Source organism: Balaenoptera musculus, chromosome 1, assembly GCF_009873245.2.
Source record: "Balaenoptera musculus isolate JJ_BM4_2016_0621 chromosome 1, mBalMus1.pri.v3, whole genome shotgun sequence".
Taxonomy (NCBI): domain Eukaryota; kingdom Metazoa; phylum Chordata; class Mammalia; order Artiodactyla; family Balaenopteridae; genus Balaenoptera; species Balaenoptera musculus.
Window position 1 is genome coordinate 163,034,162 of NC_045785.1, and position 142,023 is coordinate 163,176,184.

The 142,023-nt window shown below is 47.1% G+C and overlaps 3 protein-coding genes and 2 pseudogenes across 5 annotated transcripts; 4 read left to right on the forward strand and 1 right to left on the reverse strand.

Annotated features, from left to right (window-relative positions):
* Positions 1–5,738: 5,738 nt before the first annotated feature.
* On the forward strand, positions 5,739–68,546 carry TP53BP2 (tumor protein p53 binding protein 2). Of its 2 annotated transcripts, XM_036859297.1 has the most exons (18): positions 5,745–5,869; positions 32,350–32,497; positions 37,900–38,013; positions 41,600–41,682; positions 45,174–45,275; positions 47,238–47,412; positions 48,189–48,370; positions 48,728–48,892; positions 49,275–49,503; positions 51,210–51,323; positions 51,638–51,786; positions 52,564–53,029; positions 54,358–55,133; positions 57,970–58,107; positions 58,805–58,938; positions 61,897–62,063; positions 65,157–65,356; positions 67,748–68,546. In XM_036859297.1, exons 1-18 carry the CDS (start codon positions 5,843–5,845, stop codon positions 67,787–67,789), a joined length of 3,411 nt encoding a protein of 1,136 aa, XP_036715192.1. In that variant the 5' UTR covers positions 5,745–5,842; the 3' UTR covers positions 67,790–68,546. The 2 variants fall into 2 exon arrangements, with proteins under 2 accessions (XP_036715203.1, XP_036715192.1); XM_036859308.1 differs by lacking the exon at positions 41,600–41,682 and having other exon boundaries at positions 5,739–5,869.
* Positions 68,547–72,454: 3,908 nt separating this feature from the next.
* Positions 72,455–127,173, reverse strand: CAPN2 (calpain 2). Of its 2 annotated transcripts, XM_036829652.1 has the most exons (21): positions 126,762–127,173; positions 122,071–122,140; positions 97,387–97,505; positions 96,720–96,853; positions 95,429–95,597; positions 94,145–94,228; positions 92,241–92,326; positions 91,253–91,327; positions 90,395–90,555; positions 87,932–88,101; positions 86,246–86,257; positions 84,980–85,191; positions 83,691–83,727; positions 82,686–82,751; positions 81,344–81,401; positions 79,002–79,066; positions 77,654–77,722; positions 77,015–77,093; positions 75,496–75,612; positions 75,182–75,240; positions 72,455–73,413 (listed from the first exon to the last, which is right to left on the reverse strand). In XM_036829652.1, exons 1-21 carry the CDS (start codon positions 126,996–126,998, stop codon positions 73,390–73,392), a joined length of 2,103 nt encoding a protein of 700 aa, XP_036685547.1. In that variant the 5' UTR covers positions 126,999–127,173; the 3' UTR covers positions 72,455–73,389. The 2 variants fall into 2 exon arrangements, with proteins under 2 accessions (XP_036685547.1, XP_036685557.1); XM_036829662.1 differs by lacking the exons at positions 72,455–73,413; positions 75,182–75,240; positions 75,496–75,612; ... (1 more) ...; positions 77,654–77,722; positions 79,002–79,066 and adding an exon at positions 79,862–80,297 and having other exon boundaries at positions 126,762–127,134.
* Positions 117,431–118,345, forward strand: LOC118883091 (annotated as a pseudogene).
* LOC118883098 (translation initiation factor IF-2-like) lies at positions 127,008–128,125 on the forward strand. The gene is made up of 2 exons (XM_036829688.1): positions 127,008–127,456; positions 127,944–128,125. Exons 1-2 carry the CDS (start codon positions 127,131–127,133, stop codon positions 127,957–127,959), a joined length of 342 nt encoding a protein of 113 aa, XP_036685583.1. The 5' UTR covers positions 127,008–127,130; the 3' UTR covers positions 127,960–128,125.
* A 9,100-nt stretch (positions 128,126–137,225) lies between these two features.
* Positions 137,226–138,380, forward strand: LOC118882436 (annotated as a pseudogene).
* Positions 138,381–142,023: the final 3,643 nt, after the last annotated feature.

Genomic DNA, 142,023 nt, shown 5'->3' on the forward strand with positions numbered 1-142,023 from the left:
TGAGCAAGACCAAGCAAAGGCTTGGAGGCCATGTATGGAGTATTCTTTACCCTAACAGCAATAGAAAGCAATGGAAGGGTTTTCTTTTTTCTTTAAAAAAATTTTTTTTATTATCCAGAATTTAGAGTAAACACAAGAAGACAGAAAAGTATGATTAACTTCTATGTACATTTATCACCTGGCCCCTATGTCCTTCAGACCTCAGTTCTACCCCATCCATATGCCCATCCACTTTGATTAAAGACCTTCAAGCATGGGAGTGACATGATTACACTTTTGCTAAAAAGATCATTCTTGTTGCTCTTAGAGCAGGAGTGGCAAACTTCCTCTTTAAAGGGCCAGGTAGTAAATATTTCAGGCTTTGCCGGACATACAGTCTCTGCCACAACTACTCAACTCCCCTGTCGTAGTGTAAAAGCAGCCACAGACAACATGTAAACAAATATGTGTGGCTGTATTCCAATAAAACTTTCCTTAAGGACACAGAAATTTGAATTTCATATAATTTTCTTGTGTCACAACATATTCTTCTTTTGATTCCTCCCCTCTCCCTCCAGCATTAAAAAATGTAAAAACCGTATTTGCTCACAGGCAATACAAAAACTGGTGGAGGGCAGATTTGGCCTGTTGTTTGCCGACTCCTAGGGTGGAGAATGGATTGGAGCAAGCAGGGCAGGAAGATCTGCCTGAGGCTATTGCAGGAATCAGGAACAAAACCTCACTATACCCAGCAAAGAGAAAAGAGAGCATGGTAAACACTGATTAAGTACCATCAATTCTACATTTATTGAGTACCTACCACACCCAGGCACAGCGTTAGGGCTGAAGATACACAAATAAATGAATAAACAAATAGCTTTTGCCACTGAGTCTAGTTGGGGAGACAAATGTGTTCTTTTCTATATCATAAGGTAAGTACCATAATAAATAAATTACTTATATATATATAAATGGCTATGGAATATAGATGAGATATTGATTAATTCTGTTTGAGAAACATCAAACATGACTTCCAAGAATGACATTTAGGAAGGCACCTAAAAGATGAGCAGAAGTAGGGTGTGGGGGAAGATATTCAAGGCAAAGAGAAAAGTGTGGATGGAGGCAAGGAGGCTTGAGACTCAAAATTCTGCCCCATCTCTGTCTTTTGGTTACTGCTAATTTGAAGGGAGTGTAGGAGAGAACCAAATAAACTTGTAGGCGAAGAAACCTGAAAAATGGAGTATCTGAGATTTCAAGAGGGAGCATAATTGGTAGAACACATGGTCCCACGCGATCGATCTTCTTCCACCTCCCTGACCACTCTTCTTGTTCACTCAGCGCCAGGCACACTGGTCCTGTTTTCTGGTTTTTCTTTTTTTTTTGGCTGCACCCTGTGGCTCACAGGATCTAAGTTCCCCTACCAGGGATTGAACCCAGGCCCTCACAGTGAAAGCGCAGAGTCCCAACCACAGGACCGCCAGGGAATTCCCTGCTGTTTCTTTAAGATGCCAGGCACACTCCTGCCTCAGGCTCTTTGCCCTTGTTCTTCCCACTGCCTAGAGTCCCATTGCCTCCCTCACTTCATCCCTCAGAGGACTGCTCTGACCACCCTATCCAAAACAGGCACTACTCTCTTTGGTTTACCTAGTTGTTTCCCCCGCCCCACAAAGCATTTATTATAATTTCATTCATTTATTGTCTAACTCCCTGACTAGAATCCAAGCGTCATGAAGGCAGAGTCTTTGTTTTGCAGGCTGTTGTGTCTCTAGAGTCTAGAACGGTGCCTGGCAACATTCAGGCACACAGGGTGAAATGAAGGAGAGGAAGGAAGCGGAGAAGCCTGCAAGATGGGTTGGAAGTGGAGGAAAGGATATTGCAGGAGTATAATGTAAGCTCCAATAGCCTCTGTTTTATTGGGTAAGGAAACTGGGAGTTCATCTTCTGAGCGGGGGAGGGATGCAAGGTTTGGAACACCTGAGGGAAATGGGAAAGAAAGTAACATGGGGAGGAAGTTGGGAACTCAAACATTTGAACTCAAGCCAAACAAGTGATTAATTGTACTGTGCCTGGGGCTGAGGTGAGATCCAAAGAGAACACAGCTCATCCGCACCCAGCTGGTGGTGATTTGATTTATCTTTCTCGGAGTTGAATATAGAATTATAGAGTCGGGAGAAACGAGGACAGGCTCTCGGCAGAATAAGCAGGTGAGAGCGGGAATGAAGAAATAGGTGGAACTTTGGAAGGGAGAAAACAACCCATCTGAGAGCTATATGTGATGGCACAGAATCTGAAGGAATGAAACCAAAGCATAGACAGGGGTTCACTGGTTTCATGCTCAACGCTAAAAAAGAAAAAAAAAAAAAAAAAGGAAAGAAAGAAAAGAAAAGAAAAGAAAACCCTCAACAGAAACACGCCTGCTATTTGGCAGCAGGGAATTCTCAATTGGCTGGAAGTGAGTTTTGGGACAAATCGCCAGCTGCTGTTCCCTTTTCTTCCTCTCCTCAGAAGAAACAGGCAGTAAAACAAACTGTTTGTGAGAACAGGCAGGAAAGAAATAGACCTGGCCATCTTATTCCAATAATTCTCTCCTTTCTTCTACTGCTGTTATTATTAATAAGCCAGGGCTGTCGATGCTCCCTCTAAATACAATTTACTATTGTGTGTGACCAGTTTTTGGATGGCAAAGAGAGATGTTTTCTCATTGTTGAGAACGGGAGGTTTAGTGACCGATATCCAGAATTCTTTTCCTGGATGACCTGGATCATGGTATCTTATAGTTGTTTCTGAGACTTCTTTGTATGCCAGAAAATAATGAAAGCCAGCGGAATATGAGGTAGGTTTTTTTGTGTTACACAGTCCCTGCCGGTTGCCAAAAGGGAGTCTTGCTTTCCACAAATGTGCTAAATTCCAGGATTAGGGTTTCTCTTATTTTTATTAAGATTCTCAAATTTAACATGATCGCCTCTTCCCTGCAACTTGCCACTCAGGGTCTTCTCCGTCTCAGTTGGTAGCAGCTTCCATCCTGCAGGACAAAAACCTTGGACTCACCCTTGACTTTTTACTCTCCTATTCCATATCTATCCTATCAGGAAATTCTATGGGTTCGGCCTTCAAAATACATCCCACATCTGACCACTTTTCACCACATCCACTGTTACTGCCCAAGCCACTTTCATCTTTTGCTTGGATTATTGCAAGTTCTTCCTACAGGTTCTCTGCTAACTTTCTGTCTGTTTTCCACGGCAGCTAGAATGATTCCATTAAAATATGTCAGATCATGGTACTCATCTGTTCAAAATCTTTCCATGACTCCCCATTTCACTCAGAGTAAAAGCCAAAGTCCTTAAAATGGCCCTCAAGGCTGTACATTATCCGGCTCCTTATATCACTCTACCTCATCTGCTACTTCTCTCCACCTTATCTAGTCTCCTCCAGCCATCCTGGCCTCCTTGACGTTCCTGGAATATGCCAAGTAGGCTCCCATCTTAAGGCCTTCGCACTGGTTGTTCCCTCTGCCTGGAAGCCTTCATGAAGGCTGTAGTTCAGAGATCAGAGATCCCCAACTGACCGGTACCAGTCCACAGCCTGTTAGGAACCCGGGCCGCACAGCAGGAGGTGAGTAGCGGGAGAGCTAGCGAAGCTTCACCTGCCACTCCCCATAACTCGCATTCATCACTTGCCTGAACTATATCCCCCCACCCCTCCCCTCCGAAAAATTGTCTTCCCGGAAACTGGTCCCTGGTGCCAGAAAGGTTGGGGACCGCTGCTGTAGTTCACTCCTTCAAGTCTGTGCTCACAGATCATCTTTTCAGTGAGGTCTACCTTGACCACTTGATTTATTTATTCATTTATTTTTAAAGTTTTTTTTTGATGTGGACCATTTTTTAAATCTTTACTGAATTTGTCACAATATTGCTTCTGTTTTATGTTTTGGTTTTTTTGGCCCTGAGGCATGTGGGATCTTAGCTCCCAGACCAGGGATCGAACCCACACCCCCTGCACTGGAAGGGGAAGTCTCAACCACTGGACCACCAGGGAAGTCCCTTGACCACTTGATTTAAAATTGCACCTGCATGCCTCATCCCCTTAGCCCCTTTAATTTTTTTTCTTATAACTATATTTGGTAATTTAAGTAAGTATTAATTATTAATATACTCAGCTACTGATTTTTCCACCCAATTTTTGTTTTCTTCATTAATGTATCCCAGCACTTAGAAGAATACCCAGCATGTAGTAGGTATTGGATAAATATTTACTGAATAAAGGGATGAATTCCCTTTACTTGACTTAGGACAATCCTCTTAAAAAAGCTAGACTATAAACTAGAGTTTTGGAGAAATTTTAATACTAATCAAATTAGCCATAGTTTAATACTTAATATTTCCAGATATGTAGCTGGGAGAGTAGGATAGGACTTTGATGGAGATTCTGGTAAGGGATATATTGGACAACGAAAGAATTGTCCATCCTTGAGGCTAGATAAATCCAGGTGCTTCACTCCACTTAAGCTCGCTCACAGGGACAATTTTGCCAGAACTACGGCTTCCTGGAGTTAGGGTTCCCGGAATCTGTCTCCCTGGAAGGTAGAAGAGGGTGCCTGAACCAGCTCTGCTACTCTTTCGAAATGAGCCTCTGCAATTCTCCTAGGCCTTCGCTTAGCTCCCTGCAAAGGGAGCAGTGTGTGGTCATATCCGAGACTGTCCTGAGAGTGTAACAAGCACCCTTCAGAGAGGAAATACAGGACATTCTTGAGCAACAGAAAAGCAGCGCCTCAGAAAGCTGCTTTGCGCATTTCAAACTTTTTTGGTTTTATTTACTTACTTTTATTGTGGTAAAACAGACAAAATTGACCATTTTAGTCATTTTTGAATGTTTGGGTTTTTTGTTTGTTTTTAGTTATAATAAGTCACACGTGAGTTCTAAATCAGAATTTGGACGATGGCAAATGAGACGAAAGGCGACAGCCCGAGGACTCCTTCACCAGGAACTCTCGGAATGCGCTGCGGGCTGAGACGGCCCCGCCGATCTCCATCTTGCTGGGACGGGGCAGTCGCCGGGCCTCCAGGGACATCGGCCGATCCAGCCGTGCGGCCGGGTCCTCCCATGAGGTCCGGTCGCCTGGCTCCGGCCGAGCCCCGCGGCACTGCCGCGGGGAGGACCCGTCCAGGTGCCGAGTCTCGGGGCAAGGTTCAGCCTCCCGGCCCAGTTCGAAACTGCGGGGAGGTGACGGCCGCGGCCCCCGGGCTCCTCCGGAGTCTTTCATTACTCCGTCTTTCAGAGGCGGCCTTACAGTCCCCGGCCCCGCCTGCAGGCGCGCGCTCCGGTCGCTCCGCCGCGCGCCCCCGGCGACGCGTCGTCCGAAGGCAAATAAAGAAACGGCGACCCGGCGCCCGCCGACCCGGGCGCGAGCCAGCCGCCTCGCCTCCCTCCCGCCGCGGGCCCGCGCAGGCGCGCGCGGCTTCGTCCCCGCGGCCTCGTCCCAGCGGCCTCCCCTCCCCCAGCCAGCCTCGCGCGCCGCGGGCGGGGCTCCGTGCGGGGGGCGGAGCCGGCGCGGGCTCGGCGGGGGACAGGCCCCGGGATTAGTTGGTTTCGGAGCAAAGAGGGGAGTCCGGGCCGTCGCGAGCGCTGAGGAGACAAAGCCGCGTCCGGGGGCCCGGTCGGAGGTGGGCCCGGGGCTCGGTGGCGCCCCAGACCGCGGGGAGAACTCTGCGGACCCGCACGCCGCCCCGCCACCCGCCGTCGCTTTGCAACAGGTCCGCCGCCTCCCGGGCGGCCTCCCTCTGCGCTCCCCTCCCCCGCACCGCGCGACCCCGGGGGCGCCTCCGCTCGGCTCCGAGCCGCGGTCTGGCCACCCGCTTCGATGCGGTTCGGGTCCAAAATGATGCCGGTAAGCGGGCTGGCGGGTAGGGGCCGGGGCCGGGGCCGGGGCCGGGGCCGGGGCCGGAAGTGTGCGGGGTCGCGGGCGGGGGTCTGGTGCGCGCCTTCGTGCAGGTCCCGAGAGGAGCCCGGGGGCCTGAGTCCGCGTCGCGGGTGGTCTTTGCGTTGCAAACCTCGGGAGAACTGCTGCGGCTCCATCCTCCGGGCTCTCCACCCCAAGCTCCTGCGTGCGGGAGTGGGGAGACCCTCACCGAGGGGAGGGGTTCCAGCAACTGCTCCAGAGTCGGTGAGGCAGCCAGTCGAACTTTTCTTTTTCTCTTTGGCTGGGTCCTGACTTTTTGCAGTTCTTGAAGGTCAAGAACAAGGGAGCCGGGAATCTTGTTATTTGCTTTGTCTTTAAACAAACAGCTTTAAGTTGGAGTGAAATATACCTACTGAAAAGAGAACCCTTGCTTTTTAGTTGAATGTCGATCTTGATAGCTGTGATGGCAGCCAAGCCACTCTATCTCTTTCTGGAAACTGGGTTTAATAAATGCAACCTCAAAGTTTTTGATCGCAGTAAACGCATTTGCCTGGTTCCTGCTGTTTCCCACAACTTGTTTAGCGAGACTTCTGAGAAGATTAGTGAGTTCTTTATAGGCTCTGTAGGCTTTTGACGTGGCCACCAGGACACAGGTGAACAGCAGGTTTGAGACATTTGAAATGCCCCTTTCCTTCAACGGTCGCAGAACCTGGAGGGTTGCAGTGGCTTATGCAGACTTCATTAGTGTGTTTCCTCGAGGAAGTTGTACTTACACCTCTCCCACTGAAGCGGGATCATCTTGCAGTCATCCGATGTTTTCTTATGGCTTCATTTGTTAAGACAAAGAAACAACTTTTCTTTTATACAATCTGTGGAATGAGTGGCGACAAATTTTGTTTATATGCAGTCACAGATGCAGAATATAATATTCTGTCCCCAGGCCCCCTAGGTTGTGTTGAAGGAGGGCGTCCTAAACTTTCACGTACTGGTCACACTTAATTTATTGGATTTGATAATTGAGTTTAGATGGTTTGGGATAGTTTGTCCTGCCAGGATTCAGGGAATTTGAAAGTGTTAATAGCATTATGCATCCTATTTTAGTTTAATACCTGTTTATGAAGTTAGGTTTGTGATGTGAATGCCCAATATTAAAATACGGACATTGGATAAGGCTGAGGGATTTTCCTGTTAAAATTTTTTATTCCTTGGATTTACATTTCTTTGCCTTAAAATAACTTTTGCAAGTTGTCTGTGAATTCTTCTTAAAAATAGGAGCAAGACAACAAGTGTGAGTTGTTGCAATATGATTTCTTCCTTGAAGAAGGAAGGTATTCTTTGGGCTTTCTTAATGCTTATGAAAGTTTTCTTTCTCCCAACTACATACCAGATCATCACAATCTACAAAAATTTATGTAGCTCTTTAGACTACATTTGAAATTTAGCAGCATGGTTGTTCTGATTGCCTTTCCTAATGTCAGTAGACTCTTCATGAGACTCTGTGTGGTGTGATGGCATGCGCAGTATTTGCTCAGCTCCTACCTTTGTGACTGTAGCCTTTTTTCTTTTTTACTGATTTGTTCCTCAATTTCACCATCTGCAAAATGGGGATGATAGTAGCTCTTAGGGTGGTTGTGAGGATTAGAGTTACTGTCTATGAAGCAGTTAGTGTCTCATTGCCTCGCTTAGAATAGTTGCTAGATAAGAACTTCTCCTGAATTTGCAATATTGGTTAAACTGGAGATTCTTATACTTGCGACACATAAAAATATGAAACAAATTTTCATTTAGTAACCTCATGTTATATGTGTCTTTATCCTGTAATGTTTGGGGTACTTGAAAATAAGATTGTTTTCTTAAATATATTCTCCTCTTTAGCTTTTAATGTGGATTTTTATTCCACCAAGTGAGGTTTTGAATTTATTACTTTGAAAAATTCTAATTTATCAGGAAGAGCATTATGCTTACTATGGAAAAATGGATAGTCTCAGAAAGTAGATAGTTGCCTTGATATGCTTTCTTGTTGGGGTAAAATGTACGTAACATAAAAATGACCATTTTAACCGTTTTTAAGTGTATAGTTCTGTGGCATTAAGAGTACATTTTTTTGATCTGCTTTTAAAGGCATGTTAAAAATAATTTGCTGTTGATATTTAGACTGCATTATATTAAAAATGTGCAAATAAATTGTGTTCATGTGTTTTCTCACCAAATGTTAGAGAATCAAGTGATTTTCTTCCATGTGGGACATGAAGTGATACTTGGACCCCAAACCAGAAGGGGATGATGCATTTTAGCAGGCTAACTAAAAATAAGTAGACAAGCGCTGAGGATCACAATAGAGGAAATGATAGGGTACTGCAGAAAAGGGGGTAATAATTACACTCATTTTCAGATACCTGCCATAGTTAGTATGTCTGGTTCTGTGATATTTCCACAACTTGGTGAGGAGAAACTGATTATTCTTTCATACTTGACACCTTATTTTTTCTTCATTAAAGAAAGGGTCATTTGCAGTTTGACAGTATGGCTTTTTAGTGAGCCACTCTCATATTGTATTTACTTATCAAATAAAGGGAAATCATCATTAAAAGCAAAATTTCTCAGCCATTTAAAATTATATCAGATATCTTTTTTTCATTACTTTCATTTTGTGAAGTATTGTATTCAAAGAAGAATGTTTCTATGAAGGAGCTTAGCAAACTCTATAAGCATTCACTGTTCTTTTTAGATATAGTTTTATAAAAATTTTTGTTTGTACTTGCTGCTGAAACGTAAATTAACAAAATGTACACACAGAACCACACACAGTATTCTGCGGTGCCACATGGAAGGCCAGAGTACTTGAATTTGCCTGTCTCCGTGGTTGATGTCATATATTTGGCGTTTATATCCAGCTGTGATGGAAATGAACTGCATCTGTGCTGTCCAGTATGGTAGCCACCAGCCACCTGCAGCTACTGCGCTTGAAATGGGACTAGCGGGACCAAGGAATTGAATTTTTAAAAAAAATATATTTAATTTTAATTACATCGAAATAGTCACATGTGCGTGGTGGCCGCTGACTGTATTGACAGTGCAGTTTGACGAAGTGGCACAAAGGATAATTTTACATTTGAATCCCATATTGCAGCTTCACATTTACATTAATAGTTTAAATGAAATAGTGATGGCCTGTTTATCCCTAATGACTTGGAGAATGGTTTTTCCGATTATTTAATTTAGTGTTCTGTTTAAACAAATTTTATCACGTAGCCCTAATACAGATAATATTTTCGAGAAAATAATAGCTTATTTTAAAGAGCTCAATTGAACTAATCATGATTTATTTTTAGGTTTATGGCTTCTTATCTTTTGGTGCTTCAGAGGTATTGTAATTATTTCTAGTTATCCCATGATGCTGTGAAATAATATCTGATTATTTGAGCTTCTAGTCTGGGGAGTCTGGGACCAAAAAAATGGGATATTGTAGTAGCTCCTTTAGAAGTTTGATACCTGGTCAGTCAGATTTATATATTTCTAAAGGCAACTAGGTGCAGCTTCGTTAGCTGTACAGCCCAAGAGCTTAACTTCTGCTGAAATACTTGTATTATTTTCATGTAGAATTGCTGGTTTTATTTGCACGTATTTTCCCAAACTGAAATTGTGTTTTGAAATTACGAACCTTTCAAGTTATAGCATTGGAACATTGTATTATTATGATTATACCATGTCCTGAAAGAATTTCTTTTTGTTGTTGAGTAGTAATGTAGTGAGTTAGTTAAGGTTTTATTCCAGAAGAAAGTTTAAGGTAGGTTCTCTATAGAATTGTAATTCTCAAAGGCTGTTAAACAAATCGTCTATTTTAAAAAATGTGCAAAGTATCTCACATTTCATCTGCTGTAGTGAAATTTGTTGCCTTGTGACTTCTGCTACACTAATTAAAAGCTGAAAAGCATTTAATAATTTCTGTATTTTTACCTGTTTCAGAGAAACCAGATTTAGACTTTATAAAGAAACGTAGCACAAACCTGCTTATATTTAAAAAATTAACTTAGAACTTCTTTATCTGGGAGGGACACGGAGGGTCATTTATTCATACACTGCTTCTAGGAAGAACTGTTTTCTCTCCCTCTTCACGTCCCCTGCCCCCCAGCAGCAGACAGTAAAAACAAGAAAACAAAACCTCTCTTTTCTGGAGCTTTTAAGGAATACTGTAGACCTTTATCTCTTGGTAATCTACCATGGTGTGTGAGACTCCTTAAAAAGTCTTTCTAAAGCTAACTTAACACTGAGCCATTCTTGCAGCTCATGTGAGGTCCAGCCTCTCTCCAGCTCAAACAGGTAACCGTGTACCAATACATGTTGGTATGATTTGCCATCATGTATTGTAAACCTCTCACCACCCTTCTCTACTAACAAGTATCACAAAGAATATGAAGAATGGGATATAAGAATTCAGGAATCCAGGGTGTTCTTTTCAGCTCATGCCATGTAGTCAAGTCAAACATTATTTAAATACTTCTTTTTTTGACGGTGTGCTAGGTACTGAACAGAACATTTTCCTTAATCAGATGTCGTTGAGAAAAGCAAACATAGATGACAGACCATGTGAGAGGTATACTTACGCTGGAGTGGTAGGTGAGACAGTAAAATTTTTCATCTTGTTGGGGAGAGCCAAGAAGTCTTAGTCATTAGGAGATCCTTTAGGAGCACTGAGCGTTAAGGAGGATTCTTAAAACGTTCTGCATAGTGTCTTATCAAAAGAAAACTATCTTATCGAAGAAATGCAAATTCTCAACATAGTTAGGTCATGTGCAAGAAAAGTAGCTTCGCAGACTCAGCCACTGTGGCCATTTTTAGCTCTTTTCTACATAAAATTTATCCAAAAAACAAATGATTTATTTGGTTAATGGAACCAGATTTTCATTGAAAATGTTCATGGGGCCAGTAAATACTGAACTTTCCCTTTTGAAATGCATATTTCAGTGGTTTTTCTAGAAACAGATTTATAACTTAGTACTATTTATTTAAATTTGAAACATTTCTACCAGAAATCCCTAAGGCGCAAGTTTAGGAAAGTAATGGAAAACCATAAGGAGTAAACTATTGTAGGATACCAGTTTAAACTGCTAGTGGTAAAAATAAAAAATGGTCAAGGCAGTGTAATGGTCTTCCACAGTGGAATGAACAATTTCTCTGTAAACCAGCATGGTTGAAAGCCCTGTGCTCTCATTTCCCACCCAGGATGGAGAGGGAGCTTCTCCTGGAACCCCTCATGTGCCCAACACCTGCCTCGAGGTTAGGCTGCTCATCCCAGGTAATCTCCTTATGACCCTGTGAAGCGAGGCTACCCCCTTCTTATACAACAGATAAGGAATTTCAAGCTCAAAGGGTTTCAGTAATTTACTACAGGTCACTTGGCAGAAATGAAATGAAAACGAGGTCTACCTGTGAAGAAATGTTCTAGAATGGTTTTATTTTTGTTTTGTTTTTTTTGGCTGAGCCGCATGGCATGTGGAATCTTAGTTTCCCGACCAGGGGTTGAATCCATGCCCCCTGCAGTGGAAGCCCGGAGTCCTAACCACTGGACCACCAGGGAAGTCTCTCTAGAATGTTTTTATATACTGGGCAGGACAGTAGTCATGATGTTCTTTTGGCTAATGATAACTTCAAATATTGCTTTTCAGAGCATAACTATAATTATTTTTGACGTAGAAAAAGGAAAACAGAGGTATCTTCCCATATTTAAATCCAAACTGGATGAGAAGATTGGTAAATGTTTCTTATCATGTTTCGACTGATGTGGAGCTGACCTCACCCTGTGCAGAGTAAACATCTCAGTGACTATTATTTTTTTATGTCTAATACTTCCATAGAGATTTTAGTTCTTCCACATCAGCAGGGAAAGAGAAGGGGTGTAATGATTACCCTTTTTTTTCCTCTTCTTTTTTTTTAATGTTTACCTTTTGTATGAGGGGTGTTGGATAATCTTTCTTTCGACGGTATCTTTAAACAGGGTGTGAAGGTGATGAGGTAGGAAAGAAAGGGCAGAGTAGAATAGGCGTGTTGGGAGCCGTGGAGGGCAAGGAAAGTGTGGCGTCTGCTGAGAGATTGCCATCGTCATTGTGCAGTCATTTCCAGTGGCTTGAGAGGTACAGCAATGACTTGAAGGAATGCCCACTGCTGGTGGGATCTCCGGACGGGGGCAGAGTGACAGCATCTCCCCTTGCTGCCCCAGGGTTTTCTGTATAGTGAGGAATAGTGATTCAGTTTAATCAGATGAATTTATCGGAAATAAACTAGGGACTGATGTCAAACGAAATCACATTAAATCATCGCTCTTCATTCTTCCTCATTAACCTGCTGATTGTTTTTGGATTGCCTTTTGGAGACAACATCTGTTCAACGGGTATTTAGTTAACATCCACTATATTCCAGCCACTGTTCTAAGTGCCATGGACACAGGAAAGAAGAAGAGAGTTTTCAGGGAGCTTACCTTTCAAGAAGTTTAGTGTGGGGCTTGGAGGGGGGCGGATATGGAAAGTAAAAAAAACAAAACATGAGAGTTATGTCGGATTTAAATAGCATCATGTGACTGGGATGGCTGCTTTAGATTGGATGGTCAGGGAAGTGACATTTCGGCTGAGACCTGAATGACAAGACGGGGCTGGTCCTGTGAAGATTTGTGGGAGGGGCATATCAAGTAGGCAGAATTCCCAGGGGCTGGTGCAAAGGCCCGGAGGAAGCAATGGGGATGGTGAGGCTGGAGATTAGCGGACTGGGGGCGCGTGGCAGGAGTGGAGGTGGAGAGGTGCAGCGTGTAGGCTTTCCTGGGCTGGGGCAGAGAGTTTAGGTGCAGGGGAAGGGATGTGGCAGCCACTGGAAGAGTTTTAAGCAGTAAAAGTGACATAATCTGAGAGATTAGAAAAGATCCCTCCATTGCTGTGTGAAAATGGATGATGGCGGTGCCAGAGCGAAAGAACTGGGAAAGGTGCGAGAGACTGATAACCCACGTCATAGGAAGACTACAGAAAACCACCTAAGATGGATAAAAGCGTTATCACACCGAGGGCCCAGCTGTTAGCGTGAAGTGGCTGTGGACTCAGTCCACGCAGTGTGTGACTTGCTCTAGGCGTTCAGAAGCTTCAGGGGTGAGAGAAGAAACAGTAACACCTGCCCGGGGTTGGGATTAAGACCAGGACAGGGATGGGGAGGGTGACGTGTCCACAAGCTCCTCCTGTGGGACGAAAGAGAAACCAGACTTTTTATATCATTAGAGAGCTCTGCAGAGCTTGAGAGAAAGCCTTCTTCTGTCCCCGTGGTTCTTTAAACGGAGCGGGGCACATCAGGTTTCTTACAGAAAGCCATAACCCTGCACGTGTTTTACAACAACTGTGCCTTTGACCATGTGACCACGCCACCTTGGAAGCTTCTGATACTTTCACCTACAAGTTCCTTGACCTCCTTTTTTCTTTTTATTTAGCGCTGTGATAATCTTCATTTTATTGACAGATACAAAGCAGCCAGCGACCTAGGAAATTCAAGTCAGAGGTGACCTGAATTCTAGAAAGGGTCTCCTCGTGCCAGTGTTTTTCTGTACCACAACAATACCTAGTTGCTAACTGATAGCTGGTTTGTGATGTGTAGGTCGTTTTTTGGTAATTTATTGATCTCCTGGAAAGGGGGGCTATTTTGGATAACACTTTTACTTTAAAGGTAGATAGGATCCTTTCTCTGGTAGGTTTTGCTTGCTGCTTTCAGTGGTCGGGAGACCTGGGCGTTATCCTGCTTTCCTTCCATCCTTCTGTTTTCTCCCATAATGGTTTCATCACTGTCACGGATCCCTCCTCTCTAGACCCTCGTGCTCCTCTTCTGCATTACCCCTCGCCTGCCTGGACTCGGGTGATCCTCTCCTTATTTATCTTCTTACCCTTACTGTTCTTCATGCCTTCATTCCATCTACACACTACTTCGTGGTGGTCTTTCTTACACTACTTCGTGGTGGTCTGTCTTTCTTTTTTTTTTTTAAATTAATTAATTGATTTATTTTTGGCTGCGTTGGGTCTTCGTTGCTGCGCGTGGGCTTTCTCTAGTTGTGGCGAGTGGGGGCTACTCATCCTTGCGGTGCGCGGGCTTCTCTTTGCGGTGGCTTCTCTTGTTGCGTAGCACGGGCTCTAGGCGCATGGGTTGCAGTAGTTGTGGCATGCGGGCTCAGTAATTGTGGCTCGCGGGCTTCAGTAGTTGTGGCTCGTGGGCTCTAGAGCGCAGGCTCAGTAGTTATCGCGCACGGGCTTAGTTGCTCCGCAGCATGTGGGATCTTCCCGGACCAGGGCTCGAACCCGTGTCCCTTGCATTGGCAGGCGGCTTCTTAACCACTGCGCCACCAGGGAAGACCCTGTGGTGGTCTTTCTGAGACAGCAGTCTGTCTCTTTCCCCTCCAGAATTCTTGAAGACAGACTTGTATTACTTACAGACTATGATATAAGCTGCTTAGCTAGATACAAAATTTCTTTATTGTCTAGCCCAGTGGATTTTGGCCTTTTTGTGTCAAGATAGACTTCCAGAATATTTTGCCTCTAGTGGGCAGTGGAAGTGATTGAAAGACTCAAAACACAGAACAAGTCAGCACTTCAAACCTAGCACCCACCGTGGAGGGGGAGTAAATAGTGTGTTTGCTTTGTGCTGAATGGAAGAGCGGCTACCTCCTCACTGCTCAGCCGGCCTTCCTTCGGGATCGAGGGGCAGTTCTGGAAGATCTGCTCACCACCTCCCATGTGCTCCCAGGGACCCTGCGTTAGGACTGTTTGTGGGGCCTGATCCATTTTCCTTTTGCTCCTGGTAAGTTGCACCTTCTTGTACATTGCCATCCACCACCTGCTCTGCACCATCTGACTTTGCCATAATTTTCTGTGTGTGTAAAACAAGTTTTGTACGTTGTAGGTTTCTACGGCGCAGCTGCGGCTCACGGGTTGAAAAGTGACCTGTCTCTTCTCTTTGTCCTCACGTCTTCCTGTTTCAGCAGTTCCAGGATTGCAGTGATGACAGCATGCTAGGTTTCCTCACGCCTTTATATGTGATGTTTTTCTGCCTGGATGGCCCTCTTCCTGCTTGTCTTACTCATCCTGCAGTTTTCGGTTCAGTAGTACTCCTTGAAAGGAGTGGTTTTTTTCCCCTGTTCTCACTGCACGTCATCTGAACCTCCACCAGGAAGTTCTCCCGTTGTCACGTGTTTGCTGTGCCCCTGTGTTGCTCTGTGTGCTGCTTGAGCGTGTGGCCGGTCCTCTCGTCTCTGTGTTTCTAACACGGAGCACAGTGTGTGATACACTGTGCGCTTTTAATAAATGTTGTTTGGGTGACGAATGTTCTTATTTTTGATTTTCTTTGGCGAGGGTAGTTCTTGCCTATTTAAATTTGTGTCCATAGTTGGGTTTTAAGCTTTCCCAGAGAATTTCACAGAGGTGAAATCTTTGAAAATGGAGGACCACTTCCATAGCAAAGTGCGAGGTAGAAAGGAAAGAAGTAGAAGCAGTGGGTTGGTTGTACTCATGGCATCATGGATGGATCTTAAAAATACACTGCTTACAGGGAACTCTACTCAATACTCTGTAATGACCTATATGGGAAAAGAATCTAAAAAAGAGTTGGATATAGGGCTTCCCTGGTGGCGCAGTGGTTGAGAATCACCCTGCCAATGCAGGGGACACGGGTTCGATCCCTGGTCCGGGAAGATCCCACATGCCGCGGAGCAGCTAAGCCCATGCACCACAACTGCTGAGCCTGTGCTCTAGAGCCCGTGAGCCACAGCTACTGAGCTGCGTGCTGCAACTACTGAAGCCCGTGCACCTAGAGCCCGTGCTCCGCAATGAGAAGCCACCGCAATGAGAAGCCCACGCACCGCAGCAAAGAGTAGCCCCCACTCGCCGCAACTAGAGAAAGCCCATGCACAGCAGCGAAGACCCAGCACAGCCAAAAATAAATAAATAAAATAAATAAATTAAAAAAAAAAGTGGATACATGTATATGTATAATTGATTTTCTTTGCGGTACAGCAGAAACTAACACAATGTTGCAAATCAACTATACTCCAATAAAAACTATAAAAAAAATTTGGTGCTTAGTGAATAAAAGCAGAAGATAGAATGAGGTCTGTAACAGTATCTTTATGTAAAACAAGACACATGCCTACAAGACAGCAGTACTCAGTTTAGAAGAAAGCATACTAACCAACGTTAAGCTTACAGAATGGTTGAGATGGTGAGATGGAGAATGAACTAGTTGAATATATTTTTTTAGTTCTTTTACTTTGTTGTTTGTCTATGACAGACATTTAAAGCAGAGTAGCTTAAAGCTTTGGTGGAATTTGAAATCTATCTAAATCAGGCTTCAGGCATAGTTGAAAAGGAGAGAAAAGATTTCTGAGGTTATCCCAAAGTTAGCAGAATGCTTTGTTTTCTTGAGACACTGGCTCTGAGAAAGCTCACTTTGAAGTTATACCACGTGTTCGCATATAAACGCTTCTTATGCCTGATGACGTGAACATACTCTCTTCAAGTCTGTCTCCTGTTCACGTTCCCATCTTCTGGGGAACTTTGAGTCTTCGAACCACAGTATTGGTTCAGTTGAACAAACACGTATTACTGATTTGCTATGTGTAGTATTTTGCGGGGGGAGGAGAAAATCTGGGAGGAGGAAGCATTTAAGGACCAAAACCTCTGTCCCAAAGGAATTTATATTATAGATCAGTAAGACAAATGAGACAGGGATCCAAACAACTATGGTGTGAGTGGTTGTGTGAGAAGCAAAGAGAAAGTTTACTTCCGGCTGGAGGTGTATATGTGTGGGAGGGATGGGGTTGGAGGCAGTTTTATGGCTTTGAATTATTCAAGAAGGATAGGGATGACTTTGACACTAAGGAACAGGGTGGAGGAAACGTGAGCTATGCTAGGGAGAGAGGTGAGGAAAAGAGTGGGTTTTCTAGATTTCCCATTTGGTGATTTGAGGCCCTAACGGTGGGGCAGATAATTTAAAATGTGTTTTGGGTCTTAGTATTTCTTTTTTTGTTGTTGTTTTTTAATAAATTTATTTATTTATTTTTGGCTGTGTTGGGTCCGTGTTGCTGTGTGCGGGCTTCCTCTAGTTGTGACGAGCGGGGGCTACTCTTCATTATGGTGCGCGGGCTTCTCATTGCTGTGACTTCTCTTGTTGCGGAGCACGGGCTCTAGGCGCGCGGGCTTCAGTAGTTGTGGCGCATGGGCTCAGTAGTTGCGGCTCATGGGCTCTAGAGTGCAGGCTCAGTAGTTGTGGCACATGGGCTTAGTTGCTCTGCGGCACATGGGATCTTCCTGGACCAGGGCTCGAACCCGTGTCCCCTGCATTGGCAGGTGGATTCTTAACCACTGCGCCACCAGGGAAGCCCCTGGGTCTTAGTATTTCTTGAAATTGACCAGAAATTCCTTGAAATTCAAAATCTGCAGAGATAAATACCATTGTATATGAATCTGATTTTTTAAATTGAAATATAATTGATGTTCCGTATTATGTAAGTTACAGGTATAAAATCTGTGATGTTTTGACATTGTCACTGGGTTAACCATTGGCATTATAATAGTTAATATACACTGTACAGATTAAGGTGCACTGCTGTTATCTGTTGGTGAAACAACTAGTGCTTTACTTTATTTACAGCACGTTACCCAGAAACTTAGCTTCGTGTCACGTCCCTGCTTATAACCCCCTAATGCAGTGGTTCTCAAACTTCAGTGGGATTGCTGAGCCCCACCCCAAGGTTTTCTGAGTCAGGAGGTCTAGGCAGGGGCCTGAGACTTTCTGTTTCTGACAAGTTCCTAGGTGATGCTGATACTGTTGGTCTGGGGACCACACTTTGAGAACTACTCTAGTGACTTTTCCCTCATTCTTCAGCCTGCATCCCTATTCTTGACCTACAAGGCCCTGCATCAGCTGTTTACCTCTCTGCCCTCGTTCACACGTGCCTGTATTCCTGATATACTGGCCTTCTTTGTGGTCGTGCAACAGGCCAAGCCCGTCCCCCATCTCAGGGCCGTTGCATGGAATGTCGTCCCCGGATGTTTCGAGTGGCCGGCTCCTTCAGCCTCAGTTCAGCTGCCCCTCCCCAGACGCCTCCCCCAACCATGATTGGACGCTTCCTCTCATCATCTGCATCACTTTCTGTCACATCGCCTTATACACCATGCTCATTTGTCTATCATCAGTCTCTTCTTCCCGCCCCAAAGAGTGCAGGCTTTCCCATCACTGTGTTCCCAGTGTGACATTGGTTCTCAGTAAATCCTAATGGATGAGTGGATGAAAGATGTTGAAGTCAACAAGGAGTTGGGATTGAGAGGAAGCAGAACCAGGAACTTCTTTAGAGTGACTGACGTTGATGGGATAAGACTCCTCTTAGTCTCAGGGGAGGTGACTGTTCTGTTTACGTAGATGAAGTGGTTATGTAATCAGATACCTAAGACCAGCTATTTTTCAGTATGTAATGAATTTTTCCCACAATTAAAGTAACCACTTCATATTTGCTGTGTCATTTTCCCCAGAATGGTAATTATCTCAGAAAATGATTGTGTACGCTAGGTGACACTGAATGAATGGTTAGGATATTCCACATGTGATGAACTTTTTTAACAGTACTGTTCAAATTGGTAGACGAATGTGTCATTGATTTCTAGATTCTACTCACTTGCTCTTGTGACCAAAGAAATAGCTTATGATGTAAAAAAAAAATCCATTGAATATGATTTTATAATTTTTTGTTTAAATAACTCAGATGTCTCATAGAAACTGATGGACTGATATTTAAAATATTCCATGCTAAAAAGGCAGTACATGTGGTGTATGAGTGGTACACTTAGTGTAGAAGTAGGTTTAAATATCATTGATCTTTAATACAACATTAGTAGACGTAACTCATGGTAATTGATGAAGATTTAATAAAGCAGTTTAATGGCCTCGAGAGTAAACTCTAGGCAGGAGAGACGGCTCAGAAGTCATAATAGGCCTCTGTAAGCAGTGATCATCTGATAACTGTGATAAGGTTGGACTGATCATCAGGGAGGCTGGAGAGTATCTCTTTGAGGGAAAGGACTCAAAGGTGTAGTGTCCCCGCTGCTCCTGAGGGAGGCTCCACAGAGACCTCTGTTGGGTTGCCCACTGAGATGCGGGGAGAGGGGGAAGGGCCGACCAGGCTGGGATAACTGGGGTAACGGGACAGCACACTTCCTACAGAAGGCCGGCAGCCCAGCCCGCCGCTAGGACGGCACACTTCCTGCAGAAGGATGGCAGCCCAGCCCGCCGCTAGGACGGCACACTTCCTGCAGAAGGATGGCAGCCCAGCCCGCCGCTAGGACGGAGTGTGTCCAAGTTGGGGAGCCAAATGAGCCACCCAGTGTTTTCGGTGCACGGTCCCTGCCAGCAGAGTGACCACGGGAGCAGACAGCCGGGACTCCGAGGAGCAGGACGCTGAAAATCCCGGAAGATCGGAACTACCTGCATCTCATTTCTAACCCCTTCCAGGGTTGTAAGCCATAGTTGGGCTGAATGGCTCTGTGCGTTTGAGAGACTGAAAGAAGCTTTGGTTGTTGTTGCTATGTCTTAATCAAATCCCCTTTCTATACGTATGAGTGTTGAGAGAGGTGTTTTTCTTCACCAGTTACAGGAAGCCTAGTAGCAGCATCCTCTTCTGGAAGGAAGTCTGGGGGCTTCCTTCATTCATTGCATTCTTTCTCCACAGAGGAATTATTAAATACAAAACCCATCTTGACTTTAACCTCACTACTAGCATTATTACCTGGCTGTCCCTGTGGTGAGTTTCCTGTGAGTTGTAAGATTGGGGAGGATTTATGTCACTCTTTTTACAGATTGTTCATTTTTTTCTAAAGGGCAATTTTTTCTCCTCTTAACATTCTTTTTTTTTTTTTCCCTCTTAGGTAATCCTAAGCAATTTGAGTTTTTGTAAATCAAAGCTCTGAAGGTATTATTGCAAAGCTTAATTTCCTTTCTCTGACAGGGAACGTCTTAAACTCTTAATTCTTTTTTTCTTTCTGTGGAACTTCACATGGTTTTTTCAATAAAAGGAATAAACTTTGGCCTCTGACACGAGTAAATTTCTTGTAAATGCACGGGCCAGTTTTTTTTTTTATTTCCTCTTGGAAAAGTCTTCCAAATTTTAATCTGAAATAATTCCTCTTTAAAATGAGTCATTCTTGTGTTAATAGCATAACATTATAGTTACAGTGAATACATGTCCTGTAAAAATGGAACTCTTAAAAATAAATCTTTGATCTATTCTTTTTAAATGAAAATTGTCTGTGATTTTGGATGTTTGGAAAGGCAAGCCTTCCTTCAGACATGACTTGGGTGTGAATTACTGTGCACAGCGTGTGGGGAGGTGTGGCCTGGCCCAGCTTAACATAGTGTTTGATCTTTCCCTGAATCTTCTTTCTCTTCAGATTGATCACTTTAAGAATCGAACCACATTTACTGTTTTTACTGAAATATTTTCACATTCTTTTATCACAGTTTGTATTGTGTTATGTGTACCTTTAAATTGTAAATTATTGTAAAAATATATTAGCATTGAGATTTAAACAAATTTAAAGTGACATCTATACCCGATCTCCTAATACCACGGATTTCACTTATGTATTCCATACAAGTCAGTTCCTGTGTCCATATGTTTTAGACTTTTTTTTTTTTTTTTAAATTTATTTTTGGCTGCGTTTGGTCTTTGTTGCTGTGCGTGGGCTTTCTCTAGTTGTGGCGAGCGGGGGCTACTCTTCGTTGCGGTGCATGGGCTTCTCGTTGCGGTGGCTTCTCTTGTTGCGGAGCACAGGCTGTAGGCGCGCGGGCTTCAGTAGTTGTGGCTCGTGGGCTCTAGGGCGCAGGCTCAGTAGTTGTGGCACACGGGCATAGTTGCTTCGCCGCATGTGGGATCTTCCCGGACCAGGGCTTGAACCCGTGTCCCCTGCATTGGCAGGCGGATTCTTAACCACTGCGCCACCAGGGAAGTCCCCAGATGTTTTAAATGGTTAAAATCTACAACTTAATATTACTGTTTTATAACTTTATCTTACCATTTTTCTGACACTATGCTTACAGTAGTTGCTAGCTGGGTCATAGTCCTTCCAGCAGTTGTATTTTAACTTACTTTTCCATGCTTAACTTACTGGATTATTTAGTTTTCTATCTTGCTGTTTATTGATCTAGCACTGTAGTGAAAATCTTCAGGCATTTAGAGTTTTTATTCATTTTATTTATTTCTCTAGGGATAATTCATGAGGTATACATAAATTTATGGTTTTTGATACATGATTCATTTTACTTTCCAAACGCGATTTTTAACAATTTTTAGTACCATCATTATGTCTTTGAATGAATCACTTTCCCACAACCTCATCCCTGTTAGATGTTATCTTTTAATAGAAGACTAATTTAATAGTTGTAAGTGACACCTTGTTGTTTTAATTTAATTTATCCTCCCACCCCCAAGTTTTACCATTTGTATTGCCCTGTGTGATCTGTCTGTTATAGCCTCTGCTCTTAAGTATACTCTAGATTTGACTCTTGTTGTTTATTGGGTAATCTATTCTCTTTGTGGCTCATACTATAAAAAAAATGAAGTTCTTGATTTACAAGTTGGAAAAAAGTTAACAGTTTATGTCTGTATGTCACTGAGAAGGGCTGACCAGCTTTTAAGGGAAGAAAAGCCATCTCCTCTGTTCCATCCAAGCTAGACGTCATGAGCATTTTCAGATGCCCCAGCAATTTATTGTCCTCATAGCCGCAGGTACAGCTGTAAAGGCTCATGTGTTGTTTTGATCTGATTATTGCTGCAGTCTTTATGATGAAATTAATTTACGTCACAAGTTCCCAGGAACACAGTTGTGAGTCAGTGAGAATAACCGGGTTTCTCACGGCAGCCTCCCAGGGGATTTAACTCTAGGGAACTCCATTTTCCTTGCTTCCATATGGGAAAGAAGCTAAGGAAGTCACCTCTATTTTCTTGAGAATATGGTGTTTTAAAAAATCTAAAGTGTCAGGAAAAGATGGCATTTTGGAAGTAAGGTTACTATAGATTATTGTTTTTCTATTATCTCTTTATGCTTTCCATTAATTTATGCCTCTTTGTTGAAATCTCAGTCTACCTCAGATCACATTCATCTTTCTCCTTTCTGAATTTCCGTTTTACCTACAGCCTCACTCATGTAATTCGGTACTAAATTGTTCTCTAATCTTTTCATGAGTAAATTTTATTTCTTTTAAGAGATTTTTACATTTCTCACATAGTAAGTATGTAGTAGGCATTTTTAATTGTGATATAATTCACATACCATAAAATTCACCCTACAGAGTATATAATTCAGTAGGGTTTTTTTTTAAAGTATATTCACAAGGTTATCACCACTAATTCCAGAACATTTTCATCACCCCAGAGAGAAACTCCATCCTCCAGAGTCACTCCCTATTCCGCCTCCCCACAGCCGCTGCTAAACATTAATCTACTTTTTGTCCCTATGGATTTGAATATTCTGGATGTTTCTTTTTGTGTCTGGCTTCTGTCACTTAGCATAATGTTCTCAAAGTTCATCTATGTGTAGTATGCATCAATACTTCATTCCTTTTATGGCTGAATAATATTCCATTCTAATGGACATTTAAGATATATTTCTTGATTGTTTATTTTTAGTCCCCGGCTAAAGTTAAGGCAGTATGGTAACCCTAGAAAGGCATTGTCAGACAGATATTTGCCTTACATATCTCATAGCAAGGACCCAGGGAATAAAAATGGTGCTTTATGTTTATCTTACTAATTTCATTATTGATTCCTTAAAAAATCAATTTTATTATCCAAGTGATGTTTAATCATTCTAGAAAACTTAAGCATAGATAAGCTCCCCCAAATTTATTTCATAATCTTATCACCAAGGCATAACTACTGTTAATTTGGTGAATTTAATTCCAGGCTTTTTTTTTTTTTTTTGCATGTATTACATGTATGTATGCACATATTATATTTTTCCATTTGTATAGTAAGATATGGTGAATGCTGTTTTGTAATAAAACAATACATAACTGACACATTTTTGAAAGTTTTGCTCTTTGTGCTTTTTCCTTCTAAAATGTTTTGGTATCAGATGCTGAAAACTTCTAAGATTTAGCAGTTTTATTTTTTATCATTAAAGATCATGAATTCTTGGCCACAATTGTTTTCAGAAGGACTTAGTTGATAGAATAGGCTAAAATTTCTTTCTTTAGTAAGTTTTCAACATGCTGATAAAACTGCTTCATCAAAATGAAATAAAAACAGCTTCATCTTGATTTTGTTTTATTTTTTAGGTAATTAAATTACATTTTGAAGAATTCTTTTATCTTTTGTAGCACAGTACACTTATGAAACAAAGACGAAAGGAAAGTAGCAATATAAAGAGCATGTGTGCCTACTTTTTCTCAGGTTAACATGATAGGTTAGTTTAACCAGCCCTCTGTTTTGACCCTCTTTTCTTTTTTCTTTACATTCTTCTTTTATTTTTTTTAAAATATTCTTTTCCATTATGGCTTATCATAGGGTACTGAATATAGTTCCCTGTGCTGTACATTAGGACCTTGTTGTTTATCCATTCTCAGTGTAATCGTTTGCATCTACTAACCCCAAACTCCTAGTCCATCCCTCCCCCCACCCCGCCACTTGACAACCATATCTTTTTTCTTTTTTGCTCCTTTTCCAAGTAAAGTTAAGAAGAAGAGAATTGATACTTATTGAGAAAATGCCTGTTTCACTTCCTCTATAAAATTTGAAATAGTTACAAATTATCAGTGAAGCCCATAATTGTGGGCAGATTATAATTAAAAGATTTAAAATTATAAGTGATATATAAATGCAAGTGATATTTAACCTTTAAAACGGGGACATACTTAAAGTCTATAAATTTAAAGATGGGTGAAATGAGTTTTAAAGGTTAATTTCAAATGGTGTGATGCCTTTTTGTTCTAATCAGAATTTTCTAGGGGGAGGTGTAGCAATTATAGGTATTATGGCCATCAGGAGCAGCTGGACCCGGTGGGTGGTCCCTCTCCCCCACCCCTTCTCTGGTGTGGATGGGAAGACACTTGCTCTCAGCTGCACATAAACTGTCATACTGTCACGGCTCAAAGCCACCTCTTCCAGCTCTATCGTTGTCACCGTGCTGTGGTGTCCAGTTAAGAAATCTTCAAAATAAAGATGAACTATCTTTGTAACTTAAAAAGTAAAATAATCACTACAACAAAGAAAATAAGTGAGAATGGGACTGTGCTGCCTTGGCCAAGCCTAGCATGCAGTGTTTGTGGGTTCTCCGGACGCAGATCACCGCTGGGCAGTCTAGGGAGCAGGCAGTGGCTAGAGATACAGATTCAGCATCATCAACGTCATTTCCTCTCTTGACTGGATCATTCCATCCGTTAAAGCGTCCTGTAAAAGCTCCATGTTGAAATAAAGAAGAAACAAAGCACCCCTTTCACCGTGTCCTCTTCCATCTGTGGCTCCGTTTTTTCCGTCTTTCCGTTCTGAGCCTCTGCACCTTCCCTCAGGCTCTCAGCCTGTCTCCACCAGGCCTTCAGCCTCATTCCTCAGACAGCGCTGCTCAAGGCGCCCGGCAGCCTCCATCTTGCCGCGCTGGGGGCCAGTCCTCAGCCCGCATTTCTTTTTTTTTTTTTTTTTTAAAGAAATTCACGTTCTTTTATTTATTTATTTATGACTGTGTTGGGTCTTCATTTCTGTGCGAGGGCTTTCTCTAGTTGCGGCAAGCGGGGACCACTCTTCATCGCGGTGCGCGGGCCTCTCACCATCGCGGCTTCTCCCGTTGCGGAGCACAGGCTCCAGACGCGCAGGCTCAGTAGTTGTGGCTCACGGGCCCAGCTGCTCCGCGGCATGTGGGATCTTCCCAGACCAGGGCTCGAACCCGTGTCCCCTGCATTGGCAGGCAGATTCTCAACCGCTGCGCCACCAGGGAAGCCCCAGCCCTCATTTCTGAGATCTCTGCGCCTCATCGGAAACACTGTCTTCACTTGGTCTCTGGTACTCCACACTCCTTTGGGTTTCTTTCTGTTTTTTTATGGATGGATCTTTCCCAGTCCTTTGCTGGATCCTTGTTCTCTGTGGGACTTCTGGACGAGACCCCTGACTTGTGGGCCCTTCCCCAGCCTGTTCCTCCTTCCTCAGCTCAGTAAGTCACACTACTCTTTTTTTTTTTTTTTTTAATTTTTATTTATTTATTTATTTATTTTTAATTTATGGCTATGTTGGGTCTTCGTTTCTGTGCGAGGGCTCTCTCTAGTTGTGGCAAGCGGGGGCCACTCTTCATCGCTGTGCGCGGGCCTCTCACCGTCGCGGCCTCTCTTGTTGCGGAGCACAGGCTCCAGACACGCAGGCTCAGTAATTGTGGCTCATGGGCCCAGCTGCTCCGCGGCATGTGGGATCTTCCCAGACCAGGGCTCGAACCCGTGTCCCCTGCATTAGCAGGCAGATTCTCAACCACTGCGCCACCAGGGAAGCCCCACACTACTCTTTTTTTTTTTTTTTTTTTTTAAATCTCTTTCCCTTGGACAATTTATTTTTTTTTATTTTTTTTTATTTTTTTTTTTTATAGCTACTTTATTTATTTATTTATTTATTTTTGGCTATGTTGGGTCTTCGGTTCGTGCGAGGGCTTTCTCTAGTTACGGCAAGTGGGGGCCACTCTTCATCGCGGTGCGGGGACCGCTCTTCATCGCAGTGCGCGGGCCTTTCACTATCGCGGCCCCTCCCGTTGCGAGGCACAGGCTCCAGACGCGCAGGCTCAGTAGTTGTGGCTCACGGGCCCAGCTGCTCCGCGGCATGTGGGATCTTCCCAGACCAGGGCTCGAACCCGTGTCCCCTGCATTAGCAGGCAGATTCTCAACCACTGCGCCACCAGGGAAGCCGCACACTACTCTTAACTCTGTTGCTTAGACACCAAGTCCACGTTCACTCTTAATTTCTCTCTACGCTCACATCCCATATTCTGTCCATTAAGCAAGTCTTGCTGGCTCTGCTTCAAAATATAACCCCAATCCAGCCATTTTTCACTACCTTTGCTGTTACCTGCAGTCTGTGCTACCATTATATCTCATTTTATGTGCTACATTTCCTCTTAATTGGTCTTCCATGCCTGTCCCCCCTGTAGTCTATTCATACAGTAGCCAGAGTGATTTTTAAAAAAATGACATAAAAATGACTTCAATACCCTGTTGAGAATCCTCCAATGACTTCTTTTTTTTAAAAAATTGAGATAGGATTTACGTACCACCATTCTGAAGTATCCAATTCAGTGGTTTTTGGTGTGTTTACAAGATGGTACAACCATCACCACTAATTCCAGAGCATTCTCATCCCCCCAAAAAGAAGCCCTGTAACTCTGAGCAGGCACTCCCCCAGCCCTGGCAACCACTAATCTGCTTTTTGTCTCTAATGATTTGCCTCCAATGGTCTCTTAGATTAAAATCCAAGTTCCTTGCTCTGGCCTTTGAACAGTGGCTCTCGAGCTTGTGGTTTCCAGAGCAGCAGTGTCGGCACCACACGGCAGCTCGTTAGAAATGCAGCGTCTCAGTCCCCATCCTAGATCTACTGAATCAGAAACTCTGAAGGTGGGACCTAGCCATCCATAGTTAAAGACCCTCTGTCCGCACCACATCTTGAGGACCAGTGGCCTCTAAGGTCTTGCATCATCTGGCCTCTTTGAATTGATCTCCTATAATCCTTTCTTCTTGCTCTCTCTACAGTGACCTTCCTCTTCCACAAATGTGACAAACTTGATTCCTCCTCAGGGCCTTTACATTTGCTCTTCCCTCTGCTTGGGATATTCTTTTCCTGTATCTTGTGTTCTCATTCTGTTTAGATTGTGGCTCAAGGGCCCTCTCTAACCACATAGAGGTTGAAGTAATTGAGTTTGAGCATGGAGAGGAGGACCAGCTTTTGCTGGCCTGTCTCTACCCTGCTTTATGCCCCAGGAGGTTGACTTCTATAAACCACATGAATGGCCTCCCTTGCCATCCGACTTCTAGTTGGGTTTGTCCAGTGGGGAGTGGTGGGATGGATGATATAAGAAGGAGGGAGCCAGGTTGGGGTATTTATTCCTCTGGGCTGGCTGTGTCCTCCCCACATAGCGTGCTCTCTCTCTCTCTTGAATTTTGTGCTGTGTGCTGTAATAACTATTTAGTAAGGATGATTTCTACATTAGAACTTAAACCACAAAATAGATGGCGTATAGGGAATTCCCTGGTGGTCCAGTGGTTAGGGCTCAGTGCTCTCACTGCCGAGGCCCCGTGTTTGATCCCTGGTTGGGGAACTAAAATCCCACAAGCTGGGCGGTGTGGCAAAAAGAAAAAAACAAAAATAGATGGCCTATGTATCTTTCATGAATGGAAAGAATGTTGAAACAGAAGTAGGAGGACGTAGCATGATGTAAGCTTGAAGAAATGAGGAGAGGAAACTAATTTCTGTCAGTGCGTGTAGCTGTGCTTTATACTATCTGCTCTACCATCTGTCAATACCTGAGGGAACACTTACTCTGAAAATAAATCAGAGGTGAATCTGTCAAGTGCAGTAACAGCTACTGGACGTATTCATTCATAAACACATACTTATTGTGTGCTCGTCACAGACCAGGCACAGATCAAGGTGCCGAGGATATTGTATGGAACAGAAAAAACCCTGGACTTCGTGGAGCTTATGTTCTAGCAGGGAAGACAGATATTAAAAGCAAGTGAAATAACTATAATATATGGTATGATGGTCACTGTGCCAAGGAGAGACCGCGGAGAAGCGCGTGTGTGCGCACGCGTGTGTGCACGTGTGAGCACGGTGGTGGGATTTTAGGCAGGATGGCCAGGGAAGGCCTCTCTGGGCAGGCAGTGTTGGAGTATAAAGACCCGGGGAGATGAGGGGGCAGGCCGTGCTGGCACACCGGGAAGAACGTTTGTCGGGGAAGGTCATCAAGAAGGCGTGACCGCAGGTTTGACTTGCAAGCTGGACCCCGGCTTGGAGGCCATGCACCCGCTTTCCTGTCCTTGGAATGTGCGCTCCGCCTGCCTTCCCCCGAGCCTGAAGCTGCCCAAGGACGCAGCCTGGAGACTGGACCCAGTTAAAGCCTCTCCATAAGCTTTTTTTTTTTTTAATTTATTTATTTTATTTATTTATTTTTGGCTGCACTGGGTCTTCGTTGCTGCTCACGGGCTTTCTCTAGTTGCGGCGAGCAGGGGCTACTCTTCGTTGTGGTGCGCGGGCTTCTCATTGCGGTGGCTTCTCTTGTTGCGGAGCACGGGCTCTAGGCGCACGGGCTTCAGTAGTTGTGGCACACGGGCTCAGTAGTTGTGGCTCGCGGGCTCTAGAGCGTAGGCTCAGTAGTTGTCGCGCACGGGCTTAGTTGCTCCACGGCATGTGGGATCTTCCCGGACCAGGGCTCGCACCCCCTGTCCCCTGCATTGGCAGGTGGATTCTTAGCCACTGCGCCACCGGGGAAGTCCCATCCATAAGGTTTTAACATTCTGGTCGGGGGGTGGGGGCAGGGATCCATGGGTTCTGCAGCCCCGAGACAAGTCTCAGAAGCAAGCTCCCTTGCTTACTGAGTGGCCACCCGCCAGTCCGGAGTGGGCTGTCTTTTCCTTCGGTCTCTCCCTGCCCTCCGCGCCTGGGGCCAGTTTCACGTTCGACCCCGGGAGCTCCGAGGAGGTTTCGACCCAGCAACTTGCAGACAGGAGCAGCCAGTGCACAGGCTCTAGGGGGTGGACAGCAAGGAGGATGCTGGCGGAGCAGAGGGGAGAGAGGGTTAGAAGGAGGTGAGGACTGGAGAGGGGGTGGGGACAGGTGTTGGAGTGGGCAGATCCCAGGTCGGCTCACAAAACTCCCCCCTCCTCTCTCCTCCCCTTCCTGCCCCACCCCTATGTGCTGCTCACCCCCTGCCCCCATTTAGTCACCAGATCCTGTCTTTCTGTTGAATCTATCCTTCTTTCCTCTGTCCTCCTTACCACTGCCTTTATTTAGGTCCTCATTTCGTGACTGAATTGCTGACTTCTAGCTTGTAGACTGTTGTGAAGATGTTGGCTCTTACTGTGACCCCCAGTAAACACCCGAACTAAATGGCAGCTCTTAGGGAACTTAGGACTCTTATTTTGAAGACAAGGAGGCTGAGATTCAGAGAGGTGACATTACTTTCCTAATAATTATTAACAAGTCTGGGGTTAGAACCCAGATCTCCCACCTGGGAGTCAGCAGCAGGTCACATTGCTGGCCCACCTCCAAGCGCTCAGCATAGCTAGAAAAAGTCACCACAGAGCTGTCTTCATGGGTGACAGCAGGAATAGGGTCCACTCATGTACTCACCATTCATACCAGTGTTAATCCTGTGGATTTTGGGGGAAAAGTAATCTTAGAACACATTTCTCATCATTCTTATTTGTAATCGTACTTTTTTTTTTTTATTTTTTGGCCGCACCGTATAACTTAAGGATCTCAGTTCCCCGGCCGGGGATTGAACCCGCACCCTTGGCAGTGAAAGCTCGGAGTCCTAACCACTGGACCGCCAGGGAATTCCCTGTAATTGTACTTTTAAATAAATGAAGCTGTTGTTTTCTAGAAAGTAAAAGACCAGGTCTCTATTCAAGTTTGGTTACTGTGGTTAAATAGGCATTTCCCTAATATTCTTCTGCTATAAAATATTTTTTTGCCATAAGGAACAGCTTAAAGAGTAGAGGATGGATAAAGAAGAACAGAATTGCTCCGTGACCCTCTCATTTTAGTAGCCAGTTTAAAGACTCATTTATAAATGAGTCTTTTGCTTCATTTATAAAGAGAAAGTAATATCTGCTCTGCTTATTTGAGGGTTGATGTAAGTTTCTGAGATAATGTGTGTGAAAGGGCTCTAAGAAGATGAAGTGTATGAGGTAAGGTGCTGTTGTCTTATGTAATAGCCTTTTATTTGTTGATACAGTATGTTTCGTATATATACTGTGTATTAAATATTTCTGTAATTTAATAAATGCCTCTAGGTCTCATATTTACAAAGAAAACAGTTACTATGTTTGAAGTGTTGAACTTCAAAGAAAGTATTGGTGTGGGTAGGGAATATTGAGGAGGAGTACAGTTTAATACTCAAGTGTAAATTATTTATCTCTCTCGTTAAATACACTGTATATGTATCCAGAGCAGCAGCAGGGTGGAAACCTGTGTTCATTTTGTGTAACAGTTTGAAAGTGTTGACTGAGTTGAGGCCTAGAACTGTGTATCTATCTTTATGTAGCACAGTTTATCAGAATGTGAAGAACCTGATAGCAGCGTGAAAGCTTCTGAGCTCATCCTGGCAAATTCTAGTTTTGTTTTTATATATTTTACTGTTTCAACATTATCCACTTAAACTTTTTTTTCTGGGTTACCCTCTAGCTGTAATGAGTACCCTTCTCGTGTTTTCTAGTTTTGGGGGTTACTTTCTATGTTACACATGTTTATGTGAGTTAAAGAGTCTTGGTTGCAGGAAGTGGAGACTTGGCTTACCTTAAGAAATCATGGTTTTAGTGCAGGGAGGAGGTGGGAAGCCCTCGGGGGCTGAGCCCGCTGACCCAGTGGGCCGTCTTCTCTTGTGCATGTCGTCTTGTCCCCTTACTTGGACCGGATCCTTGAGGCACCCAGTCTGCTGTTTTAGCCAGTTTCCATCATAGTTTCCATGAGGCACTGACTTCCCCCTCCTTCCCCCCTTCCCCACGCCCCCCCCCCCAAGAAAAGAAGAGCCTAATGCATCTGTCTGACTTCTGGGGTAATGGGCAGAGAGGTTTAAGCTGCATGGGAAGCTGTGTGGTTGACTGTCGGCAGGTGCTGCAGCTGTCGTGTGATGTCCTTGTGTCAGTGTGATCACCGTGCAGATCCTACTCATTCTGCTTTGTCAGAGCCTTAAAACCCCAATTTCCCCCAGTGTTTGGCATAGTCTCATTAATTATTTTTACAGAATGTATAATGGCCCATCAAGTTCATGTTTCACAGGCTTTGTATTCTCTTTGATTAGAATTATTTTCACAGGATAAATTCTCACAGTGGGGTTACGCTTTCAAGTTGTCTGGTTTTTTTGTTTGTTTATTGTTTTGTTTTATCCTGATACACGCTAATCTTCCCGGCATAGGTCCTCACTCAGTGAATGAGCATGGGAGTGTGCCGACTTGCATTGCCTTGCATTGCCGCCATCAATTTGTTTGTTGATTCACTCAGTTTCTTCAGTACTGGGAATTAACAATGGTTTTTTTTGTTTGGGTTTTTTTTTTGGTTATTTAATAGGTATGAAAACTTGTCTTCCTTTTTTTAATTGTCATGCATTTTTATTTATTTTTTTAAAACTTGAATTCTTTAGTAGCAGTGTCTTTAAGATGCAGTATCAGGCTTCCCTGGTGGCACAGTGGTTAAGAATCCGCCTGCCAATGCAGGGGACACGGGTTTGAGCCCTGGCCCGGGAAGATCCCACATGCCGCGGAGCAACTAAGCCCGTGCGCCACAGCTACTGAGCCTGAGCTCTAGAGCCCACAAGGCACAACTACTGAGCCCACATGCCACAACTACTGAAGCCCGTGCGCCTAGAGCCCATGCTCCACAACAAGAGAAGCCACAACGAGAAAAGCCCGTGCACCACAACGAAGAGTAGCCCCCACTCACTGCAACTAGCGAAAGCCCACGCACAGCAACGAAGACCCCAAAATAAATAAATAAATAAATTCATATAAATAAATAAATAAATAAAACTCAATAGCAGTCTTTCTACCAGTAAAAAGTAGATACTGCATCTTTTCTTTTTTATAAAAAAAGACATCCCCACCCTCAGAAGCAACACGTTTTGTTCCTGTGTATCCTTCCCAAAAGAGGCTTTGCATAAATGTGTGTGTGTGTGTGTGTGTGTGTGTGTGTGTGTGAGTGAGATCATCATCCCCTGATCATCTTCACAGGATTGATAAGATCTATTTGTAGTATGGGTCTGGCACATCATACTAAGAACTACATAAGTATTTGGTAAACAAATAACATGAATAAAATGTCAGAGGAAGATTTTTTTTTTGGCCGTAGCACATGGCATGTGGGATCCCTGACCAGGCATTGAACCCACGTCCCCTGCATTGGAAGCACGTAGTCTTAACCACTTGAGTGCCAGGGAATTCCCAGAGGAAAATTTAATACGACCTTTTGTGTGCACTGATTTGACTGTGCTCCGGGGATCCCCAAGAGCTCTGCAGGCGCTGCCAGGAGAGGGGGGCGGGCCGGTGTCCATCGGCCGAGCCCCAGGTCCCTCCCTTCCTCAGGCCAGGGAACAGCCAGACGGTCCTGTTGTGCATTTGCACTTCGACTGAGACCATCTGGGGAAAGGAATCCGAGGTGTGTAGAAAGTGACCAGCACCCGTGTAGACGGTACTGATAACTGTTGCGTTTCTCCTTTTGTTTCCAGATGTTTCTCACCGTGTACCTCAGCAACAACGAGCAGCACTTCACGGAAGTCCCAGTTACTCCGGAAACCATCTGCAGAGATGTGGTGGATCTCTGCAAGGAACCTGGCGAGAGCGATTGCCACCTGGCTGAAGTGTGGTGCGGCTCCGGTATGCCTGCTTTGGTCGTGCCATCTTTCATTATCATCAGTTTTAGATGAGGCGCTGTGTGCTGCATGCGTGTATCCGCGGAGAAACTGCAGAATAGGATGCCCGTCAGAGATAGTGTTCTCAGTCCAGTTCCGTTGCGACCTACAAAGTCTTTTCGCTGTTTTCGTTTTCTGCAAGACACCGTAGGCACTACAGTATAAAAGGTCAAAAGATAGGCAGCTGATACACAGGGTGGAAGCTTCTGGGGTGTTACGGTAAAATGTATAGTGCTCACAAGTGTTTCTTGTATGCTTAAGCTGCACTTAGTTAGGAATTTGAGGCGTCCTGATTGTTTTGCCCTCTCTGAGGTTTTGTAGGTTTTTTGGGAAAGCTCTTTGGTGTTGAGTTACTGTGGTGGCAGGAGACATAGGCATTGTTTTAAGCCTTGACATCAACCCCCTTACTTAGTTCTTTGGAGCCCTGAAGTGGGACAGCCTGGTTTCTTTTTGGCCCCTTAGGAGTTTGTAGATGCGGGAATAATTTTTCATGATTTCTGCTTTGTTTCTGTGCAGCCTGGGTGAGCTCCCACTGTTTCCTTTTTCTGCCCTGGGGGTGCAGTGTCCCAGCACACGTTTCCCACTGTGGTCATTGCATTCACACCGTTCACGGTATGTGACTCCAGCCGAGCGCCCACTGCTTGCCTCTTATTCATCTTCCGTTGACTTCCCTACAGCTGGGTGTTCAGGAAGGTCTTCTGCACTCTCCCCGAATTGCTTACTTCACATAGGAGCTAGATTAGACCATTCCCATAAAGAAGCCCAAGTGATCCTTTTTCAATAAAAATCTGATAGTTCGACTTTCCTGTTTAAACTCTTTGATGGCCTTCTCTTCTACTTAGAATAAAATCCAACGTCTTGCTCTGAGATTGTGAGTTCTTTGATGTCATCTGGTACCATTTTCCTCCTTGCCTGCCTCCTGCAGCTTTTTTATATTCCTGGATAAACGACGCTCTTTCCCGCCTTAGAGCCAGTGGCACCAGCTGTTCCCACTTTCTCTGTTGCTCTCCCTCCAGATTTTGTCATTGCCGGTTCCTTCTGGCCATTTGGATTGCAGCTAAAACACTGCCTCCTCAGAGATGCTTCTCCCGAGCTTCCTACGAAAGCAGGCATGAGGTTCTCTGTTACACAATTCCATCCTGATTTGATCCTCTGCGTGAGGTGTGTCTGTCTGTTTTCTTGTGTGTGTTTATTAGTTTATTGCCTCTTTAATCCCCGTAGCCTCACAAACACACACACAAGAATGTAAACTCCCTAAGAGCAGAGACCTGCTTGTCTTGTTCCTTGCTGCACCCCAGCTCAGAGGGAGTGCTCCATAAATATTTACTGAATGAATAAATGAGCCTCTAGTTGCTCTGGTGGCCTCCTTGCATTCTGCAAATTACTTTCCCGAGATGATTGAAACCATGCATTGTGAGCTTCCTCAGTTTCCTGCCTCTGTACTTACCTCAGGTTTCTCTGAATGTGTGCCTACCCTTCTGGCTGATTTTCTTAGAGTAAGAAGTGTTCTTTCTCTTTGCAAAGGCTCACTCTCTGAGTTGAAACTTTTTTTTTTTTCTGGGAGCCTGGCATAGTCTCCTTGTTTTTGATTATTGCTGGAATTCTTTCATTTATTTTAATAAATTTATTTATTTATTTATTTATGGCTGTGTTGGGTCTTCGTTGCTGCGCTCAGGCTTTCTCTAGTTGCGGTGAGCGGGGGCTACTCTTCATTGCGGTGCGCGGGCTTCTTGTTGCGGTGGCTTCTCTTGTGGAGCATGGGCTGTAGGCACGTGGGCTTCAGTAGTTGTGGCACACAGGCTCAGTAGTTGTGGCTCGCAGGCTCTAGAGCGCAGGCTTAGTTGTGGCGCACAGTGTCACAACTGTGACACAACTGTGGCGCACAGTTGCTCCGTGGCATGTGAGATCTTCCCGGACCAGGGCTCGAACCCATGTCCCCTGCATTGGCAGGTGGATTCTTTTTTTTTTTTTTTTTTTTTTTATAGCTACTTTATTTATTTATTTATTATTTATTTTTGGCTGTGTTGGGTCTTCGGTTCGTGTGAGGGCTTTCTCTAGTTGCGGCAAGCGGGGGCCACTCTTCATCGCGGTGCGGGGACCGCTCTTCATCGCGGTGCGCGGGCCTTTCACTATCGCGGCCCCTCCCGTTGCGGGGCACAGGCTCCAGACGCGCAGGCTCAGTAGTTGTGGCTTACGGGCCCAGCTGCTCCGTGGCATGTGGGATCCTCCCAGACCAGGGCTCGAACCCGTGTCCCCTGCATTAACAGGCAGATTCTCAACCACTGCGCCACCAGGGAAGCCCTGGCAGGTGGATTCTTAACCACTGCGCCACCAGGGAAATCCCGTGAATTTTTTAAAAATTATTTATTTATTTATTTATTTATTTGGTTGCGCCGATCTTAGTTGCAGCAGGTGGACTCCTTAGTTGCAGCATGTCGGCTCCTTAGTTGTGGCTTGCCAGCTCCTTAGTTGTGCCACGTGAATTCTTAGTTGCGGCATGCATGTGGGATCTAGTTCTCTGACCAGGTATTGAACCCGGGCCCCCTGCGTTGGGAGTGCGGAGTCTTATCCACTGCACCACCAGGGAAGTCCCCCACAAATTTTTTTTAAGTGTCTTATTGAACATCTGTTTTTTTTCCTTACTGATGTGAAATGTCACTTTGAATTCTTGTTATATCTCATATGAAGTTATGTTTCTATAAGCTTTAGTCAGTTACTTTTATTGTTTTCTTCTAGTTTTATGATAGGACCAAATAGTTTTAATTACTGTAGTTTTATGAAAGGTTTGGTATTGTAAGGCAAATGCTTATTTCATTGTTATCCTGTAGTATTCTTGTGTATTTTCTTTTTCAGATATGTTTTAGAATTACCTTGAAATGTTCCATGAAAAATCCTTTGGGGCTTTTGATTGCTTACAGTGAATTCATAATTCATTTGAGGGTTGTTTGTATGGTGTGATTAAGATCAAGGTCTTAGGTATCAAAATCCTGTCTCTTTCATTTACCAGCTTTATAACTTCAGACAAGGTACTTAATCTCGGTAGTCCTCAAGTGTTTTCCCTGCAGAATTGGGATAATAATTGAATCTATTGCATAGGATTGTGTGAGGATCCCAGGAGCTGACATTTGAAGGGGGTTTAGCAGATCCCCTGTTAGCATAACATTTAATGTTAGCTCTCAGCAAGTAATAGCTGTTATGTTTTCAACTCCTCCTTTTTTGCTGTAAATTGTTCAAGGTGCCCCATTTTAAAAATAGTACATTTGGACTTCCCTGGTGGCACAGTGGTTAAGAATCCACCTGCCAGTGCAGGGGACACGGTTTTGAGCCCTGGTCTGGGAAGATCCCACATGCCATGGAGCAGCTAAGCCCGTGCGCCACAATTACTGAGCCAGCACTCTAGAGCCCATGAGCCACAACTACTGAGCCCGTGTGCCACAACAACTGAAGCCCACGTGCCTAGAGCCTGTGCTTCGCAACAAGAGAAGCCACCACAATGAGAAGCCTGCGCACCGCAATGAAGAGTAGACCTCGCTCGCTGCAACTAGAGAAAGCCCGTGCACAGCAACAAAGACCCAGCGCAGCCAAAAATAAATAAATGAATAAGTAAAATTAAAAAAATAAAAATAGTAAATTTGTTGCTTCCACTTCGTTAGCTTCTCAAGTTTCCCATTTCCTTTAACTGACAGTCTTTTAAAATATGTAGCTTTTATCTGCCATCTCCATTTCCTTACTCCACACTCATTTGTTTGCTAAGAGAACATTTCTTGGATTCCTATAATGTACTAGGAACTGTGCTTGATTGTGAGGAATAGAGAGATGAAAGTGTCCTGCCTTCAAGTAAAAGCAGGAATCCGCAGACCTTTATCATACCGTGCGATGACTGCAGGAATAGATGGATGTGCTCATCTGCAGAAGGAGAAAAGGGTGCTGCGGACAGTTCTCAATGCTAAGAATGGCTTGTTCAAAGTCACATAGGCACGGATGCCAGGACAAGGAGATTGGTGTGGTCAGAGCATAGGGTGAATAGGCGGCTTTGAGACTCTTTGAAGTGTATTTCAGCGTGTGCTGGCCTAAGCCTGATTTTTTGTCGTCATAGGCCATCAGGACCTTAGCTCCTAGACCTTGTAAGACGGTCCAACCCAGCGTGGACTGGAGTTACTTCACTTCCTTTGAATTCCCTCTTTGCTTCTGGAACCTGGGGATTTCACTTCTTTTGAAATAAAGTGTGTGTGTGTGTGTGTGGTTTTGTTTTTTTTGTGAGGAGGTGGAAGGTCTGCTGAGGATTTCTTTTGGGAGGGTGTCTACTCAGCTATGGGTGTTTCCTTTTGGCGGGGGGGGGGGGTCTTAGTTAGAATTTCCCCGGTTTAGAGGAGAGGGGTATCTGTGTCAACTCAGTACGTCAAGAACCAGAGCTGTACTTCGTTGCAACCGAGCAGATTAAGTTCAGGGGTTCACAGAATTGGCTGCTGAACCCTTGGCTGCTCCGTTCTCTGCCCGTGTTGTTTATTTAAGGTACTCAGATAGTGTCTTTGATTACTGACAAGTGCATTTAGTTTTCTTAGGCTGTTTCAACTTTCTTATATTAAAAATTATATCAGTGTTACTGAAGTTCTTTGGTTTTAAACAGTTGCATCCTCAGTCAGTATATTCGGTTTTAATATCCAGATCCCTTAAGATTGGAAGATTTTTTGAGGGGAGCTTAAGATATCTGGTTTCTCCTAAAGTTCCCATTTATTAGGGTATTTAGCTATGCCCTTCTTTTTGTCTCTAGAAAAGTTCTGACAACTGGCAGTCTCACTGGAAGAAGGGCCGAAGAAGCATATTTTCAGGGCAGTAAAGAGGCTTTTGTTTGGAAATGCATGTGTCTGATTTTTTTTTTTAACGTAGTTTATAAAATTGTAATTAAAAAATAAAAACCAATAGACAGTAAGACTACATGATATAGAAAGCTGTTTTTAATGTTTCATTTGTACACTTAGAGAATCATAGAACCATTAGAGTTAGAAGGGACCTCAGAGACTGTCCTATGGAATAGATGACAGGAGCTTTGGAACCCGCAGAGCTTCCCAGCCTGCCTGTGGCTAGTGAGGGGCCCCTGAATTAGACTCCTGAGCTCCTGCTAGCGGCCCGGATCCAGTCCTCCCCCCTGTACTCCACCCACGTTTGACCCTGATTATATGTGTGGAAAGTTGGTGATGCTTCATTTTCTAAGGGTTCTTTTAAAAAAAAAAAAAGATCTAGGATGCTAAGTAACTTCTGCATTCATAATGCATAATTTGCATGAAGGATAGACAGTAAATGATATGTTCGTCTTTCTTTTTACCTGAAGATAACATGATTTATACCTCATTTATTCGTTTCTTTTAGAACGTCCAGTTGCCGATAGTGAGCGAATGTTTGATGTCCTGCAACGGTTTGGAAGTCAGAGGAGTGAAGTTCGGTTCTTCCTTCGCCATGAACGCCCCCCTGGCAGGGACGTTGGTAGGTAGCATCCTATCAGTCGTAACAAAGATCTGAAGTTTTATTTCATGCTCGGGTGTAGCATGTGATCAGGAGCCAGGTAATTTGGGGGTAAGTGAGAGGTAAGGAAGTGGGAACAGCGAGGATAGACGGCTCTTCTAAGCCTTGACTGGGGGCTGGGGAGAAAGGGATGTGGTTCTGTTTGTTCTGTTTTCTTGGAAGATGGGAAAAGTTTGATGACAGTTTTTAATGTGGGGGGGAAGGAAAGAGTCAGTAGAGCAGCGGGTTGAAATACAAGAAGGAGGGAATGCTCGATGGGCAAGTCAGCCAGTGGGAGGTGGTGGGGGGGAAGGGTCTCTCTTCCATTATTTATTTATTTATTTTATTTATTTTTTATTTTTAAAATTTATTTTTAACATCTTTATTGGAGTATAACTGCTCTGCAATGGTGTGTTAGTTTCTGCTTTATAACAAAGTGAATCAGCTATACATATACATATATCCCCATATCTCCTCCCTCTTGCGTCTCCCTCCCATCCTCCCTATCCCACCCCTCTAGGTGGTCACAGAGCACTGAGCTGATCTCCCTGTGCTATGCAGCTGCTTCCCACTAGCTATCTATTTTACATTTGGTAGTGTATATATGTCCATACCACTCTCTCACTTCGTCCCAGCTTCCCCTTCCCTGCCCCCCCGCCGTGTCCTCAAGTCCATTCTCTAAGTCTGCGTCTTTATTCTGTCTTCCATTTTAATTGGGTGGAAGGGAAACTTTGCAGAGGCAGGTAAATGTGTGCTCCCTATGGGAGCAGTGGGAGGGGCTTCTCATCTGAGAACATTTGTTTTCTCTGAGATAGGAGGCACAGCCATCTGAAAGTGATGGTTGGAGCCATGGTGGAGAACAGAAGAGAGTGCTGCTAGGGGACCAGGGTCCCCTGGAGGCCAGTTGAGACTAGAGACCAGGAGACCATGGGTGGTTTTTCCCCAGTGATGCTCTGCAGCCCAGAAGGTTGTAAGAGGAGATGGTTGGATTGACCCAAGGTTGGGGCTTGGCCAGACCAGTTCAGTGGAGTCAGTGGGACAGGGAAGAAGAGGATGTTGGTGAGATGGCATCTAAGCTGGGTGGGGACGAAATGAAGGCAGAGGGGCTGCAGGGCAAGAGCAGACCAGTGCTAAGAAACTGCAAGTCTCAGATTCATGCACAGGTGCACTGAGAGGAAATTATGGTCAAAAAGTAGAAAGTGTGAATTTAAGATTTCAGGGGTAGAGCACTTCCAGGTGACGTGGTCCTGCACCGGGCCATGAAATGATCCTGAATTAGAGAGGAGGCAGGAAGCCACGGATCTGAGAGGTGAGCTTTTGGATGGTGAGGTCGTCCAGAATGAAGGCAGGACTTGGAGTGGGGAGAACAGGGTGTCAGGGGGTCGCATCTGCGGTGACTGAGGGTTGGGACCAGAGTTTATAGATGACAATGAGGAGAGGGTAGAAGGTAATACGTGAAGGTGGAGAAATAGTGGGCTGAAAGCAGCCCTAGACATCAGGACACAGCCATCCCTGTGACCCTGGAGGTCTCATAGGACGTGGGAGAACAGGCAGTTTCAGGTCTGAGATCTGTGGGGAAGCTTTGTTCTCAGTGGGAAGCTGCTGGTCGGAGCAGGATTACTGGATGTTTCTAAAAATGTTGGAACTTTTAAAATGGGAGGTTTGTGACTTCAGTATATATAATTCTTGGGAGTAAGACTGTCGGTAACAGAGGCTAATTATTAGATGTCACAGAATCTCAGTTTTATTCCTTTAGTACAAATGTCCGCATGGTACCCAGCAATTAGACATTCAGACCGTGGGGGACCCCAGAATTGACTTAGTCTGGCCTCTTACTGTACAGATGAGAAAGGCTGATACTCAGGGGTTAAATGACTTGTCAGAGGCCACGTCCCTAGAGGCAGAGCCAGGAGTGGAACCTGAGTCACCTCAGCCCGGCTGGCTCACAGGCCTTTCAATGTCTCTGGTGTCTGTAATTTTATTTTAAATAAGCATGCATTTTTTTTTTTTTTTCCTAAAGCAGCCTTTTTTTTTGTGGTTTTAAGTTGGCATCTGCATCTTATTTTTATTTTGTTCTTTATTTACATTACTGCGTACATCTTCTTTTAGTAAATTAGATGAATTTTCCCCGTTCATCTACTAGTTCAAATATCTTTCTCTATCGTACCGGGTAAATTATTAAACAGCCTCTCAGTAGTGCAGTACGCAGTTTCAGTGTGTCTGTAATGTGAGAAATATAATCTGAAGATAAGGACGCTGTTTTCACATTGTCGCAAAACACGAGTGCCACATAGTGTCTAAACTGGGATAAAACAGGATTGCTGTTCAGTGTCAGCCTTTGTGGTGTAGACTTCTAGATTACAGATTAGGAGACTGTTACTGTATTCTTTTTCCAGTTTAACTAGGACCTGTGACCCAGAATGTATATGACATTAATTTGAAAGCTCTTGCTTTTTACTCTGATTATGTAACTGAACATGCCAAGGAGAAACTGGTGGAGTGCTCTTTCTTTGAGGCAGCAAAGAAAGCAGTTATTCCTAAATGATAGATTTTTTTTTCTTCTATAGAAATATTGTCACAGGTTACCTGAGCTATTTTGTCAGAGAATTGAACAGTATTTAAAAGTAAAGCTAACTCATTGGAGTTAGATATAAGCGTGGTACGTGGCCCTGAGGATAGACATATTTATTTACTGGAAATCTGTGCTAAGCTTCCAGGCAGGTACAATAGAGATTTGATTCAAAAGAAATTTTAATCTAAAACCTCTTGGGAGATAATTTAATAAATTTTCTAACTTCTGGGAAGTACAGGTCGAAGCTTAATTTCACATATTTAAGAAATTCTCTTTGATATTGTTTCTTACAATTTATCAGTTTAAGACTGTTTTCCCTTCATGATGCTTTAAGTGGTACTGAGAGACCCATATATTTGGGCTTGAAAAATTCTTTTTAGCCAAAAAAGCAGAATGCACAGTGTTTTCCAATTAGTACTTTCCCAAGCTAAGAAAATGGAAATTTTTTAACTTAAATAAATGGGCAAGTACTTGATAATACTTCGGAATTACCGCAAAATGACCAAATGTTCGAAATGCCACTTGTTCTGTTTTCAGTTGCTTCCTTCCTGTGTAAGGTACAAACTCTTTAACGAGTACAAGAATGGGTTCATTTAATTTTCACTTTTATTTCTTTCAATGAAACTATTCCCAATTTCACTGCTGAGTAACTAAATAGAGAACTGGGAGGAGCCACTTAAGCAAACGGTGTGAATGACCCGTAATCAGAAGTACATTTATTTTCTTAGCTTTGCCTCCTGTGGTATCTGACGCATGGGAATGGTTAGCATGTGACATTTTCTAGTGCTGACTATTTATTCACCGTTCCAAGTAAGGTTTTCCAGAACAGGCTGAATTACGAGACCTTAATAACTTCATTGCTACTAGAAAGCATTTTAAATATATTTTCAACTTAAAATATCAGAGAGCATTAACAACAGAACTGAGAAATGAACTGGGACTTAAAATATCTGTCAACTCTAGTGTTAATGCCTGCTTTCTGAATTTTGTGCTTAGTGAGCGGACCAAGGTCTCAGGATCCAAGTTTAAAAAGAAATGGTGTAAAAGTTCCGGGTGAACATCGAAGAAAGGAGAATGGCGTAAGTGATCATTGTTACCCATGCCGTGTATGGACCACAGTGATACTGCTTTTTTAACCTTTAAATCTCATTCACTGTTACTTCTTTTTTCAGTGGGTTTTTAAGGATGGCCCTCTTTAAAAGGCTTATTTTAAATTTATTTCTTCAAAATGATTAATTTTAATGATCTCCACGTGGCTGTCAAAAGAATTCAAATGCTGAATATACCATAAATTCAGAACAAAACAAATGTTGAGCAGGTTTGAGGAAGTGTCTGTTTTTTTGGTGATTTTATTTGTTGCCGTCGTCGTTTTTAGCGATTAATGATATATTAATGCTCTTGCTACTGCATATGAATTTTAGCAGGTATCTTTGGGATTCCTTGTAGGCATTTTCTTTTCAGAGCTTAGAATTTTTAATACTGTTAAGGATTAGCTAAATTACCTCCCTCCAACCTACATTTGCTTCTACTCTGCCTTTCCCCAAATTCTTTGTTTTTCCCCCCCAAATTCTTCCTGTTTCTCTTCTCTGATCTCATATTTATCTTACAGTGAAGAAAGGTTGATATGACGATAACAAAAATGGTCTCAACCATTAACAGGATTTCAGTGCATCTTGACACAATGTATCTTTCCCTATCACTGGGTTTTTTATTTTTTATTTATTTTTTCGGTAACGCAGCATGCGGGATCGTAGTTCCCTGACCAAGGATCGAACCCATGCCCCCTGCACTGGAAATGCAGAGTCTTAACCACTGGACTGCCAGGGAAGTCCCATCACTGGTTTTTTAAAAAACATCTTGATAGAAGTATAATTGTCATATAATAAACTGCACATATTTCAGGTATACAATTTGATAAGTTTTGACATATGTGTACACCTGTGAAGCCATTACCATAATCAAGATAATGAACATATCCATCACCCCCCACCCCCAAAGTTTCCTTATGTCCTTTTGTAATCCTTTCCTTCTTGCCTCCCTCCCCATCCTCAGGGAACTGCTAGCAAGTCTCCTTTCCGTCACTACAAATTAGTTATATTTTCTAGAATCTAGGATAAATGGAGCCATCCAGTCTGTACTCTTTTTGTCTGAATTTACTCAGGATAATTATTTTGAGATTCATCCATTTTGCTGTGTGTATCAGTAGTGATTCCTTTTTATTGCTGAGAGATACTTCATTGTCTGGTTGCACCACTTCTTATCCATTCATCTGTTGATGGACATTTGGGTTGTTTCCAGTTACAGCATATCAAGCTACAATGAATATTTGGGTACACATCTTTGTATGGACATATACTTTTACTTCTCTTGAGTGAATACTTAGGAGTGGAATGGTTGGGTCATCTGGTAGATGTATGTTAACTTTTTTTTTTTTTTTAAACATATTTATTAGAGTATAATTGCTTTACAATGGTGTGTTGTATGTTAACCTTTAAAAAGCTGCCAGGGCTTCCCTGGTGGCGCAGTGGTTGAGAATCCGCCTGCCAATGCAGGGGACACGGGGTCGAGCCCTGGTCTGGGAAGATCCCACATGCCACGGAGCAACTAGGCCCGTGAGCCACAATTACTGAGCCTGCGCGTCTGGAGCGTGTGCTCCGCAACAAGAGAGGCCGCGATAGTGAGAGGCCCGTGCACCGCAATGAAGAGTGGCCCCGCTTGCTGCAACTAGAGAAAGCCCTCGCACAGAAACGAAGACCCAACACAGCCATAAATAAATAAATAAAAAATTAAAAAAAAAAAAAAAGCTGCCAGAGTGTTTTCCAAAGTGATTGTTTTATTTTACATTCCCCACCAGAGAGTTCTAGTTTTTCCACATCCTTGCCAACATTTGGTATGGTCAGTCTTTTTCATTTTGGCTGTCTAATAGGTGCGTAGTGGTATTACATTGTGGTTTTAATTTGTATTTCTCTAATGTCTGATGATGTTGGGCATCTATCATGTGCTTATTTGCCATTTGTGTATTGTCTTTGGTGAAGTATTTGTTCACCTCTTTTGCTTAATTTTTTCTTTATTGGGTTGTTTACTTTCTTATTACTGAGTTTAGGCTTCTTTATATATTCTGGATCCAAGTTTTTTATTAGATAGATAATTTGCAAATATTTTTCCCAGTCTGTGACTTGTTCTTAATTTTAATACAGTATAATTGATCAGTTTAGAAGTTTTGTAGTTTTAGATTTTACATCTAAGTTTATGATCCATTTTGTGGTAACATTTGCATATGGTGTGAGAGTTAAAGTTCATTTTGTTTTTCGTATATGGATAGCAGTTGTACAAGCAGTATTTGTTGAAAACACTAAACTTTCTCCACTCAATTGCCTTTTTTTCTAAAATCAATTACCCCATGTACTCTCTATCCTGTACAATTGATCTGTTTATCTATCATGATGTCAGTAACACACTGTATTGGTTACTGAAACATGGTAAGTCTTGAAGTCAGGTAGTGTATGTTTTCAACTTCATTCTTTTCAAAGTTTTGGCTATTGTATGTCCTTTGCACTTCCATATGGAATTTTAGAATTTGGTTGTCAATTTATACAAAAAAACCCTGCTGGCATTTTGGTTGGGATTCTGTTGACTCTGTAGATCAGTTTGGGAAGAATTGCCGTCTTGACAATATTGAGCTTTTCGGTTCATGAGCACCACCTCGCCATTTATTTAAGTCTTCTCTCTCTCAGCCATGTTTTGAAGTTTTCAGTATGCAGGTCTGGCACATCTTCTGTTAAATTTATTCCTAAGTGCTTCATGTTTTTTATGCTATTGTTAATGGTATTAAAAAAATTTTTTTTTTTCAGTTTCTGGTTGTTGCTAATACGTAGAAATATAATTGATTTTGGCATATTGATGTTTTATCCTGCATTCTTGCTAAATAAATTATTAGTTCTGGTAGCTTTTTTGTAGATTCCATAGGATTTTCTTCATAGATGATTGTGTTGTCTTTGTGTAAAGACAGAAAAGAAACTTTTTCCTTTTCAATCTGGATGCAGTTTATTTCTACTTTTTTGTTCTGTGGCACTGGTTAAACCTCTTAGGACCATGTCCAATGGATGTTTAGAGAGTGGACATCTTGCTTTGTCCCTGATGACCCAATGTTTCTTGAATTTTTAAAATTCTAGTGTCATAGTTTTAAAGGGTGTTTTGATGACTGTATTCTAGGTTTGCTGCCAGTGTCCCAATATCATGTTTAATATGGTCAAACACTGCCTTCCTAATTTAACTATAGAACGAGGTAATTCCAAATTGTTCCATCTGTGTCACTGACTATTGAAACTAGTTAATTTAAATTTACAACTTATAAGAGTGTTGGTCTGTATGTTAGTATGTTTTATATCTTAATAAGTCAATGTGGGGTATTAATATAAAAGTTAATGGTTTCTTTAATATTATGGAAGAAAAATGGCTAAATAATTTTGTCATGATTGGCTCAGGTGACGCTTATAAATAGGCCTTTGAGGGAGGAATCTCTGTGATCATTTTGTACTAAGTTGGATTGTTTGCATTTTTATTTTGGTAGGTTAATAGTCCTAGGATGGACCTGACACTTGCTGAACTTCAGGAAATGGCATCTCGTCAGCAACAACAGATTGAGGCCCAGCAACAAATGCTGGCCACTAAGGTAATATCGTGTTTTCAAACACCTAACAGGCCGCTCCTGTTAATGTGTGTGTAAAGCCGTTTACGTTCCATCCTCACTAGTAAACCAGTTACCTCATACATACGTGCTGATACCATCAACCCGGAAGGTACCTGCTTTCTTCTCTTCACTACAGCACTGTGTAGAAACCTTAAATCATCCAGTTGTTCCAGATCTTCCTGACCACCATTCTGATCAGAGTTAACCGTGCTATGTTGAGTATCAGTAAAACAGGAACAGCGGAAAGAACCTCTCAGCTTTGCTTGTAGGCACTACTCTGGGCTAACCTTGTCCTGAATCATTTCTACAGCAAGAGGAGCTCGCTGCTCTCGCTAACCTGTCCCCAGCTGCTGCTTGGCCCTGGTAACAGGCTGCTTGCCTTTATCTGGGGACATTCTTCACCCACCACCTAATTCGCATCCTGCCCTTGGACAGAGAAGACATGGGAAGCCTCTCCATTTCTATCAAAACCAGTCTCCCTGCTGCTGCTTCTGCCAGCCATGGGCTTCTAGTCTAAACCAGATGTTGTCAGACTTTGTCTGTAAAGAGCTGAGATATTTTAGGCTTTGCAGGCTGTGCTGTCTCAGCTCTGCAGTTGTAGCAGGAAGGCAACCATAGACAATAGGTAAACGAACGGGTGTGGCAGTGTTCCTAGAAAACTCTACTTACAACACGGATAGCAAGCTGGATTTCGCCGGCAGGTCTGCCAGCCCCTGGTCTAAATACCCAGTCTCTGCCGCCGACCAGTCTTTGAGGGACTGTAAGTTCACTTGGGGTGAACAACTTGAGGGTTTGAGTAGCAAGGTCCCCAGCAGGGCTTTGAAGTGATGGCCAGGGATTCTTTAAGGTGGTTCTCAACATGCACGGTGGCCTTCCCTGTAATACTTCCTAGGGTTTCGATGCATCCTTTCTACTTTAAGTGATGCCAGACAACAGCTTTTTTCAAAATCATGTATATCATTGCTTCTCAAACTTTAATATGAATATGAATCACCTAGGGATCTTGTTAAAAATGCATATTTTGATTCAGTAGGTGTGGGTTGGAGTCTGACATTTTGCATTTCTAACAAGGTCCCATGTGATGCTGACGCAGCATTCCTTGAGTTGCAAGGACATGAATTCAAAGAAAAAGGTTGATTGTTAACAGAATAAATCTCTACCCTCAGGGTCTTATTTTGAAACTATTTCTGTGTTATTTGTATGTTTTAGGCATATTAATCTGTGAAGTTTACCCTTGATTATAAATTGTGTGGCTCTATTACTCAGTTAAAAATTTTAATATAATAGAAATAAAATTGTAAGTTGCATTATTGCAGTTTTCTAAAGGCACTAAGTAGTTCTTTAGCTCTTTTCTAAGTGTATTGAGTGTGTACTAACTATGTACGATACTGTAAACAGAGATTTCCATTTCACATTGCATTTAATCCTCACTGTAGCCCTAGGAGCACTAGTGATGATCTCATTTTATAGGTGAAGACACAGACTTGTGGATTTGGTGAGATTATGTAATTTGCCCAAAGTCTCATAGCTAATAAGTGGCAGAGCTTGGGTTTGAATCCAAATTGGACTTCGAAGTGTATCATTTAACAGCTTTCTTTTACTGCCTCCCCCCTCTGCATGAGCTCCTTCTTAAAATTATAGCCGCAGCTCATGAAAACTAGTTCAAGGATCACTGCTTGCTTACTGCACAAGGACCACTTGGATAAAAACACTGATTCCTGGATCTTACCCCCTAAGAGGTAGATTCTAGGCTTGGGCCCGGGAGAGTCTGTTTTTCACAAACTCCCCAGGTGGTTCTCATAGCAGTGTGTAGGACAGATGGTGAGACCAGAGCAACGCCACCGGTGTACCTCTGCCTGGGCACCTCAGGGTGTGGTTAGATTAATTGTGGGTTAGTGGTCTGCTGTTTAAAAGGACATGTCTGATGATGGCTTATATCTTCAGGAACAGCGCTTAAAGTTTTTGAAACAGCAAGATCAGCGTCAACAGCAACAAGCTGCTGAACAGGAAAAGCTTAAGAGGCTCAAAGAAATAGCTGAGAATCAGGAAGCTAAGCTGAAAAAAGTGAGAGCACTTAAAGGCCACGTGGAACAGAAGAGGCTAAGCAACGGGAAACTTGGTGAGTTGCTCCCATTTGGTTTACCTCAGTGCTAAACGCTACAGTGTTAAACTGTTTGGGTGTAAGAAAATGCATTGGTATAAGAAGACACGTTGGTGTAGGAAGTTTATATAAATTTGCAGTAAGGAAGAAGAATAAGATGAGACTCTGTATGTAGATCAACTTAAAAGGATTTTTTGGGAAAAGTATAATTCACTGCAGTTTTGATGCTGCTGGTTCCCCCTGAATTGAATTCAGCTGTTGAATGTTTTAGACGAGGTTTCCAAGTTCCCTTTGGAAAACGTAGTAGTAGTAGTAGTAGTAGTTTCCACCCCCCATTTATTTATTTATTTATTTGGTTGCACCAGGTCTTAGTTGCAGCAGGCAGGCTCCTTAGTTGTGACTCCAGGGCTCCTTAGTTGTGGCATGCGAACTCTTAGTTGCGGCATGCATGTGGGATCTAGTTCCCTGACCAAGGATCGAACCCAGGTCCCCTGCATTGAAGTCCTCTTTCTTCTCTCTGTTTTTTGACTGAAAATTTGATGAAGGTAAGGATTTTTATGCATATAATGGCTCCATCTAATACAATACCATTTTAATTAAAATTGTAGTGATTTGATTTAGAGATGTCTGTTTGATTTAGAGGTGCTTATAAAGGAATAGGTTGATTCTAGGACATTTCTGAAAATTTTGTCTACTTTTTATGAGGAAGTTTATGGTACATCCTGGTTGCCCGGGAAGCAGTCCATTCTCATTTTTCTTTTCAACTACTGTTGCTTTTCTCGTTCTTACTTTAGTGGAGGAAATTGAACAGATGAATAGTTTGTTCCAGCAAAAGCAGAGGGAGCTCGTTCTGGCTGTGTCAAAAGTAGAGGAACTTACAAGACAGCTAGAGATGCTCAAGAACGGCAGGATTGATGGTCACCATGACAACCAGTCCGCGGTGGCTGAGCTTGATCGGCTCTACAAGGAGCTGCAGGTAAACTGTGGCCGCCTGTGACATTCAGTGGCACATTCTCTCTAGGACGACAGCGTTGTCCACATAAGGGGCAGGAAGTTCTGGATTTCGGCCTCTTTTCCTTAAAGCGGGGAGGGGGAGGAAGACCTAAACCCCACAGAATCCAGAATAAACTTTATAGTACCTCAAACAGGAAATCTGAGGTGTTCCTTATGACCACAGCTGGTGGTCCAACACTTAATTTTAAACCATGAGATGAGAAGTGTGGAGGGGCCTTACATTTTTAGAAATTGTATAATAGTGAACCATGTGATTATCTGTTTGAGAAATTTTTCTTCCTACTCCTTGGCTACCTTTTTTTCCCTTAATTTTATTCAGTTAAGAAACAAACTGAACCAGGAGCAGAATGCCAAGCTGCAACAACAGAGGGAGTGCTTGAATAAGCGCAATTCAGAAGTGGCGGTCATGGACAAGCGTGTTAATGAGCTCAGGGACCGGCTGTGGAAGAAGAAGGCGGCCCTGCAGCAGAAAGAGAACCTTCCAGTAAGTGCGCTGTTGGCAGGGGTCGGGAGGAGGGGACGATGACCATCCCAGTGAGGTCAGTACTTGGAGCAGCATCTTCAGAATCATTGCTCGGTGCGTCCTCCGGAAAGGGACGGGACCTGTGACTTCTTGAAAGAGAATCCACTGTTCTTATACTTTTAATATTATCACCTACGTAGCTCTGCTCTTTTTTCTAATTCTTGTAATAAAGTGTGGGTGAGAGTTCACCATGGGGTGTTTCTGTCTGGGGACATCTCTTGTAGATTTGGTGGCTAGATCCTGAAAATGCCGGTTTTTAACACAATTATGAACACGTCACGGGCTTTTCTGAGTCAGATCCAGCCTGACTTGCAATTCTAAAGGCTCTGTGCTTTCTCCTAAGGTTTCGTCTGATGGACACCTGCCCCAGCCGGGGGCTTCGGGGCCGAGTCGAGTGGCTGCGGTCGGTCCCTATATCCAGTCGTCGACTATGCCCCGGATCCCCTCGAGGCCTGAGCTTCTGGTGAAGCCAGCCCTGCCCGATGGGCCTGGGGCCACGCAGGCTTCCAAGGGGTCCATGAAAGTCCAGACACTGCCCAACATGAGATCTGGGGCCGCTTCACAACTGAAAGGTAAAACCAGGCATTTCCAAGTCCTCCCAGGGCTTAGCTGCTCCCGTGCTCCCTATGATTTTCCCCCAAGTTTGAGTTATTTATTTATTTGTTTGTTTTTGTATACCTTTCTTTTATTTGTGCTTCACAGCAAGTCTTTTTTTTTTTTTTTTTTTTAATCTAGATTTTTTTTTTTTTCTCCAAGTTTGAGTTTAAAAGGGTGTCTTCCTATCCCTTGTTCATGTGGCAATTCTAAGAATCTCCTTGTGTTCTTTGGGGTTAAGAAATGATAATTTTCTTAACCCTAAGTAATAATAGGGTTCTGTTCAGGAAATGAAATAAAACATCAGGTTTTTGAAAACCTGGAAATTGTTTTGAATTCCTTCTCGTTAATAAGGAAATTTTGATCTGATGTTAATGACTTGAGAACTTTCCTTGTGGTATAAAAACTCCAGATATGTTAGTGGTGTCGTCTCCACAGAATGCGAGACAGTGGGTCCATTCTGTTGATGATTGGTGTTTGCTATTCGTATATGTTTTTGTGTGAGAATTTTTTTTTTTTTTTTTTTTTTTTTGAAAATGTAATACAGGAAGACAAGTTTATTAAAAGCTGTAGCTATAGAAAATAGCATCGCAAGCTTGATGACTTAATTTCCTTTCTGCTTTTATTGATCACTTTATTATATAAGGCAGGATTGATCAGATTTCCAATTATGAGTCCCCACCTTAGAGAACTGAGCCTGTCAAGTTACCCAGCCATGATCCTGTTCCTTCTCCCCCATTAAAAAAAAAAAATGTTACTTCCCAAGGCTGATAAACACTGCTTGGTGATTGGTCCTCAATGGATCTTTGTGTGAGAATTTGCCTGATGATAATTTTTAGAATAAAGGTAAACATATTGGGAGATAAAAGTGAAAGTAACAGAGGCTCCTTGTGTTAGTGGTCTTTGCATTCTGTGTGTAGTCCTCAGATACTTGGCCGGGGGCGGGGGGCAGATGCAAGCCAGACTTTTATAATAGGAGGAAAAAATGAAGGCAGAGTTGTAGGAAAAGCAGGGCAAAAAACATCCTTTAATGAGCGTATTAAACTGACCCCTGGAGAAAAAAAAATAGAATCATCTCTTTTCCCTAACCACTTATCATGTGTAAATAATAGCTAACTTTAAAATTATTTATTATTTTGCAGTAATTACCACTGTGAAGCAGTAGTGCTGCATAGTCTGGGTTTTATTGTAGAAAGAGTTAGTTTTGTTTTTTTAAGGAAAAATGAAAGCTATGGCTTTGAAACTTAAATACCAGTGTAGGAAAAAACCTGAATACTCTGATTTACCCAAGACTGTGGTCAGAGTCATGGGCTGAAAGTCCGTGTTTTTGCTTCTGTTGTGTGTGCATCACTTGTGGTAGTTATGTAAGACACACCGGAGAGCCCTTGGTCTGCTAGATTGGATTTCTGGGTGGGATGGTGACGTTTTCTTACCTGGGGAGGAGTAATGCGTCCTTGCTGCTTCAAACGGACTTTCTGTTGATCGTGATTAATTTGTTTGAGTTAGCAGGAACACTCTTAAATTACAAGTATAAAGTCTGATGTTTTCTAAGTAAGTTTACTGAGGTTTTTGTGAGTCTGAGATTTAAACCCATTTTTCGAGATTTAACTTCTTAGCAGTAAAGTGAACCATTAAACATCTCCTTAGAATGCCGGGTTATTGCAGTTGCTTTTCTGTGTTCTAGGCTCTAAAATCCATCTGCTTGGCCCTGATTGGACTCCTCCGAATGCAGATCTTTTCTCGAGCCAACAAGCGTCTGCTTCGGTGTCCAAAAGCTCTGGGAACGCTCCAGACCAAGGTGAGGTTTACTTGTGCTGTTCCTGAATATTCTGTTTTGGCCATCTAAAGGTTCTGTGTATTCTTTTTTAGATAGCTTATTTTCTAGTGTGTTAAGACCAGGGACTGTGTTTATTTCCAGAACAGCTTCATTTAGCCAGGGAATTAAGGTACTAGCATTGTAGTGTTGGGTTATCCTTTAATCAACTTAGTTTAAAAATAGAAGAGCATTTAGTGGGTATAGGTTTGAGGAGAGAGAAACATGTGTGAATAAGAAATTTTATTACAAGCAGTTTGATTATCAGTGTGATTCTTTTTTTTCCCTGTCTTCTTCAGCTGATGATGGGGAGGTTCCGCTGAGGGAGAAGGAGAAGAAAGTGCGTCCCTTTTCAATGTTTGACACCGTGGACCAGTCTGCTGCCCCACCCGCCTTTGGTACCCTGAGGAAGAACCAGAGCAGTGAAGATATCTTGCGGGATGCTCAGGTACTTGAGAATATCCCAGTTTTAAGATTTAATGTTAATTCTATATACATTTTTTTTTTTTTTTTTTAGAAGAGAGAAAGTATTATGTAAGGGAGAGAAAAAAACAAAATCTATCTGGGAGATTAGAAAATACAACAGCATTCTGTTATTTTAAATTCTGTTGCTTGAGTATATTTGTGGTCTCACGTCGTACTGGAACATGACTAACGTGCTTGCTTCTGGGTCATGTTTTGTATGATTCTCTGAAAAAATACTGGTGCATTGAAGAACACTGTATTTGTGCTGCTCAGTTACCTTGTTTCTTCAAATTTGGAGCTTAGGTTATGTCAGGCAATCTGATGGTGAATCTCCCGTAACTGTTAGGACCCCAGCCTTTGACAGCCAGTCTGTGGCTGCATGCTCCAAGTTAGGAGTTTTTCTTAACCACGTGGCCCGGATCGCGTGAAGTTCCGATGAACGAGAGTGGTTTTCAGTTATCGGTGCCATCCGTGAATATGTAAAATGGCAGCTAAAAGTTTTCAAGTGGCCACTTAACAGTTGCCCGAATAGGAAGGGGCAATGCGGAGGAAGTCGTACGGGGCAGGAATTGTATTGCATTACTGAAGTCCCTTTTACGTGTGATTAAGTTCAGAGATTTAAAAGCTTTTAATGATTTTTAAACGTAGAGCTAGCCTTTTCAGTCTGTACTTAACATTTGTGAAGCTTAGGTTGTCTGGAACATCCTGTGTACCTACCCAGTTACACAGTATTTTGATTGGCTGTTGTGTGTGTTTACAGGCTGCAAATAAGAATGTGGCTAAGGTACCACCTCCTGTTCCATCAAAACCAAAACAGATTAATCTGCCTTGTTTTGGACAAACTAATCAGTCGCCATCAGACATTAAGCCAGATGGAAACCCTCAGCCGTCGTCAGCGGCTGTCGCATCCATGGGAAACAAACCCAAACCAGCAGGGCAGCAGCAGAGGGTCCTGCTGGCCGCCAGCATCCCTTCAGGTGGCCAAGCAGACCAGACCCTTCCTCCAGGTTCTAAGCAAGAGAGTCCCCCTGCTGCTGCTGTCCGGCCCTTCACGCCTCAGCCTTCCAAGGACACCCTCCTTCCGCCCTTCAGGAAACCCCAGACCGTGGCTGCCAGCTCCATATACTCCATGTACACCCAGCACCGGGCTCCCGGCAAAAACTTCCAGCAGGCCGTGCAGAGCGCGCTGACCAAGTCCCATTCCCGAGGGCCCCACTTTCCGAGCGGTAAGATCCTTGGTCCCATCTTCACCTGCGTGGATGTGTTTCCATCCTACAACCAGAGCTGCCGTCGATCAGTAAACAGCACAGTGACTTGTACCTCTTTTGACTGATGCTTTTGTCCTAAGAGATCTGTTTCATTATGGCTTCTGTTCTTCATGGGGAGTTTAAAAGAGTTTGTGCTCAATGTCAGCTACTGTAGTAGCTGAATAAAACGAAATAAATATGAAAATTGATGAATAAAACCTATAGCGATGACATAGCCTTCTGTGTTGAATTTCCTGTGTGCGTTTGTTTCCTGCTCACGGAGGAGCTCCTCGGTGAGTGGGGAAAAGTGCCTGCAGGGGATCGCCGCGCAGAGGGAGGTGTCTTCACTCTAGGTCTGACCAGATGTTCTTGGTGCATAGAGGATTAGACAACTGCCTCTGTATATGTTTGTTTTTTTTTTTAATGTTTTCTACTATATTTTAAGTTGTTCTAATGAGGACACAGTTACTAGTTAAATATAAAACACAAAAAGATTACTTTGTGTTCAACATACATAATTTGGTAACTTGTTGGGTTCTTTCTAAGAGTCATTAGTTTATGGGACTGGAATAAAATTCACTATGTTTTAATGGAATGAAAATGGCTTTCTAGTTATGAAATAAGCACGTAATTGTGGCCCAAAATGTCATGAAAGTAATTACACAGCAGAGCATTAGTATATATGCTACCTCTTACTCTTTTTCATGAGTCTGGTGAAAACTGCTAATATAATAATTCGGGAATTAGATAATGATGATGTAATCAGAATGTTTAAGGAGAACAGTTTTGGTAAATAGAAGTGGTTATTAATAATTTTATAAGCCAAATGATTTCTCACATTGATTTCCTTTTGAAAATTGTGAAAGATGGGATACTGCATGTTTAGTTTTAATCTGGACACGTGAAAGGATCACCAGTTTTCACTGATTCTAAATTCTTTTCACATTTTGACATTTTATTTATTTATTTTTATTTATTTTTTTTTTTTTACATTTTGACATTTTAAATTTGGATACTACGGTCTGATTTCTTACAATTATAATTGACAGCATTTTCTTTCATATTGGTACATAAAATAATGGTACCTCTTTACAATCAATGAGGGTTTTGATTCTGTAATAAGTTTATTACGCAACGACGGAAACCTTGCTTTGTCGTTTGTTATTTTTAAAAATTAGTTGTATTGAAGGGTATTAGGTAATAACTATGAAATTAAAAGAGGCTTTAATTATTGTTAGCTATGTCTGTTATTTGCTAGTTTTGTTTAATTTAATACTAATCAGGGCTTTTTTTCCATTTCCAATTAGTTTATGGCAAGCCTGTGATTGCTACTGCCCAGAACCCACAGCAGCTCCCAGAGAACATTTATTCCAATACCCAGGGCAAACCTGGCAGCCCGGAACCTGAAACAGAGCCCATTTCTTCAGTTCAGGAGACCCATGAAAACGAAAGAATTCCTAGGCCACTCAGCCCAACCAAATTACTGCCTTTCTTATCTAATCCTTACCGAAACCAGAGCGATGCTGACCTAGAAGCCCTGCGAAAGAAACTGTCGAACGCACCACGGCCACTAAAGAAACGCAGCTCTATTACAGAGCCAGAGGGTCCCAATGGGCCGAATATTCAGAAACTTCTGTATCAGAGGACCACCATCGCCGCCATGGAGACCATCTCCGTCCCGGCGCACCCATCCAAGTCCACTTCTGGGACTGCCAGCCCGGAAAGCCCAGTGGAGATCCAGAATCCATATTTGCACGTGGGGCCAGAGAAGGAGGCGCTCCCTCTGGCCCCTGAGCCGGTGTCCCCGGAGGAAGCAGGGAGCGCCAGTACAGAGAGCAGTGACCTGCCCGCTCCTTCTCCGGGCCTTGAGTATGAACCTGAAGGAGTCCCAGACAGCAGTCCAAGTTTCCAGAGCAACGTGGAAGATCCAAACCCAGAGGCTCCCCCTCTGCTTGAAGTGTACCTCGAGGAGTACCCCCCCTACCCACCCCCGCCGTACCCGTCTGGGGAACCAGAAGGCCCAGGAGAAGACCCTGTGAGCCTGCGTCCGCCTGAGATCACTGGGCAGGTTCCTCTGCCTCCTGTAAGTACGGTGGTGTCTTGTGGTCACTGCTGAAACCTTTTGTCTTGTCACAGCCTTCTAGGTGGCCAGTTGTCACTACTCAGTGAAACACCAGTGAGTACTTACAGCCGGCCATTCACAAAAGATGGTCTGTGTTTAAACTGCCTATTGCAGCAAACGTGTTCTACAGCTTGCCCTTTATCTTACAGTTCCCTTGGTACAGAGTGGATCTTATAAATGTTATCAAAACGCAATATATTCAGCATCACAAACAATTTAATTTGGGGGGAAGAACCCCTTTCTTTATGAAGGAAACAACGTTTTGCTCTTATACCTATAAACACCATGTTTGCTGTTTCTTCTCTAGCTGGTGTCGCATATTATGGAAGGCAACACTGGGAATGAAAAGACCTGGATTTGGAACTTTGGATCACTAGTTTAGCTCTGTGAAATCGGGCAGATGGTTTAACTTCTCTCATTGGTGATATCACTCTTTCAAACTTTTCTTTTTCTAGCAGTGAAATTTATTTTCAATGTCATATTTAGGTGGAACCTCAAACTTCCAATGCTGATGAAATTGGAAGGGTTCTGGATGAAATGGGGGCTGGGGGAGGTAACTGAGCAGAGAGTGGGGTGGACCCTCTTTAGCCTCTTCCTCTCCTTCAGCCTGGTTTGAAGTCTCTGGGTATCATGGCGATCCCTCAGGTTTCCTTGTGCTCTGACATTAAGTTATTCTATTTCAGTACTTGTGATTGGTCTGTTCATATTTTCTGTTTCTTCCTGGTTCAGTCTTGGAAGATTGTACCTTTCTAAGAATTGGTCCATTTCTTCTAGTGTGGACAGTCATTTTATTGGCATGTAGTTGCCTGTAGTAGTCTCTTATGGTCCTTTGTATATCTGCGGTGTCGGTTGTAACTTCTCCTTTTTCATTTCTAATTTTGTTGATTTGGGCCCTCTCCCTTTTTTTCTTGATGAGTCTGGCTAAAGGTTTATCAGTTTTGTTTATCTTTTCAAAGAGCCAGCTTTTAGTTTCATTGATCTTTTCTGTTGTTTTCTTTGTCTCTACTTCATTTATTTCTGCTCTGATCTTTATGATTTCTTTTCTTCTGCTAACTTTGGGTTTTGTTTATTTTTCCTTCTCTAGTTGCTTTAGATATAAGGTTAGGTTGTTTGAGGTTTTTCTTGTTTCCTGAGGTAAGTTTGTATCACTGTAAACTTCCCTCTTAGAGCTGCTTTTGCCGCGTCCCGTAGCTTTTGAATGACGCTAAGTTATTCTAAAGCTTTGTATGTTTTGACTTGGGCGTGTCTTCTGCACTCCTTCCAAATATTAAGCTTTTCTTTGGAAGTTTATTATGTCACTTTGAAATAGGTGAGAGAAGATCAGAATCCCAAAATGTCTTTAAAGTTGTTTTTTTCAGAGTTTAGTTTGAAGTCATTTTGTTTCAGTAGGATGCCAAGATACGAATTTCTAAAACCTGGGCAAAAGCGCAATAGCATATTGTAAGGATTTTTTTTTTAAGTGCGTTATATGTTTGATCCCTTATTACGTCTCTTAGATGTGGTAGAAGTCAAAGATAATGATTATCCAAAGTTGCCTCAACTACTAGTTTACAGTCGACATTTGTTTAAAAGTTCTATATGGTAAACATTGAGTTCTAGTGAAAAAAGTTTTAAAATAGAGGTTAACACTTTTTTAACAATTCTGTGCTTCTATGTCATGAGGCGTGATTCTCTTTGAGTTAAACATGCGAGATTCTGTTATTCTCTTCCTAGGAAAGTGATCTATAAACTTTTTCCTTCTTGGTTGAAGTAAAATAGAAGCCACTATCTCGTACTGTTGTTTGAAAGTGGGAATGATTGTACTGTTTATGAGTTGTATTATCTCAGCCGTGTAATATTTTCTCTTGTTTTCTTTTTTTCAAGAGACAGAAACATTTTAGCCATTGTACATTTGTGAAGTATATTCATTGCTACTTAACGTTTTTCAAAACTCAATAGTTTTCCACATCTGAAATAAAAAGAAGTATGTGTAGCATATCATACCCTAGGAAATGTTTCCACTCTGTTGGTTGTGTTTAAGAAACCTATCTTATAGGATGTTAGATCTAGTTTTAACATTTGCCTTATTTTTTTAAGCCTGACGTATTAAAGTGTAGAAAAGATGGTTAATTTACCCATGTGTCTTGGAGTACAGTTAAATTTTTAAATATAAAATAGTGATAGCATTTTAAGACTTGTAGGATTCCTCCCTGGTATGTCTAAGACAGACTAATAATCTTTATTTTTTTCCTTCATAATATGCTCCACTCCCCTTCCCCCTAGGAGGCATTATGTTGGATATGGTTAAAAGGAGGGGCTTTGAAGAAGCCAGATTCCTTGGATTTGAATTCCAGCTCTGATGTTTACTGGCTGTGTGCCTCAACTTCCTTATCTGTAAAATGGGATAATAGGGTTTTCGAGAGGAATAAATGAATAATCATTCAATAAATGTCAGCTCTCACAATTCTCAGTTTGTGCTCTTGCCCAGTTTAATAATGTGGGGTTAGCGCTACTGTATTAGGTAATTTAAAGACCAATCTTGGCTAATTTTGATCCTTGACGGAGAACCAGCCTACTTCCTACTGCAGATTATACTCTTAGCGCGTCTTACCCAAATGTAGTTTTCACTAGGCTTTAAAGAGTTAGCTTCTTCCCACTTAGTTACGTGGGTTTATTCATTAAGCGCTAAATATATATATATATGTATTTTCAAAGTTCCTTTTACTATCTCAGCCGAGATATTATTCCTCCCTTTTTGTTGTTTTTTGGTCTCTTGCTTAGACCGGGATCCTTAACCTTCCGTGCATTTCTTTTGCAGGGCAAAAGGACAAACTTGCGTAAAACTGGTTCAGAGCGGATTGCTCATGGAATGAGGGTGAAATTCAACCCCCTTGCTTTACTTCTAGATTCCTCTTTGGAGGGAGAATTTGACCTTGTACAGAGAATTATATATGAGGTATGATTGAATTAGTACATTTCTTATATACCACCTTGTATTTTGTTTTAAAGCTCTAATCAAAAGGCTACTGTAGGGAAACTGTACTTTTGCATTGTTTTCTCTTTTGGGAGGTGGGGTTGTTGAGAGGAATTCTTAATCATGCTCCAAAACCAGCTTCTCTGTTTTAAAGGTGTGGCTGTAACACTTTCAATAAATAGTGCGGAAGTTCAGTTATTCACTGGGGGTACTTTTCTTAGGGACATCATGACCCTCCTTTAAAAGTTGCTCAAGTATGGATTTGCACTCTGCAGGGTTAAATTACAGATGTGGTCCCTACTTTTCAGAAACCTGCTATTTAAAATATTTTTAGTTGACCTTTCTTCCCTTCCATGGCAAATGTGACTTCTCCTTAGATGCTAATCTGTGGTGGGAAGTTGGAGGATAAATAAACAAAAATGACTGTAAGGATATATAGTTTCTGGGACTTCTTCAGTTTTTAAAAACCTTTTTATAGGGAGTGCCTACTTAATGTCGTATTTCTAGAACTGTTCTTGGTATAGTTTTCTTGGCTCCTGAAGGTTTTAATTATGTTTAAAAAAAAAAAAAAAGACTACAAGAGTCTCTTTCAATTCTCTTGATCCTAGAGCCAGTTAATAGTTGACAGTTAAGGTGACAAAAAATTTGATGATCACCCTTGTTCTTATTGATGTTACAGGTCGATGACCCAAGCCTGCCAAATGATGAAGGTATCACAGCTCTTCACAACGCCGTGTGTGCAGGACACACAGAAATTGTTAAATTCCTGGTACAGTTTGGTGTAAATGTCAATGCTGCTGACAGTGATGGATGGTAAGATTTTCTTTTAAACTCCACTCGGACTTCAAGTGTATCTGCTGCGTAGGCAACGAATGAGCAGTGTTGTAGACGCTGTTAGAAGGGAAGAAGTATGTCAGTGTGTGTCCTCACGCTGCTTGTAATCTAGAAGGAGAGATGGGGGAGACATTTTTAAGGAATTAATATGTCTTCATGTAATAGTCATCTCACTCCCATTCTGGAAGCAGATGGAGTTTTATTTTATTTTTTTATATAAAAATTTTTTTTTCGGCCGCACTGCATGGCTTATGGGATCATAGTTCCCCGACCAGGGATTGAACTCGGGCCCTTGGCAGTGAGAGTTTAGAGTCCTAACCACTGGACCGCCAGGGAATTCCCCAGATGGAGTTTCAGAAGTTTAGTAGTTAAATAATAAAAATAAGAAATGTCCCAAAGTGGTACACAGTTCATTGGCATGCTTCAGTGAATATGAGAAATGCTGATCTAAGCAGGGTTCCCCCCACCTCCCTGAAACTACTGTGTGTCTAAGAGGGGATTATAATTTGTAAACTTCTCCCAATATTTTTGACCGTGGAATCCATTTTTCATGGAGCATCTTGTGGAACTGGTGTGTGGCTAAAACCCAGGAGATATTATTGTAAATGATGAATATTATTATTCCTAGGATAATGATTTAATGATTATGATTATTAATTAAATTATGATTTAATGATTAATAATGATTCCTAGGAAAGATTTACTTCTTTTTATATGAAAAAATTTTTTTAAGTTATAATCACACTATATTTACTCAAGTATTTTAATTTTATATTTTTGTATTTCTCTCAATATGGAAATAATTGTAATATCAAATTTACATGTATACACATATAAGTTGCAGACACCCATATGCATACATTTGAAAAAGCCTCATCTCCTACCACATGGCTGTGACTCATTCATTGTCGCTGTCTCCTTCTTGCTAGACGTTTAGATTGCTTTCCAGTTCTTTGTTTGTTATAAATAATTCTTGGAGAAGCATTTTTGGTTGCACTTTAAAAAAATTGTATTTATAAAAGTAATGTGAGCCCATTGTGGAAAACGTACAAAATAGAGAAATCAGAGGAAAACAAGCCATTTGTATCCTACAATCTAGAAGTAAACACCATCAATATTTTTTTTTTATACAATTCCGGGCTTTTTTTTTTTTTTTTTTTTTAATTTTATTTATTTATTTATTTATTTATGGCTGTGTTGGGTCTTCGTTTCTGTGCGAGGGCTTTCTCTAGTTGCAGCAAGTCGGGGCCACTCTTCATCGCGGTGCGCGGGCCTCTCACTATCGCGGCCTCTCTTGTTGCAGAGCACAGGCTCCAGACGCGCAGGCTCAGTAATTGTGGCTCTTGGGCCCAGTTGCTCCGTGGCATGTGGGATCTTCCCAGACCAGGGCTTGAACCCGCGTCCCCTGCATTGGCAGGCAGATTCTCAACCACTGCGCCACCAGGGAAGCCCAACACCATCAATATTTTAATATAGTTCCTTCAAGCTCATTTATGTATGGGTATATATGTAATTTTTTATGCCTATATATTTTTTTTAGTTTAGCTCTCAATAGGTTTTTTTTTTTAATTGAGGTATAGGTGAGTTACAATATTATACTAGTTTCAGGTGTATAACACAGGGTCAAAATTTTTATAGATTATACTCAATTTAAAGTTATTAAAATATTAGCTACATTCCCTGTGCTGTACAAAATATCCTTGTAGCTTATTTATTTTATACATAGTAGTTTGTACCTCTTAGTCCCTGATCCCTGTCTTGATCTCTTCCTCGCTTGGCTTTCCCCACTGGTAACCTCTGATTTGTTCTCTGCATCTGTGAGTCTGCGTGGTTTGTTCTCTTCATTCATTTGTTTTATTTTTCAGATTCTACATATAAGTGATAACAAACAGTATTTGCCTTTTTTATGCCTAGTTTTTTAGTTTACCTTTACAACATAAGCAGAACAAATTCTTAATGTGTCACAATGTCTTTGTTTCCTAATATTGGGAGTTTAGATTATGTATAAATTTTTACTATTAAAAAAATTAAAAATTAAAAAGCCACGCAGTTAAAAAGTCTGTAGTAATATTCACCAAATTATTAGTGATAGTGTTTGGGATGGGGGAGGTGGGAAATAAATTTCTTTTGTGAAAGACCCAAGTGGAATAACATGAAAAGGGGAGGGAAGAAAAGGGTAAAGAACTCTCATGTACTTCAGGGCTTGATTAACATCCTCAAGCCCATCTTCTGAGTTTGGGCAGTGGTCCCGGCTCTTCCACCTCTACCATGAATCTGGAGTCATTTATAATACATTATAAAACATTTGAGATGGTGGAGAAGATTCTTCGTCATGGTCTTCCTAAGTTCCTGCTAACCAGTTGCTAATATAGATTGAAATGTGTATTTTCCAGTCATTTTTCTGGTCTGAATTGAATTGGCAATTTTTTTTCCAATTAAAATTGAATTAGGATTAAAAAAATGTTGGGTAAAGGTAGTTGTTTATGTGCAACTTAATTCCTTCAAAATTGGTGGTGATAAAGGGACATTTACAGGCACGTGTTTTGAGGGGAGGCCTATTATTTAAAGATGTTATGTCCTCCATCCTGGCAGAAATAATCAGGCTGGATGCTCCAGAACATGGAACTAAATATATTCTATCCTGCTTTAGATCAGTATACAGATTGCATGTCCTTTCACTCATGTCCTTGATCCCTCTCACCCGCGGTGCTGCCCTGGCCCCAGTGCCGTCCCGACAGTTTTCTTTGTGGCTGTAATTCTCGGATGGGCTCAAGCATCTATGTTTAACTCATTTCTTAAAATCTGTGAGAGCGGTTTTCAGGAGAAAGGGCCTGGTGGGTGACAGGCTGGAGAGCTCTCCCTGCGGGTGCCGTGTTGCAGCAGGTGTCGTCCCGTGTAGGAAGGCATCCCCAGCCCTTGCTGTGCCCTCATCCGCAGGACCCCGCTGCATTGCGCCGCGTCCTGTAACAGCGTCCAGGTGTGTAAGTTTTTGGTGGAGTCCGGAGCTGCTGTGTTTGCCATGACCTACAGTGACATGCAGACGGCGGCTGATAAGTGCGAGGAAACGGAGGAGGGCTACACCCAGTGCTCGCAGTTTCTTTACGGTATGGAATAATTCGATCTACGCGCACTGATTACTGCGTTCGTTTATCCTTTATCTCTAGGGGATCGTTCCAAAGGGTTTTTATTATTTGGGAAAGCATTTTGTGTTGCACATAGTCCTGGGCATTGAAGATAGGGCAGCCTCGATCACAAACATGAATGCAGCTTTTGTGTGTGCCTAGAAGCGGCTGTTATCAGGGACATCTTCAAAGACAAAAGACAGTGATGCAGCCTTGGATCTAGTGGGGTTAATAGCTTTTGACCATCGAAAGATCCTCTAGTAAGACTTCAGTACTTAGCGAGTGATGCTGTATCTGTGCAAATAAGTAAACAGAAGCCTCCCCCCCCGCAAGATGATCAAGAGAAATGCAGGGTTGGAATAAGAATCCACAGATCCAAGTTTTCCTGCTAAATCAAACTTGTCGCAGAGGAAAAGAAAGGCAACACCATATTTTAGAACTGATTGTTTTGACTCTTTTGTTCTCTTGTTTTTGAGTTTATGATTCTGATGCATCCCATCAGCTCTGTCCCTAGAGTAAAAAGGACTTGAAGTTTTAGACGAATATATGTTGATTGGCACTGTTACTTACAAGGAAAATTTTTTTTATTTACAAGTCTTAGAAGTTGAGGTTAATGTTTCTTTTTAGTCTGGCTTGAGAGAAATGGAGAAGGGGAAAAGACAGAGACAAAGGAGGAGGTAAGTCCCAGGACCCCAGACCACTCAAGCATCAGGCATGGAAAGATGCCTGAGGTGAAACGTCTTCCCTGTTTGACTGTTTTCCTAGTCTCACTAGGCCTAGTCTCACTAGTTTTCAGGCTCTCGGAGAGAAGGGAGAGGGGTTAGAGGGAGAACCACAGACCGTAGGTTCTCTTCTTCATCTTAGTTTTTATCGTTGATATTTATGATCACTCTCTGTTTGTGTTCTGAACTCTACATCAAAGAATAATTTCGACATATGAACACATTTTAAAATCAGTATGTTATATTAATATGTATTTTGTTACATTAAACGTATTGGCGATCGAGCTATATGTAAGTATGGGATATGATTTGTTTAAAAACGTTTAGGGACATTTGATCAGAGATTCTTTAAATTTATGAAATATATCGTGGATACCGAGAGCATTTCTGACATAAATGTGCATTTAAGTAATGATGATACTAGATTAACATCCAGGTATCCAGCTTGGGAAACAGAACGTGAGCTCTGTCTGCCGTCAGCAGGGGCCCTGCCCTGATCTAACTCCTCTCACATCTGTGGTGACTGCCCCCTTGAATTTATAAAAATAGGTATATCACCTCTGTGTGTATCCTACAACTGATATTGTTTAGTTCTGCCCGTTTTTGACCTTCATATAAAATAAACCATACTGGTGATCCTGTGGCTTGCTGTTTTCATTCACCATAGTTTTTGAGATGCATCTGTGTTGTTGCATGGAGCTGTTGTTTCTTTTCACTGTGCTACTGTTCCATTTTGGGACTCTACTACAATTTATCTTTCCATTCTACTTTTGGCAGACGTTGGGTTATTTCCTTTATTTATTTATTCACTCATGCATTCAATTATAAACATGGCTCCGGCCACCATTTTTGTCCTCATCTTCTGGTGTCTCTCTAGAAGTAGAGTTGCCAGGTCACAGGAATGCATGTCAAGCAGAGAGTACCTTTTGCTCTGTGTTCTCTTTGACCTTTGGTGGATTTGGAATCCTGTCTCATTGTGCCTTTAGTTTGCATTTCCCAAACTGCCAGTGAGATGGAGCATGTTTTTAGGACCCTCAGAAACTTTTGAAAACTGTTGATTCATAACTCTTAGTTTGGTAAATAGCGAAGTAAAGAGAAACTGTCTTCCATGCCTGATGGTTTCCTGGAAATGAGACTCAAGTTGTTATTTTGAGTGCACCATTCTGATCCCAAACAGATAACGAGTCTGGCGTGCTTTAAAACTTGGTGGAATCACAGTTATATCAAGTATAACTTGAAAGTTGGAAATTTACTTGTCCCCATGAGTAGAAACCTGACCATTTAGATAGGTAGAGCCTTCTTTTGGAAAAGAACGGTTTAATTTCTTGTTTTGCTCAGAGTGAGAGACAGGTAGCATGTGCTACGTCATATTAATTGACACAGGAAAAATAAGTTCATAATAATTTAGGTTCGCGTAAGTTGAGAAACCCAACTGTTCACAGGCAAGCAGGTATTTTCCGGGCTTTTCTGAAAAGGTGACAATGATAATGACCTCTGACTTGCTCAGGACATTGTCTAATTTTTCCTCCCCTCTCCCCATGTTGCCTGCCTGTTGATGATTGTGACTCCTTATTAGTGTCACCTTATAGGATAGGAAGGTATAAATGGAGAAGGGTAAAACCTAAAGTCGTAGTTCATTTGCAAATCTGTTATTAACTCTGGTAAGAAGTGGACATTTGGGGATTTTTTTTCCTTCCCCAGTTTGTGGATTTCAATATCTTTTAGAATTCTGATTCTCATCATTTTAGAGTTGACTATATGTGGACTTTTATATCCTGTCTAATATACCTGGCCATATTTCTATATTCTAACATTTTATAATTTTTTTCTTTTATCTTTCCCTATTTGGAAATTGATAGAGACCACTTTAATAGGCACAACACTCTGGTCATTTTTCTCTGTCTGCTTTAAGTTTTAGGTAAAGAACAAAAATGATTCCAGAGTTCCTTGGTCATTACACTTAGTAAATAGGCTAAAATTGGACAGATGTTTCATTAACTTTTTTAATATCCTAGACTGGAAGCGTTCTTTTTTTATTCCTGTGTTTGTAATTGTTTTGTATTCTGAGTAAGAGAAGTTTTGAGAGCTGCTTATAAGGTGTTGGTTAGTTTTTAGAGCCGGTTTAGAGATGATAGCATATGTTAACTTGTCTTTTGTATGTTCCCTCTACACGGCTGGCCTTCCTCTGCTCCCCCTGGCCCTGGGAAGTTTATTTATTGAATGTTTAATGTAGTAGTTCTACCATTCCAGCAGGTCCCCATTTCTTCTCATTTGGTTTTATAGAGTGACAAGTTCTGAGCGTGGTATCCTCTGAGTTACATATATTCTGTTCTGTATCTTAACGTGATTTCAGGAGTTCAGGAGAAGATGGGCATAATGAATAAAGGGGTCATTTATGCCCTCTGGGACTATGAACCTCAGAATGACGACGAGCTACCCATGAAAGAAGGAGACTGCATGACAATCATCCGCAGGGAAGACGAAGATGAGATTGAATGGTGGTGGGCCCGCCTGAATGACAAGGAGGGATACGTCCCACGCAATTTGCTGGGAGTAAGGAAGGATGTTTTTTTAAACAATTTTTATTTCTTTAATGTTGTATCTATTTTATTTTATTTATTTGTTTATTTTTGGCTGCATTGGGTCTTCGTTGCTGCGCGTGGGCTTTCTCTAGTTGTGGCGAGCGGGGGCTACTCTTTGTTGCGGTACACGGGCTTCTCATTGCAGTGGCTTCTCTTGTTGTGGAGCACGGGCTCTAGGCGCGTGGGCTTCAGTAGTTGTGGCGCGTGGGCTCAGTAGCTGTGGCTCGCGGGCTCTAGAGCGCAGGCTCAGTAGTTGCGGCGCACGGGCCTAGTTGCTCCGCGGCATGTGGGATCTTCCCAGACCAGGGCTCGAACCCGTGTCCCCTGCATTGGCAGGCGGATTCTTAACCCCTGCGCCACCGGGGAAGTCCCTGGATTTGTTTAAGTCAGGATTTTCGAATCTTCTGGGGAGCTTGAACAGGGCACCAGAGACAAGATTCTTTGTTCTTTCTCTGCTGTTGGATTTTAAGTTTCATAAAAACCAAGAAAATAATCAAATCATATCAGCACATGTAATCCAATAACATCTGTATTAGTCTGAAGGGACTGCTGTCAGTGGGCAGACATTCTTGGCGGGGGGAGTATTTTCAGGGAAAGGCTAGTATAGTTGGACGGGGTCTAATGTACAACAAATGGGAGATATTTTCACTGTATTTTCATCAGCTGTCAGACAGACATGGTCTGTGCCCGCATAGAGCTTCTGTCCCACTCGAAGCCCTGAACCAGGGCTCTGTCTGGGATCATCCCGCTGTCTGGACATTACTCTCTGTGGAGCTCGTTAAAATGACCCCGGTGTTGGGACCTGGAGCTTGGATTCTGGCCTGTATCTCCTCCTCCTGACTCTTCTCCTTTGTGGTTTGATGTGCAGTATAAATGACATCATATATCCTGACTGCTGTCTTCCTGGTAGCAAAATTTACTATTAAATAAGCATTTGGGGTTTGGAAAATATTCATTTGTGTGATCATACTATAAATTATAAAGAGTAGTGAAACTGAAAAAAACAATTAAGCCATGGAGCCCGTTAAAAAAATCTTTCCAATTACCAGACGAAAGTAGAAATGTAAAGGTAGTTCTCTTTCGAGCCCTCCTGTTTGCTTCTACAAAGTCTTTGGCGCCGGAGAAGCATAATCTCTTGCATGCAGCCTCTTTCATTCTTTAATGAACATCAAGAGTAAACAGGTACTTTTACTTTTTATAGTTTCTTATCTGGGAAAAGCTCTACCTCTTAGAAGTAGTTGCTTATTTGAGTCTTATCTTTAATTTTCTGACAAAGAGGTCCAGTGGTGAATGAAACGTGGGGAGAATGATTTGTTCCCAAGTGTGGAAGCAGCTGGTCAGAGACCAAGCTCTGCCTCCTGTGTGGCTTTCAGAGGTTCTGTAATCAGTGGACTGGATTGAAGATTTTCATTTTAATCGGACATTTAAATATTCTCGGTTCTTTGGAAGTCTTTCCTGGGTAGAAATGGCCTCTACACAACTTCTTTGGGTTCCTTTTGAGGTTTTTTTTAAAACAGGAAATTGCATAAACGTTTTAGTCAGAGGCTCACATACAGGTGTAGAAAATTATATTGGCTAAAATATCTTTCCTCACAGAGAAAAACAATCCTTGATATAACATTGATCCCTCAGTTAACTTTTCAGTTTTGGCTGGAAGTCTGACTTGACTTTCTTTCAGTAAACCTTTCTTTCCCTTTGTCTAGGGGAGGAGGAGGAGGGTTTTTGTTTTGTTTGCCAGTTGAATTACTGGTTTGACTTGCTCTTGGCTTCCTGAACACTCTCCTTGCCAGCTCTTGTTATGGAAAACACAAAACCACCAAATCCTAAAACAAAAAACTCCACTTATCCTTCCTCAAATCTGTAGACTTCTGGTGTGTGGCATTTGGTTCCTGATAGTCTCAAGTCCCATGACACCGTGTGACAGTCCATTGTGAATAAAGTTAAAATAGAGACTTCTTAACCTCTTACCTTTTCCCTTGGAATGGAAGCTCCCAGCACTGGAGCTTATAGCGTATTGCACATCACCTCTAGTCCTTTGTGGTCCTTGTTGGACTTGATTTACAGTTCAGTAGGCTGTGTAGATGGAGTTAATGCTGAGAGCATCCTGGATTTTATATCACTGCACCATGGCGTTGTCCCTGTTGAGGGAACCCCTGTGACCTTTGAATGTCCTTTGCACAAGAGTTGGTGTATATGAATCTTTGGGCAGCTCTGGGTGTTTCACATGGCAGAGAGTTCTTTCTTTGGTTTAATTTCTTTCCTGTGACATCAACATCCGCCCCTACCCCCCATATTTCTTGAAAATGTGTTATACTCCCACGTCTGTGCAGCATGTAAATATTTTTAAAATTCTTTTTTACAGCTATACCCAAGAATTAAACCAAGACAAAGGAGCTTGGCTTGAAACTTTGCACACTTTTAGTTAATGAAGAATTAATCTGTTACCAATAAGAAGAAATAATACGATCGTTTGTGGCAAAAATTTTGTAAGACTTATTTTAATGACAAAGTAACTTGAAAGCAATGAAGAACGGGCTCTGGAAGCACATGAAGGCTTGGAGCAGTCACTGTTGGAGGAGAATGCTCAGCACGACGGAATGAACGGAGCTGGTCAGGAAGCTGACCGCTCCGCACTGGATACAGGCCCTCCGTGTCGCGCTCCGAAAGATACACGGTGACGGTCCTGTTCTCTGCAAGAAATGGGACCACTTACTGGGCTACTGGGAGAACCGCTTCATGGCCTGTTTAAGTGGGCGTTTTTCAGTGCCTCCCCCTGTCCCTGTCCTCCCACCAGAAGGAGCAGTGCCATCATGGTGCCATCTCGGATTGTCCCCCAGCACCAGCAGGCCCGTGGGGCACTCACACGGAGGCTCGAAGGTGCCGCACACCTGTGTGTCGTCCGTGAAGAACTGTTTGTTGGTTGTCAGTGAGCAATAACTTTATGGTATGAGTTCTTGTAGCGTCATGTATTCAAAATATTGAAACCACACTACATTACAGGTAATTAGATTTAGACTCTTGTTTTTAGGCTGAAGTTTGAATCTATATTTATTGTCTTTTGTATCTCGGAAATTAGAGACTTGCTATATAGACTTACCCATGATATTTGTCAAGATCATAGCTGACTTTAAAAACAATTGTAATAAACTTTTTGACTCTAAGCTTTTTACTGGCTTTAGTATCTTATGTCATGTTAACAGCCTTGTTTAACATTCCTAAGCCATTGGAATATCGTACCCTGCTGAAAAATAATAAGAATTTTTTTTTTTACCAGCCATGTGATTAAACATAAGTATTTCTTTGCTCAGTTTTGCAATTTGTAAGTTTTGTGGCAGTCTTTGTTATAGAATTAAGACTTTTTTAAAGATCCTAGAGGCCATGGTGATAGAAACTTGTACCTTTACCTAGAGCTTTTGATAGGCTGTTTCAGCGTCCTCATTTTGTTTCAGATTCTTCATAGCGTTATATACATTTATGGGATGAAAACTTACGTAGACACAGTCTGCACGTCGTTTTATTAATATGTTACCAAGTTTGTGAATTTGGGGGGAACTCATTTTGCTTAGTGAAACTTTCATTTAATAGAAGATACAGGTGAAAAAAACCAATGGTCACTTTTCCTTATACATTTTTATGAGTAGCTAACTTCTAGCAAAAAAGGAAGATAGGTGAATGACAGAACATATGATGCCTTTCAGAGTAATGCAGAAGTAGTGACCACATGGATGAAACATCAGAAGGCCTGTATGGTAGACAGAATTCTAAAGATGCCCCTCCAGCCCCTCATATTCCTGTCCTGTGGTGCTATGGACTGAATGTTTGTGCTCCCCTAAAATTCATGTTGAAGCCCTAACCCCCAATGTGATAGTATTTGGAGGTGGGGCCTTTGGGAGGTGATTAGGTTTACATGAGGTCCTGAGGGTGGGTCTGCATGATGAGATTAGTGTCCTCGTAAGAGGAAGAGTCAGTCTAGTGCACTATGTGAGGATACCCCAAGAAGGCTGCCATTCTCACCAGACACTGAATCTGCTGGCACCTTGATCCTGGACTTCCCAGCCTCCAGAATCATGAGAATTCAATGTTATTTAAGCCACACAGCCTGTGGTATTTTGTTACAGCAGCTTGAGCAGACTGAGACACCTGGTTATTTAATCAAGCACTAATCTAGGTACTGCCATGAAGGATTTTTCAGATTTAAATTAAATTTACTAGTCAACTGACCTGACAATAGGGGGATTATCCTGGGCCCATCCCAGGTGGGCCCAACTTGAGCCCTTCAAAGCAGGAGAGATGAAGCCGAAGGGGAGGTCAGCGAGACTTGAAGTGAAGGGATTCGACCTGCCATTGCTGGCTTTGAAGGTGAAGGGGTCATGAGCCAGGGAATGTGGAAGCTGAGGAAACCCCTGGCTGACAGCCAGCAAGGAAACGGGGACCGCGGTTTTACGACGACACGGACCTGAATTCTGCCAACCTGAGTGGGCCTGGAAACAGATCCTCCTCCAGTCTCCAGCAAGAATGCGTCACCCGATAAGAGAGGTGTTGGACTTTCACCTACAGAACTGGGAGATGGTGGGTGGTCTTCGAGCCACCAAGTTTGTGCTAACATGTTACAGCAACATAGGAGCCAAAAAAACAATGGATTCTCGTCCTGGGCTGGTGCACTTACTCATCCATCCTGTGACCTTGCCCGGGACACTCAGCCTTGTGTGTATAATCTGAGATGGGGTCGAGGGAAACCATACTGAGGACTATACGTGAGGGTACCTGGGAACCCGCAACAAATTGCGCCAATGTATGAAAAGGGAAGATGGGAAAGTTGGGAAAACGTGATCATCTCACTTTTATTTCCTTAGTCCGAAACTTAGAGCATCATTTGTTTTTATTCTCCCTTTGGGGTTTTTTTACTTGCTTGTTTTATTATCAGAATATCCGTATATTAAAGCTCCCTATAGGGAATTCCCTGGCAGTCCAGTGATTAGGACTCTGTGTGGCACAGCCGGAAAAAAAAAAAGCTCCTTAAAAGTATAGAAAAAGGTCATGAAGCAAGGGGGGAAAAAGACCACTATGGAGGCAACCATAACTAACATTCGGGCCTATTTCTTTCTGGTCTTGCCTATGATTTTCTCTTCACATAGTTGAGAGCATACTGTTTAAGCAATTCTGCATGGTCCTGTTTTATGCTTCACAAGCATGATTTTTAATGGCTGCGTAGTATTCCACCACGTCATTCATCCAGTCGTTTGTGTTGACCGTGCGGCTGCCTTTCGCTTGTGTTGTTATCATCGATGCTGTGCTCACATCTTTATGGGAGCAGAATTTTTAGATTGTTAAAAAAAATAAGTGGGGATAAAGCAACTGGAGAACGGGCCCTGCTAAGGAGGGTAGGGTATAAACTCTAGCTGTGCTTGGAGTCTAAAAGCAGCGGAGCCACTGAGGGGTTTTAACCAGGGGAGTACGGGAGTCAGCCGGGGAGGTGGGCGAGCAGGACGCCAGCCAGAGCGGGTGCCCGAGAGGGAGAGGGAACGGCAGGGACGGCAGCACACAGTCTGGGAGGGTGATGGCAGATACGTGTTCCTAGCTTTTGGCTTTGGGAGGTGAGTGGTGATCATCCAAAGCAGTTTTAGGAGAGTGGTCAGGCCATTAGCCAGATCGTAGAAGGTAAAGGAGTCCCAGAAAGACGCAGGGGCATAGCTGCTTTGGAGGCCTGGCTCTGGAGGAAGGAGGGGAGGCGGGGAGGAGGCGGGTGGTCTGTGTGTTACCAGGTGGCGGGCCTAAGGCACCTGAAAGAGAGTGTGACGATAGAGAGGGGCCAGCTGGCAGGCTGAGACTGCAGTTCAGAGCAGAGACGGGGAGGGCTTTTCTTTTGGACTGGAGGGAAGGAACAATGGGGGTTTAGATTAGGGTGACTTCCTCGGGGCAGAAGTCTGGGGGGGATTTACTTCATCATCTGGTTCTTTTCCCCTGTGAAATCTCTCCCCTTCTAGATCTTTTCTAAATTTGCTACGATAAGCATATACTGTATCTTTTTTTTTTTAAAGCATTATTTCTTATCCCGTGACTAAAAGTGAAGTTGTAAACTCCAACTTCAGGCAGCGCGGCAGGTCAAAGTGCACCGGGAGGGGCGGAGCACCTGGAACAGTGGGAAAGGTTCGGAGCAGCCTGGGTGGATCCGGAGGGGCCTGCCCGCCCTTCCCTCCCAATTTCTGCCACTCCTGTATTTCAACCGCCTTGGCACCCTCCTCTCCGCTTCCAGTGGTCAGCCTGCCCTCCCCCCCCCCGCCCCTCCCATAGCGATCCCGTGCCAGCCCTCCCCCCCCCGCCCCTCCCATAGCGATCCCGTGCCTGCCCTCCCCCCCCCGCCCCTCCCATAGCGATCCCGTGCCTGCCCCCCCCCGCCCGCCCCTCCCATAGCGATCCCGTGCCAGCCCTCCCCCCCGCCCCTCCCATAGCGATCCCGTGCCACTGGGAGCATCCAGACCTCCCAAACCGGGTTCTACTGAATGGAGAAAATCACCCCCCCCCCCCACCAGGGAAGTGCTGCCTGTTCTTGGTTCCCTGCTTCCTCTGGGCCCTGAGATGCTCCGCAAGCAGGAAAACTTAAACTCCCGCGAGTTGAATTTGGGAAATCCATCTTCCTATCTTTTCATGAGATAGTAGGCTGCCATTTGCCTCTCTCTAGTCATCTGACATCATCTTCCCTTCTACGATTCCTCAAGGATCCCCAGCAGCCGACCAGTGGTTTAGCTGCATGTCTTCCTGGCTCTCTCTTGTTCCCTCCACCAAAGTGACAGGCAGGTGGCGGGCAAAGCACGAACTTGCTGGTACCTCCTTAAGAGACCAAGAAGCAGTAGAAATTGGAGCTGACTTTATGGTCAATTATCAAAGCTTCTGAATTGGATTTTTAAAAAGCTTTATAGTTCCACATTGAAATGGAGGTCAGTTGCCCTTTCCTCTCAATACCGGCATTTACGGAGGGAGGGAGCGCGTGCACGCGCCTGGCTAGAGTGGGACGGGATGTAATTGGGTGCGCTCACCGCTGGGCCCTCCAGGAAAAGCAGCACCCACGTGGGATTGCCTGGGCGACTCTTTATTGAACAGTACATTTGGAAGAAGTTAAGGCAACAAGGCAGTATTTGTACAGTGTCGCTAGCATTTACCCAAGGTGAAGCCAGGAAACACACTGATGTCGTTTCCACGGACGTCCCCCCCAAATCCATGCACGAACGCTAGCGGTGAAGTCTGGGAAGGTTTGAGGCAGGCGGCGAACAGCTGTGCTGTCTTCCATCACCATGGGCTTGCAGACGGGACCCCCGGTTTGGGTCATCACTTCAGCTGAGCAAGAGGAGCGTCCCTTCAGTATCGTAACGCTCAGTTTATAAGACCAGACATGTTCAAGGACTTGAGTTAAGACGTACTGTTAACCAATCAATTTTATATAAAATCTGTCTCTTAGTTAACCCAAATGATAGAGATGTGCTTCTCACCTGGCCTCTTCAGATGCCTTCGTGATGCATCATATTTTTCCATTTTACTCAAGGGAAATGGTAATCCCTGGACAGCTGTTGCGGTACATGTCACAGCTGTATTTTTAAACTCAAAGTTGCTTTAAATATTGCCGGCAAGGACCTTGTGTCCTTTAACTGAATGTTAAATTAAGCTCAGCTGTTAAATACCTCCCTGCATTTTTTCCTGATTTAATATTGTTAGAAACAGGAAAGTGTGTAAAAGTAAAGTGTATACTATGTACAGATTGAAGGTTTTCTCTAAGTTTTTCAAGGGTTAAGTGACTCACTTGCATTTAGTAGGATTATATGTAAATCTTTTACTTTGATATCTGAAAGTTCTGCTTTCTCAAGTAGATAGTATCATCATTTTCAGCTCTAATCATCAGTTTAAGTAAATGTTCCCATAATTTCAAGATCCAGATAAAAAGTTTCTCTGTGGAGGCTTAGTTCTTGGCTGATTTTCTTTCATGAGAAGTCTTCAGGCAGATTAGTTATAACTTCAAAGTACTGAAAAACACAGCCACTGTGGGGAAGGAAAAAAAACAAATCAGTTCAGTGAGCATTCTTAAAATTAAAAGGCTATCTAAGTACCTATAGATTATTCTGAAAGATTGACTGTTGTACGAGAAAAGCTGACCAAGGGTTACGATATCAGAGTATTAACTCACATTTTTTCTACCTGATTTCTAGAATCTAGCTTTTTACAGCGTTGTAAAAAGCTGTTCTCTGAATCAGGTGGTCATGAATCGTATTACAGGGTTGACTGAAACACATGAAACGTGAAACTTGGAAAACATGAATTAGCATTTCTGTATCTCTGCCTCAGTGTCACATCAGAGGTTAGTCTGGATAGCCCTTAAACTAGTGGTTTTCAACCTTGGTTCTCTACTGGAGTAATCTGGGAACTTTAAATCAGACTCTAATGAAATTAGTGTGGGATGGGCCTGGACATCAGGACTTCTGCGAAGCTCCCCAGAACTGCAGCCTGCGGGCAAGGCTAACAATCACTGCAAACTGAAGGAGAGGTCTTCTTCTGTTGCAGCCTCAGCAAAAAGAGAGTTGAGTGTGGGGAACTCCAGGGACCTGTGAAAGGCAAGGCTTAGAAAAGGAGGGAAAGCCAGTGGGTAAGATGTTTCTCAGAGGAAATGGGAGGATGGTCTGAGTAGGCTGGCCGCATAAAATAGTGGGAGCCGGGGAGGAATAAGATTTCCGGCGAGAAGGATAAAGGGGGCTACAGTTTCCCAAACTTCACACGTGGCATGTTCAGGTCCCAATTGTATTGCCTCTACCTTAGACTGCAGTCTCAGGGGAGGGTTATTTCCTGAGCTACATAGAGTTTTATGCAAGTTAGTGTTCTTTGGAACCAGCTAAAATGTATTCTGCAGTTGGCTTACGTTACTTTAAAATGCATGATACCAGAGTGAAAGAGCTATTTAGTTGCTGGCTTCCTCCAGAGTTCGAAATTCAGTGGAAGGAGGTGCCAGTCCCTCACCCTTGTCCTTCTTACAACTCTGCTCCTCTCTGGTCCCTGGGACTTGGTCATTCCTACCCAGCACTGGCCACCCAACCCCAGTCTCTGTAGCCTGTGTTGCTGCAAGCTCAGTTCCCCCTTGGACAGAGGAAATGCAAGCTGGAGCCAGGCGAGGATGAAAAGTAACCCCAGCTGGCTTCCTTCTTTGAAGTGAGAGAACTTTCTGTCTTCGGATGACATGAGAACATTTTGCGCTTTGCTTTCTGTGGAATTGGCATACCAACTGAATTTCGATTGATGATCGTTTCAGAGGTGGCCATTGCTGGGGTTCCAGACACATGAGCACAATCATTATATATGGTAAGCTTATCTACTGTTGTTATTTTAAAGTTGGAGGAAGTAGAGAAAAGTAATTTGTGCAGAAAGTGTTTTACGTAGGCCTAAGAATGACAGATCTTCCCAAGACCCACTTAACTTTCATCCAAACGGTTTCTCTGCATAACAAGCATCTCCCCCCATGCATGCTAATTAGAAGGTCATTTTTCTAAGACGGGTTCTGCAGCCACCCTCTTCTTATTTTAACCTTGTGCTATTCTCAAGGCAAAGCTTCTGGGAGGAGGGACCAGGTGTGTTTTCTTGGACTCGAGAATCAATGGGTAGTCGGGAAATGACTGCAAACAGAGGTGCACCGTGGGATCTTACAACAATTTACGGCCTGACCCTGCCTGACAGACCAAAAGCCACAGATCTCTGTCGCCCAAGTAACAGCCCTTCTCCCCTCCGTCCCCTAGGAGTAGGGGCTGGGAAGCTGCTGACTTACAGAGATAAGGTCGAGCTGGATCATACCGGTATCCTCGGGGTCCAGCTGCTTAAATATCCCTGTGGAGGCAGAAACAGGATGTCATATAAGTGAGCTGCAGTAGAGGCCCCATTATCCTTTTCCCCAGTCTGGCAGCTGATTTCACTGAACGTCACAAGTTATGATTTCTTCCCTCTGTCCCCAGATTAAAGAAGGATTTTCATTCTCAACTGGACAGACACGTCTCTGGCTCGGGTGGTTTCACCCATGGGGAAAGGCAGGCTGCTTTCGTACCGAGAGAACTGAGATGGGCCTTTACCCAAATGGGCACTTACTGAATAGTGTTTCCAGGCGAACCAAACACCTAACAAAATTGTCAAAATCGATGACGAGCTGGTCGTCTGCGAACCGAGCAACGATGACTTGGTGGAGCTGACAGGGCATCTTGAAACCTGCAGTTAAATGAACATGCAGACCGATTGCCAAGTGTTCGATTGCACCCTGGGGCTCTGTTCATGGGCTCTGGACCCGGCAGATGACAGTTACAATTGCTTTGGTCCCCAGGCTGCTCTGCTGTGAGACTTTTTATTTTGCAAAGCCAGTGCCTTCTGCCATTGCTTCTGTTTCCACACTGTTCACCTCCACCCTGCCTCTCTCCTTTTCTTTTCTTTTTTGTTGCATTTTAATATTTATTTATTATTTATTTAGGCTGTGCTGGGTCTTAGTTGTGGCATGCGTGTGGGATCTGGTTCCCCGACCAGGGATCGAGCCCGGACCCCCTGCATTGGGAGCGCGGAGTCTTACCTACTGGACCATCAGGAAGTCCCATCTCCTTACTAACATGTAAGACTTGCCTTGCCTGTTCCTACTTTCATGGTCAGGCTATTTCATGCTATCGATCCTATCTCCTTTTCTGTTTGTCTCACTCTGAATCACCTTGGAGACCAGATTCTTCCTGGATGTATGTGTCAGGAACTGTTCATGCTAAACTAATATTAATTCTCCCTTTTTCCATAGATGTAGAATTTTTAATAGGCCATGGCTACCTAGAATCAAGACTGCATTTCGCAGCTTCCCTGGCAGCCCTCTGAGGCCTTGTGACTAAGTCCTGGCACTGGGATTTGTGTACAGAGTGACATGTGCCCTTAAAGGCAAGGAGCCCCTCTTTCCCTCCTTCTGTCAGCCCATTGCTAGAACATGGTTGTGGTGACAAGCTGTTCCCATCCTGCAGATACGGGTGACGATCTAAGGGCTGGTGACACAGTATGATAGAAGGAGCCTGGGTCCCTGACAGCAGGAGACACCATCTGGCCTTGGACGGCTTGAGCTTGAATCGTTATGTGAGAGGAAGGTGTATCTTGTTTAAACCACTTATTTGGGGTCTCTGCTGCAGCATTACATCCCAACGAATGGACAACCTCATATTGTCATATTTGTCCCCTAAGCACACCAGTCTCCCACTCTGCTGGTCTCCCACAGCTGGTGTCCCTTTTACTGACATCACGTGCTGCTAAGGACTCACGCAGGGGTGGAGCTGGACATCCCACTTCTGCCTGACCAGCCCTGCACCCGAACGGACGAGGGCGGGGTGTGTGGGTCTGCTGAAAACTGGCTTTGCCTGCGACCCGCTGGGGCCCTTGGAGGGAAACTGAGATTCCAGAAGGCTTAGAGGGCAGGGCGTCCTGGACTCCATTTCATTTTACCAATTAGTCTTTAAAAGGCGAATGAAAAGGATGTGTTTGTACTGAACCAGCACCTACTCTATTTCATAGCTTACCAAACTTTGTATCGTATAGACTAAGTTTTCACGTATTCTACAGATAAAAGAAAGAAAATACAGTTAGGAAGTGTTACCTGCTTCTTCTAATGCTTTCCGCATCTCATAGGAGTTCATGGTTCCGGACCTGTCCACGTCAATTTCCCGGTAAATTTTCTGGAACATGCAAAACAGTTAGAAAACCATGACCCAAAAGGTGGCAAGTTACCTCTCTGTGCTGTGTGCTAAGTGGGACTGAAGTTCTTCCAGCTCCATGCCTCTAGTTTGGCCTTGGAAGCATCACCCATGTTTCTGCCTTAAAGAGTATTTTGCCTCTCTCCATGAGCTAGTTTATCAATATGCCCGTCAAATCACCTAGCCAACTACATGAGCCCCTGTTATTATCTTCTCTAATTTTTGTACTTCAGCTGTCAAAAACCCAAACTACAAGGGGCTGCATGGCCTTTTCAGGACACTTGATGGTGGCTTTTAGATGACCCCGTTTCTGGTCAATAAGGCAGGGAGTAAACCACTTAACTTGCAAAGTCTTTGTTTTTTTCTGTTTGCGTTTGCCCAGCCCTGTCTTCACCCATTCTGAGCTCGTTATGAGTACAATCCCCTCTGCTTGGAGATGCTCCTCCACCGTCCTAAAGAGCTGCTGCATCCAGAAGTACGTGCCTGGCGTGTTGCCCACACAGATCCACCGCCCCTGCCGCCCGGCCCTCCTGGGCTCTTACTTGGTATTTCTGAATCTTGGTCCAAAGAACGTAGAACTCCTTCAGGCCCAGCTTGCCACTCCCATCCGACTGCCTGCAGTTAAGGAAAGCTCCCAGAGTCTGGGTTCAAGTGGGCCATGGCACCTGGTTGGTCCTCTCCCCTGGGGAGTCTGGTAACCACAGCTCGATCACGAGGAGCTCTTGCAGAAGGACCCTTTTCCTGCTCTTCACACTGGCTACACCTCCATCTAAGGGTTGGTGGAGGGGCCCAATAGAGACCTGCCGGTCCCCCCGAATGTGTGTGCTGATGGGTCTGGGGGTGCTATGCAGCTGGCCCCAATTCCTGCTAAGAAGGAGCTCTTGGAGGATACGCAGAGGCTTCAGATGGCTTCTAATGGCTGCGCCCTTGCCCATTTAGGGAGTATCATTATTTCTAAGAGGCCTTTTGTGAGGGGAGCTACACAGCAGGTGCCATGAGGCCACCAGATGAAACTTCATAGAAGCTTAAGCCATCCGGGCCATCCTTGCCCAGCACCTCTCAGTAAGCAGCAGGGACAGCAGATGGATGACGAGTCAGCCTCAGGGCCGGGTGGTGGCCTGGGAAGGAGCCAGAGCAAAGAGGAAAGACAGTGCTCTTGGAGGGTGGGCCCCTATCTTATGAATCAGGAAGAAAATCATGACTGGGGAAAGCATTCACATCAGAAGTATCAGGTAGGGGCTTCCCTGGTGGCGCAGTGGTTGAGAGTCTGCCTGCCAATGCAGGGGACACGGGTTCGAGCCCCGGTCTGGGAAGATCCCACATGCCGTGGAGCAACTAAGCCCATGCGCCACAACTACTGAGCCCGTGCGCCTAGAGCCTGTGAGCCACAACTACTGAGCCCGCGAGCCACAACTACTGAAGCCCGCGCGCCTACAGCCCAGAGGAACCACCGCAATGAGAAGCCCGCGCACCACAACGAACAGTGGCCCCCACTCGCCGCAACTAGAGACAGCCCGTGCGCAGCAACGAAGACCCAATGCAGCCGAAAATAAATAAATTAATTAAAAAAAAAAAAAAAGAAAGGAGTATCATGGTTTAGGGACTATTTCCCTAGAGGTAACACATCCAAGCTGCCCTGGGCAGAGAACAGCGGGCATGCTGTCGGGAATTTCCTGCAGGAACCCCTCAGCCTGTGGCATCTCACATTCCCTCAGCTGAAGTCCCTCGAATTTCCCTACCGAGGGAGGTCAGCGCTGAAAACAGTCCTACGCCTGAGCCAGCGGGGACAGCTGGCCGCTGTGAAGGGGAGGAAGGCCTGTGTTTGAATCTTCCTGGAGTGAAGTTTCAAACTCCCCCAGCCTCTGTCCTGCGGGGCCCATTAAAGGATACGTCGAGCATGTCAACCATGATTTTGCAGGTCTCTATGCTGAAGCCGTCTGACTTGATATCTTGGCCTAGGAGACAAAATAAGTGTGACAGGAACATCTTCTAGAGCATACTGTCCAATACAGCCTTCTACGATCGCGGAATATTCCGTATCTGTACCCTCCGATATGGGAGCCACTTAAATTGTTTTAAATAGCCACATGAGGCAGGTGGCCACCATACTGGGACAGCGCAGAGGCTGTGTTACATTTGCCTGACTTCTCTGTATATTGGCCATGGGCATACGGGGTTATAATAAGTGCTTTTTAAATAAATAAGAGAATGGTAAGAGTCTGGGCCTTGAAGTGTTCATAAGATGCAAAGTCACCTGTGGAGACAGCGGGGGCCCCGCGTGTTCATTCTAGGCAGGGCCCTGAGAGAGGAAGAGGTTTACTTAACTGCCTGCCTGCAGGCATTTAGGGGGCCTCTGTGTCCCCAGCTGGGTTAGCCCGAGGGCCAGAGCCTGTCCGCAGCCCGTGCTCTCCTAGGTGAGTCACTCACTGGTTGAGTCCCGTCTAGCTGGTGGTCAACAGGCGGCGTGAGAGCCCTGTCACAGATGTGAGTCTGTTCCCACAGCCTTCAGGGGAGCCCACCCTCGTCATCATGTCCTTGTGGAAGGTTAGGACGCAACCTGTCTCAAAGCTGCTGTTCTGGGCTCTGACCCCTTCTCGGGTGTGGGTGTGGGCTGTGCCTGGGGCCCTTGGGCAGAAGGAGTCGTCGCGTCACCGGGTGGGGGAGCTCCGGGGCACGGGTGAGGCTACTGCTGCACCCCGAACAAGCAGCAGCTGAATCCGAGCGTGGCCCGATCCCTCCCCTCCCCCTCCCCGCATCTGTGCAGAAACAATGGGGCTCAGTGTCCCTGGGTTCATGACAACCACACAGCTTAACAGCCTGTGACCTCACTCGTGCCTGGTGGCCTCGAGGGTAAACACCACTTCTCGTCACCCCCAGATCGGAGGAGGGGGGGCCGAGGACCAGGGTCCGCCTTGGGGAAGCCCTACCCTGGCCGCTGGACCCCCTGGCTGCAGCTCTGTGAAGAAGCTCAAATGCAGCCGTTCGTTTGGAGGCCACAGGGCATGGATCGGTCACACGTGGTTCCTGTGAGGGACCACATGCGTGTCGTTCACGTGCACTGTGATGGAAGACCCCACTGGCCTGGATCCTTCTTTGGCTTCAAGAGGAGGATTTTTATCTCTTGGGGTTGGGCCAGAGTGAAGTCCACGGGACTTCTGGAGACGATCCCCAGGCTGACGCTCAGACCTGACGACATATGCTCTCGTTTCGGGTCTGGGCTGAGAACTCCTGATACCGTACAGACCCCTGCTCAGTGGACTGCTGTCTTATCAAAGCAGCACAGTTCTGGTGATAACTTGAGGGGGAGAATAGCAGTGTGTGTGGGTGTGTGCGTGGGTGTGTTCCCCCACCCCCTGCAGAGGTGATCAGCACTGGGGAGGTGAACAATCCATCCTTTGATATCTCTTGCTTAAGAAACAGTTTAACCTGAAAAGGCGCGTGAGGACCATGGCTCTCCAGCTGCTTCTCAAGTCTCCACCCAGTTCTGTCCGTTCTTTATAGATGCCCATCAGCCTGGGCTGAGAGCAGTCATTTCTGGAGCCTTGAAGCCACTTGCCTGGCCCACTGGCTCAACTGAAGTGACATTTCTCCCATCAAAAACTGGCTCGACCAGCCTCCCTTAAACACACATTTGGGAGATGAGCCTTTTAAATGCCATCCCCTTAGCTGGAGTGGAAGACGGACCACTTATTTTTCCATTCTGGCTCATCAGTGAGCTGTCGTCACTCTGTCAGTGGTTCCCCACTAAATACAGCCAGGAATCCAGGGATGGGGATACTTTCTGGCTCCCATCACGCTTTTTCTTAGCAATTAATCATCATAAGAGTCACCGTATACGGAGCCCAGGCTTTGTGCTAGGCAATTCCTACAGGTCATCTCATTTAAGACATTCAACCACTCTGAAGAGGTTAAGTAATAATATGCCTATTTTGCAGATAAGGAAACAAGAGTCAGGGAGATTATCTAACTCGGTTTAGATCACAGAGCTAGTAAGTCGTGGAAACCTGGATGTGATCTTCGACCTCTAGACTCCAGAAACCTTCGCCCTTTTTGATCACATCGGGGAGAACCTCCTTCATCCGGTTCTTTGGTGGTGACGGTGGTATTTAAGCAGGAGTGGGAGTGACGGTTCAGCCACCGCCGCTGAGCCGGGGAAGGGGAAGGATCCCCGTGTCCCCTCACGTTGCAGGAGACGGAGCGGGGTGAGGGGTGTGCGAGGAGTGGGTACTTACGCTTTGCCAGAACTCTCCTCAGGATTGTCTGCAACTCAAAGGCAGAGATCTCTGCATCCTGTGGACATGCAACCAGAGCGTCGTTATTGGCTCCCTTGGGGCTGGTGAAGCACGGAGCAGCAGACGTGTAACGGGTGTCTGCTCTGGCTGGGCCCGCGAGGCGCGTTAGAGCTGGGGCGGGGAGGGGTCTGTGGATGTGCATTTCTAACAAGCCCCCAGGAAACGCTGCTGCCGCCCCCAGACCGCACTACAAGGGGCACAGCCACAGCCCAAGTTTTTGATAGTGTTTTCATGCACAGTGTGCTCCAGGCAGAGTTCATTCGCCATTGCTCTGCTGTAGAGAATATAAAGAATACATTCTCCATTCTACCCATGTCTGTGGTCTTTTGACTCAGTTCTCTATACCCTTCCTCGCACCCAGCTTGCCTTCCTCTCCCTTTAAAACCCAGGTCTGGCTTCCTGCAAAGCTGGTTGGGACCGGCTGTCTCCAAGAACTGGCCCAGCGCTTTTTCTGTGGCCCTTGATGCCAGGGCTCCTCAGATGTGGTGCAGGTACCTCTGTTCACGTACACATATTGTGTAACTGGGGGACAAGCCCCATTATTTAAGACCAAGACTGACATTGTGCGTTCTTGGGGTGTGTGTGTGTGTTTCAATCAGTGGGGAAATATGTCTCTATAATGCCCCTTCCCTTAGAAACCAGGAGGGAGGGAGGCAGACAGGCAGGCGGAGGCATGGAGCGGGTGGCGCCTGCTTTAGCTCTGAAGAGGAGGCCCAGGTAAGCCGACGGTGGACACCTGAGGGAGCTAGTGTCCCCCACATATGGAGGAGAATGACTTTGGAGTCGTTGGAAGAAGAGGCCTGCTAACTTTGTAGTGGACGGAAGCCTAGATGCCTCAGGGATTTCTTTTTTAAGAACAGGGAAGGCTGACACTCTGTTGCTTGCATCAATCCTTGAGATTGAAAACCCTCCACGTCCCCAAATATTTTTGTGGCAATCAAAGAGAGGGGGCTGAGTTCCACGTCTCAGTTGCAGTGGCACAGAGCAAACAAAACAGCCACAAGGAGAGGCCCAGAGTCCTCAGGCAGGAGGATCACAGCCAGAGCCGACCCCCCCCACCCCCCAGACAGCAGAAGCCCCTGGCGACTGACGCGCAGAGGCCCTGGGGAGGCCTCGGGCAAGGAATCTGAGCGGAAATCCCGGTTACGTTTGTCATTCCTCTTTGCTTTTTGTTCAGTTTGTTTCCTCTCCCCCCTTAGACTGAAGTCTCCTTGAGGACAAAGATGGTCTCTTCCTTTGCATCAAGCAGGGCGCACAGCACAGGGGTTTGGGGAACACTTACCTCCCCTGCCAACTGGGCAAACAGCCTCCTGAATCCATCATCGATGTCGTCCTCGCTGACATCAATCTGGAAGGCGAGGCACGGAAGTGAGACGCAGTGACGCAGTGACCAGCAGGCGCCTCGTCTCCCTTCTGGGGCGGCCTCCCCTCCCCGCTCAGTTACCCTCTCTCTCCCTCTCTCAGGCCTGAATTCTAAGGTTACCAGGATTGAGACAAAGGACAGTGTGAGGAATTAAGGAGTTTTTTTCCAGTTAAAACACATAAGAGGGACTATAAACTATGTGGGAAGGAGTTACACTCTAATTTCTCACATAGGCATCTTCTCCAACATTCCACCAAAATGGCCTTTTATGATCTAACTAATGGGGACTCAGAAGTGTAGAGACTAGCTGGCGTGGTATGGATCGACTCTGAACGTGGTGAGAGCACAGCCGCGAGGCCCTTGGAAATTGTTCCACGTCTCACTGAGTACACGGAGCTCCAGCAGCTGAGGAATAACGATCATCAAGCCACTGAGGGCACCAGGACGGAGGGAAGAGCGCTCCTTCCCATTTGCGTGCTTTCCTTCCTCAACTCTGGACTCTTAGGTTGGGTCTGAAATTCCTGAGCCGTAGTCCGCAAAGCCCTCAGGATTTACCACTGAATCACAACTCCCAGAACTCTAGGGAACCTGAAAGATCTTGTCGTGCAACGTTTCCATTTTGTTGATGAGAAAACTGAGGTCCAGAAAAGGGAGCGACAAGACCGCCCACTGCTCAGAGCAGCCTGGTGTCCTATCCTCCAGGCACCCCGTGCGCGTGGGCTACATCCAGGGGACCGTCCAGCCCCACGCAGCGGCCACAGCCGGGGCAGGAGGCGCTCTCGCATCCCCAGGCCAGGGCCGCGCCCTAGTTTCAAGCTGTGCTCGTGAAATCCTGGGGGCCTCCTAAACCCTTGGGGTTATTTTCTGCTCCGCTGCTCCTGGGTTGTTCAGGACAGAGCGGGTGGAGCTCAAGCAGTACGGTACCTCTTCAAGGTTGGCCTCGATTTCATCGTCGACGACTCTGGAAACAGAAGGAAACTGTGTGTTACTGGAAAGGGAGTGTTGCAGAAATCCCGGCTAAAATGGAACTGCGCCGTTAAACCCAGCATGGGGTGGGCACAGGGGGGTTTTCTGCACCCCAAGTTTCTGTGACAACACATCCCCTACTGCAGAAATTACAGTTAGAAATGATCCAAGGAAGTGTCCTGGCTAAAACAACTTGGAGAGTCAGAACTGTTTTGTTTGCTAGTTTTCAATCTTCATCGAAGAGGACAGGCTTCCCAGGTTAACTACGGTGCTGGCACTCTGGCCTGGAGGCACAGCTCGTAGGTTCCCTCTGAAACGCTCTGTGCCATCATAAATCTTCACATGGAGAATCATGCAGTGTACCCTGCTGCCTACCTGCTCTGCCGAGGGTGGGAGAAGGCAGGGAGGCCTGGGTGAGATTTCGGCTGAAGCTCGGGCCCTGGTTAGTTTATCCCACACACAGTCCTGTGTGCAGGGCTGGGTCCTTCTCCACAGTGAGGGAAATTCCTTCTCCGCTGTGCACTGTCTTGGAGCCCGGGCGATCCCTGCTCCTCCCTCCCACTGCCCCCCCTCCATCCCACATGGATCTGAGCATGTGGCACAAGGTCAGAGGGGGACACGGCAGCTGCCACGCCCCCCTGCTTCCCACACCCTGGCCCTCTGGGGCCCAGCCTCCTATCAGTTCTAGAGGGTTCTAGGGCCCTCCAGTAAATCTTGTGCTTAAGTTGCCCAAGGCTGATTACATCTCACGCAGTCAAGGGCCCAGCTGAACAGACACGGTTGAGGCAGCAGCCATTGTGAATTGAGGCCACGCTGACAGCGGTGTCAGCCAAAAATGGTCCCTGAACATCGGGGCTCCAGTGAGGAAGGGGGAGCCCCTGCAGACCTCGTGACTGTAGCGGGGAGAGGCTCTGGAGACATCTGAGGGACCGCTGGGATTGGCACTTAGACCCTCGGCTCTGCCAGGCTGGTGGGCTGGGAATGCAGGGATTCTACCAGCACTGCCCCAAATGACAGGCATTTGCAATCTGCTCTACAGCCATCCCTTTCTCATCATAAAGATCCCGAGTGTCTATTTTCTTTGCTGACCCGAGGACAGCACTAACGTTCTTCGACACCTCAAGTCCTCACACTAAGCCTTCGAAGCGGGCGGGAACTACAGGAAAAAAAGCTGACGAGCAGAGGAGCAAGGGGGCCCAGGAGGGTCAGGAACAAGGGGTGGGGACGAGGAGGGCTGAACGACTTACTGGTAGTCGGCTTTCTTCTCGGAAAAGACCCGGATGCAGAAGTCCCCGTCCTTGTTGGGCTCGAAGGTGGACGGCACCAGGATGTACTCCCCCGGGGGCAGCTTGAAGCGGTTGAGCACCTCCCGCAGGTTGATGAAGGTGTCCGACCGCTCCCTCGCTCGGTGCGTCAGGAAGAAGTTCTTGCTCAGGTGGATGTTGGTCTGTCCTGTGAACTGGTGAAGAAACGGGAGCAAGTGGGAGTGGAGGGTGGAAAGGGCTCCAAGCACCGTCCCTCCACTCATCCAGACAAGAGGCTCACAGCGAAAACTCTGCATCATCTGAGATGAAAAGCTAACTTTCTACCCCAAACAGGAACTCAGAGGCACACACGGCAGGGGACCCACATTCACCCCCCGTCTTCAGATGCCCCATCTCTCCACTCGGACAGAGGACCTCAGCCTTCCCCTTACGACTCAGGGACATTAAAGTGCCCTCGGCCGGGATCCACTCAGTTCTGTGTGGTATAGACACACTGACACAAGCAGCCAGGACCGCGGCGAGGAGGGGGCCCAGCTCTCAAACGTGGGGTGTCAGTCTGACCACGGCATCCACAAAGGCGCAGCACGCCACCAACTGCCCTGTCCTGTGTGTTGACTTGAATAACTGTGGCCTTTAAAAACACACACTGCGACTGTGTGTCTCACCAGCTCAGTTAAGCCGAACTGTGGGCCTACTAAGTGCTCTCACATATCACAGTGCATCCCAATAGTCTGGCGAGGTGGATGGTTGACCAGTTTTACTGACGAACAAACTGAAGTCCAGAGAGGACAGGTTACTTGTCCAAGGTCACACAGCCTGCAAATGGCAGAGCTGGGAATGGGGTCCAGGCCTCTTTCTGTGCTCCCCCATCTTCTCCTAATACCACCGCAGGGCTCATCATTTCCCTTTAGGCCTGTTTTAAGAGCACTACAGGACTCCGGGAAGAGTCTCCTGCAGCCCCAGGACCACGGACCCTCCACCCGGGACTAAATGTGTGCAGTGGCTTTGCCAGGTCTGGGGAGACAGCATGCCCCGTGGCGACTGCCCCAGCTGCCTCAACCTGTGCTTAGACCCTGGGATCTGGGACCTGAGCAACCTCACCGGGGCCCAGAGGGACTGGGGACTCATCCTTCACCGCCACCAGCCCCTGCCCAGGCTTCACAAGACCCCGGAGCCAGCAGTCTAAGCCTCTTCCTCGCTGGTGAACCTGAGCCCCCAGGGACGGCGGCTGACGCGAGCCAGACGTACCTCCTCTGGAATCTGCAAATAAAGGAGAACACGCTGAATTCAGACTCTGGAAAAGCTCCAGAAAGAAATGTCACCACTGAGATGGTCTCCTTTGCTACCCCCCTTTCTCTGTAGCTTTAGCAATAGGAACTAAGTCAACCCGGTAATTATTTCCCAAGGAACTTAACGTATTCCCACATTAAAAAAAAAATCTTATGAGCCGGCAATAATGTGCATGAGCCCTTAGCACCGTTCTTCACTTATAGAGCAAGAAACTGAGGCCTGGAGCTGTGAAGTGACCTGGCTGACCTGTCTGAGGTCACCCAGCTGCCTGTAGCAAAGCCCACACCCCACCCTTGCCGCCAGGGAAAGCAGGGCTGCAGGAAGCAGCACATGGACACAGCTGCGCTCGGGACTGGGAGCCAGCAGGTGCTGGTTCTAAGCTTCTGCCGGCCACATCCATCTGTATTTCCTCAAGCAAGTCATTTCCCTTCTCTGGCCTCAGTTTCCTTATCTCTAAAACGGGACCAAACGATCACGTAGGTCCTTCTTGGCTCTGAAAGCCCATAGCTGGATTTCCAAGTCTGGGCTGTGTGTCACAATTCAGTCTGCATTTTTCTTGCAGCTATTCTGTCCCAGATCTGAAGTCCTCAGCTCCTGCTTCAGAGACTGAGAAGCTTGGAATTATGTGCATTTTTAGGAATGATGGTGCTTGCCCAGCTCCACCTGCTGGTGGGTAAGCAGGCAGATCGTTGCCCCATGGGCGGCAGCCGCGTTTCCCTGTTGAGTGAAGTGAGCAGACAGCCTTCCCCCCGACACTGTGTCTGACTCCTACGTGCCGAGCTGGGAGCCCGGCTCTCAGGGTTCGGTGGGAGACCTGATGTGTAGTATTTGCTAATTTCCATGCTGTACATACTGCCCCCTCCCTGCCATGGTTGTTTTCAGGCTGCCCATGTGACCTCACTGAATGTTGGGCTGGGAAGAGTGGGCCAGCTCCAGCACATCACTGCGGCCCACCCATCACACCAAAGTGCACCCCACTTCAGCGGCTCTGAAGTCTTCCTTGCACCCCTCTTCTCCCACTGCTCACCCCAGGCCAGGAGCAGCTCTTCTCTGTGCGGCAGAAGGGAGAGGGGAGGGGACCGGGCCCAGCGTGTTGGGTCAGTTGGTTCGGAATGAAAGGACATGGGGGCAGTGAGAGCGCCTGTGTTGGGCGCAGGGCTCTAGCCGGCCAAGCCCTGGTGGGAGCAGAGGACCAACTGCTCCCCTGCCCCGAGCACGGGCTCTGCCCAGCGGGACGGGACCTGCTGGCTCAGTTCCTGCCCTCACAGTGGTTCCTGACATGGTCCAGTATACTCTGTCCTCATCTTACATCTGTTCTGTTCTTCGGAGATTGGTGGCCAACCAGAGTGCCAGGCCTGGGGGAAGTGAGAAGGGACACGGAGGCCATTTGAAAGAGCGGGACTCGCCGGAAGCTGGCTGCAGGAGAAGGGGGGCTCCTGGTGACCCAGACCAATTGCAGGGACCTCCCTGCATGAGTCTCTTAAGACCGGCCCGGCCCGTGGCTTTGCTTTTCCTTGGCCAAGCTCCCGGCCTGGGGTCCCATCTCCAGGTCTGCCTCTGGGGTTGGCCTTCGTCGCAGGGGCTGACACAAGCCAAGGAGGAAGGGAAGAAGGAGCCCCAGCCCTGTGGACGCCCCTCCCATACCTCATAGATGCCGAAGCCAATGGTGTGCATGTCCTCGCCCATCTTTCTCTGCCGCCGCCGGTGCTTCTGGATGAGACCCACCAGGAAGGTGCAGCCATTCTCCCCGTCCTCCTGGTCCTCGTCCTCCTCCTCCAACTTGATCAGGTACTGAGGGTTCATCCAGAAGGTATCTGTAGCCAGAAGGGGCCGGGGTCAGTCACTCAGAACACAGGAGCCCAGCGTGAACAGGTGTGCATGGGGGGCCGAGGCGCCGAGGCCGCGCTGGTCTCAGGGGTTGGAGGCTGCCGGGAGGGGGATGAGGCTGGGCAGGGGGGATGGCAGGGCAGAGGAACCACAGACCAGGGCTGGTCGGCAGCCCGTCCGGGTGGGAACAGGCCATGAGCAGCGGAGGGCTGGGGGTTTGTCTGAACCTCACGGGAACCTAAATTAGAAACTCCCCTTTGCAGTTCTCTCTCGCTCGCCCTCAGGCTGGCCGGGCTTGGGAGGCATTCCTCATCCTGGAACAGGGTGGTCAGAGCTGAGGCCCAGATCTCCTTTGGCTCAGCTGTGATATCTCCCCGTGGTATCTTCCCCTCACCAGGCTCTAACTCGGGGGTCAGAGATGGCCCAGCTGGCCTGGCTGGGGAGACTTGGGGACTAGGTCTGCATCCCCCTCAATGAACCCAGAGGCCAGGAACATCCTGTGCACAGTCTCAGCCTCTTGTTCTGTGTCCCCGTCCTCCTGGGCCTGTCCCCTTGCCCACTCCCATGGTGTCTCTGCCCTCCCCACTTTCAAAACCTATTTGCAGGAAGGAACTGAGATTCATTCATGTTAAGGATAATTAATGTGATCTCCTTCCTTTACCTAATAACATTCTACTTGTGGAAATAAAGGTATCTAGTGTAGGGTTTGGCAAACTACGGCTCTATGGGCTGCTGGCTGCCTGTTTTTACCAATAAAGTTTTATTAGAACACAGCCATATCTATTCATTTAAGTATGGCTGCCTTCAGGCTACAGCAACAGTTGAATAGTTGCCATAGAGACTAGATGGCCCACAGCGCCAAAAGTGTCAACTATCTGGCCCTTAAGAGAGAGTTTGCCAACCCCTGACCTAGTGGGTAGGAGACATAGTCTTATCTGAGGCAGAGGACCATCCCAGCACCTCTGGAACTTGCTTGGTGGCTGAATACAGGGCTGCATACGTGGCCTCAGCCATGAGGTGAAGGACTAAAAGCACCAGAGCTGGGCTTCCCTGGTGGTGCAATGGATAAGAATCCACCTGCCAATGCAGCGGACACAGGTTCGATCCCTGGTCCAGGAAGATCCCACATGCCACAGAGCAACTAAGCCCGTGCGCCACAGCTACTGAGCCTGTGCTCTAGAGCCCATGAGCCACAACTACTGAAGCCCGCGTGCCTAGAGCCCATGCTCGGCAACAAGAGAAGCCACCGCAATGAGAAGCCTGCGCACCGCAATGAAGAGTAGCCCCCGCTCACCACAACTAGAGAAAGCCTGCACACAGCAATGAAGACCCAATGCAGCCAAAAATAAATAAATTAAAAAAAAAAAAAAAAAAAAGCACCAGAGCTAGAGGCACCAATCTGCTAGTCCCAGGCTGACTACTTGCTCTGTGGCCCAGGTATGCCACTGAGAGCCTCGGTTTCCTCATCTGTAACAAGAGGAGCAATATATGACCATGACTTGCCACTGCAGTACTTAAAGACTGACTCCACAGTCAGACTGCCTGGGTTCAAATCCCAGGCACAGTCAAGGCTGTGTGGCCTTGGGCAAGTCACTTAACCTCTCCAAGCCTCAGTCCCCTCATCTTAAAGATGGAGATGATAATAAAGTGCCTGCCTCAGAAGGCTGTTGTGAGGATTAAATGGAGTAATATATTAATAAATCACTTAGCACAGTTCCTAGCACCCAATGTATGTTCCATAATTGGCAAATGTCATCATGATGGGACAATTTCTGAGTGGGAGAGGGCAGGGGAGGACTGGGCCATCCAGGCAGAAGAGTCAGGGGAATAAACAAAAGATAAACCAGAGGAGGAATCCTTGCCCCCATCTGAGCAGGACCCCATCAACATCTGCTGAGTGAACTGGGCACAAGAGGATTGCCGGGCAACAAGCAGGGCCTGGATGTGCAGAGGCCCAGTGGGTGAGGTCCCCCTGCTGGGCTAGGCTGCGTGGGCTTCGTGTGGATAAAGTAGCCCGTGGGTATGAAGCGGGATTAACGCTGCCTCAGTGGGCGAGGCCGTGGCATCGGGGAATCTAGGGCCTGGAGAGGAATCACAGAAACAGCACGTCTTGGGTTCTGCGTGGGCAGGGAGGCAAGTGAGTGCAGAAGGCAAGGGGCTGAGGAGACAAGAGGCGTGTTGAGGTGGAGACGCAGGGAGAAGAGGCAGAGGGTCCTGGTGGGTAGGAGTGGCCAGGATGGGGTGCAGCACTCCAGGGTGGGGCGGTGGCAGGGTGCTCACTCGGGTAGTTCCTGCAGCCGCCCGCGGTGGAGCCCCGCCTCCAGTTCCCATCCATCTTGGTGAGTTTCCACTTCTTGTAGGCGTCACTGGTCAGCGTGTCAGGGGTCAGGTTGCAGATCTCCAGGCGGGAATAGTGCCTCAGGAAGTCGTTGAAAGACATCCTGCAAAAGGACGCAGCACCCAGGTTACCGGAGGACACACGGATAAGCCTGGACCTTCCGCCCAAGGCCAGACTAGGACACAGTCAGGGCCAGGCAGAGCTGCTAGGAGACAGCACCTCGGGGCCACATGGCCACCAGGTCCGCCACTGGAAGGTGCCAATTCTAGTCCTGGTGCTACCACCTTCTAGCCAGGTGACCTTGAGCAAGTTACTTAAGCCTCTGTGAAACTCAGAACTCTCATCTGTAAAAATGGGGGCCACGTATATCAAATGAGACGAAATACGGCTGCTCATCTGGTAAAATGCTAGTACTGTACAGACGCAGGGGGTCCCAGAGCAGCACAGACACAGCCGCGTGGGCCCACTGCTACTCTCCAAGGGACCCATTTCTTGAGGCCTGGGGATGAATCTCTAGGAACTGGTTGGGAGAAAGGCCCATCTTTCCCCTCTTTTCTCTTGGGACCTGAACATGCCTGCAGGAATTCTTAGCCTTGTCTGCTGAGCTGCTCAGCTTCAAAACCCTACTGCTGAGATGGACAAATTGAAGAGGTTCAAGAATATTTTTGTTCAAGGTCTTACAGTGAATTTAAAACCACAACAAAACCAGGATCCCACGCCCCTGCTCCCTCAACACGATAATCTCACTCCTTTTCTAGTAAAGATCAGACACCTCTTTCCCTGAAGCCTAAGGATCTTACCAGAATTCCCCATCTTCACGCTGTCTGGTCAGCCTTTCCCTCACCTCTGGGTCAATAGTGGTCCAGTTTGGGCAGCTGGAAAACCAAGCAATGGGAGAGGCATTAGAAACTAGTGCGGGACGATGACTTCTCCCCAAGATGCCCCAAAGTTGAGGACCGGGGACGTGCTCTCCCACCTGAGGGCCCAGAACCCAGTACGGGAGGGGAGTAACACACAGGTGGCTGAGAGGTGCAGGGCAGCAAGGTGAGAGGATACATTATCCTGGAAGATGGTGGCAAGGAAGATTCCAGAAAATAAACACAGCCCATCAGAGAGACATGAAGTAGCATCAGTGGCCCAAACTGAGACGGGCCTGTCAGCTCTTTTAAGGGGTGACTGGAAATTCGATGTAGGGGAGGGGGGCGCTCATCTTGGCCTCTGCAGCTGACCTGCAGGCCCTGGCAGGCGTCTCTATGCCATGGCAGAGGCTGCCAGGGAAAAGGTGAAGAACTGTGGGTGCTGGGCTGTGGAGGAGGACGGGGAGACGGGAGCAGAGGAAGACCATGAGAGGGGCTCACAGAGTTCACCCCAGAGAGTCGAAGGTCTAACGGGCCTACCAGGAACCCTGGACATCAACGGAAGGACTTCTCTCTGGTCATAGGCACAAAGTTTACATCCTTGGGATAGAACGAGTGCTTGGGGGAGGAAGGGTGTATTTTTTCCCTGAAGATCCAATAGCAAGGTGACGCCAAGCTAGGGAAGGGAGGAACCATGAGGTGATGAAAGGATGAGGATCCCAGGAGCCCTGGGCCTTGTAAAGGCACCCAGATGGCTGGAGTGCACTGGTTAAGAGCCTAGAGGGCCACCAGCCCCAGGGGTCCCACTCGGGGTGGCCTGTGCTCTCGGGGCTTTATTCTCAGCATGGCTACCATGCCCCCCCCTCCTCAGCTCCCCAGAACCCCCTGGAAAGAGTGCCCCTACCCCAGCTCCCGACCCTGCCCTCCTCACTTGTCGTTCCACTGCCCGGTCCACTCCACCTCTCCCCAGGGGTTCCGGATGCGGATCAGCTTCTGCAGGCTTCCTCTGCTTTCCACCTGCAGGAGGGGTGGGTGAAGGAGAGGGGAGAGATGTTGAGTTCAAGCCAGGCCTGGAGGTTCTCCGGCCCAAAGCCCCTTTCTCTCCATGAGCCAGGGGCGGGAGGCGTCAAGTCCATGTAATAAGGGGGATCACAAAAGGGAGAGAGAGGGCCTTGACTCCCAGACCCTCGCTGCTGCTCAGCTTTGGCAGCTCCCAGGGTCTGGCCCTTGGAGGACCAGGGCTCTTTAACCTCTATCCTGAGTCTGAGGCACAAACGTGCTTGTTCTAGACTCTGCGTTGGCACGTCACCTCTGAACCTCAGTTTAACTAACTATAATAGGATGTACTTTTGTCACAGGAGCTCCATCAAATGAACACTGGTGATGACAAGCAAATGCAGTGCATGAATCTTGATTTAAACCCTGGACTGGGGGCATTGAGGGTACTATAAAGGACATTTTGGAGCAACAGGGAAAATGTTTACATGGACTATATATATTAGATCATGCTATTGAATTAATGTTTATTTCTTCAGCATGAAAATATTACTGGGATTACGTAAGATAGTGTCCTTATGGGTAGGAGATAAATGCTGAAGTATTTAGGAGCGAAGTGTCCGTTGTGACATCTGCAATTTACTTCCAAATGGCTCAGAAAGAAAGTACACATACATAGAGACAAAACAGGTGTGGAAAATTTCAACCATCCTTGAATCTGGAAAAATAGCATATGGATGTTTATTATACTATTCTGTCAACTTTTCTGTAGAATTGAAACTTTTCAAAATAAAAAGATATATGCGGGGGTGTTAAATAAAACAAAGATTCATGGTTAAAAAAAAAGAGAGGGAGAGAGAGCGCCGCACGTGTCAGAAGACCTGGGGTCTAGTCCGGGTTTTGTAGTTAACAGTGGATGGTGGCTACCTTACAGCATTTATAGTATAAGAACAAACAAACCAAAGACACAGCAAAGTCCAGGACAGCGACCTGCTTAGACACAATGTGTCAGGTACAGTCTGAGCGCTTTACATATATTAACTTGTTTGAATCACCTCAACAATCTGCAATGGATTTTTTAAAAAATTAATTAATTAATTAATTTTTGGCTGCATTGGGTCTTCGTGGCTGTGCGCGGGCTTCTCACTGCGGTGGCTTCTCTTGTTGTGGAGCACGGGCTCTAGGCGCGTGGGCTTCAGTAGTTGTGGCACGTGGGCTCAGTAGTTGTGGCTCACAGGCTCTAGAGCGCAGGTTCAGTAGTTGTGGTGCACGGGCTTAGTTGCTCCGCGGCATGTGGGATCTTCCCGGACCAGGGCTCGAACCCGTGTCCCCTGCATTGGCAGGTGGATTCCCAGCCACTGCGCCACCAGGGAAGTCCCTACCATGGATATTGTTATGACTGTTTCCAATTTAAATTTGAGGAAACTAGGGGGCAGAAGAGAGTTTAAATAACCGCCTAAGGCCACACAGCTGGCAAGAGGCAGAGTCAGATTTGACCACTACAGTCACTGGGGCACCAATGCTTCTGTGGGATCAAATGTGAAAGCACTTTGAAGAGGATGGAACACTACGCAGATGCAGCGTTGCTGTACTACCTTAGCTGGCCCAGAAGAGCGAGACAATCCTGGAACTCAGTGGCACAGAGCGCCTGGACCGACCCGCGGCCAGCAGAGGGCAGTGCACGGCCGGCAGGGGCTGGGGAGGGCCGGCCCATCCCCTCGGCCCTGGATTTCAGCGAGGACTGGGGAACGCGGGCCCCACCCTCAGCAAGCAGCAAAAATGGCTTTCGCCATCGTGTGAGCAAGAGAAAAACCCCTGAGAATGCCTGCCAGGCGTTACCTCCTCGGCGCCAGTGACCGAGTACGCGTGCCCCTTCACCAGCTTCTGGAAGGTGATGGCTTCCGAGTCTGCAGCACTGGTGATCTGGAAACGCGGGAGAATCAGTCCCAGCCCGGCCGCCGCATCCCGCCTCCTCCCTCCCTCCCTCCCTCCCTCCCTCCCTCCGTCGCTCAGGGCTCAGCAGGGCCTTGGCCCGGGTGGAGGGCCCCCGCTCCCGCCCGGAGGCCCTCCTACTACTTCTTTGAGGTGTTGACGGGCTATTCACAACCAGAGAAGAGGCTGAGGGCAGCCCTCTGGGAGAGCGGCATTTGCACTCATGTGTGTGCCCGGCGCAGTCACAAATTCCCGCAGGAAAGGGCACACCGTGGAGGGGACTCAGGACACACACCTGGACGGCATCGGTGGCCCAGGTGTGCTGAGTCCCCTGAAACTGCGAGGGCTGCCCCGCCCGCTGCGGGGTTTACACTAGGACAGTCCTTCGTTTCTGCCTGACTTCAGAATTGGCTCCTGTTCTATGAGAACTTCCCCAGTCATTCCTTCCCCCATCTGTTCTGATGGAGGTTGTTATTTTTGTCTGGGTCAATGAGAAGGGCTGCGTGGGAGTAGAAAGGGTCTCTGCCTCGAAATGCTTTGCAGAGAAAGTTTGAGAATCCCTGCCTGGAGTCAGACACAGACTTGGGCCCCCAGAGCCAGACTTCTTACCCCTGTCCCCACAGGGACCAGAGCTAGGACAGGGCTCCGGTGCCGGGCACAGGCAAAGCCTGGAGGCTCCTTGGGGACAGGGGTTGTGCCCACCTCCCTTCCTCTGGCGACGTTTGCCAGCAAGGCTGGCACGTGGGAATGGTTCCTTCCTGTGCCTTCTGAAGTCTTCCCACGGGCCCCTTAACCCTGCAGCAGTGGAGGGAAGGCTGCTGGGCTCCCTCCGGTCACAGGCCCTGCAGGTGGGGCAGAAGGTGTCTGGAATGGTCCTGCCTTGGGCCCAGCAGAGGGCAGGGGACTCTCAGGGAAGCTGTGGTCCGGGGTGGTGAGTCAAAGGAGGCTGAGGGTTGTAAGTAGGCTGGAGAAGGAAAGGCTGGAGTCACCATCGCCCCAGCAGTTGTACCCCAGCCAGCCTGGTTGTCGCCTAGCCACCCCTGGGCTCCAGGTGATGTGCAATATGGTGGACAAAGGATGCGCTAACCACGTGGGGAATGAGGGCAGTGGGTTTCTTTGGTCACTGTTGGAGGAGGCTCATTTCAGCTAGAGGAGATGGGGGTGCGGCCAGGGAGGGAGGCCTGGACTTACATCAATGGAGCAGCCAAGGAGAGAGCCTTTCTGCAGAGCCTTCTGGATGATCTTGAACAGGTTGGGAGGGGCCTTCCTTAACTCATACCACTCGGCGATGCCTCCGGTGAAGTCCTCGAAGCCCTCAGTGGTGGCACCCCCCGAGAGTGCTTCGTAACACCCATTGATCCTGCAGGAAGGGGACAGACGCCGCTGCCACCTGGTGCTGACACTTCTGCTTCTCCAAGTGCCCCTCCCCCCATGCCTCTTCTGTTGGATGCTCCAGGGACCCTCTGCTCAGTCTTTCCTTGGTTTGTCTCCACCTCGGGGTGCCCACGAGGGCAAGTGACTGTCCCCACAGCTACCACTGCCTGGTACTTTGTGAAGTTTTTGGAAAAAATCTCACAGAACCTTAGAGTTGGAAGGACCTCGGTGTTTATCTGGCCCAACCTCCCGTATCGATTCTTTCTACATCCTGGCAGGAAAGCGGAGGTCTGCTAAATTGGCTGTTTGGCATTTATAGCTTAAGAGAAAACAATTCAGTAATGAAAGCGGCTTCCCTGGGCTGTGCTAGGAGGGGCTGGTCTCTCCCCATGGCGATGTTGGCGCCCTGTGGCTTCCCTACCTCTACTATTAGAGCATAAGACTTAGTAGCACCTCAGGCCCCAGATCCTCACAGCTGGGTGTGTGACTCCTGGCCCTCTTCCCTGGCAGGGGCCGGAAGGAACAGAAATCCTCCTGATGCCTGAGAGCCGGTCATTCTCCCGAGGGGAGCCCAGGCAGCAGGGCCAGGACCAGGCCACTCTGGAGCAGGGGGGCCGACGTGGGCGTCCCGCTGAGAATGGGCGGTGCTGAGCGCTGGACAAGCTCGACTCCGGGCAGCCTGGTGGGGGGGGGGGGCGGCGGGGGCCCGGCTGGGAGGGCTAGGGGAAACCAGTTTCACTCAGCGTATTATGTATCGTGGGCAAGTCTGCATCATTTTCCTACCTCTGCGATGGATAGTTTTGCCCACGGGCAGCAACTCTTTGCTGTATTTGGCTGACAAAAATGTAACGTGACCTGCCAAGGACGCAGAGGTCCTTCTCAAGGCCAGCACGATCAGTACCATGACTTGTTCCTGTGCATTTGGTTAAAAACGGCAATAGCTGGGTGCGTTATCTCCTAGAACTGAGAGCCCAATTTTGTCCAGGGTAGTCCTTCTGTACAATAGGACTTCTCTTCAGGACAGCCCTTGACTAACTCCCGTGTTGCTTCCCAGAAGGCAGGGCAGCTGGGGGCAGGCTGCCGGGGGACGGGCACGGCGGGCACTTACTTGGCGTAGGCCTTCTCCAGCAGCGCGCTCCAGAACTCACTGCCCTCTGCCGAGTGCACGAAGAGCAGCTCCCCGTCCTTGGTGGGCAGCCTGTCGTCCACCACCACCTCCACCCACTCGCCGTACTGCCAGAACTGCGGGACGAGGAGGTGGTGGCAGCGTGCGGGTCGCGAGCCTCAGCCACGGCTGCCTCCTCCCTGCCCGGCCCCTCGGCGCCGCTTCCCCAAGCCCGTCGCATCCCGGAGGAGACGCTCCCTCTGGTCCTCCTCCTGCAGGTACAGCCTCGCCCGAGAAGCGAGCGCAGAGGCACCTGCCCTTCCCTCCCAGGCCACACCTGCCCCCTCCGGCACTCTGCCCTGTGCCTTATGCCCTTAAAAACACTATTTCTCCTTTACCGGCATAAAAGGAGGACAGTGAGCAGTGCCTTCACATCAGACCCCAAATAATCAACTTTCTTAACAAAATGTGGGAGTTACTTCCTGAGTACCCTGCCCTACCGCCCTCCTCCCCATCGCTGCCCTTACAGGGTCCCAGGGCGGCGACCGGCCAGGCAGCTTCCTGCTGTCTCTCAGTGTCCTTCGTAGAAGAGTACTGTGCCTGGCCCCCAGCACCTGCTCCTAGCCCTCAGGACCCGTTCAGGAGAAGCTCGAGCCAACCCTTAAGTTACCTGGAAGCGGAAGATCCCCGCGTAGTTCTCCTGGAAGCTCTGGTCCAAGGGGACGACTCGAGCCAGGATCTCTTCATTCAAGGTGAGGGAGGCAATGGCTGCCAGCAGCCAGCAGTCACCTGTGAACACGGTGTAAGGAGCTCTCATCAGAGAGGTCGCAGTGCCGGGAGGACGTTAAACCTCTTGTCCCCACCTCCGGCACTCGAGGCCTCAGGCGAGCCCGGCACAGGTGTTCCCCCCGGTCCTCACATGAGGGGTATGGAGGAGGGCTGGGGGGACGCGTTGAGGGAATGCTGAGGGAGAAGTGTTTTCGCTGTGATAGTTGAGATGGGAGAATTCATTCCCTGAAGGACGCAGAACCCTGTGATGGCCGGACTGTGTCCTCACAGCCGGCTCCGTGCCTGGCCCACCGAAGATGCATGGCAGCGAGCCTGTGTGGAGTGAGGACTCCAACTCAGCAGCACAGGCTTCTGACAACGCAGCGTGTAAAGGTGGGCGAGTCTGAGGGAGAGGAAGAAAATGTAGTGATGGATGGGAAGGGGTTGAATGTCATGCATCTTCTCCTGGGAGAAGGATGCAGAGGTGAGGGAGGAGACACCGGCAGGCAGCCCCACGGACACAAATGCAAGAGCCCGAGTCTGAGAAGGCACCCTGGGCGATCTCCCTGAGGACGGGCGAGGAACACCTCTGGGCGGGTGTGTGGGTACCACACGTGGGAGTCAAGGATGGGGACAGTCAGATGGTCGGCTGTCTGGCAGTCTGGCTTCCCCTTAGCCTCGGTGCCCTCTGTGACACGTGAGTTAACTGGGAGGCGTGACGAGAGCATGTGTGTAAAGCACACACCCGTTTCAGGTGGTCAGAAGCAAGCTGGTAGCGGGGAGGGGTCATGTTTGCCACGAGATAAAAGGCCCGACTGATGGGGGCGTTCTGGGATGAGGATGAGGAAGTTTACTCCATTCTTAAGGAATGTGCACTTTCCTACAATTTCCCATGACCAAGAATAGGAAATAGCCTCAGATGAGTTTGATTTCCATGGCTGGGTTTATTTTTATTAATTGGCAGGTCTATTAAAAGTGTTACTGAAGGACTTCCCTGGTGGTGCAGTGGTTGAGAATCTGCCTGCCAATGCAGGGGACACAGGTTCGAGCCCCGGTCCGGGAAGATCCCACATGCTGCGGAGCAACTAAGCCCGTGCGCCACAACTACTGAGCCTGTGCTCTAGAGCCTGTGAACCACAACTACTGAGCCTGTGTGCCACAACTACTGGAGCCCGTGCTCCGCAACAAGAGAAGCCACTGCAGTGAGAAGCCCGGACACCGCAACAAAGAGTAGCCCCCGCTCGCCGCAACTAGAGAAAGCCTGTGCGCAGCAACGAAGACCCAATGCAGTCAAAAATAAATAAGTAAAAATAAATAAATAAAAGTTTTTTAAAATGTCAACTCTTTTTAAAAAAGGTTACTGAAATTCACCGCAATCTTTGAATTCTGTGGACTAGTTGGTGTCCTGAGAGTTGCTGAACCGGCTGACCTGCTAACACTTAGCAATGATGGGGGAACAGCTCTGAGGCCTCTAGGTGCTCACGCCAGCCCTGTGGGAAGTGGAGGCACTCCCCTCCCTAACCAGCCAGTCAGTAGCCAAAGGAAGTTAAATCCCTTTGCTCCTTAGGTTGGGCAGCCGCTGTGGGTTCACCGCAGTTTTCCGCTCAGCGGCCATCTCTTCCCTCCTGGCGCCACCAGTGACCCTCTGGGAAGCAAGTCTCCCTGCCTCCTCCCTGCCTGAGAGGTTTGGGTAGCACTGGCCCTGCCCCCAGTTCCAGAGGTGGATCTGCAGCAAGCTAGGCTGCACGTTCTCTGGCTTCAATGGTTCGCTTGGGGAAGGTTCTGTTATCCAGCCAGAGCCAGGGAGGTATGAGGAGACCACTCCTGGGGCTTCAGAGAGAGTGGACAGGTGCCCTCTTCTACTGCATTGGCTCTACAATGAGGTACGGTCTACTGCTGAAGCCATCTTGCAGCCAACTCAGAGGAAGAGGGGCTGAGAGCTGGAGAGAGAGAAACCATGTCCTGGTGTCATCACTTGAGTCCCTGTATCAAGCTGTACCTGAAGCCACACGTGCCTTGGACTTCTCAGTTACAAGAACTGATCATGTCCCTATTTCCTGACCCATTAGCCAGGGCTACCAGTTCCTGCCTCTTGACTGCTAGGGGAACTTGGGCAATAGCCATTATTGATGAGGCCTTCCTATGTGCCAGCCACTGTTCTAGGAGCTGCAGGTTCATCATTTCATATATTTCTCACAACAGCTCTATGAGGATGGTGCTATGACCATCTCCATGTTAGAGCTGAGGATGGCAAGGCTTGGGAGGTTAAGTGCACTGCCAACAGTAAAACACGACAAGGAAGAGTTTAAAAGGTGTGGTGTTTGTCAGATGTCAGAGACAACCTTTTGGGTCAACTAGATCTTTATATAAACCAAACTAGAGACTCTTTGACACACTGAGAATAGGAGCTTGCAGAGAAACTTGGCAGTGAGGGTTTTAAGCACTGGCCCTGGGGAAGGAGCCCCTGGTTGGTGAGGACGGAAATCTAGGTAGAGGAGCTTTTCCCGGCTTGGTTCCGTACGCTGCCTTGTAGGAACCAGACCGTCATTGAAACAGACGACATTCAGGCCTTTTCTGAGCACCCGCCCCTCTCTCACTTAGACCTCGTCATACTGTCTGTCCTGGAGGACGGCTACACCAAGTGACAGCCGCTCTTCGAGTCACGAGCTCCTCCTTTTCAATCTATTCCCCTTCCTCCAACTTCAGATCTTCTCCTGACTTTAGTCCTTCTTTGAGAACCTGGAGATGCCTGTGATTCTTCTTTTTCTTGAGGTTATTTGAGATTTTCTAGGAATCTTGGAAAATGACTTGGGTCTGTCAGTACATGGAGGCAGACAGGCTTGTGGGTAAAGTGGGCCCAAGTGTAGGAACTTCAGCGACATTTGTCCTGAAACCAGTTATTCCCATGGTTCCTGTAGCTCTTCTGTCAAATGCTCAGAAGAGCTGCCCAGTCTGTCTGACTCTGGGGGGGGCCATCTTAACGCCCTCCTGGTTCTGTTTCCCTTGGTACCAAGAGTCGACACCTTTCCCTTGTGCGTGTGTGTAGGCATCACACGAGTGTGTGTCTGCAGGACCTGTCGATTGTTTTTTAGTGTTGGAGGTCACAGCTGACTGTGTTGCTATTCGTGGGACAGTGACTGAATTCATAGTGATGCCTTTTCCTTTTTTTTTTTGTGGGTCATACATCTAGGTCAGTGCTGACTGTACACGTGTCTCAGATTACCGCTCACCACCAGACCTGGACGTTCTTGCGACATCCCAGAAATCAGTGGCCACGTTTCATGGCTCCCTGTTTTTTTCCTTCATGTCCCAGAAGTATTTTTCCTGGTCACCCCGGGAGCAGCAAGGCCTCATCTCCCCCTGCCCTTCAGAGAGGATTGCTTTCTTCATCCCTTCCTATTCCAATCTAACATGTTTCCTCTGAAAGGATTCATAATCCTAGAATGTCTCCTAGACGACAAAACTGTACCTTTTAGAGAGTAAGTTACAAAAAAAAAGGGAATTCCCTGGTGGTCCAGTGGTTAGGACTCTGCGCTTTCACTGCTGGGGCCCAGGTTCAGTCCCTGGTCAGAGAATTATGATCCCGCGAGCCACACAGTGTGGCCAAAAAAAAAAAAAAAAAAAGAGAGAGATTAAGTTTCTTGAGGTCACAGGTCCTGGAAAGGGCAGACAGGGACAGGAATCTAGACTCTTGACTTCTGGTCTGTGCTCCTTCCACCAGAAGAAATGAAAGAAATAACAAGTAGCGGCTTCCCTGGTGGCGCAGTGGTTGAGAGTCTGCCTGCCAATGCAGGGGACACGGGTTCGAGCCCTGGTCTGGGAGGATCCCACATGCCGCAGAGCAACTAAGCCCGTGAGCCACAATTACTGAGCCTGTGCGTCTGGAGCCTGTGCTCCGCAACAAGAGAGGCCACGACAGTGAGAGGCCCGCGCACCGTGATGAAGAGTGGCCCCCGCTCGCCGCAACTAGAGAAAGCCCTCGCACAGAAACGAAGACCCAACACAGCCAAAAAATAAATAAATAAATAAACAGAAATAACAAGTAGTTAACATTGTATATAATACTCTGCAATTTACAAAGAACATGGTCCACATTTTATTTGATACTTACAGAAATCTTATGAGATGATTATCCTAATTATTATCACCTTTTTTGGATGAAGCTCAGGAAGTCTATGTTCTACACAGTTAGCAGGTCTTACATGTAAATCCTCTGAATCCAAATCCTGGGTTTTGTTTAAAAACCATACCCTGCTGAAGATTTCCTTTGGTTAAGAGTATCTGATTCTTCTAACTAGGGAAAGACTCCACTTCTAACTAGGAAAATCCAACTGCAATTCAAATTTAAAACTAAGGGGTAACGAGCTGGCAGCTTCCTGAAATCCTACATTGTATCTTAATACCCCAATATCCTTGGCTCAGAAATATTAAAACATATCACCCATTCACTGCAATGCAATTCCTTACAGCAACAGGAGGATGGCCTGTCATTGCACAGCCAAGACCCTGGCACTAAGATCACAGCACAAGCAAGAAGCAACAAGAGTTAGATGCATTTTACAGTCAAAGGTTCAAAGTTTTTTTTATCGGGTCTCCAAATTCTGGAGTTGAGGGAGACTTAGAGCCACTTAGAAGAACATCTTGATTTCTAATAAGGTGGAAGCACTTGAAATCCTATTTTATTATTCTGATTTCTTAACTTTCTCCCTCACTCCATGCAGCAAAATATTTTTAACTAAGTTGGGAAGCTCCCTTATGTAGAGCCCATTTTTAAAGTTTATTTAATATCTGTTCACATAAGCTTTCTCAGTAACAAGATCTGAAGACAACGGTTATCGTAGTTTACATTCACGGAGACTTACTGTGTGCCAGGCCCTGTGCTAAAGTGCTTTACATGCATTGCAAACAACAACGACAAAATGTTGCCTGTCATTCCAGGAAACAACAATGTTGCAGCCATCAAGCCATCAGCCACGGTAGCCACCCAAACAGGGCACCCTGAGGGGATTCAGGATGGAGAAAAACTGGTCCTAGATAGTTAAGATGCGTATCTAGGGAATAATTTCAATGAGCCCAGACTCTTGGATCTTCCCATACATAGAAAAACACTAAAATCATTAACTTGAGACGTCTGTTTTTTTGTGATTAGCAGTGATCTTTTGATGTCCACTACATTATTTTTTTCAGTAAGAACTCCTGCATATCCTGCTCCTCCCTTACCTCTTCGGAACAGTCCCTCAGAGCTACCTGAGAGGCTGTCTCCCAGGCTATAGTCCTCAGTTAGGTCCCCGAGTAAAACATAACTCGCGACTTTTAGGTTGTGCGTTTTTTTCAGTCGAAAGTATCATGACGTTATCCCATTTGCTCGCCACAAAACAATCTGGGGTAGGTGGGTACTATTACCACCCTCTGTGAGGAGATCGGGTGGCTCACCCCAAGGTCTCAGCTGATGAGTGGCTGTCAGATCTGTCTGAGCAAAGCACATGCTTTTAATGTATAATCTGAACAGTCTCCTTTACGAGTAGGTGTCAATTTCTAATTCACCCAGTTCACGAAACATGGTCTTGGGGGCTTCTGTCCTTGAGAGGTGACTCCATTATGTTTCAGTGTTTGGGCTGCACAGTGTTTCCTCTCTAGCTTCCTGCTCGCTCCGCCGGGATGGCCACGTCCGCCTGAGGGTTTTCTCCCCACGTGGAAACCCGTTCTGCACCCTCATTAGCTGTAGCCTCACACAGTGCCACTCCTTCGGGCGGAGGGTTCTCCCTACCAAGGTCACAATCTACTCTCCCTAAAATGATTTATGAAAACCCGTCTCCTCTGGGTAATCCCATGGTGATCTGCTTCTGTAGAGGTGACCTGGTTGGAGAAGTCACTGGAGTCTCCTCCTGGCACAGCCTGTCTGGGTCAGTCACATCCTGGTCCGGATAAAACCAGGCCAGGGACTTCCCTGGTGGCGCAGTGGTTAAGAATCCACCTGCCAACGCAGGGGACATGGGTTCAAGCCCTGGTCCGGGAAGATCCCACATGCCGCGGAGCAACTAAGCCCGTGAGCCACAACTACTGAAGCCCGCGCGCCTAGAGCCTGTGCTCCGCATCAAGAGAAGCCACCACAATGAGAAGCCTGCGCACCACAATGAAGGGTAGCCCCCGCTCACCGCAACTATAGAGAAACCCTGCACGCAGCAACGAAGATCCAACGCAGCCAAAAATATATATAAATAAATAAATTTATTAAAACAACAACAACAACAACAAAACCAGGCCAGCTGGTACGGGCCAGGCAAGACAACCCGCTGACCTCTGGGGCTCCAGACCACTTGTGGTGCAAACTGGTTTGAGAGGGTGCCTGCCAGTCACCAAGGCCTCTCCTGGAATGTTGCCACATGGACGGGGCTTGAAAAAGAAAGATCCGGTGTGTAGTTTTCTACGGGTGTTTAAATTATGTATCTATAAGGGACTCTGGACCTGAGCAAATATTTCTGCCTCGTGCTCATTTATTTGTCTGTTTGGCTCTGCTCTCCAGTCACACAAGAAGATATTTTGGCAGAGGTGAGGGTGGCCGCCCAGACCGCTCAGGGGATGTGTCACTGAACAGTGCACCACGAAACTCCTGCCTTCCCTTCCTGGTGGGTTTTCCAGTTGTTACATGATTTTAGCCTTCCTGCCCAGGTACAAAGTCCTTTTAGAAGGGGCAGAAGGAGGCGATAACCTTCTGATCTTTATTTACTCCATTTATCTCAGAGCAGAAACAACTGTCTTGGGGGCCTGAGTGCCAGACTGCGTGAGCTGGAGGTGAGGATGGGTACCTTCTGGTTGCCTCCCCACATCCAGCCTACACCCTTTTCCATCCTGCCCTCTGCACCAGAGCTGACCTCAGTGGATGAAATTGTGGGCTCCCGGGACCTCTGGCTGCTGGGAGGGTTTGGCCAGCGGGGAGCCCTAAAGACCAGAGGGAGGGAGGAAAGTGAGATTAGTGTATTTCTTCCCTGGCTCCTTCTTTGTGAGCTTGGCTCGAGCCATGTCCCTTGGCTGCAGGCACTGTTCTTTTAAGGTGGCATCTGTACACGACCCGGTTCTAGAATCCTGACAACTGCCTCCGACTCACATCAGGGCTCTCTGCTGGGAGGGATGGTTATGCTTCCTCATTTGATTACAGAGGCTTCCAGCCACGCTGTTTATGTCCAACAGTGTTCAAGCCTTCTCTGACTAGTGTGGTTCACCCTTATAGCTAACTCCAAGGACACCACCCTGCCTGGAGAGGCGTAGACAATCATTTACTCCATTTAAAAGGTGGCCCGCATTCTTGGCTAAAAAGATTCATCATCATAAAATTGGCACTTCCTCTTAAGTCAGTCTATAAATTTAATGCAATCCCAATAAAAATAGCAAGAGGATTTTTTAAAAATTGGAACTTAGCTGATCCTAAAATTTACAAGGAAAAAGTAAACATAAAGCCTAGCCAGAAAATATTCTAAAGGGAGTGGAGTCTAGCTCTATTAGCTGTTAAAACACATATTGAGCTACAATATTTAAAATAGTACAGAACTTGTGCAAGAGTATACAGAGATTCATAAATGGCACAAAATAGAAAGTCCAGAAATAGTTCCAAACATAGGAATTTAGTAAAGATAAATTATTCACAACTGGAATTGGAACAACTGAGTAGCCATCTGGAAAAAAAATCAAGTTATAGCTCATCTTGTCATGGGGATAAATTCTAAATGGAATAATATTTACATAAACATAACATTATATATCTTAACAATGTACTTTATATTATTTATATGTTATATATAAATATGATAAATCTAGCCATTTGTATTATTTACATATTTATTGTTTATGTATTTATATGATATATTATATTTTAATATGTTCACATTATAAATATATTTATAAATCTATATATCCTAGAAGAGACAATGGGAGAATTCTATTATAATCTTAGAGTGGTGATAGGCTATCAAATTGTAACCTAGAAGCCATAAAAATTTTAAATGATAAACTTTACATTAAAGTAAAAAAAATTTGCATGGTAAAAAAAAAATCACAATAAGCAAGGTCAAACTAAAAATTAATAGGGAAAAGTATGTTATTCAGATCCCAGACCACAAGTGATATATAAATCTTCCTAGTATTTAAAAGGAAGAAAATGAAAGCTCAATAGAAAAATGGGCAAAGATATAAACAGTTAATGGAAAAAGGAAAAATTAATGTCTCTTACACATATTAAAAGGCATTTATCCTCACTCATCATAAAAGAAACATAAAGTAAAACTATACTAAGACACCATTTTTCACCTTTCGGATTGCAAAGGTCAAAGCATGATCATTTGGAGAGGCGTGGGGGAATGTACACGCTCAATCCCGACAAAGGCAATTTGAGGATATCGTCAATATGCTCCAGCAATTCCACATGTAGTAATCTTCCTACAGACATACTCATGTGTGAAAATAATGTATGTGTAAGGTTATTTATTGCAGCATTGGTTGCAACAGAAAAGACTAAAGGTAAATGTTCATCCATAGAGAACAGGTGAGACAAACTATGTTCCCTCTACGACAATATTCTGTGCAGCCCTAAAAAAAAACGAAGATGCTTTCTGTTGATACGGAATAATCTCCAAGATGTGTTAAGTGAAACAAAGCAAGGTACAGAACAGCAACAACAAAAAGGGGGAAATAGAAAAAAAGAAAAAATGGGCGAACGTAGTATTGGCTCCCCTTTTGTAATTCGTATCTTCACAATCTGAAGTTATTTTTGGATGATTTATTATATAGAACATGTGTCCTTCTATGTGCTTCAATTGAAGTTTTATTACCAGAAACTCTAGTTTATTGCCTTCAATAGATAATTGGTTATGTCAGTATTTGCAGTAAAATAAAAAAGTAGCTTCATATCAGGTCTTCTAAATGAAAATGATTATTTTTTGGTAAAGTCTTCCATAATAACTGGTCTCTAGTCAGTAAGAACAAACGACCAATCAAGTCACTTATTCCTGTGTCCCCTAAAGTGTGTTCTGTAGAAACTAGTTCCTTGGGGTTAACAGATGTTCCTTGAGAAATGGGTTCTGTGGTCAAGTAAGTTTGGGAAATGCAAAGCTAACCAGGTCAAGTGTGGAGACATCTCAGAGCCTTTCAATAATTACACACTGTGACCTTCCCAAGGGTAAGGGGAGTTGGGTATAATATGAATGTTACCCAAATTTATTTGACCCTGGAACCCTTGCTGTTGACATCTCACACAGGCAGGGACCATGGAGCTCACTGGAGATGCTGGCTTACCTCGTGAGGGCACAGGAGCCGCTGGCTCACCCTGGGAGGTTCTCCAGGAGCTGGGCTGCTCAGAACCAGGTCTTCCCCGGGGGCCCAGTGAGCAGCTGTCAGGCATCAACACTAGCTGCAGGGCCCACCTCTAGTGGCTGAGGTCCTTCTGACAGCACCCATGTTGTTTTTCCTCTCTCCAGGTTTTGACATCCTCTTCTTTCTGGATTGTCTATACTTTATTTATTAATTTAATTTAATTTATTTTTGGCTGCTTTGGGTTTTCGTTGCTGCGCGTGGGCTTTCTCTAGTTGTGGCGAGCCCCTGCTCGCGGGCTTCTCATTGCGGTGGCTTCTCTTGTTGCGGAGTGCAGGCTCTAGGCGCGCGGGCTTCAGTAGTTGTGGCACGCGGGCTGAGTAGTTGCGGCTCGCGGGCTCTAGAGCGCAGGCTCAGCAGTTGTGGCGCAGGGGCTTAGTTGCTCTGCGGCTTGTGGGATCTTCCCGGACCAGGGCTCGAACCCGTGTCCCCTGCATTGGCAGGCGGATTCTTAACCACTGCGCCACCAGGGAAGTCCTGTCTATAGAATTGATTATTTTTCTTTATAATATATGGTTTCATTGTATGCCTTTTTTTGGGGGGGGGGGTTAGGCCAAAAAAATTTCTGAGGAATGAGGCAAGGCGTATCTAAACACTTAACACCTTCTGACTCACCACCTCTCATCTGCCTTTCTCATTCTGGGAGCCTGATACCTGCCTCGGTCTGTCCAGAGCCCTGCACACAAGCAGGGACAAGTATCAGAGCTGGGTCACTAGCGGTCCTTGGCCACCCTGGCTCCCTGCGACATTTCCTTTCAGCAGGTGGCTGCTGGCCCGGTCCATCACTGAGGCAGCAGGCAGGGCCCTGCCCAGAGGTTCCTGAACCACCCCGAAGGCCTGCCCGCAGGCTCGACAGGCTGACCGCTCCCACATCCGGGCTCCCCCTACACCCAGCTAAGCTTCTGCCCCTCCTTTCTGTCCTGGGAGACACTCAGCCAGTACAGGCCTGTGAGGCTGGGGAGGGAGGCTGGGGGATCTTCTGCCCTGCTGCCTATCCTAGAAGCCCACCTGGGTGCCCCTCCCTACAGGAGCCCACTGCCCCCTTCCTCTGCACATCTGCACCACGTGCAGACGAAAACTCCCGGGACAGAACAGTCCTCACCCTGCACTGAGGTGGGACCTCAAACGCAAGTACCGAGGGAAAGGGACCCGTGCATTTACATGCCCTAACGTGAAAATGACTGAGAGCAGGTTAGTGGGGAAAAGGGAGAGGCAAGGTTCTGGGAGTCTGGAGCGGGGCTAGGGGTGGAGCAAATAAAAAGCACGAGAGAAAGGAAACCAGCCGAGGCCAGGGCGGGGGCGGTCCAGACCTCACGCCAGACCTGCCCCTAGAACTTGGACTTAGGTGGGCGCAGAGGTTCCCTGCCCTCCCCAGTGGGGACCTCTGGATCCCTATAAAAGGCGTGTCTCTCTGGAGGCTGTGTTCCTGCCCGTTCCCTTAAAGAACTGCCCTCACTGGTTCCTCATCTTGCTTCACACCGCGTTCTCTCACCTTCTCGTGCACCTTTCTGCCTCCTGGCACCAGGAGGCCCCTGCACCAACTCCACCCTCTCAGGGTTCCTCAGATGCTGGCTCTCGGCTGCCCTGTCAGCCCCCTTTGGCCGGGTTTGTTCCTCCAGCCCAGGCCCTAGGGATCACCCTTCCTGCACAACCCCCTCTACAAGTCCACTCCACGTTGTCCTGGCGCTCTCTCTGCCAGCACTGAGCTAGGAGGAGGTGCACAAGCCCACTGCAGGGTGCCTGCCCACCGGGAGCGCTGGCCCGCTGGGTGAGAACTGGGTGCTGTCAGCCTGGGTGCTGACGGGTCCCAAGTAAGGCTGCGGCTGGGCTGATGTGCTGACCCACCAGGGAGGTTAGAGGGGGAGGAGCGCCTTGGCTGGCCTTCCCAGATCCCAGGCACAGGGCAGGGGCTCCACAGGCACCCACAGCCCCGCGGGGCCTCCAGGTGATCCCCGAACCAGAAGGGAAAGACCCCCTGGATAGAGCTAGGAGGACTGACCTGGATTTGAATCCTGATCCCGCCACTTAAGATTGTGTGATCTTGGACACATTTCTTAATTTCTCTGAGCCCATGTTTTCTCAGCTGTGGAAGGGGGATAATATACACATATCCTCAAAGGGTTGTTAGGATCAGATGAAAAAGGGAAACTGGGGGTCCTGGATGGGCTTCAGAGATCTGGAACCCGAAAACACTGTGTGCACATTTTGCATGTCTGCAAATATATGCATTTTCTAGGGAGGGGTCAGGTTTCCCTCCCACTCACACCCCCAAAATTAACAAACAACAGAGCCAGAACATGGAGTTCAAATTCCGGCTCTGACTCAGGGCAAACTACTTTGTGCTCATTTCCTCATATATACAATGGGTTTGATAGGAAATGGCCTCACAGAGTTGAGAATTAAATGGGAGAAAAAAAGTCAAGCATTTAGAACACTGTCTCTGAGGGTTTGCTCTTTTTATCTTCTAAGTTTATAAGGGAGAAAACTGAGGCCCAGAAGAGGTGAAGTCTCGACTGAGGATGAGTTACGCCCTGTTTCGGAAAGGGTGACAGCTCAGGATGTGGGGGCGGGTAGGTGGCAAGGAGGAGGGGGTGAGATGGGGGAGGAATGTGACCTGCTGAGTGCATTTGGGGCCTGTCTCATCATCCTGAGCCCCTGCCAAATCTTCAGAAGCAAGCAGGGGTAAGGGGGGACGGTAAATAAAGGTAAAGGATGCGCACTGACGAGGACATAGACACGAACGCATTTACTCAAAGCCCAAGAATGGCCCCTGCAGCGATGGAGCCCCTCACCTTCACCCCTGCCCGTGCCTCACCTGGGACTGTGGCCATTGCCCCCTACGCCCAGCCCCACCCCAGCGCAGGACCAGGGGCCCGATACCCGCCCCCTGGGCTGAGGATGGCTTCGCGGACTCTTCTCTGCTCTGTCCCCTCACAGAAGACAAGGCAAGAGGTTCCTTTAAAAACCAAACTGCCTCCCCCATGTCTGCAGTTTGCTACTCACTTTCTCTCCCTGCATGCCTTTCCTATGGGTTTTCGCACAAAATTTTACTGTTTTTGTGCCTACGGCAGAAGAGTATTCATGCATTAATTTTGAATATATTCACTTGTTCAATGACTATTTAGTGTGGTTCTCTCTGGCCCACCCTTGGGCACCTGCTGAGATCGCTTAAGCCACTTTTCTCAAGGGACCTCAGGAATCCCCTCCTAGTTCAGACCTCCCGCTCCCCTTCTAATTTGCTTGGGAAAAGGAGGCTTGAGTAGGATCTTGGCTCGTTCGTTAAGCACAGCTGCCTCACCCTCCTGGACTCGGGCACCCAGGCTATCTGGATAAAGGTTCAACTGTCCCCAGCTGGGCTGCCCTTGTCCGGCTCCTCTGCGGCCTCGCTGTGACCGTGACCATGTACACACAGGCTTCCCTCCACTGCACACACTCGGCAAGCCCAGATCCCCACCCTCTGAGCACACAGCACCCATGGGCGGACCTCATGAATAGCTCCTTTAAGCTCCAGAGCCCTCTTCTAAAAAGATAAATTCATGCCGAGCCACGTCGGTAAATTTCCAGAGCTGTGCTCCGCGGGCCTCTGTGTCCAGTCCTGAGGGTCAGCGCTGAGCGCAGGCCGAGGACGCCTGGGGCCCGCTGTAGTGGGGGGGGGGGGGGGTGGGGCCGGCATGGTGACGCGGATTACATCTGTGGCTGCTGGAAGTTCTCCCAAGAGGGGAGCATGATGTTTGTTGTGTGCGTTCTCCTCCTTTCCCTCCCACCATCACTGTCTTTCCTCCACCCACAGGGAAGTGCAGCAGAGAACCCAGGAGGTGCTGGCTCCCGGCCCACCTTCCCGCTGCAGCTCCGTCACTCTAGGGCGCGGTGCCTGCTGACAGTCCCAGGAGGACGGAAGCTCTGTGAGGGCAGGGACCCTGTCAACGTGGAGCACGTGCTCCGGGAAGCAACACAGGCTGAGGAAGCTCTTCATCTCGGAGGAGAAAGAGCGGACAGGACATGAAGCCCAGGGCCAGCCTCGCAGAGCTCTACACCCCCAGCCCGGCCTCAGCACCCCTCGCTGCAGCTTCCCGTGGCTCCTCGGGCACGCCAGCCGCCCCGAGAGCCTCTGAGCACCGACTCTGGCGCACGTGCCTCTTCTGCCTCCCATCTGGTCTCAGACGTCCCTCCTGCGCCAGGTCTAGAGAAGGGTGCTTCTCACTCTCAGGGGCTCACCAGCCGGCGTGGGGAACAACGTGGAAACACCATCAGAGAGGATTGGGGAGAGCGCCAGGACTCAAGTCCAAACAGGGCACACGGGCTGCAGGGGCATGGGGTTCGCTGAGGGGAGCTTGCACTGGTCCCGAGAGCGAGGTGGAGGTGGGGTGGGAAGCGCTTGCAGGGAGAGAGAAGGTCAAGTGCAGGCACCGGAAGGTATGGGGGGTGGTGTGGCACCGTCCAGGAGGGTGGGGGGCAGGGCAGAGGGGGCGCGAAGATGCCGGGGGGCTAGCGGGGACAGAGTCTGGAGATGGGTTACACTTCTGCAGAGTCTGAACTGACCCCGAGGGAATTTAAACGAAGGTTCCCTTTCACCCTTTCTTCTTCTGCACAGACCCTCCAGGCACAAGAAAATAGCACTTGCGCTTTCCAGAATGGGCTCCTTCCTGCTGGGGAAGCACACACTTTGCTCTGCTTCCTCTGCCCCACACCTTCCCTCCACCTCCCTCCTTAGTCTTCCTTGGGGACTGTCCCATCCCTTGCCGTCCCCTCCTGTGTCCTCACACTGCAACCCAGCTGACCCCTACTACAGCACTATCAGAACTTATATTTAATGTGTCCATTTAACCGTTTCCCCCACTGGCCGTCACTTCCCTGACGACAGGGGGCCTCTGGCAGTAACGTCAGAATGGACCGGTGACAGGCAGGCACCCAGAGCAGGAATCCAGGTGAGAACTAAGGCCCACCGTGGAGGAATGGGGGGTTGGTAGGTGGAGAGGCTTGGAGAGGCGTGAGGAGGGATTAAGGACCCAGAACAGAGAGGACCAGATGGATGTGGGAAGAGGAGCTGGAGACGAGAAGAGTCTGGTGCGGAGAAAGGACCGCGGGGCTTTTGGTTGTTGTTGTTTGTCTTCTTCTGCCTAAAGTCCCAGCCCACTGCTCTTCCGGTCACAGGCACCCAATAAAGCTGGCCGAATGGAAGCAGAAAGGGCCTCAGGGCCCGGCAGGGTGTCTCAGGAAAGCTCGGCAGGTGAAGGGAGTCCTGAAGCTGGCAGCGCCAGCCCAGCCCGCTGAGTGCCCCTCCGCCCTGCATACTGGGAAGTCCCAGAGAACACACCTGCCCCAACCACGATGGGCTAGCGTCCGAGCAGCCTTGGGTCACCAGCGGTGAAGGACAAGACCATTCTTCAAAGGGGAGGAACCGTGGCATCTTCCCCAAATGGCAGCCACGATATCTCTGGTTTCACATGTTCTTCTAGAACCTTGCCCTTCCCCACCAGGGGGTGGCATCTGCATCCCTCCCCTTGAAGCTGGTGGGCCTCTGTCTGTCTCAGTGAACAGATACGGCAGAAGTGATGGTCTGTGACTTCTGAGGCGCTCTCTCTGTAACTTCTGTGTAAGAAGTGGAGCTCCCTTAACGCCTCCATGGAAGAGACCACACAGGATGCAGGAAGACCCCGGAGACTCAGCTGACTAGCCTCCAGCCCAGGCACCAGACACACGGGTGGGGGGCCCTCGGGTGACCTGAGCCCATCCCCATCTGACTGCAACCCCACGAGGGACCCTGAGAGAGTCCCCCCGCTAAGCCCAGTTATCTATCCTTCAGGACCACAGGAGAGAATGAGAAAATGATTGCTGTTGTTTCAAGCCTTTGATGGTGGGGCAGATTACTACGCAGTAGATACAGGTGCAAGGAGACCGGGACCTTCCTGAAATCTGTGCCTGGCCAGGGGCAGTAAGAGGCACCTGCCAGCTGACAGAGTCTGCCCCTGGGGCGGGGGGACGTGCCAGCAAGAGAGGAGTCAACACGGAGAGATGCCAGTGCCAGGACGCCGTGCCCAGACACCCAGTCACTCTGCGGTCCCCGGGGCACCCCAGGACCTGAGACGTACCGCACATGCCTGCTCCGGGAAGCCGATGAGACAGACGGCCCGCCAAGGGGAGCGTCCCGAGACGTAGAGAGGGCCGACCTCCTCCTTTGCTGCAGCAGCTCCCCGGGGAGGTTGGAGCTCCTCTCCATGGGGTCAAACATCCCAGCAATGCCGCCCTGACCGCAGCTCGATGTTTCCTCCTTCCCCAGGACAACGCTTACTGCTAACTGTGGCTGGCTTAGGGGAGGTGATTCTGGACGTGTGTGGGGTTGGTCTTCACCAGCTGCCAGCCCAGGCATCGCACCCTGGATGCCCAATGACTACCCTCCGCCTGCCCCGTGGTACTTACTGTGTCCATAGCCCCCTTCTCTCCCCGGATCTACCACTGGTTCCCCGCCAGGAACGTTTTTGCTCCCCTTACCCCCAGGGGATTTTTGGCTCTGTGTGGAGACATCTTTGGTTGTCATGCTTGGGGAGGGCTGCCAGTGCATCTAATGGGCAGAGGCTGGGAACGCTGCCACGCATCCCGCAGCACTCAGGACACCCCCATGATGGAGAATGAGCCGGCCGCAACCACCAGCAGGGCCGAGGTCGGGAAAGCCTGCTCCCTCTCAAGTCCTGCTTGTCCTGTGTTTCATCCCTGCAGGGCTCTGTGCCTTTGCTTTCCATGGTGACAGCTAGATAAATGATAAAGGGACCAAGATATTGAGGCTGCTTCTGGCTAAATTTGACCCTTCCCGAGACACTGGTATTTAACAGTCTCCAGCAGGCCTGAGACCCTGCTGACAGAATGACTCTCTCCTGGCCGAGGCAGCCTGGGGCGTCTCAGCTTCGGAAGGAAGTCCCTGGGAGCCAGCAGGCGCTCCCCCAACCCCGGGGCTGCTGGTGTTCCCCAGAGGAAGTGCACACCCTGCCAGCGCCCGGCCCCGCGCGATGGTGGCCGTTGAGTCCCACGGGGCCAACCCTTCCGTGACTGCTTCATTGTCTGGAGCAGCCCAGAGAAGGGTACCCCCAGAGCGGAATGACCCCCTGCACACAGTCACGTCTCACTACATCGGCACTGTCGGGGGGAGGTGGAGGTGCTCCGTTCTGCTCACGTCCCAACCCTGGTGAACACGGGGCTTCAGCCTCCTTCCGTGAGCTGCAAGCAGAACTGCAGCAAGAACAAATGATCCAAACCACATGTGTGCCCTCTCCCTCCCTTCCCCCTGCTGCTCCTGAGGAGGGGGTCCCCGAAAGGGAGAAGGAGGAGGGAGGATGGAGGGGGACGAGGATGCCCTTGGCCGCCCTGGACCGGGAGGACGCGGCCTCCCGGTTGTAGGTGTCGACTCTGCTCCCCAGCTCCCTGCGGCCGTGGACACTGCGGTCACTACCAGATAGCAGAGTTACCAGCCAGCTCTCCGTAGCCCTGTGTCTTCCTGCCATCCACATCCGCGTCCTCGCCTTCCTCCCCAGCCCCTCCGTGGCCAGAGGCCCCAGCAGGCGAGGAGGTGGAGCCAACCCCATCTTAGATTCCTACCCCTCAGAATTCCTTCCTCACCTCCCAGGGGAACCAGAGGGTGAGGATCTACTTTCCTGGTTTCCTGGGGGCCTTCACAGTGTTGAACTAAAGGTGAAGTCTCACTGCAGCTGGGGCGGCAAAACACAGGGGAGAGATCACATCGGGGATTGCAATAAGAATGAACGTTAGAGGTTTTCTCACTCTGGTCCTGATCCCCAGAGAGAGAGAAACCATCAGTCATACAGCCTTAAGGTTCTCCGCCTCATGGGAAAAGGAAAGGACAGACAGGTCACCTTGTTCCCATTTCACAGGTGGGTAAGTAGAGGCTTGAGACTGAAAATAGCAGGCGCGCTGCAGGCAAAGTGAGTGCTGGGAGAGGAGAGGGCCCAAGCGCGGTGGCAGTGAGGAGCCTCCTGGCCTTCTGGGAAACGTCAGGGAGCAACGGCCATTGCACGAGCCCTGAAAGTTGGAGCAGGAGACTTCACCGAGTTTCTTGAACTTTCCTCCAAATACCAGCTCCTTGGTCACCTCCTAATGCCAAGTGCTAGAGACAGACCCCATTGGTTGTTCAAGACACAGCAGGGCATGCTCCACCTCCCCTCCCCAGCCTCATTTCCATACTTCCCTCAAGCCACACTCTCCCCAAAGGTAACTTGCAATTTGCAGTTATTAAACCCTTACTAAGTGTCAGCCTCTGGCACTCTGAGCTTTCCATGCATTATTTAATTTCATCCTCACAGCCCTCTGAGGTAGATACTACTATCATCCCCATTTTATGGATGAGGAAACTGAGGCTTAACGAGGACGGTGATTTACCCCATGTGATAGAGCCAGGAAGTGGCAGAACCAAGAGGCCAACCTCTAACTGATGGACACCCAAGTCCTCACTCTGGACCCTGCCATTTACAGATGTTTACTGATGTATGTGCCTTGCTTGGCTCTGTGTGGAGACCATCCCATCCCGGAAAGTCAAGGATGGGAGGCCGGATCCCAACGCTGCAGTGGCCATAACGCACATGTGGCTTTTCACGTTCAAACGGAAGAAGATTAAAAATTCAGTTCCTTGGCTGCATTAGTCACACTTCAAATGCTCCACTTGTGGCTTGCAGCTACCATATTGACAGTGTAGAACTTTCGCATCACTGCTAAACGTGCTGGTGGACAGTGCTGGTCTAGAGTCTGCCCCACTGCACACAGGCCACCCAACGTTGGCCCAGCCAGAGCAGACTACCCTCCTCCTGGGGCTTCCTCGTCCCACTGTTGCTGCCCAGGACCCCACTAGACCTCGCAGAACACGTGGCCCTTCATTTCTGCAATCCCCTGGATGGGGGCCTCTCTGTGGCTGATCCTGTGGGGGACGATCTGAGCAAGGGTCTCAGACCCTGGGGTGGAGACGTTATTGCTCAACAAACATGACCTGCAGCCTGGTGCCGGCGGGGTGCGGTGGAGGGTGGGGACTGCCAGTGGAAGTCGCAGAACGTCAGAAGTAGTGAGACCTTACGGAACTAGGATCCAATCCCCTCAACTCAGAAACAGACCAGAGTCCACACAGGGATGTGGCCTGGCCCCTGGCTCAGGGAGCACCCGAACAAGTGCAAAGTCACACTCTGATCCACAGGCCCACGGGAAGCAAAGGAACCGTGTAAACTCTTTGGAAGTTTCCTCTGGCTTCAGAGGAACATGTACATGACAATGGGGTGGGGGGGGGATTCTTTGGGGAGGATTCCCGCTGCCTCTCCTCCCTGGGGAGAGGAGGTCAGGGACAGCCAAGGAGAGATGTGCCCAACTTTAGGCCTCGGATGAGGCAGGAACCCCGCTGTGTGATTGCCAAGGCTGGGGCAGCCCGGGCAGGACGGGGCCTCCGGGAGATTCATCCCTGGCCCGTTTATGGGCCTGTCTCAGGTGCAGCAGGAAAGGAAGCTGGGAGCACAGGCAGCAGCCACAGGGGAGAAAAGCTGTGAAAAAGCATTTATAGGGCTTCCCTAGTGGCGCAGTGGTTGAGAATCTGCCTGCCAATGCAGGGGACACGGGTTCGAGCCCTGGTCTGGGAAGATCCCACATGCCGCAGAGCAACTCGGCCCGTGAGCCACAACTCCTGAGCCTGCGCGTCTGGAGCCTGTGCTCCGCAACAAGAGAGGCCGCGACAGTGAGAGGCCCGCGCACCGCGATGAAGAGTGGCCCCCGCTCGCCGCAACTAGAGAAAGCCCTCGCACAGAAACGAAGACCCAACACAGCCATAAATAAATAAAATAAATTAAAAAAAAAAGGAATCATCTATTTAAAAAAAAAGAAAAAGCATTTATAACCAGAAGAGCCGCCGGGGAGAGGACAGGAGGACTCACGGACCGCACACATCTGCCCCAGGAGCTGGGAGAAGCCCCTGGGGTCGGGGGCAGTGAGGGTGGTGCTGGGGCTGGCGGTGAAGCCATTGTTTTAAGAAAAAGGAAAAAATATATTTATTTTCCCCACCAAACTAGCCAACACCTATTTTCTAGTTCTTTTTTTTTTTTTTTTTAACTACAAGCACTCTTTTTTAAAAAGGCACCTACAAATTCCAATAGAGGGGCATCCTACAAAATCCCGGACCAGTACTCCTGAAAAGTGACAAGGTCATCCAAAACAGGCTGAGAAACTGTCACAGCCAAGAAGAGCCTTAGGAGACATGACAACTAAATGTAATGTGGTGTCCTGGATGGGATCCTGGGACAGAAAAAGGACCTTAAGTAAAAACTAAAGAAAGCTAAAGTATGGACTTTAGTTAATGATAATGTATCAATACTGGTTCATTAACTGTAGCAAATGTCCCACACTTAATAATGTAAGAAGTTACCAGTAGGGGAAACTGGGCTGGTGTGTATGGAATTCTCTGTACTATCATCTCAATTTTTCTGTAAACCTAAAACTGTGCTAACAAAGTCTATTAAAATGTTTAAAAGGCACCTATTAAAATGGCTTCTAAAAATTATAATTTAAGGGGGTTGGACCCAGGGCTGAGGCAGGCACCCCTCACCCCCGTCTCAGTGGGTCATGCCCAGGGCGGCAGCGGGGGGCGGGTTACTGGGCAGTGCCCGCGCAGGAGACCATGCGGTTTCCAGTTACAACGCAGGGATCACAGCAAACACAGCCGCCACAGAAGCACTACGGCATTACCTCTCCCATCAGCTGAGCAGCCCCCAACGAGACTGACTGCCTACGTACACAGAAACTAATTGAGACTCTGAAGCCCTTTGGTGTTTTTGAAGAGGAAGAGGAACTGCAGCGCAGGATTTTAATTTGGGGAAAATTAAATAACCTGGTAAAAGAGTGGATACGAGAAATCAGTGAAAGCGAGAATCTTCCACAATCTGTAATTGAAACTGGTGGTGGAAAAATTTTTACATTTGGATCTTAGAGATTAGGAGTACATACAAAAGGTGCCGATATTGATGCGTTGTGTGCTGCACATCAAGACATGTTGATTGAAGTGATTTTTTCACCTCATTCTATCATAAGTTGAAATTACAGGAAGAAGTAAAAGATTTAAGAGCTGTTGAAGAAGCATTTGTACCAGTTATCAAACTGTGTTTTGATGGGATAGAGTTTGCAGGATTAGCACTGCAGACTATTCCAGGAGACTTGGGCTTAAGAGATGACAGTCTGCTTAAAAATTTATATATAAGATGCGTAAGAAGTCTTAATGGTTGCAGGGTAACCGATGAAATTGTACATCTAGTACCAAACATTGACAACTTCTCAGGTTAACCCTGAGAGCTATCAAACTGTGGGCCAAACACCACAACACCTATTCCAATATATTAGGTTTCCTCGGTGGTGTTTCCTGGGCTATGCTAGTAGCAAGAACTTGCCAGCTTTATCCGAATGCAATAGCATCAACTCTTGTACGTAAATTTTTCTTGGTATTTTCTAAAGGGTATGTGTTTAGATTATATTAAAATAAAATTGGTTGTAGACACTGAAAAAAAATTATAATTTAAGAATCATTTAAAAAGTTATTTACAGTATTTAAAAATGGGAAAATAGGGAGAGGTTGAATTTGTTCAGGATTCTACAATTTGCCAATGTGTTTGCCTATATTAATCGCATTTTTCATCACAGCCCTGGGGAAGGAGTATTATCATTATTCTCATTTTATAGAAGAGGAAACTGAGGCTCAGAGAGCTTGGGTAACCTGCCCAAAGTCACCCAGGCTAGTAAGCAGGGGAGGAAGCAGGAACTGGAAACCTCCTTCCTGCATGCTTTTCCCACTGGCCCTGCCCTTCCCCACTCTCTGCTGAGCAGGGCTGTGGGGACGGGCACCCTGTAGCCAAACATCTCCCGGTGTTTGGGGGCCCACGTGACTTTTAGGGTTAGAGGCAGGTTGATCCACCTCTGAGAGGCCAGGTTACAAAGACACGGGGCTGAGCGGTTTCAACAGCTCTGACAGCGTTGGCAGCCTTGAGACTTCCCCCAGGAAGCCGAGGGCCTATGGGGGCACCTGGCCAGGGCAGCTACCTTCCTCTGAGAGCTTTGAAGGCTGTGGGGCCCACAGGGGGCTATGAGGGGGCAGTGGTTAAAGCCCAGCAGTGGCCCAGTGAAAACCAAAGGTAGGAGGAGCTCAGCTCTGGGATCTCCTGGGCTCCTGGGGCCACTCCATGGCCATCACCTGTAAGAAGAGGCTGAGAGCAGCAACTCCAGAGCCATATTTAGCTGTAGGGCCAGGCTGGCCGAGGCTCAGCCTGGGTCTCCAGCCCTTCCTCCAGATGGGCAGATTTTTCTTCACTGACTCAATGCTGAGCACAACCAAGGTCTGCAAAGCAGATGGCTCACGTCAGAGCAGTTCTGCAAACATGGTTGGAATTACTTTGGTGAGGCTTCCAGCTGACCCTCTGGGAAAGTGGGTGGGAGCTGGTGGATTAACCATTGCTGGGCAGCCCTGTGAAGTGAGGCAGGAGGCTGAGAAATGTACAAGTCCCAGGATGGGCCCCGCCCAGGTTCACTGGTGAACTGAGTGAGTCTCAGGGTAGAAAGTACAGGGAGGAAAATAAATTTTGCTTTGAGAATTTTACCTCCATAATCCCTCAACATAGCCTCATGGCCACTTGTGATGGGAATGAGAAGAGTGTGGAAAGCTTTAAAATCAGATCAGGGTTCTTTCCTTTGGCAATTTTTAGCTTTGTGGCCTTGCATGGGCTCCCCACCACCTGCCTCAGTTTTCTTATCTGCAGAGTGAGGCTGAAAATATTTACTTGGATGATTACATGAGACAATGCAATGAAAATGCTCCATGAGTTGCATACTGTTATACAGTGATAGGGGCTGTTATCATTCCTCCTCTGAGATAAGAGATCTGGCCGCGGTGCTTTGATTCTCTAGCACAAGATTGACACTCAGTGTCAGGCATGAGGAACGACTCTAGAATAGCTGACTGCCCCATCGTAGGGGATCTCTGAGGTCACCCCGTTGACTATCCCCGCCACTCGCATTTTTAGAAGAGACTGAGGTTCCAAGTGATGACGTGCCCACGGTCTGCCAACTAAGAGCTGAGCCTTGACTCGTATCTCTGGTCATGTGGCCAGGTGTCACTGCCGCGGCCCCCCTGTTCCTGATGTTTCTGAACCTGCTGGGACCTGGTGACAGTCACCACCCCATGCACACCCTGTGTCCGGATGCCAGAACCAGAGTGAGAATTCAGTCCACCACATTTCACAGATCGCAGTCAAACCCAGATCCTCCAAAATAAAAGGCCAAGAGAACAAAATGGCCAATGTGGTGTAAAAAAGAAACCTTAGAAATTACAGACCTGATTATTGAGAAATGTTTTAAAGGACTTACACTTAATCTTGTTTCTATTTGATTTGGTGCATATCATGGGGATTTTTACCCCAGGAATGTAAGCTTTGCGGGTCTCCTCTCCAAATGGCCTGACAGTATTTAACCAGGACTTAAATCTTGCAATTTGGCCCTTAAGATGTCATTAAACTTTAAAGTAGATGTTTAGTCTAGGTGTGGAATTTAGCCCAGGTATGACAGTTGTCATTTTTGTTTCCAGGTTTCCTAAAGCCCCCATGGTTGGTCAAAGTCTCCATCAACTTCTAGTCCTGTTAACTTCCATTTTCTCTAACCAATGGATTTTCCTGGAGCACCCACCTAGGTGCCCTAGGCCCCCTGGGCATCTCTCTTTTGTGGGGGAGAGAAGGTGGGAAATGGGAGGTATGTTTTCTGTGGGCAAGAATGTGCTCTGGCATCTCAGGAATTTGCACACAGAGGCTGAGCTCAGAGAGCGGTGTTTGCACGCCCAGCCCTGGGACATGCTCTCTGAGACCCATTTCACAAGGGGCTCCCAGTGTGCCTGTCCTAACGATTCACACAAATGCCCTGACATCCCTCAGAGACTGAAAACTTTCCATGCCCCTTCTGGGGAGCCTAGCTCAGGGGTTAAACACACAGACTGTCTGCATTTGCATTCCAGGCCCTCACTTCAGCTGTTGGATGACCTCAAACAAGTCACTCCCAGGACAGAACCTCTGCTGGGTGGGCCAGGAAAGAAGGTCCAATTCAAGATGATTAATTTTGTTACTGATAGACTAGTCTGGAAAGCAAGTTGAAGCTGTCGGCTTGAAACAAGTTTTTGGTTATTCGCAGCAAATAATCTGCTCCAGCGATCGTAGGCCCATATCTATTATGAGTAAAAAAAATGAGCGTGCATTCTTTGAGAATCTTAAATAGTGGTCCCAGGCCCCATCGTTAAGACTTCTTTGCAGAAACCTCGGGTCCTGTATAGCAATAAACAACAGGGTCCTACTGTATAGCACAGGGAACTATATTCAATATCTTATGATAAACCATAATGGAAAAGAATATGAAAAAGGATATATGTATAACTGAATCACTTTGCTGTACAGCAGAAATTAACACAACATTGTAAATCAACTTTACTTCAATAAAATAAATTAAAGAAAACTTGGGGGCTTTCATGCCAAAGCTGGAGCAGGTTCCAATCTCAGCAGGCACTATGTCCAGAAAATCAGAGCTCAGCGACACAGAGCAAAGTTTCAGACCCTCACGATTCAGCTACTCCAGTTAAACTTACTTAAATGAACATTTCAATTGCCTCTGTGACAATACGCACCACGTTCACTGTTGTGATACCATGGTGAGCTCGGCCTGCAAACACTGAGAATGCCCTGGTGCGTTAACTTCCTCCCAGCAGTGAGTGTTAGTTAGGGTTTCCTCCTCCTCCACACACTGAGTCACCATCCCATCCCTGAACCCCAGAGAGCTGATGTCTCAGTGCTGCAACCGGGCCTGGGCTAGTCCTCCCAGCTGGCCCTCAGCCCAGAGCCTGACTGTTCCGTGGGCCATTAGCAACACTGGCCCCGGGACATACAGACACCAAGGGTGCCTGAGATCCAGAAGCTCCTCCGTCTTCTAGTGGGAGTGTCTTTGTAACTTCAACAACTAGCGCAGTGCAGGGGACACAGGAGGCCTCACTGCACATCTGTGCATTTGTCTGCTGCAGCACGGGGTCCTCAGGGGACAAGACATTCCAGGAAGCTTCTAGAACTGGAAATTGCCAAACTCTTTGGCAAGGGAGCGGAGCCATAGGTCATCCCTCACCCCTTCTATCCACAGCCTTTCAGACAAGCCCCCGTAGCCTGTTTGAGATGCCATCACTTACCCAGGGCTCCTTGGCAGATGTCTGTGCGAGTGGCTCCTCCAGTAATAAATTGGGGATCATCGCAGATCTCCTGGAAACGAGACCCACAAAGTGCTGTCAACCCACCTGACATGTGCTTCTGTAGTCAGGACACCTCGGTTCCCAGAAGGTGCATCAGACCCCCTCCACCCCTTCCCCTCCCCTCTAGGGAAAGCTATGCAGTTACAGTTAGACTGCCATGGGACCCCGACTGCTCCACTGGACCCCAACGCTCCACACTGCCTAGAGCCCACTTCATCACGCTACTTCCTAGGGCCAGGGCAGCGCCAAGTCCAGCCTCCTCTGGGGGCCTTGAGACGGTCCACGCTCTGGAGCTGCCCTGCCCACTATGCCGGTCCCTCTCCTCTGTTCCTGCATGGAATTCCTCCCTCTCCCACCCTCTTCTCTCCTTTTCCACATCTTATTGTATCTCAAGACCCACTGCCACCAACTCCACGAAGCCCTCCTTCACAGTCCGGCCCTCACCCATCCTTTTGATCCCGAATCCCAGAGTATGTGCACTCTGCAATTTAGCAGCTAGTTGTGTGCTATGTGGTGGTCCTGGGTACCAGTCAGTCTTCCTAACACTCACACGCTTCTTGAGGGCAGGGGAAGGTATCTAGCCTTCTGGATTCGTCCATAGGCCATGATACTTGGGGGTCCACATACCATGAGCCTGCTGTGTGTCAATACTGTGTGTGGTACTTTATCTCAGGCAGCCCTCTCGGGAACACAGATGGACACCGACCCCATTTCACAGGTGGGAAAACAGGCTAAGAGATAAAGCCACATGTCCCAAGATACACGGCTCGTAAGCTGTAGATGGCACTGGGATTTGAACTCACCAGTGTAAACCATATAGTCTTTCCCTCCTGCCCTGCCCCTAATGGATTACTAACAAGTCTTCAAGGGCTGTCCCACCAGTCGCCTGCTGGAAGCCAACCTTGAACAGTGCTGGCCGTTCTGCAGCCCTCTCTGAGTGTGCTTCCTGATTCTGAAGAGCCCCACCCCAAAACCACAGAGGAAGTCAGGCATAAATCTGGGCTTCCCTCGGCCTGGACCCCTTGGTTCGTAAAAGCTCCACCCCATAGCGCCCAGCCCCCTGCACGCATCCCCCCACCCTCCTCCCTGCCAAGCAGAAGCTCTTCTTGGGCGAGGCCTGGATCTAGCCCCTGGCCACCCCAGCTTAGGCTGTAGAGGCTCTTTTGGAATCCGCCACAGAACACGCTCCTTTCATGCCTCTGCACTGTCCCTTCCCTGTTCAGGTCGGTCTGTTTGGGGGAATGACAGGGACAGTGAGAATGCTTTTCTGCTGAGGCACATGAAGCCAGCTTTGCCCAAGGCCTGCCAGCCAAACACTTATCCTGCTGATGGAAGAGACTGGGTTTGGTGCTGGGAGCCCAAAAGTCATACTGATAATCCTCAGTGTGCCAGGCACTTACCCCAGAAGGATTTTTCCATTATGTTTGAGAAGCTTCCTCACACCTTTGGCACCCTCTCCAAAGAAGGAAAAGTTTAGAGTGGCCCTTAGAGATGCTTCAGGATATTGAAACTTGTACACAACATACAAGGCACGGAATTAAATACGGAACTTAACAGTCCCAGGAAAGGGGTTGAGGGCTTGGGCTTTGGAGTCAGACAACCTGGGTTTGAATTCTGGCTCTGTCACTTCTTAAATGGGTTCTATGACCCTGGCAAGTTACTTCACATCCTTAAGCCTCAGTTTTCTCATCTGTATAATGGGGATGGTGCTGACAAGTGAACCTACCACATCAGGTTGTTCTGAGGGTTAAATGAGATGACTATGTACACGTGCCTTGATAAGCGCTCTATAAAAGTCACCTACTATTAATTATTACTGGAGGAGTTGATCATAATCACTGAACTTGAGGCAGGAGATGCAGGTTTGAGGCTGAGTTCAGCCAGCTGAGTGTAAACAAATCATAAACCACTCAGAGGCCTTAGATGTTTCCGGGTGAGGTGGGGACTCACACACCTGCCCTCCTTCCACCTGACTGGTGTCACCCTCGGATGGTGCCGGCTTTTTCCTCGCTGTGCCTCTGCGCCAGCCCACAGTGACTTCAGCCATGTGCTCTTCAGCCTCCTTCCCAGCCCCAAGCCCTCTGTGGCCAGTGCCGGGAAGCCCCCTCTGAGGAGCAGCCCCCCGCTCCACGGCTGGCCTGCTCCCTGCCTCGCTCCTGCAACCCTACTCTCACTTCCTTGTGGCTCCGTTTCACCGTCTCCCACCTGCTTTTCTCTCTGGGACTTGACATATAACACATTCCAATTGCTCTCATCTGAAAACCAGCCTGTCAAGCCCCAGGTCCCACTCTCCCTGGCACTTTTCCTCCTCTCCTTTCACAGGCACCCTTCTGGAATTAGCTGGGCACGCTCTTCATTTCCGGTTCCTTACTTTGGGGTCTACAGCCACCCGGCTTCTACCCCATTGCAATTCTATGCCATTGCAATTGCTCTGTTACAGTTACCAATGACTTGCTTCCGTCTAGATCCAGTGGACACGTGTCTGTTTGCCTTGCCTGACCCGAACCACAGCTGTGTTTGAGAAGGCAGAGAGGGCGGCTGTGAGCTGTGGCTATTGACACCCACAGGCTGGACACAGTCCTGGCTCCACCCCAGACACCTGTATGAGCGAATAGTTAACCTTCCCCAGCCTCAATTTCTTCAACTGCTGAATGGGACAATAACAGCTACCTTCCCCCTTGGTTGTGCAGTGCACACCCTGTCCCGCCCTAATCTGGGGCCCTAAAATGGCCTCGGATCTCTATTTCCCCATCTGGAAGTCCTACAGGCATTTCCAACCGTTGGGTGACCTGTCCGTGTCCCCTCACTAGCCCCTAAAGCCTTCAGAGGCAGAAACCATATGCACTGTGCCTGGCATACAGCAGGTGTTCAATATACGCTTATTGAGTGAATGAAAGAATAAGCAAAGAAGTATGTAAATTCACTGTGTAAACTGTAAAGTGCTATACAAATGTAAGGCGAATACCTTCTCGTTTACCACTTTCACAGCTGTAATTCTGTTTGAAGCTCATTACAGTCCTGCATTCATTCATTCACTCATTCCACAAATGGTCACAGTCTTTGTTCACAGATGTATCCCAAGCATTTAAGAGACTGCCTGACATATAACAGGCACTCGATAAGCATTGTTAAATGAATGAATGAATGAATGAATGCATACTCTGAACGCACTGGGGCTAGATTGGTGCACAATACACACATGGTCCCTGCAGTTCACTAGGAAGGACAAACAAGTATATGTAATTATATTTATAAGTTGTGAAAATGCTATGAAGGAAATTAGCAGGGTTCAGTGATAAAGAATAACAAGATGAGAAGGGGGCTGCTAAGAATGGTCAGGAAAGATCTCTTTGGGAAGGTGACATCTAACTAAGTCCCAAAGAGTAAGTGAGCCAGCCAGACTCCAGAAAACCAGGAAAGAGCATCCCTGGCAGGTGAGGCAGGAAAGAGCTGGGTGCCCTTGAGAAACTAAAAGGTGCTGGGCCTGGTGAGCCAGTGGGGAGAGGAAACTATTTAGGTATCACCTCTTCTTTTAGACGAAGAAATGGAGGCAAGGAGGTTAAACGGCTCATGCAGATTAGCAAGAAATGAACTCAAGTGCTCCAGGCCAAGGACACTTCCTACTGAACTTGCTGCCTACGGGCTGGGTTTGGGGTAACAGAAGGTGACTAGCGGGTGGGGGTGAGGGGCTCAGAGGAGTGGGAGCAGGGCAGGAATGTTAATTTCCCTAACAGGAATCTAGAGGCTATATTTCCCAGGAAGCCTCCTTGAGGTTTGGCGGGGGAAGATCGGTGAGGTGTCCCACAGGACATGGGGCCAGGAGGGGTTCCAGGGGAAACAGGATGGACAAATTGATCAGGAAGGAAACTGTTCCAAGGCCTGCCAGGGCAAGGAGGGGAGAGACCCAGGGGGGCAGGATAAGGGAACACCGAGGGGCCCCTGAGACGCCGGGGTGAGGATTCTGGGAGGGTGAGTGAGGAGGAGGAATTGGCTCCTGGATGCATCTCCCCTGTGCTTTTGATAATCACCAGGGTAAATGTTACGGGGAGGTCGGCCCCCTTTGGAAAAACAAACAGGAAACCCCGACTGGATAAATCTAACCATCGCTGCACGAGACAATCCTTAGTCACAAAGGACCAGGCCAGGCGTGGACTTTCTTCCTTCCTGAAGCAGCCTAACCGAGTTAGAGACTGACTTTTCCCGGTTAGATAGTGTCCCACTCACCCCACACCCCACCTCGGCACCCCGCCTCTCTTCTCCGCAGACTCTCTCCCCACCGGAGTCCAAGAAGTTTTGTCCAGGTCCCCCTATATCAACCGAGTTTTTGTGAGTTTTTGCTGGCGGGCCTGCTAGTGGGATTTACGGGCAGCGTGCACTTCGGCCCGTCCTGCGGGCGCCGTGGGTGGCAGAGGGGACACGGGCGACCGCGGAGCTTCCCCCGACCCCGCGCCTGCAGAGTCCCCGGCTGGGCAGCGCGGGGACGGGGCTCCCGGCTGCGGGGCTCGGCTCTGCGCGCTCCCCAGGCTCCCCGCGCGCTGGGCCTGGTTCTCGGCTGCCGCGAGGCCCGGTCGCCGCGCCTCCGGTTTCCGCGCCCCGCCCGCCCCGCATCCCGCCGCGGGCGCGCTGCCTACCGTGGGCCGCTTCCACTCGATGCCCCGGGTCTTGCTGGAGTAGGGTCCCAACTCCTTGAAGCCCAGGGAAGACGGGAGGGCCGGGAAGGACGGGTCCTGGAAGAGCGCCCCGGCCTCCAGCCACTCGTCCCGCAGCGCCGCGTAGTCCTGGTTGAGGTACTTGACGGCCCTCTCGTGCGAGCCCAGCCCCTCGGCCGCCTCCCGGTCCTTCGCCAGCTTGAACGCGATGCCCGCCATGGTCGGCCCGGTGCCCGCGCTGCCGCCCAGCGAGCGAGCGTGGGTCTCAGCGGCTGCTCGGCGCGGCGCTCCGCAGGGGCGCGGCCAGGGTTCGGCGCGCGGCAGCGGGACTGCGAGCGGCCGCCGCGGGCGATGATTCACCCGGCAGGGCAGCGCCCTCCGCGCGTCGGGGCGTGGCCTGGCCGCTCCCGGCCAGCTCGGCGCCGGGCCCTGGACCCTGCCGGCCGGCGGCCTGCACAGCGCCGGCGGGAGGACGGCGGCGGCGGCCCACGGGGCCGGTGCTGCCACCTGCGGCCGGCGCCTGGGATGGCCGAGCCGGCCCGCGCCGCGCACCTGGGCGTCCTGGTGGAAAAGTGGGGACTCAAACCCAACCCCGATAGACGACTTCCCACTTGTTGGGGAGGAAGGCTGGGCGAAACCCGAGGCTGGGGCTCTCCTGACTCTCCAGGACACACCCTGTGAGTCAGAAGATCGGGGAGAGAGCTCCAGGGGACTAAATCAGCTCTGTGGGAAGGTGTCCCTCCGCTATAGTCCCCATTTGACAGATGGGAAAACTGAGCATCAGAGAGGTTCAATGACATCATCCAATGTCACACAACTAATCAGAGGCAGAACAGGGATTCTAAGTCACCAGAGGCGTGTTACAATCGTGATGCTACACACTGCTACTGGTTAGCTATATGATCACAGATAGGGTGGCCAGATTTGGCAAATAAAAATACATCCACCTGTAATAGGGAAGAACAAATCTGACTCCATATTAGATCTGTTTTGTTGCCTGTGTTTAGTCATGCTGGCTCTGAACCTTTTGTAAAAGAATGTTATCTACAGCCTGAAATATACAGGATAGCCTATTCTCAGGGCTCTGACCTTTAAGAGTACATTCATATAGAGATAAAAAGTTGCAGAACAGAGAATAACTTTTGTTTCATTGGAGGTTTACAGGAACATCTTGACCTGACCAACATGAACAGCTACAAGAAGGAAGGATTCCAACACCAAGAAGTTTGCAACAACTAACCACGCCCCTCCCTCATCTTGCCTTTAAAAGTGCTTTGCTGAACTTCTTGGAGAAGTTCGGGGTATTTTAAGCACGAGACAGCCTTCTTGCATAGCCCTGCAATAAACCTTTCTCTGCTCCAAACTCTGATGTTTCGGTTTGTTTGGGCTCACTGTGTGTCGGGCACATGAACTTGTGTTTGGTAACACACCCAGTTAAATTTGATTTTCAGGTAAACACTAATGATTTTTAGTATAAGTATATCCCAAATATTGCACGGGGGCATACTTAAACTAAAAAATTGTTTCCTACGTAGGGGAGCAAAATTTGCCACCCCAAAATATCTCTCTGGCATGCGGATTATTTTGAGCTGAAAACAGTCAAGGCCCAAAAGACTCAGGAAGAAGCTTTGACCTTACCGGTAACTGCCTAAAGAATTTAGATAAAGGGCCTGTTTCCAGAAGAGAGCCATCACCAGAGATATGTGCAAAGAATATGGGCTCAGTGTGGTGGGGAAAACTGCAGGGCCTAGAGACCAGATTCCTCTCTGTGTCCCATTGTCTCCACCTGGCCCAGCAAACATCTATTTACCAAATATTTGCTTTTCCATCTCCAAGTCAATTGTCTTCTTCCCCTTTGAAGTCCCAAACCCCTACCACCAACATCCTCATTTGTCTTTAGCTGAAGATGGTGTTTAAGGAGAGGGCTTCAGCCAATTTGGCAAGTTACTCAGTTTTTCTGGATCTCTCCCATGTATACATGGTATTAAACTTTTATTTGATTTTCTTTTGTTAACCTGCCTCATGTCAATTTAATTTTTAGACCAGCCAGAAGAACAAAAAAGGGTGGAGGAAAATTTCTTCTTCTCTATTTGCTATTTATCTGAAACTCACTTTTAACTGGGAGGACGGAGTCCATATTGCTAAAGCCTTTAGAACACTGCCTGTGTTCGGGGCCACTGTGACCATTCTGCTCGTTGAAGAGGTAGCGTGAGATTCTTGGCTCATACACAGGAATGGGTGTGTGCCAAGGAGTGCGGTCGTCCCTTCCTCTCCACCTCTGTGCTAATATGGAAGAATTCATGTTTCAGTGGAAAGCTATGCATTGTTTAGAGCAGTATTTCTTTTTTAAAAAATTTATTTATTTATTTTTGGCTGCATTGTGTCCTCGTTGCTGTGTGTGGCATTTCTCTAGTTGTGGCGAGCGGGGACTACTCTTCATTGCGGAGCACGGGCTCTAGGCGTGCGGGCTTCAGTAGTTGTGACATGCGGGCTTAGTAGTTGTGGCTCGTGGGCTCTAGAGCGCAGGCTCAGTAGTTGTGGCGCGCGGGCTTAGTTGCTCCGTGGCATGTGGGATCTTCCCGGACCAGGGCTCAAACCCACGTCCCCTGCATTGGCGGGTGGATTCTTAACCACTGTGCCACCAGGGAAGCCCTAGAGCAGTATTTCTTAACTGGGGGTGAATTTGCCCCCTCCTCCCGGCCTTGGGGGACATTTGGCAATGTCTGGAGATAATTTTTGTTATGATGGGGTGCTACTGGCCTCTGTTGGGTAGAAGCCAGGGATGCTGCTAAACATCTTGGATGTCTAGGACAGTTCCCCACAAAACAAAGAATTACGTGGTCCATGTCGACTGAAAAAAAGAAAGAAAAAAACACAACGTGAGAGCTGTGAGTTAAGTTTTTTTGGGGGCAAAATGAGAATTATAGCCTGGGAGACAGTCTCTCAGCTCTGAGGAACTCTCTGAAGAAGTACATGCACAGTATACATGTGATTTTGGTGACGGGGGATACATACAGTCAAGCTCACATCTTGGCAGAAGGTTGCAGCTAGTCACAAGGAGCAGATGTCTCCATTAATGATTTTAGTGCTTTCCTAGATGTGAGAAGATGCAAGAAATTGGGCTCATAAAATCTTCTCCTGAAAATATCTAACTATCTGAAGGCCTGTTCTGCCAGTTTTCCCCAGAGCACAGAGTGCCTCATTCCTGATCTCCACCCTGAACTCCTTTCAGGGGGTGTTGAAAGTCAGCAACTGCAGTGGCTTAGTGAGAACCAGATGGGAAGTGACGATTGTTAGTGGGCATCCAAAATGTCAGTAATGCCGAGGCTGAGAAAGTCTGGTTTAGAGGACCTCCTCCCAGGTTATCTGATTCCAGCCTTTCACTGTTTTTGAGTCATTTTACAACCCAAAGTTGTAGATAACAGTAGCAGTGCAAAATAATTTTTCTCTATATGCAAATTAATTCTGTTCAGTGCGGGACGGGGGATCTCTCTCCCCACCGTGGAGAAGCCAGTTGAGTCCATTTGCACATTCATTTCAATATTCTTTATTCTTCACTTCATATAAATCTGTGCCTCTTTGACTTTTCCTTTGAATCAGTCATAACATATGCTTAGTTGCCTCATTTAATTAATAAGTTAAATAAAATCTTTAAAACTTGTTCATTTTATATCCATATGTGTCATGATTTTACCTTTTTTTTTTTTAATTATCTTTTAGTTTGAGGAAGACCAGATAAAGTGGCATTTTAGTCAATCTTGAAGGACAGTTTGAGATTTGAATATTCAGGATTTTTTAGTGAAACAATGATCTGTCAGGAAAAACTGAAAAGTCTTTGGAATTAAAAAGTATTCCTGGTGTTCTATGGAATTAGATGAAGCCTAATCACCCTGCCAGGGGTCAGATCTGCAGCGGTCTGTGCCTTTCATAGTCTTTAGGATATTTTACTACTCTGTGCATTGTAGAAATTGATAGTAATGCAAATAATTATTGTCCATGTATATGCAAATGAACTTCTTTGGGTAGAAGTGCAATCAAATGGATTCCCTCCCTCAGTTTTGCATCTATTAACAAATTCCATTCAGCATTCCTAATTGTTCTTTTGGATTCTCCTTTAAACTTTTTTTTTTTTTTTAATATCTACTGGTTCCCTCATTTATTCATGAGTTAAATCAAATCTTTGACATGTAGTTATTTTATATTTGTATGAGAGTCATTATTTAGTCTTTTAACAGACACTTTGTGGACAGGCTCTGTTATGTCATGTGCACATTATCGCCTCTTAATAAATGATGGAGAAATAAATAAAATGGGTGAGAAATATTCAAGTAAAATAGAGGCATTTTTCTTGGATAAGAGATGGATATTGGGCACTCAATGCTCTAACTTCAAGTGTTTACAGGATTGTCCTGGAGAAGAGGAAGTGTATTCATTCTGTGTTGCTCCAGAGGGAGAAGTGGAACTAGTGATCGACTTAAAGGGGCACAGATTTTAATTCAACATAAAAACTAATTAAATAGTGGCTTGTGACGTGGAGATTCCAGCAGCACTGGCTGTGTTCAAGGGGTCAGGGGTTCCCCAACTTGGTTGAGTATCAGAATCACTTGGGGTCACAAAGTGTTTGGTCTTTAATGATTGAGGGCCAGCCAGATGGGGGTCCTTCTGCTGGAGGGGCCTGCAGAGATAGGGGCTGGTGACCTATGGGGTCCTTTCATAGCCAAAGATTCCACGGCCTGAAGGTTTGCTGGCAGGTGGTATGAGCCAGCCCTCTAGGTACTTCTCCATCATCATCAGGGTGCCAGCTTCCTCTTAGCTTTAAAGTCAGCACTGGCCTTGTTCTTGAGGGCCACACACCCATTCTATAAGTGGGGGGGAGTGGTTTGCGTATGAAAGAACTACTCTGTCCCTCAGAATCTTTTGGGGATTGCCTATTGCTCCCCACTTTCTAAATTTCCCGGATAGGAGGAGGAGTCATAGGATTTTCGAATTGCATTGGCTGCCATGAGTATTTATTCACATTTAAGAACTGAGCCCTGGACTTCCCTGGTGGCACAGTGGTTAAGAATCCACCTGCCAATGCAGGGGACACAGGTTAGAGCCCTGGTCCGGGAAGATCCCACATGCCGTGGAGCAACTAAGCCCGTGCACCACAACTACTGAGCCTGCGCTCTAGAGCCCGTGAGTCACAACTACTGAGCCTGCGCACCTACAGCCTGTGCTCTGCAACAAAAGAAGCCACTGCAATGAGAAGCCGGTGCACCACGATGAAGAGTAGCCCCCGCTCGCCGCAACTAGAGGCAGCCCGTGCGCAGCAACAAAGACCCAATGCAACCAAAAATAAATAAATAAAATAAATTTAAAAAAAAAAAGAACTGAGCCCCTTGCACCAAGAACTTCAGGAGTGGAATTCCCAGGCACCCCATTTCCATGGAATCAGCCTCCATTTGGGTTTGGTTTTGTATTCACCAATTTTATTCTTCCTCCCTCAATCTATCTTGTCCTTGACCAGGTGTTCACGTGTCCATTTCTTACACTCTGCTTGACCAAACTTTAGTCAGGTTTCTCTCTTGCCTCCAAGTCTGAGCAAACACAGAAAAAGTGGACCAGGTCCCGCTTATCAGCTTCTCCTGGGAAATCTCCTGACCTCCAGCATGACCTTTTCCTATCAGACCCCATTCGTTTCCCCTTGTTTGTCCGGCTTCCCCTCCAAAGATTCTGCTTATGTCTGTTGCCCCTCCTTTACCCTATTAAAAAACAAACTGTTTTTTTCTTTTGATTTTGAGATCCTTGCAGCTTTCTGAGACCTGAGAGTTCCCCCTGTTGCAACAGTCTTTCTTTCTGATTAAAGTCTTCCTCATCGAAGTCTGGATGTGTTTTTACCCGACATCCTGCATCTCCAGTTTGCACTGCCCGATGGACGGGTACCACTGCCACCACCAGGCTCTGCTTTCTGTACCCTTGGATGAAATGGGGGACACAGGCATTCATTCCTAGCTCACAGGTTTCTGGTGCAAGTGTTTTACGAAACCATCCCAGTTGAGAACAGAGGAAAGAGACAACCCTTCCTGGAAGCTGTCAATTTCCTTCACTGTCCGATTTCCGCTAGGCCACTGAGCCCCGGGCTCTTGGGAGAAAGCTTGTCCACCCGTCCAGCAGCAGAGTGGGCAGATTTCTCCTCCAGCTGGTCTGCTGGAGGACAGCCCATCCTGGGAAAGCACCTCCTCCCAGGCGGGTGGCTAAGGTTCCCCTTCCCAGGCCTTTCAGCGACAAAGGCAAACCAGCCCTAAGAGAAGCTTCCTGTAGCCCTTCACAGAGGAGTCTCCCGGGAGTACCATCTTCTGGCCCGGGCCACACCCTCTTCTCTGCAGTCCTGGCAGATGATTCGTCAGCCTTCAGGGCCTCTGCACACAGGACTCTGCTCACAAAGGAACTTGGTGGTCCTGAGCTACTCATATTTACTTGCAGTTACCCATGATGATGACCACACCCGCCACTGGACAAGGTCCAGTTTTTTAAACCTGAATAAACACTCCTCTGTACTGTTCAAAGCCTCCCACATGATTCTGTCTCTCTGGATCCAGCAAGATCTCATCTCTCTCTGACGGCACAATCCCTTCCACAGGAACTCATCAGTGCAGACAGACAGACATACTTCCTATCAGCCTCACTGATGCAGCGAGTCACCCAGCCCTGAGAGCAGGGGTGAGTCAGAGCAGCTGGGATTACCCGCAGCTGCCTGGGGGCGGGCCACAGGCCTGTGTGCCACTAGGGGTGTGTGTGTATGTGTGTGTGCGTGTGTGTGTATGTGAGAGAGAGAAAGAGAGAGAGGGAGAGAAGAAGAGAGGGAGAGAGAGAGAGAGAGAAAGTGTGTGTGTCTCAGAGGGCCAGAGCAAAGGAATCTCTTTTTGTAGAATTTTTCTTTCTGTTTCTTTTTCTTTTTTCTTGGTCAATATTGTGTTTTTATTGGAGTATAGTTGATTTACAATGTTGTGTTAATTTCTGCTGTACAGCAAAGTGATTCAGTTATACCTATATATACATTCTTTTTTAAAATATTCTTTTCCATTATGGTTTATCATAAGATACTGAATATAGTTTTCTGTGCTATATAGTAGAACCTTCTTTTTGTAGAATTTTTCTTTAGATTATTTTCTCCAAGTGAAAAGAAGAGAAAATAAAGCATCTAGGTCATACCAAATCCATAGCCTGGATGCTTAAGAGGTGTTAGGGGCACAGTCTGCAGGTCCCAGGGGTACTATTCCAAGCCACCTTCTTTTTTTTTAAAATAAGTACCTGATTATTTTTTATTTTATTTATTTTTATTTACTTATTTATTTATTTTTGGCTCTGTTGGGTCTTCGTTTCTGTGCGAGGGCTTTCTCTAGTTGCGGCAAGCGGGGGCCACTCTTCATCGCGGTGCGCGGGCCTCTCACTATCGCGGCCTCTTGTTGCGGAGCACAGGCTCCAGACGCGCAGGCTCAGTAATTGTGGCTCACGGGTTCAGTTGCTCCGTGGCATGTGGGATCTTCCCAGACCAGGGCTCGAACCCGTGTCCCCTGCATTGGCAGGCAGACTCTCAACCACTGCACCACCAGGGAAGCCCCCCAAGCCACCTTCTTAATTGAGCCCCTCCACGTGCATTATACACATTTACACATTTAATCTTCACCATTGGTCAAGGAAAATCTTATTTCCTCATATTATAGATGAGGAAATGGAGGCCCAGAAAAAGGGCAGCTAATATGTGATCGAGCCACAGTCTTGTCCAGTCTCTTTCCCTGGCTTAGGAGGGCAGAGGGGCTGGCGGGGGGCCACCCCTTTCCTAGGGCTGAGGCTGAGGAAAAGCCAGTTCTGTCTTCTCCTCCGTCTTTCAGGTCTGTGATCAGAATCCAAAAGAGAGCAAGGAGAATACGAATTCCACAGTGTTATAACATACGGTTTTGTTTTAAAGATTTCTCCCTGGCTAGAGCCGTTACAGGCTTTAGTCTTTCCTTACGACTGTAGAGTGAGGGTTGGATAGGCCTGTTGGATTCCACCAATGGGATGGGGTGTCCTGTGTGTTTCCAAGGACGGATGGGATAGGCTGTCCTTGGTGCTGCAAAAGCTGGGAGGTGCTAAGAGTAGGAGGACAGAGGAAAACTCCAGACAGAAAGCTTCAAAAAGCCCAGACAGTTTCCTGGGCCCCGTGATGATTTTACTTATCGGCTGGAGCTCAGGCTACTATATCTGACCCTTGCCAAGAGGCCAGAGAAGCAGGGCAGCTGCTGCTCACCCACCAAATACCATCTCTGGGAGGAGTTTCCACAGAAGGGGTCCCCTAGTGATAGCTTTGCTAATAATAAGTTATATCTTGTACTTGTGGGGTCCTTTGCAATTTTCAAAACACTAACCATCAATTCTCTCATATGTTCAAATGGGGAAAAAATATCTACTCTGCAGAGTGCACAGAGTGGTTTGTAAGCATTGAAATCACGACGTGTGTGAAACTGCTGGAACTGGACCACCTCGGGTGCTGTCACTGTTCTCATCAGCAGCTGCATAACTGTCTCCTAAAGGCCCGTGAGTCCCGGACACGTGGGGAGCAATTCCTCTATTTTCACGCTGCCCGCCGCAGGGAAGGAGCGCAGGGTAGCGTGTTCTCTCTGTAGGAAGTGATAAGCTCCAGTGTCTGCACCAGGAGTGTTGGGAGAGGCGCTGGCCTCACCCATAATTTCCATCAGCACAACCCCCAAGTGCCCCAAATAAATACGTTTCTGAGCCCAGAACAGGGGGCTTACTAGGCAAAAAAACTCAAGACAAGCCCCAGTGCACCCTGCTTCATCTACCATCCACATTTTCATCCCCAAGTCCTTCCCATGTAGAAACTGTAGAACTGCCCCATATATGCTCCAGCTCACGCGATGAGAAGGTGGAAGTGGCCCCCTCCGCCCTCTTGTGTCTGCAGGCTTGGTGGTCGCAGTGCAATTGTCCCTACTATGCCAGCTGTGGCAGAAACCAATTTCCCAGTAATGTTTACGGCTGTTCAAAAAAATGGTAAACATCACCGTTGCTTGTTTGTTTACACTGTGATTCAGGTAACCACATTTTGAGAAGTGTGGCTCTATCTGGTCTCTTGGATTCATTACTTCTCCCAATTCCGTTCCTTTCTTCAGCCAATCAGTTAACAGGCTTGTTACCAAGAAATGAAATTGAAAATGGTTAATAACCACCGTGGCCCGATTTACCCACCCATTGGAAGGGAAAGTGATGCCAGCACTGGTGTAGGAAAGCTCTGCTGAGTTAGGTGCGTGGATTGGGGCAGTGGCGGGGGGAGATCTGGGGATTGCAGAGAAAGGGCTGGGGGATCAGGGGGGCTAGAACAGTGGGGGCAGGGAAGGAACCAATCCTGTTGTCATAAAGGACAGCCACCCACCCCTATCTCCTAATCCCTTTGGATCTCCACATTTCCCGCACTCTGTTACATCTGTTGTTTGGCAGTTTCGACATGTTTCAGCATTTTTTCTCCTCTGTGCAATGTTGTATTCCAACCTGGGCTCGGACACAGCTCTCTTGCTGTTACTTTTTATCTCCTCCCTCCTTCGGGCACAGGGCTCGGCCTAGTGACGGCTGGTTCTTGCTGTCACCCAACTTATTCCTGGAACCTAGATTCCAGGAACCCTTCCTTTCCCTTCCCCTTTAGGCCTTCCATCAACGCAGCGTCTCAGACTGACCACGACTCAGTGCCAACACCGGGAACTCGAGTGTGGATCTGAGGCAAGCATCTTAACCTTCCTGCGTCTCAGTTTTTCCATCTGTAAAATAGGGATGATGACATTGGGGGTGTTAACAAAGTGTTATGTGCCAAGATGGGAGGAGACTCATAAATATAGCTTGGGTTGTTGATATAAATCAAGTGAGGCCTTGGGACTTGCTTTCTGTACAATGAGGCCCTGGACGCACTATAATTATTGAAGTGTTTCACATTTTGAGATCCATGTGACAGAATCCAGGGTTGGATGGAACTTGAGAGGTCTTCTTGTTTAGTGTTTACACAACTTTACTTAGGGGAATTCCCTGGAGGTCCAGTGAGTTAGGACTTGGCGCTTTCACTGCAGGGGCCTGGGTTCAATCCCCGGTCAGGGAACTAAGATACTACAAGCTGCGAGGCATGGCCAAAAACAAATAAATAAATAATAAATAAAGATTGAACCAATGACAGCAGCCTTACCTTGAAAAATATTTTTAAAAAAAACACCGGCTCTTCTTAAGTTAGTGGTGGAATGTGGAAGAGCTGCGTCCTCCGAAGCGGTAAACCAGCACCTCTGTTTGTTTGTTTGCTTTGCCTCAGTTCCACCACTCCAAACCCACCCACCAAGGACTCTGAATCTGTCCACCCCGGGCGAAGCGAGACTTTCCGGCTGGGTCCCCCAGACTTGGGCCAACTTTGCGTCTCCAAACAACCTTAGCATGATGTCTTATCTTAAGAACCACCTTACGCAGTCAATGGGCTGAGTCTGACCACTTTGGGCATGGACTTGCTGCACCCCTCGGTGGGCTACCCAGCCACCCCTCAGAAACAGCAGCGGGAGAGGACGATGTTCACCTGGGCGCAGCTAGATGTGCGGGAAGCATTATTTGCTAAGACCCGATACCCAGATATCTTCAAGCGGGAGGAGATGGCGCTGAAAATCAACTTGCCCGAGTCCAGGCTACAGGTGCGGTTTAAGAATCGAAGAGCTGGGGCTTCCCTGATGGCACAGTGGTTAAGAATCCGCCTGCCAATGCAGGGGACACGGGTTCGAGCCCTGGTCTGGGAAGATCCCACATGCTGCAGAGCAACTAAGCCCATGTGCCACAACTACTGAGCCCGCGCTCTAGAGCCCGCGAGCCTCAACTACTAAAGCCCACGTACCTAGAGCCCGTGCTCCGCAACAAGAGAAGCCACCGCCATGAGAAGCCCGTGCACCGTAACGAAGAGTAGCCCCCGCTCACCGCAACTAGAGAAAGCCCGCACGCAGTAACGAAGACCCAACACAGCCAAAAATAAAAACAAATAAATAAATTTAAGAATCGAAGAGCTAAGTGCCACCAACAGCAGCAGCAACAGCAGAATGGAGGTCAAAACAAAGTGAGACCTGCCAAAAAGAAGACGTCTCCTGCTCGGGGAGTGAGTTCAGAGAGTGGAACAAGTGGCCAATTCACTCCCCCCTCTAGCACCTCGGTCCCAGCCATTTCCAGCAGCAGTGCTCCTGTGTCTATCTGGAGCCCAGCTTCCATCTCCCCACTGTCCGATCCCTTGTCCACCTCCTCTTCCTGCATGCAGAGGTCCTATCCCATGACCTATACTCAGGCTTCAGGTTATAGTCAAGGATATGCTGGCTCAACTTCCTGCTTTGGGGGCATGGACTGTGGATCTTATTTGACCCCCATGCATCACCAGTTCCTGGACCAGTGACCACACTCAGTCCCATGGGTACCAATGCAGTCACCAGCCATCTCAATCAGTACCCAGCTTCTCTTTCCACCCAGGGATATGGAGCTTCAAGCTTGGATTTTAACTCAACCACTGACTGCTTTGATTATAAAGATCAGACATCTTCGTGGAAATTCCAGGTTTTGTGAAGACCTGCAGCACCTCTTTTTGTGGGTGATTTTTAAACACACTGGGCTGGATATTCCAGTTTTAGCCAGGCATTGGTTAAAAGAGTTAGATGGTATGATGCTCAGACTCATCTTCTGATTAATGTCCTGGGAGGCGTAGAAAGAAAAATGAAAGGCCTTAGAGGGACCTGCCAGCCAGCTACATGAAATGGACAAACCAATATACTTAAGATCCTATCATAGTTTTAGATCATTGGTTTTCCTGATTCGCAAAGTGATCAAAAGCATTCTAGCCACATGCAACCAAATACCACCAAAAAATAAACAAACAAAACTAAATTGTGAGGGAAAAGAGGGAAAGACATAGCCTTCTTAAGCAGAGGTGTTCCAATGTCTTAGCCAATCCTTGGATGAATCTTAGGAATGGACAGTGTCTCAAGCTCACTCACGTTTCATGACCAACTGGTAGTTGGCACTGAAAAACTTCTCAGGGCTGTGTGAATTGTGCGACTGATTGTCCTAGATGCACTACTTTATTTAAAAAGTAATGTTCATAAGGAGTCAATCTGTAGTTTAAGAGACAACCAGGGTGTGTCTTATATAAATGATACATCTGTGGTTTTTAATCTGTGCTAGACTTCAAAACTGTGATCTCCTGTTATTGTATGCAACCTTGAACTCCACCTCTGCAGGGGTTCTTCTATGATTCAAGAGGTTATCATTATAAGTAAATTCAGAGCAACTGAGTACTTATCTAGAAAGATTACCTTTGGCTGGAGGTAAGCTGCACTGAAACTTTACAACAAAATGTCTCTGGACAAGGAGAGTGAGAGAAGAGAAACGAAAGGACACTAATTCATCTGTAATTTGCTGTTGGTAAGCCTAGCAATAAAGAGACGTTGGTCAATTGCTCTGACCCTGATGAATTTATAAACTGAGATCCTCGTTGTTTATGCTTGCAGATGTTAACTGGAAAAGTTATATATGCATAAGCCTTTCTTCCTGGATTTGGCAGATACGTATAATTATATTAAAATGGTTCTAGCACACAAAAAAAGAAAAGCAAACAAAACAAAACAAAACAAAAAACCCAAAACTTTACTTAGCAGATCATAAGTTCCATGAGATGTTAATGGATGTTCCATGGTGTCGTGGCTGTGAGTGGGTGGATGTTAGCTTTTAGTGATCAAATAAATTTGGGAAACACTTCAAATTATGTTCCCCTCTTGAGAACCATAATGTATATTCTTACATTAAAGGCTCAGGCAAGTCCTGTAGCAAAGAATTCTGTTTTACCTAGTTTGTCAATTTGGGTCCTCCAGGAAGCAAAAGGCCAACACAAAGTTAGACGTGCAAGAGATTGATTGGGGGTGATGCCTGTGGAAGAGAAAGGGGGGAGGGAGCAGAGGAGGTAGGGGAGCCTTCGGACCACAGTGCAAGCCTGACACCTGTGGAAAGAGAGAGAGAAGGAAAAACAGTGGGGTTGGTGGGCCAGCAGTGCCGCCTGAGAAAGCCCCAGCCAACCCACTGGGGACTCCTGAGCAAAGCAGGCCTCTTAGAAGTCAGCAGTGGGCAGAAATGGCAGTGCCTCTGCTGTATTGTCAGTGGCTGGAGCAGCCTGGGGAGAGCTTGTCTTCAACTTGAATGCTCTACACATATTTTTTCATTTCATTGATGGATCTTGTCATTTTTTCCACATTTACAGATGAGGAAACCGAGGCACCACGAGTTTCAGTGACTTCCCTGGGGTCATCCAGCTAGTGAGTAGTGGAGTCGGAATTTGAACGCAAAGCTGCATTTGGGAAGCCCTGCCCTAGACAAGGGGCAGTGTGGTTTGCAGAACGAATGGGGAGAAAAAGGAACATACTGACCCTTATTTATCAGCACGCCGCAAACTGCCATGGCCACAGTCACTGATGGCTTCCAGATCCTCAGTCAAGGATCTAGTTCCTCCTCAAGGGCTAGAGATAATATTTTGAGCCATACCCTGTGAGCTGTTTTGCAGATACCGAGGCTTCCCTGTTTTCACCTCGGGTATTGTGCGCTGCCTCTGGCACTGCAGTCCTTGCCCTCCTTCTCGAAACCTTTCCTCCTCTGCTTCCGTGGATGACTCCCTCTCCCGGCTTTTCTCCCAGCTCTCTGCCTGTTCTTCCTCAACCTCCTTCACCAGCTCCTCTTTCTCTGCCTGTGCCTTTTGTGTACGTTGTTCTGGCTTTTCCTGCCCCAGAACCTGCCTGGTCCATCATCTCCTCTGCTTCCAACTTCCAATCACAGGGGCCACTTGTAAATGTAGCCAGCGCTGGGGGTAGAATAACCAGGATATTTCCACTGCCTGAGGCTTCTTCCTCCTCTGAGAGGTTGTTTGTTTGTTTTCTTTTACACACACACACACACGACTTTTCTACAGACTTAGAGATATTTACTTTTTAGAACATTAGTTTGGCTGCTGAGCCCACGTGCCACAACTACTGAAGCCCATGCGCCTAGAGCCCGTGCTCTGCAACAAGAGAAGCCACCGCAATGAGAAGCCCACGCACCACAACAAAGAATAGCCACCGCTCACCACAACTAGAGAAAGCCCGCATGCAGCAACGAAGACCCAACGCAGCGAAAAATAAATAAATAAATTTATACAAAAAAAAAAACCCAGAACATTAGTTTGGGCTTCCAGGCACAATGAAGCATAATGGTGCCCAAGGCATTCTCCATACAATTTATAACTTAAATTTCCACGTGATTTAAAGCTTGGAAAGACATTCCTTTTTTTTTTCTGGGTGTTGGGTGCCCAGGTTCTTCCTTGGCCCAGAGAGAGGCTCTGCCCAGCACCTCCCAAGAGAGACCCTGCCTGGGGCCAAACAAGGGAATTACAAAAGGAGCCTCAGAGCCCTGTCTGGGTCTGAGTCACCTCTCAGTGATGCGGCCACATGGCATCTGACTCAGAGCGAGGCGATTCTTCAGCTCCTAATGGCAAGGACGAGAATCACAAAGGCGACAGGCTTAGAGGTGGAGAAGAGGGCAGGACCATTTCCTCTCATCTAATCGCTGCAGATGAGAAGCCGAGGCCAGAGAAGGGCTGTGACAGCTGAAGGGCCAGCAGTCATAGGGGAGGGCTGGAGCCAGCAGTGGGGCCTCTGCCTCACGTGGGGGGCGGGTTTCCCATCTTGCTGCTCGCTCCCCAGGCTGTGCCCGGCCTCTGGTTGGAACATGTCCTGGAGACCAGTCACCCCGCCTCTGACCGGGTTATGCCTGGGAGGCCTCGGCTTCCTGACTCATACTCAGAAGGGAGTGTCTTGGAGGAATTTCTTTCCACCCAAGCAGTCTAGGTGTTAGGGGAAACACTGACTGAAACCGCCCTCCGGGGCCAGGCAAACACAGCAACAATTTGCATGAGTTATTTTACGACAGGAGATCCTGGTTAGGAACACGGAACTAACAAGCCACCACCAACCAGAAGAATCGGGAAAGGTCAAAAGGAGAGAGGAGACACCTGTCCACATGTCTTACCAGCCTCCCAGAATCCTCCTCGCTGGAATCCATCTTGGCTGAGCGGTTGTGCGCCCCACCAGAAAGGACCCTGAGTCAGAGTGATTGGCCAGAGACAACCCGAAACTAATCCCATCACCATGAAACCCAAGGCTGTGAGCCACATGGCAGAGCGGTTCTC

Bases quoted from the DNA above. Each gene is read 5' to 3' on its own strand.
- CAPN2 (XM_036829652.1), bottom strand. From the start codon at position 126,998: ATGGCGGGCATCGCGTTCAAGCTGGCGAAGGACCGGGAGGCGGCCGAG. The intron at 82,752-83,690 runs GTACCGTACTGC...CTCGCCTTCCAG, and splicing joins TCGAGGCCAACCTTGAAGAG to ATTGATGTCAGCGAGGACGA. The intron at 73,414-75,181 runs GTAAGTCAGCAG...CCTTCCCCACAG, and splicing joins TCCAGCTCGACCTTATCTCT to TGGCTGTGTTTTTCAGTACT.
- LOC118883098 (XM_036829688.1), top strand. From the start codon at position 127,131: ATGATTCACCCGGCAGGGCAGCGCCCTCCGCGCGTCGGGGCGTGGCCT.
- TP53BP2 (XM_036859297.1), top strand. From the start codon at position 5,843: ATGCGGTTCGGGTCCAAAATGATGCCG. The intron at 48,371-48,727 runs GTAAACTGTGGC...AATTTTATTCAG, and splicing joins GGCTCTACAAGGAGCTGCAG to TTAAGAAACAAACTGAACCA. The intron at 51,324-51,637 runs GTGAGGTTTACT...TGTCTTCTTCAG, and splicing joins TGGGAACGCTCCAGACCAAG to CTGATGATGGGGAGGTTCCG.